Here is a 144,179-nt window from a genome sequence, read left to right on the forward strand (position 1 = left end):
ACATCATGCCCCTCTCTCTCTCTCTCTCTCTCTCTCTCTCTCTCTCTCTCTCTCTCTCTCTCTCTCTCTCTATCTCTATCTCTCTCTCTATCTCTCTCTCTCTCTCTCTTTCATTCATACATTCCATGGCATATTGGGACAATATGACAATTACAAATGTTAGATTAATTAATACTTTGACTATACTCATGCTATATCTTGGCTACATTGCCTTTTACAATTTACCGTTTAGGATTTTAAGTATAATGTGAATAATTGTTCTTTGTGCGAAACCTTTTATATTTTCTGGAGGTACAAATATATTTCAATGAACTATTGTTTGGCTGATAACATATACTCTGATCTATAACGTTGATTAGTCCGCCGGAATAAGGATGTCTAGTTACACCATAGCACTGAGTTAAGTTATGAAATGATTTGATTTACGCAGATTCGCGGTAGATTGGCGTCATCTCTCGCACACACGCACATGGTTGGATCTTACCTTCGCTGTATTCCCTCTGACCTGGGTAGGGTGAAAGTGGTTCTACAGTTTTGGAAGGCGTCCACACTCCGGCGTTGTACTTCGCGGTTATCCTGGTTGGCGAAAGTGGATCACTCGGCAGTTCCATATGACATAATCGGATCCTGGCTTCACTCGTTCACTTCGCTGGCACGTCCATGACGGTACACGTACACTATCGACTCCATACGACAACTAGCGCAGTAATAGGTCAGTCCTTTGCTGTCACTCGTACGTAGAGATACGTGGCTTCGGCGATGAGACGAACATACGTAATGAGCCATTCGCGGTTTCACATGGACACACATGGATATTAAATGTTATTAACTTTTACTATTGACTGTTATGCACTTCGGTATTAACTTTGCTATCAATTGTTATTAACTTCTACTAACTTAGGATGTTGTTCCGGACGATTGACACAGGTGGACGTGTCTGGTGTTATTCTCACATAATTACACGTATGTGCACGAATGCGTTGACGGCGAGGGGGAAACGACCCCCTGGGTCTACTTTGCTCTACTCCATGGCTCTAAACACTCACTCGAGTCAAAAGACAAATCCAGACCATGGGTCTGATCGCGACTCGGAGCTAGGTCGCGCGTAGCTCACACTCCGGTGTCGATTCTAGGCAAACTGTGTCCTCGCTATTCCGAATCATCTCTTTTATTCCAGACTTGAACGTGGTGACGTTCTAGCCTCTGTGTTTATGTGCCTATTTATTGTTTTTGGTGCTTTGACCGTTGTCCTCCTATCCTGGTAAAAGCTCATGCCGGTCCTTGACCTCTGCTAGCAGCCCCTCGTGCAGAGATTAGTCCAAGTCGTCTGGTATTGTGTCGGACACGTTCAGCTAGGGTTATCTCAACAGGGTATAGTCTTCCATTGTATCCAGAGATGTATCTTTAATAATTTATAACTCCCGTAGTTCTGTTCTGATTATGCTGAAATTCTGGAATCTGTACTTTCATGATGTGGTCTTCCGCTGGTTAAAATCTCATCCAATTTGGTCCATTAGTTTAGAAGTTCCTCTTTTTCTGCTATTCTCCATATGAATGCATGTAAATCCGGATTCGGGCGAAAAACGGTGTGTGAGCAAGTTAGCATTGGCCAAGGCAGTCGCTAGACACCTTTATTCGCAACGGATTTTAATATTACCAATTGTAATTAATTCTTTATAACGGGCAATTAGATCAATTACCTGTTACTCAATATTTGACCGTTATAAATGCCGTAGTCATTGCGAAAATGAGGTTGGCAATACTTTACAGGCATGAAAGGTTCAAAAAGCGCATACGGTTTTTGGCCCTGTTGCTACGAAAGATTTGCCAGCATCGCGTAAATATCAGGTGCAAATCGCCACATGTTAATAAATTATTAAATTATATCTCAAACGTTTGCACATCGATGCACACTATTTATTTTAGTTAGCACACAAATGGTAATCGAGATATCGCCACATACGTATAAAAAATATTTTTCAGCAACAAAAATGCACTGTCTTTTAAGCATTCGTTATAACACGAAAACACACTATTTATTTTAATTATCACACAAATGGGAATCAAGATATTAATTAATTAATCATGGCGATTCTGGCTTGATTTCAAGATAATATCGCCACATATAAAAAGATAGCCTATTTTTGAGCAACAAAACTGTACTTTCTTTTAGGAATTCGTTCTGCCCTTCAAATTCCTCAAGAAGTACAGTGTATCCCATAATTTTCCGGACTAGGACGAGAACACAGGAATCGCACACGTAATGACACTCTTGGATGTATATTATTCAAAATACATTCCATGTGCTTCAATACACTGAATGCAACGCTCATACAGCTTGTCCAGACACTTCTGGTAGTCTTTGACGGGAGTAGTGTGAGATACTCTGTCAAAGCTCTTTGAATGTCGGCAACAGCATCAAGCATTGGAATAAAGCTTGTTATCTGTTTCTTTGCGTGCAATAAAGAAAGACAATAAGTAATAGATTTTGTCTTATAGGTTTCTTGACCCAATCTTCACTTGCAAATTATTAAAACACTCATATTTCGAAAACTATACAACGTAGAATGGTGCGGTTTTTTTTATTAGCTTCGTCTTTAAAATGAGACGAAAGTCGACATAGCTTATCATAAAAAATATTTTATATTTTAAGAATTAGTAAAAAATTTATAATATATTAAAATGATAAAAATATCCCAAAAGAAAAAAATGCCAATGAATGTATTTGGCTATAAGAAGCAACATATTCCCCAAATAGAGAGAAGTTCAGACAGCAGCATGCAAGTGATTTCCGATCTTCATCGTAAATTGAGAGGGTTGGTCATTATTCAACTTAATAGTATATGGTACGAAGTTGATGAGAATGCCGGAAAGCAACTATATGTTTTTAACAACAACCATCCATCATATGAAATCCCTGTGACAGGAAAGATTCAAATAAGTATCTCTGCATCCAATTCAGCAGTTGTACACATAGGTCGAAATTTGTACAGGATCAAACACAATAATATGATTCCCAACACAATATATGATGTGGAAGCAGGTGATTTCCTCTAGGCTGAAATTGCCGATTATGATAAACTAATTCCCCTTTTTATCGAAATAAGAATAATCTATCTTCTTATGAGTATATAAATACCGAAACAAAAATAAAATAATAAATAAAAATAGAACATAAATAAATAAATAAAACAAAACAAAATGGACATATTTGGAAACAGAAGACGACAGGAAATTCCAGATAATTCCAGCGAGATTGCTAGTTTAGATGCACGTCTAAAGAAACTTAAATCAGATTTATTAATATTACAAAATTCTTTGAATGAAAGCTTACATGCTGAAATTACCAATCTACAGTCTGAATTAATTAATCCCATAATAAAAATTGATGGGGAACTCAAGTCTTTACTTCAAAAATATACTAATTTACCGTCTCTCGATAATCTTGAAAATTTAAAAGAGAATTTATCTTAATTAAAAAATGATCTTGAGAAATTCCGTCAAATTCACATAACTACTTCGGAACATCTAAAGCAAGAACTAAATAACCAAGCGAATACTATTCGTACCGAACTACTTTCCATAATTGAAAATTGAAACTATCAAGACTCAAGAGCAATATGAACTGCTTAATGCAAGTATTCTTGAATTACGGGAGCAATTTTTATCTTTTGAAATTCCCTCACTGGAATATATTAAATCCGAACTGCAAACAGACCAATTACATGCAGCCAAAACAGAAATTCAATCCAAACTACAAACATTAGAAGACTTTATCAATAATTTACCTTCATCTTCCGAATTAAATGGCATCCCTCGCAGTGTTGCAAGCATCAAATTGCAATTAGAAACTTACGAAGATTTTGGAATGATACAGGGTACGATAGCTCATATTGAAGATACTTTGGCAACCATGAGAAACGAATTGACGAATGTACAGGAAACTCTGGAATTTAAGTTGCCAAGCATAACCGAATCTTTAAATGTAATTCAACGACAGATCACAAAATTAGAGAATCTCAACACTGAATCTGAACTATCTCATTTTCACCATCTCATAGACGACATACAGAACAAATTGAAAATACTGCAACAGTCTACCCCTACGCAAGATGACATACAGCAACTTAAAAATGCCTTAACTAGTGTAGCATCTGCTACAGAATTAGATGTAGTTAAGTAAGCTTTAACCTCACTTTAAAACACAGTATCCAATTTACCCACTTCCCAGGAGATGAGATCTGTAAAAAGAGCAGTAAATAGAATATTGAAGTCGGAGGACATTAAGAATATTCAATCGGAAATTGCTATAATTCAAGATACTATTGCTACTTTCCCTACCAATCAGATTGTGAATGAATTACATGCATTGTTTGTAGAAATCAGAAGGCAGGTATTAGATCTTACAAACCAGAGCACTAAATTGAAACTTATAGAAAGTTTACTAGAGATTACTTCCAACATTAGAGAACAAATTGCTACCCTCAAAACAAGTCAGGAATCTGCTTTATCAGGTTTCACATCAGAACTTCACGATCTCAAAGAACAATTTAAACAATTGTATGTCGATGTGAAAATCAAACCCAGCTACGATGAAGTGGTACGCACTATAAACGAATATAAAGAAACGGTATTAAGCAGATTAGACGATCTCGAATTACGTTAATTTTTCACTGTTGAGATAGTTAGGCTTGAGAGTGTACCAAATGTACGAGTGCACTGGACTTATGTTAATGCAGGAAATGTTTACAAAATGTACTCTTACAGTCAGTCTCATGAATTTTTCCTTGATGGTGAAATTAAATTTTTAAAATTTGGCTATGTGAAGTAGGGAAAGCATGTGGAAGTACCAAATTTCACCATACAGAGAAAAGATGGCGTCTACAGAGCACTACAGATACCTGTTGCATATTGGGACGAATCTGGAAAGAAATATAAAATACATGAGGATCAAGAATTATCTGCTTTCCCTGTGCAAGCTAATGACAAATTATTATTTGAAGTGAAACAATTATACCCAGAGGATAATCCATTTTATGTCATATTTTCTTATAGAATCCGATGTCAAGACAAGATATAGTTAATGAATTACACAGACCAGCTCGTCGTAACTACAAACGACTGAGCGTGGTAACGAAAGGTGTGAATGATTTGTTTCAGGCTGATCTGATTGAGATCGCTCCCCCCAAGGGGGACTTTAAAAAAATTGGATAAGATCAATCATGGTTACAAATATATGCTTACAGTTATTGATACCTTTAGCAAATATGCATGGGCTGTTCCCCTAAAATCCAAGACTGGTACTTGTGTTACAGAGGCTTTTAAGTCGATATTTAGTGAGGGAAGGATACCAAAATATTTACAGACAGATAGAGGGAAAGAATTTCACAATTCTACATTTGCTAAGTTAATGCAACAACATAATATTAAATATTATTCTACATACAGTGATCTCAAAGCTAGTATAGTGGAACGATTCAACAGAACATTTAAAAATCGCATGTGGAGGCAATTTACTCTACAGGGCAATTATAAGTGGCTGCAAATTTTACCCGAGCTAGTTCATGATTACAACAATACAGTACACAGTACTATTCACATGAAAAATGCTGAGGTAAACAAATCTGATGAGCAACGATTGATTTCTACTGTTTATTGTAAAAAATATACATACACTACCAAGAAACCAAAGTTTAAAATAGGGGATCAGGTAACGGTCAGTAAATAAAAACAGTTATTCGAGAAGGGTTTTACTAAAAATTGTAGTACGGAGTTATTCTCAGTGGTTCAAGTTTTAACAGGGAATAGAAATACATATATAATAAAAGATAATCATAACAAAATATTGAAAGGGAGATTCTATGAAAAGGAACTTAGTAAAACAAAATATCGAGATACATATCTAATCGAGAAAATATTGAAGAAGAAAAATAATAAATTGTATGTGAAATGGCTAGGTCTGCCAGACAAAAGTTGGATAGAATCAAACCAGGTGATTCTTTGACACCAACATGGAATGTGGTACAGCGTTTACCAGATGTAGTGAAAACTAATAAAAAAAATGGAGAGTTGTTACCTGATAACATAAGATGCCTCATTGCAGGCCCATCCGGTTGTGGAAAACCCACTTTGCTGGTTGATAATTTCTTGCTTACCCCCAAATGGCTAGATTGGAAAAATAGACACTTGTATGTGTTTTCTAAAAGTTTAGAACAACCGAAATACCAACAACTCATGATGCTGTACGAGGGACTGGGCATAGCTACATTTGCATCAACAATAAAACCTCTCGACCAATGTTTGAAAAATTCTGTTGTAGTGTTTGATGATGTTATTCTGGAAAATCAGAATGAAATTAGAATTTTTTTACACAGGGTCGTCACAAAGAAATAGACTGCTTTTATTTAGCTCAAACTTATTCCAAAATTCCCAAACAATTACTACGAGATAATACAAACTTAATCTGTTTGTTTCGTCAAGATCATACTAATTTGAAACATGTATACGATGATTATGTAGGAGGGGACTTAAATTACAACCAATTTTCAAAATTCTGTTCATCCTGTTGGAACAGCGACGATTTTGGATTTGTCACCATCGACATGACTCGGAAACCTAACAATGGTAAGTTTAGAAATAAAATCAACGACTTTTTAAACGTTGAAACGATATAAAATAACCATTAATCAAAAAAATAAATATGACGAAACATAAAATTGACGATAATTCGAAATTACGAGAGTACTTGTCTAAACGTTTCAAAGGTTGGAAATCAGAGAATCGAGGTTTTTACGAACAACACAAGCGTCAAGACAACCTATTATCGATGCAATCAGTGGTCTCGGTAAAGAGATTTAGAGTGTGGCCGAACAAAATAAAAATCTCATCAATCAATTGGTACCTCTTACTGCTAAAAATTATGCAGATTTCCTTCCAACGCCATTATCTAGTATCCACACTCCTCTGGTACTTAAGGAACCACCTGCTAAAGCAGCTATAGAAGAATCAAAGAAAATCGAGCTGGGTTCTCTGGCAAGGGATTACCTGAGCACAGGAAAATTCGAAAAGGATGAGGTGTTTGGTTTGTATCCAACTATGGAGGGTAATGAAGGTGTAGTATGGAAAATTGGCAAATCTAAAGTAACATTCGAAGGGGACAACATAAAAATTAATTTGGGTGGGAGAAACAGCTGGTCCAGATATCCTGGTACCGTAGGGCTATGGGAGCTCATTACCAAAAAACAACCAAAAAATTTTACAGAAGATAATTATCAAAGTTACTCTGAAATTTTGACACTCTCTGATGCTTTGTACCAAAATAACGATGCCGGTCAAAAGCGTGTGAAATCGAGCTGGGATAAATACAAAAATCTGATTAAACCTATCTGGAATCAACTAAGAACCGGTAGTGGTATAAAACAATACAATACCTAAGGAATTTGTGTGGGTAAACGATGTGAGAAAACTTATAGATAGGTTGCTGGTTATAGCAGGGGAGGAAAATGCTGGGAACAATAATTTCCATAATGAGAAAATGGGTATTGTAAATATGATTAGTGACAAATTAGCTAATTTTCTTGTAAACGATCCTAAAGGTATAGGATACTTAATTAAAATTATCAATACTTTACCTCCTAAATTCTGGAATATATCAGAGGGTCGAAGTTTAGTAAATGATATTATTAATAAACTTCCGTTCGAGTTACACGTACCTGGTTACCAATATTGTGGTCCTGGTACAAAACTTGAGAAACGAATAGAAACAGGAGACAGGGGTATTAATCCTCTGGATGCAGCTTGCAAAGAACATGATATTACATACAACACACACAAAGATCTTAATGATCGTCATGTGGCTGATCAAAAACTGGAAGAGGCAGCTTTTGTAAGATTAACAAGCAGAGATGCATCATTGGGTGAAAAAAGAACAGCGTTGGGTACAACCATTTCTATGAATACAAAACAAAAATTAGGGTGGGGTTTATAATATAAATACCCTGAAAAATAATAATAATAATAAAACAACAATATGAAACCAAAAGAAGTTGTATACCAAATACCATATCATGATCTTAAAAATTTAAAACTTAATTCGATTTTAACTAAAAAACAACAAGAAAAGAAGAGGCAATGTATAGCCAAAGGAAATGGAATGAAATTATTACTCAGTACGCCACAATTAAAACGATTGCAAAATACAAGAAAGAAAACACACAGTGGAGGATTCATATTCAGTATTCCAGCTATCCTGGCTGCATTGGGGGCAGTTGGGAGCTTAGCTGGGGGTAGTGCTGCTATTGTCAAAACTGTAATTGATTCGAAAAAAAATAAGGCAGAACTAGAAGAGCAAAAGCGTCATAATCTTGCAATGGAGAAAAAAATAGGCAAAGGTGTGAAGTCTAGAGCACTCAGAAAATTAAAAAAAAAAAAAAGAAGAAGCTCTTACCAACCAAGACATTGAATCTTTAATTAAAATATTTCAAATTAAACACTTCAGGGGGGTTTTCGTGTCTGGTTCTCTCCCTAAAGTTAGTCCTCACTCTCGAGAATGCGGCGTGGTGAATTTGGACAAGTCCGAAAGCGTTTGTACTCACTGGATATGCTATTATAAACAAAATGACAATGCTTTTATTTTCGATTCTTTCGGAGGGGTACCCCCTACAGAATTAATTCGTTACTTGAAACATGTTAAAATTTATTACAACGACGATCGTATTCAAGATTTCGATCAAATTATATGTGGCCATGTTTGCATTACGATGCTCAGAATTTTAAATAAAATACCAAACATCAAATTAAAAGATTTTCAAAAAGCGGTATTATATATTAAATATGGGAATTTTTCATCTCTCCAGCGAGACTTCGGTTTTGAAACTACATCTTCACGATGATATTATCTATCCAAAATCGATAGCTCTAAGAGCATTCTACAGCATGTATCTGATTCCGAATGTAACTACCTACAACAATACTATATTAGTAGGTAATGAAAAAATAATTATTCCTCCTGGACAGTATAACTTATCTACTTTACAATTTGAACTTCCAACCACTGTCTTGCTGTCTCAAAATTCTGTAACACACAGAGTAGAGATTGTAACTACCAATGAAACAGTGGACTTATCTACCATGGGAGAACTTTTAGGATTTGAGAACAATAGCAAATTAGAACCAGGTGTTAGGCACGTAGGTAAATTTATACCAAAATTCTTAGCTATTGAGACATTGAATATTTACTGTAACATTGCCAAAGGTATGATTATCAAAGCAGAAGAAAATTCGATTGGCAGTCACAAAGAGACAGGTATTATTGCTACATTTAAATCGAATTCGGAATTTATGGAACCTATCTTCTATTCCCCAATCCCACCAGTCTATTTCCCTGTTTCTATTGATAAAGTCAATTACATAGAAATAACAATTACGAATGAGAAAAATGAAATCATCGATTTTGCCGGTGCTAATAGCACTCCGATAATATAAATTAATATTTAAAAAATATTAATAAATACCAAGATGGAAAATATTGAAAGTTATGAATTACAGTCCTTCCCTCCAAACAGGAGGACATTTGCAAATTTGAATCAGCCTAACAAAGAGATACAGTATGACATCGCGGTGGGGGGCGGATTCATTCATCCACATAGATCTGATCTGTACATAAAATTTGATATTGTAAAACAAAGTAATGGTGAAGAATATCCCCCATCCGGGGCTAATGTAAAACTTATAGATAATTTCGTTCCATTCTTATTTTCTCAAATTGAAGTCAGAAAGCATGGTACAGTGATTGACAGGATTGATTGCCCTGGAATTACATCCACTACAGTGGGGACATTAAAACTATCCAAATCAGAGAGTGCATATTATTAAATTGGTGGGTTAGTAGCTGGAACAAAAATTCAAGCAAAAAGTCACACAGAACTGTTCCCCATGAGATTGCTATTTGGAATTTTTCTCTGATTATAAAGAAATTATGTGGAAAGGTGGTTTGAGTGTCATATTTCGCAGAGCACCCAATGATCATAATGCCATCATGAGATACAAAACTTTGAATGCAAATGGAACAGCTAATGAGGCTAGTTTACCCGAAGCTGCGAAATGTGTGATCCAGTCTCTGGAGGTGCGAATGCCTATAGTTGAATATGAATCGAATTATGCTCTCAAATACAAAGCCAACATTTTGAAAAATCCTCAAATTCCGATTCAATTTTATACTTATCAATGCATTCAGAAGCATGTGGAAGGTAATTTTTTTGAATTTAACATTACTAATCAGTTCCAATCTTTGCAATATGACATGCCAGAGTTTGTAGCTGTGTTGTTTCAAACAGGGAGAGATGACAATCAGGAAAAGGATAGCAGCCAGTTTGATAATTGTAAAATTAAAAATGTGTATCTGAAGAATGGCAGAAATGAGGTGTTCCCTCGTGAAAATTACAATTTAAACATCGCAGAATAAGATTATTTGAAGTTATATGAAGCATTTAGTGCTTTTAAACGAGTAACTGAAGGAAACATAGACATGTATTATAATCCAGATGAGTTCATAATTCACAGACCAATGTTTTTAATAAATGCATCAAAAAGAAAATTGGTAGTTGTTGAGTTGAGTTGGTGTTTTAAGTCCACTTTATGCACAGTAAGGCTAATCGGGACTGGACCTACAGTTTAAAGTGGGATCCGAACCACTTGTGCCTCCAACGGGTATCGAACCCGGGACCCCTTGATTACAAGGCAATGACGCTACCACTGCGCCAGGGGGGAGGCCCAAAATTGGTAGTTATAAATGATCGAACTAATATAAAATTGATATGTGAATTTCATGAAACTCTACCAGAAAATACTACATGTAGTGCTATATTAATAGTAGAGAAGTCATATGTATATGATGTAAAGAATGAGAGAGTGATAGAACAATTTTAAATAGAATAGAATATAATATAGAATTTTATTATTTTATTATTTACTTCAGAGCCTTAGGCTCGATAAAAATATATGAATAATTATATATAACATTAAAAATTAAATATAAATATTTTTTATCAACTTTTTAATTTACATTTATTGCAATGTTTTGTCTTAACATTTTCATAGTGTCCATATTCTCTAGTATGGATGTTACAATCTAATATTTCTAATTTATTGTCATGGCCATCGAGGGCTATTTTATTTTTTATTGTAGTATAAATAGTATGATTTTTGTTGGTAAGATAATATGCAGACATTATTTTTTTCATTTTTATTTTCAAATAAACAATTTTTAAAATCATCCATTGTCAGTCTTACTATATTTGGTCGTTTTATACCATTAGCTTTTTTTATTTCTTCTTCTTTTTCATCTATTTTGATACAATACATTTTTGCTTTGATTCCAGCAAATTCTTATATTATACTCCTGCTGCTTCATCTTTCATTTTCGCAGGGATCATCTTGTTATCAACACTGTATATTAAATTATATAATAGACAATCTTTTGGATAGTTACTAAAATCAAAATGTTCTTTCATATTTAGTAAATCTTTGTACAAATCCTCTGTTTCTATTTCATATATAAAACTATCAGTATCCATGTATGATACTTTTATGTTTTCGTATCTAGCTTGCATCACATCATAATGAAATTTATACATTTCTAATTTAGATAATTCAAGAATTGAAACACCCACAGCTATTGGCACATCACACACTACATCAGTGTTACTTTTTTTCAATAAGAGTCATATTTTCAGTAATTTCTCTAAAGCTTTTGTATGTAGGATCAGCAATAAGTTTCAAAAGTTTTTTCCAATTGGTCGACAAACTACACCTCAATCGATTTTTTTTGTTCTCTAAAAATTTTCCATATATAGCATTAATTATTAATTTATAAAGATCTTTCAAAACTTTAGAATTTGTTTGTATTCGATTGTTTGTATTTTTCACAATATATTGAGCTAACCATTTTGTTTGATCAAATTTTAAACCCCTATGGATTTTTCTAAATATTATACCTTGCTTTTCGTAATATTGTAACATTCGATAATGAAGTACATAATTATTTTTGTTTTCGAATGTTAACATTAATTTTGTTTCTTCTGTACCAGGAACCTTTTGAGATACTGGTGCCATAGCTAATCCGTGGTGTTTCTCATGACACCATTGTGGGTATAGCATATCAACTTCCAATAGACAACCTTTAGAATAATCTTCAGGCCAATTTAAGAAATCCTTCTTATCAAGTTCTTCCATTCGTAATTACCAATGGGGAGTGATTGAGTCATAACATAACCATATAAATTGTAAAGGTAAAGGTAAAGTGTTCCCCTGTGCATAGCACCACGCCATGAAGGCGTATATAAATTGTTCATATCAATATAGTGAATATATTTAGATTTTTATTAGCATCATAATCAGATAAATATTTATTGTTTGCTTTTATATATCTCAAAGGACACTGTACTATACCACCACGTATAGCAGATTCAACAAATGTAAACTGTTCAGTATCTTCGAGAAGACCAATTTCAACTCCAGTATTTAAAAGCATAGCTTGCCAAGATAAACCAGGTGTTGTACACATAAAAACAGGATCCAAATTATATTTTTCAAAACATTTTTTTCGAAAAGTGTCGAACACATCAGCCAACAAGAGAACATCTAATTTCAAATAAAAATCATGATAATCTCCCATTGTTTCACAACCTAGCATGTCCCAAATTGTGTGTGCAAGTTGATAATCTTCCTCGCTACATTCTTTATCTTGAAGATAGTTATAAATGCTTCTCTCGGTGGTAACTGTCTCTCTTCAATTTTTTTAAAATCATCCATGTATTGATAAGGGTAGACTCCTTTTCTCATTAGCAAATTTATATCATATTGCCCAAATTCTTTTTTTGTATAAAAAAATTTATCTTCAGTTAATTGTTTGACCAGAGTAGCTAAACTGCTAGAAAGAAACTGATATGAATCCAAAAATTTAAGATCAACTGTTCTTTTATTTTCTAATCTGATAGTTTTCTCTACAATAATATATTTTTCTTTAGTCTGTGATATAATATTAATATTCTCTGCATCATAATCTAATTCTTTAATAAATAAATGTGTATCAATTTTTTTGAATTGTGAATAATTACTGGAATAAAAAAATGTTTTTTGTATTTTCAAGTTACATGAATTACAAATCGTATGGATATATTCTCCATTAAAATGGTTATGATGTAGAATTTTTCGATTATCTAAATCAAAACTAATTTTACAGTATTTACAACGTATAGCATTATTATATTCCCGTTGTTGTTCTGGTGTAAGATCCTTCATTGGTTTTTCTGTATGTAAGAATGGATTAAGAATTTTTACCCACTCTCGAAGTGTTTCAATAAATTTTTTGGCTGCATCTTCACCTCGATATATAAACGGTTCTCTTAAGTTATCTGGTATCTAGATCCCATAAGTATTTATTAATTTTAGTCCAAAACTACAAGCTTCATGCTTAGCTATATATCTTGTATGTGATGTACTTGAGTCTTGGTTAAAGTTGTTTGCTATTAGCTTTTGTATTGTTTCCAAATCAGCAGAGATTATAAATGGATGTTTTAGCAGTGCCTTAAACATAGAAAATTTTATACTTTTCTTTGGAAATTTGTAAGTTACATGAGGATAAGTATTACAATTTCTAATATGTTGCTCTAATTGTTGTTCGCTTGATATTTTACCCCTTTCATAAAATGTTTTCAGACATCTATCACATATAGTAATTTTACCATGATGTAGTGTTACTTGACTTTATGTCAATTTTTGGAGATCCTGTATGAGACAGTAATGTTTTTTGTTATTTTTTTTAACATATAATAAATTTATAATGTGTATATCATGTGGTAATGAATGATTCTGTTTGAGTACATAAATATCATCATTTTTTTCATTATAACCATAAACATGAACAGCTATCGATCTATTATTGTGCTTTTTGTATTGTTTTTCAAATTGCTCGATAGCTAAAATGTCTCCTGGATATTTTATTCCTTTCATAGCTTTTTTAAATTCTATTTCATATTTTTTATATTGAGAAACACGATATTTATTATCTTTAGCTGGATGAAAATGTGCTATGATGCACCAAAGAAAAAATATTTATTGTCATCATTTTGAATATTCAATACACCTTTTTTGTTTCTGATCTGTTCTGGTAATCTAGATCCACTTCCCCCTTCAAGGGGGTGATATTTTGCTATTTTCAATTAAAGCTTATGGTCTGTATCACAAAGTGACCATCCTGAATTTCTTTTTTCAAAATTTTCATGTTTTAACTTAAGTTCTTCACAAAAGCTATCATAAATATCATCTAATTGATGTTTGTTACTATAGTGTAGAATTTTTGTAAGGATATAATGATAAAAAATGTCTTCTTGATTATTAGAAGAATTTCTATAGTTTGATGATAAAATAAAATTTATTTTGATAGAACATATTGTCAGTTGACTATTTATTTCATTTATAATTTGGGGTTTAAGTTTAGTTAGAAAATGGGGAATATCTAATGCTTCATTATTTATGTCAGTTGTATCATATATAATATGATCTAAAAAATGTTGATTATTCATTTTTTATTATTAAGTTTTGGAATTAGTTTTAAATATACATTTTTTTTTCTTAAATTAATTTTAAAAAATTATAAAATTTGAGATTGGTTTTATATATACAAAAAACATTTTTTAAGATGACATATTTTTAATTAAAATAATTAAAAGATATATGTTATTTAAAAAACAAAAAAATATATAAAAATACACTATATACTGTAATATACAGGGTGGCTCAATAAGTCACTTAACACCCTCAGTACAAGGCCACTGCGACATGGAATTTGAAATTGGCAATGACCAATCGTTATCTGGCCAAGGGGGAACCACATTGACGCCACCCATACGGTCGGCGGCCATCTTGATGTCCGCCATCTTGAATTCAACTTCAGAATTTTAAATGGGAAGGGGGTCGCACGACATATCAAAATGGGCTAGAATTTCACGAGAAATGCAATGGTGAAGGTTTTTTCGACGTATCTTTCACCGGTAAAAAGTTATGACTGAATTCTTGCACCAATTTGCTTCTTTTCGAGGTGTTAGAAAAATGCCTTAAAATTTGTTTAGCGCTTCGGTAATGCATCGAGATCAAAGTGACGTCTATGGAGAGACGTTCGCATGCCATTGCACATTATTTTAATCGGATACATCCATGAAGAGCTGTGCATTACGAATGGTTGTCGCGAACAATTTACAGTTTGATGCTTCCATTGAATGAAAAGTCCTTCACAGTGACAAGGCTAATGTTTATGTTCATAAGGAAGTTCATAAACAGAATATGCGACCCTTGTCATCTGATAACTAACTTTGGACACAAACTGCTTCACAACGTTCCCATAGTGTTCTGGTGTTCTTTCCGATTGAAAAAACTCTGTAAAAAGTGCCTTCTTCCGTAAAGAAGGATGAAAAAACCTGTTTATTTAACAAATCCAAATAGCCCTAAGCATTTAAGGTTCCGTTGATGGAAAATTGACTAACCAATCATGTTCCACACCATTAACTTACCAGCAATAACCATTCAGCTTTGATATGTCGAAAATGGTTTATCAGATAAAAAGCATCGAATATTCTGTTTATGAACTTCCTTATGAACATAAACATTAGCCTTGTCACTGTGAAGGACTTTTCATTTAAGGGAAGCGTCACACTGTAATTGTTCGCGACAACCATTCATAATGTGCAGCTCTTCATGGATGTATTCGATTAAAATCTTGTGCAATGGCATGTGAACTTCTCTCCCTAGACGTCACTTTGATCTCGATGCGTTACCGATGCGCTAAACAAATTTGAAGGCATTTTTCTAACACCTCGAAAATGAGCAAATTGGTACAAGAATTCAGTCATAACTTTTTACTGGTTAAAAATACGTCGAAAAAACCTTCACCATTGCATTTCTCGTGAAATTCTAGCCTGATTTGATATATCATATCACCCCTTTCCCATTTAAAATTCTGAAGTTGAATTCAAGATGGCTGACATCAAGATGGCCGCCGACCGTGCGGGTGGCGTCAATGTGGTTCCCCCTTGGCCTGGCAACGATTGGTCATCACCATTTCTACGTTGCACGCTGCAGTGGCCTAGTACCGAGGGTGTTAAGTGACTTTTTGAGCCACCCTGTATATATTTGTTTTTTATATGTCAGCATACAAAACTATATATTTTTTGGTAATTAACAAACCTCTTCTCTGTTTACTTTGATCAAAAATCTGTTTTAAAGTTTTAACAAACTGGAGGATATGAGAATATGCAAGTACGGTATCTTCGGTTCAGATATAAATGGACCGAATGTATACTTGGGTATTTTGCAAAAATTTTTAAAATTGACTCATGAGAGATAATTATTTTTTACAGTTAAAAAAGTAATGGATTTCGCTTTAGTTATTTGAAAAAAGTGAAATTTTAAAAAATTGGGTGTCATAGGGGAAACTATCTAAATCTTAGAATTTTTATACAATAAAATTGAAATTTAAGCTCTTGCGTAAAACAAATTTTCAGTTTTTTACACTTGGAAAATCAGCTAAAATCATGATTTTCAGTTAAATTACACTAAGAGAGCTCACTATGAAATTGTTAGATTTTGGGGGGGTGTTTGCTCGTGCCCCCTCTATAAATACTGTCATCTTATTTTAGTATTAGCACTTCTATTCATATAGCATCAAACACACCCAGTGGCGGCAATTGGGTTCCAAACTGAGGGGTTAAGGTCAGTTAGTTTACTTTCCCTTGGTAGATAAGGTTTAGCATAGTGCGGGGGCAAAAGTGGCAAAAAGTGGAGGGGGAGTGGCCCCCACGCGCCCCCCCTAATCGCCGTCACTTATGTTATGCAGCTGTAACTTCAATTAAGTTTTGGTTACACAAATTGAATTCTTTTTAACTCAAACAGCCACGCTTACATGATCAGGAACAACGTTTTGGCCCTACTCAAGGGAGCTGCCACGGCCAGTTGCCCGGGTTGGCCGACCATTAAGTCGCTCCTGTAAATGACTCATCAAAAACATTTTATTTTTACGTCTTCAGTTTGAGAAGCCAGCAAAAGGGGTCTCACACCATGGAGGTAAGAAAGGGAGGAGTAAGCCCTGCGCGCTGTTTCTGAAGCCGGGTCATGTGACAGAACCGGAGAGGTTAGACCAAGACATTCGAAGACGCCGTAAGTAAGCATGGAATTTTGTGTACTTTTGAATAAGATTTAGGAAGCAATGGTGCCTGCCTGCTCAACACACGGCTGTACTAACAGAAGGGACAGGAAACCTGAAGGAATAATATTCTATACGCTGATTAATTTGTTTTGAATCGAATTTTGAGTGGAATTTGCAATTTAAGGTTCAAGTTCAATACATTTCCGAATAATAACCCCTCATTTTCAAATTGACTTCAAGAGTATCGAAGAAATTTCCTTTGTTAAGGTTTGCCTTATACTCCATCTCGAAAATCAAGTCCCTGAATAGTAAGAAACCGCGATGCATCCACAACAACTGACATGTAGTGTCGGTTTTCTTCGATCACCTTTGGTCCCGACTTTGATACCCGGTGGAGGCACTTTAAACAGTAGGTCCAGTCTCGATTAGCCCTCACTGTGCATAAAGTGGACATAAACACCAAAATAACCAACCAACCAAATCTTGATTCACCTTTCAATGTCTTTTACTAATTGATTGATTGATTGAGTTAGTGTTTTAAGTCCACTTTATGCACAGTAAGGTTAATTAGGACTGGACCTACAGTTTAAAGTGGGATCCAAACCGCAATGTACATCAACCGGGTATCGAACAAGGGACCCCTTGATTATAAGGTGACGACGCTACCACTGCGTCTTTTACTAATTAGCGATGTCAATAATGACCCACGATTAGAATAATTTACCCGTACTACAGATGGTGTTTTGTGGTCCTCCGAAAGTTCGTGATGTTTTAAAACCATCCACATTCAACGATATTTTCCAGTTCTTAAAACTGGTAAAAACTTAGGTTAATTGCGACGATTACAGGACATAAATTAATGAAAAATCGCCTATGCCTAGGTCGGCGTTCGAATCTTGAACGAAAGTAACACACACACACTATATATTTTAGAACAAATTAATATTTGTTAGTTAAGTTGGTATTATAAGCAGGAAAAGTGATATCATGCAGAATACACCACTTAGAAAAGGTGAAAATCGTCATAATCTTAGAAATGAACTCTCTCATTGTTCGATATTTCATTAACTTCAGTTGGGGGGTCGGTCGGGGGGATGAAGTGTCTATGCAGACAGAGAGAATTGTTCTGTACCTGCTACATCATGTGTCCCATCAGGAAGTATTACGAATCAACCATAGTATTTTCAAATTATTTTGGGGGGGGCAGACTGGCTTAAGTACACTCACCTTACTTAGTTCTCCGGCAGTTTGTTTCTTTATACAGCGTATTTGCAGGAGATACAATTGAACCTACAATTGTATCAATATAATCACAATGTAAAACACCTTATTACTAACTTCGTTCACTGTACAGGAACAACGAGTGCACTCGAGTGGGGTGAAAGTAACAAGTTCATCAATATATGCTGTATAAAATACACTGTATGCATTACTAAATTCGTTGACCCTGCATACGTATACCACTGACTATATGTATATTTGCTCATTAATAAGAATTTTCTTTCTTAACGGGTTGATTAGGTTGGTCTTGCTTATCACACAATACTAGAGCAATCTTGAGTTCTGACGTCACTGATAACTACTTTTATTATTAGGCTAAATGCCTAACTTGTTAGGTTAGGTAGTTAGTTTTAGTTCTCTTAGCATAAATAATACATCTGCAGTGTATTTATGAAACCTAACTAACTAACTAACTCTCTAGCCTTCTTAAACCCGAAGGTTCATGGCTGCAGCAACACAGGCCTTCCATGTTTCCCTATTTTGAGCAAGTTCTATATACTCTTTTCCATCCCTACCGATTTCCCTTAGGTCAATCTCAACGTTGTCCCTCCATCTTATTTATGAAACCTAATGATCCTAACCTAACAACATACGTAATTCTCATCTGACGTCAGAACGCAAAGTTGCTCTAGTGTTGTGCGATAAAGGAGACCCATTAGTCGGCACGCGGCAGAATACTTCTAGTGATGGGCAGAATCGTTCAGTAAGTTGATCCGGATCACGCAGATCGGGTCACCAAACTGATTCGTTCATTCGACTCGTTCATTTCGTTCATCTCGTTCACGGGTCTCAATGACCCACGGTTCCCTTGTGAACGACTAGCCATAGAGATCCGTGAACGAGTGTGTTTTTGGAGCTTAGCGGATCTCTCGGTCAGCGTGAACGAAGGATCCGCAATGCAAAACGAACGAAAGAGGCTCTCAGCTGTTAAGAAACCTTTCACGCGCACTTCGCTTGTTTCTCGGAAAGAAGAGGCGAGGCAGTAGTACATGAAGGAACAGCTTTGGTGGATGTGACTACAATGGAAATACATTCATCCTTTTACCTTTAATCGAGAGTTATAACATGTTAATAATATTTTTTGGCCTCTGTTATAAATAAAAACGTGAACCTACTCCCGTGCCACGAACTCATATAGAGGGTGTGGAGGTCCCCCCCCCACACACACACACATTCTCGATCTCGGTGAGGTGAAGTGATCAGCATTATGCTCCACGCTTATCTCAAGGCATATCAGAGGTTAGGTGAGCCCCAACTTTATGCAGGGACGTGGCCGGGGAAGAAATCTAAGCCGTTATATCACCTTTCCCGAGAATCGAGCCCGGCTCTCCCGCGTGTCATATTATACCTTCGGTTTTCGTAATCCCAACACAAAAAGGTACGAACTGTTATAAACTAAATGTAAATATGAGCTGCTGGCTGTTTTCAAGGGCAGAAGGGACAGTGTTTCGGTGCGTTCATAGTTTACAATAAAGAGCTATTATTTGTGAATGTATTTTTAAAACTTTCGGTCGGCAAATTGTCCTTTTTTGTAGATGGGAAAGAACAAAATATCTTGCCCACATCTTAATGATGTTTGACAACCTCTCTCGCTCTCTCTTTGGTAATTAACAAGGTTCTTGAAATTCTAAACAAATAATAATAGAGATTAAAAAAACGAGTCAAGATCCACCTTTTGGCTTAATTTTCTTCAAGATTCACAATGTTTTAAAGCAGCTGAACGTCATCTTAAAAGTTTCTGAACTCTGTTTCCTTTCTGTAATGACTACGAGTACAGTACAATCTAAGAGTAATTTATAAACTGAAAACTTTTACAATTTTAATGGAAAAATAATGGCTTTTTTGAAACGAATTTAAAGAAACACCGGTAACCAACAATACACAGTTTATGCAAAAGCGAGAAATGTAGAAATTGGTGGTGCACAACAATCTACCAACAATCAAAATCACATATTGTTTGAAATTCTATATACGTCATGATTAACACAATTGCCAAGAAAACCGATGTAAAGTAGGTAAAACATTATTTTACGCGAATTTAATTTATTCCAATGGCATGCACAAAATAAAACTTTTCTTCCAAAACAAATAACACGGACAAGCATAAACATTAGTTTTTTTGTGGAATAACGTTAACAGGTTTGCCTTGGTTCTCCGTCAGGTCATAGTTTGCTTTTTCCATCCCCTTTTCTTTTTGCCTCTGAATGCCAGGCAGCCTGTCCCACCCCCACCCCTGTAATTGGTTTCAGCTTCTCGTCGCTACGCTACAACTTCCTTTCCTTTTGGCTGCGGGCTATGTCGACCCGTTCCATTCCACAGAGAGGAGGGTGCGCGCGCAGTGATCCGAATCTTAAAGATCCAGACCCCAAGATATTCTGCCGGTCGCTTTGAACGAGTGACCCGTGGAACAAAACGGATCTGTCAGTCATTTCGGACCCGTGAACGAGTCGGTCATCGTGAACGAAATATCGCTCGCGCATCGTTCACTGCGCACAGTTTGGCTGATTCGCGTGGTGAGGTTATTTGTATATGGGGCTGATACTGGGAGAGGGGTAGAGGGAGGGAGGGGGAGAAAGAGAGAGAGAGAGAGGATTCCGTAGCACGAGAAAACACCAGCTTGTTAGTTTACGTGCTTTCGTTGGTGTTGGTTAATTATGAATGACACTCATTATGCTGCATTAAACGGTAGTCTGTATTTTGAAAATAAGTTTCCATCTTTCTTCTCAAAAACATGTTCAACAAGCGTGTGTGCAGTGGCGTGCCCAAGTCGGGGGTTGGTGGGGGTTATAACCCCCCTTTGGCCCACAATTCCTAAAAACAAGAACGTCAAAAATAGTAAAATATGGCAAAATGAGGACCGACTACCCAAGAAAAGTGTACGTAATCCCCCTTTTTCAAAATCCTGGGCACGCTACTGCGTGTGTGGTATATAATAAAGCTGCTTTCGCCTTTTTCCGTCACGGATAATCTGATATAGATATTACATAAACTTTGTTTAGATACTATAAGCACAATGTATAGTAATTAATGTATATTTTAAAGTGATATGCGATTTCAACCTGTCAGGAATAATAATAATAATATATATTTTACAACAATCAAATTCGTCCCCCCCTCTTTCCCCCCTTCTCTCTCTCTCTCTGTCCCCCCTTTTTTGTTTTCCATTTTTTTCCCTACCTCCCTCGTCCTTTCCCCAAATCCCCCCTCCCCACCTGTTCCCTTGTCTTGCTTGCGCTTTATTCCAACATAGACGGTTCGCTACTACATTTCCCGACACAGATTCATATATTGTCTTGAAATAGTTTATTCAGCCAGCGAGAATCAACATATATATTTGCACTACAGTTTTTAATGTTGTGTCCAGTTAATAATGCTGCTTAAACAGGCAGGAAACTGACGTAAATTAAGTAAAACTTCATTTTGCTCAGATTTAATGTATTCCTGTGATATGTACCTATCAATATTTTCGTTCCAAAATTAGAATTCCAAAGTGAATATATATATTACATATATATCTGCAGCACGAATAAAATAAATAAATGTCAGGGGTAGCGTCGTCGCCTTGTAATAAAGGGGTCCCGGGTTCGATACCCGGTGGACGCATATAGTGGTTCGGATCCCACGTTTAACTGTAGGTCCAATCCCGATTAGTCTTAATGTGCATAAAGTGGACTTCAAAGAAACAAAAATAAATCTGTGAGATAGTTGAGGCTAGCCTAGCGGGGCGTCTCCACATAATGCACCGCCACCATCTCAACGCCAGGCAGCCTGTCACTACGTGCTAGTGGTCAACTTCCTTTCCTTTGGCTGCATGCTATTTTGTCCGATTTCTGCATGCCACAAGGAGGGTGGGCGAGCCGACGCCGAGACCCAAGGATCCGGATCCCGAGATTTTCTCCCGGTCGCTTTGAACGAGTTAGCCGTGAAAGAAAACTGGTCTGCCAGACATCTGGGATCCGTGAACGAAAGATCTGCACTGCGCAGTGAATGAGTTTGGTTGATGCGCGGAATTAAAGGTCGAGGTCCAGACTCGAGAGTGGTCTTGTGATATTTAGCTTCTCTTCCCTTTCACCCCCCCCCCCTTTCCGACCTTCTGCTGGCCTTCAACTTCCCTCCAAAAACGCTCCCGTCTGCTTTCTTTTAATTTCGCCCAAGGCTACTTCGACCAATGTTCAACGCCAGAGTAGTGGAGGCAGGGTTGTGGCTGGCTTTGTGTTTGGAGTGACCCGCTTGGGATCCGTGAACGACTTCGCTTGAAAACACTGAACCGGATCTTTTCGTTCACGCGACTGATTCGTTCATTTCGAACGGGTCGTTCACGAACGACACATCTCTAGTTTGCTCACATTTTTTTAAATTCTTTTTCTAAAGCAAAGAAACAAGTATAGAGTTAAAACGTTTTAATATTTAATTTTTGTATTTGAAAAATAATTGGCGTAATTAAGTATATTTCCGGAGGAAGTATATAAAGCAAGTTTGGCGGAAGGAAGTATATAAAGCAAGTTTGGCGGATGATTTTGCACGAAGCAGTGTTCTTATTTTCGCATGCATCCTTTTGCGCAGAATCAAAGATGGCGGACAGAAGCTGAGAAGAAGCTCTCCATGTACCGAAATGTATTGATCGCCGGAACGGACATTGTCAGTTTTATAGTCTTATTTAACTTGGCAAGTAACCTGACAGTACAGAAAACCGATTTTTAATATGACACAATTTCTTCCTCCAAATTTACTTGCACTTTTTGCACCTCGCGATCCCATACCATATCTTCCTCCAGCAGATAAATTACCGCACGAGAAGAAGAACCGTGGTTATGTAGGAGTAGGAGATTTTCTGCATTTGTTTGAGGTAAGTTTTCCTAATTTAGTTTATTCTGCAAAAAACTGATTTCGAATAGTATAGAAATGTTATCAAGCTATTCACTTAGAAGGGCACGTGTATACCATCTAATGTGTATATCTGCGAATGATGGGACTACACTTTATTAATAACTCCGTGTGGTTTTCTACAAGATAGATATGGGAAAATATGGTTGATTGACTACGATATTAACTCATTCATTCTTGTTCTTTCGTGAAACGTTTGATACCGTATGTTTGAATTCGTATGTAAGAACAGCATTATGTAAATTTCACAGGCTAGACTTGCACGGTTTTTTGGAGTATCTATTTTCCAGTAAATGTAAAAAAAAATATGGGGTACTATTATCGTATGGGTGAAACACCTACGAATCATATATTTCGGACTTCTTTACATTGCTAACGCGTTGCGGAACATTTCTTAAGGCGAAATAATGCATTTCTAACTAAGATAATGTTTATTTTCTCTATTTACGAGTTTCCCTATTTTGAGCAAGTTCTATATACTCTTTTCCATCCCTACCGATTTCCCTTAGGTCAATCTCAACGTTGTCCCTCCATCTTATTTATGAAACCTAATGATCCTAACCTAACAACATACGTAATTCTCATCTGACGTCAGAATGCTGTTACTTGTTGTTTCGAATCTGTAACACATTATGGCCGTGATAGCATACTGGTTTAGGGTGCGTTCTGAGAGTGTTTTGTCGATTTATGCAGTGGTGCAACCTCGTTCACCGGAAAATATCTACTTTCGTGCCCCTATTTGAAATTATGCTAATACGTCGCATTTACGTGTAGAACTTGTAAAATAACCTTGCGATTTACCACGTTCATTGTCCATACACAGCAATTCGGAACCATCTTTCTTTCGCAATAAGTTAATGCTCTTCCTTTACGCACAACTCTCTTGCAACCTTGAATATTGACATCAGACGAGGAATGCCTACGTGGTTAGGTTAGGCCTGTTGGGTTAGGTTCCATTAGCATAGATACAAAGAAAAATTATTATTTTCGCTAAGAGACGCGTTAGCTTGTATTGCCTAACATGAAAAAGATCTTTCCTGTGACGTCAGAACACAATGTTGCTACAGTGTTGTGCGATAAGTGACACCCATTTGGGTCGGAACCATCTTTCTTTCGTAATTCGTTAATTCTCTTCCTTGCAACCTTGAATATTGACGTCAGACTAGGAATGCCTATGTGGTTAGGTTAGGCCTGTTAGGTTAGGTTCCATTAGCTTAAATACAAAGAAAAATTGTAAAAACAGCTGTCTCCTGTGACGTCGGAACACAATGTTGCTACAATGTTGTGCGATAAGTGACACCCATTCTGGGGAAAAATGGCTTGTTCCGAACTCGACAGGTGGTTCTAGTGAAAACACGGCGAGGCTGAAACACTGGCTACGGGGTTGCATCGTCTTAACACACGGAACATTGCACTCTCATGCAAAAAGCAAATGGCATGAGCAGAAACAGCGTGTCGGACAGAGATTTTCGCAGAAAACAACACGCATTCACATTAAAATGGATCAAATCTACATTCAGGAACTTCCAAAACGCTCAAGAAAATGATTTCCGTAAGTACTTTCTCCTGTAAATTTTAAGGAAATTTGAAGGAATCCGTTTTACCCATACGATAATGTTACCAAATATGGTTTTAGTATGTGCTGTGTGTGCAGTGCTTTTTTCGGTAACAGTTCGTTACATCGGAGACACATTAAAATTGGTAATTTTGTGTTTCTCATGGTTCGTACTTACGAATTGTGTATTGCGGAACATAGTTCAAGGTGCCATTATGCTTTTTCCACGAAAACAAACACAATTTTTCACATAGAGAGTGGTTTTTGTTATTCCTTTATTCGCTTCCCTAACGCACAATATTGCAGGAACACATTGACTGCTGTTGTCGGTATGCAGTGTTTCCAACCTTATTAACCGAAAAATACCTACTATCATGTTCTTCACGTGTGCAAATTGCACATTAAGCACGGGTAGCTGACAGATAGCCCCACGAACCATTTCCGATAAGGTTTGGTTAGGTTAGGCAAGCAGTTAAAAAAGGGGTTTGAAACACTGACAGGGGGTTATGTCATCAAACGTATGGAGCATCTGGTTCACGTAGGCAAGCAATGGCAATTGTGCAGCTGTGAGATATTTCTCTTACAAAATACATGATTTCCCGGTCAAATAGATTCCACGATAAAAGAAAATACCTCAATGAACGTTAGAAACCTTAGAGAAACTCATTTCCGTAGTAGTTTCTTGTGTAAAAATGAAGAAATGTGTCTCGGATATAATGAACTGGTGGTATACAAGAGTACACCATACTGGCACCTTTTCTTAGGTGAGAATAAAACTAGTAAAGTTATTTTGAAGAAATAAGATATGTATGCGTGTGTATACATGGATGCACGACTAGTTCTTATGATGAAAACAATAACCAACGAACTTGAAGAGTACCGGAACCTTTCTTCCAAGAGAAAAAAGCAATATGTACATATTGTAACACTTTCTACGCTTGTCTAATGCTTGTACGCCCTGTTTATTCTGCTGTGGAAGATTCTTTCATATTTGAGTGAAGGGAGAAAGGACATACCTGCATTTACCAGGTGGCGAGAATAGCATAAAAAGATTAATTTCAAATGGAATAACTACATAGTACATTCAACATTCAAATGGTGGAAGCATATCTGAGGATTATATGTTTTCCATATTGTCAATTAATATGATACCTACACTGAAATTGTATATTTCTCACGAACAGTTTTTTCATGCCTAAATAAACTTACATAACCTGCGATCGGTCGTGTATGCTTAAAAAATGAAATACATTTTCCTGGTAAATAATGTATCTGAATATTCAGAAACTATTTATTTAATATTTTTTATTGAACAAAATGTACATCATTACTACCTGAACAGAAAGATTTCACATTTCCATGAACGTAGTTAAAAGAATTTATAATGAAGGTCTCGCATCTTACTAAAATAAATGTTTTACGTTATTGTTTTGTAATCAGTTTCCATGGTTGAATTCCCTGCTAAGGCACAATTTCAGTGCATCCAACTTTAAACTAGATGCACAGTCCCAATTAGCTATCTGAGCACAGTGTGGATTCTATTTTTACAATAGGCAGAGGAGGAAGGAGAGATGTAATGAAATTTGTGATGTGGCTACAATTTTTGTGCCCATAAAGAGAGATCATGCACAGTTTTTTGCTTATTTTGTGTCACTTTTTTTTGTCTCGCACCAATACGATTAATGTTTATTATATGAAGCACATGATAGGATTTAAACCTATCTTTGGCATCATAGCATGCTAAACTAACAAACAGACCACAAAGGGTGGCATAATGTGTTATGGTATACCTTTTGATTTTATCAATCAGGTTTTGATCATCTTTACTAGTGATCAGATTGATCCTCACCTCACCCATGAAACCCGACATTTCTAGTAAATATTCCATTGTGTATTTTAATTTACGAAACCATTTCTTCCATGTAGAATTATAAGCGCCATATTTAATTGTCTGGGCTCATTTTGTCAAAATGTAATGCTCCATCCGTCCTCCAAAATATCTGGCTGCTATCAAAATCGCTAGTCAGAAGATCTTATATTCCAGAAAATTTGGTACCCTTGCCTCTGTACCCCCTAGAGAAAGTGAAATAATGTTGCATTGTATATGAAGATTTTGTTTTTTATGAATGTTTCTGGTTAATTTTAGCTTGCGGAAATGTGGTATTGTGAAATTAAGTACGTCTGTTAGCTTATTGCGAAGAAAAACAGCCCAAAGGGTTCGCACAAGTGGATCTAGCACCCAAAAATAACATTCCACAACAGCAACTATAATTTTATGTAGTTAGGATACTAGGTTTGTTACCAATAGTTATTATTGACGTGTTCTTTTGCTATTTGAGTACATACAGAGGATTCTAATAATGAAAATCGATGAAAGCACTCCGAAATGGCAGGTTTTTGCTTACGCAGGACATACTTTGTGATCGAATATCTCAGTTATTTGTGTTTTCTGCGTGCTGGAACTATATTACGTAAAACATCATAATCTGTCGATTAATACAAATTTCAATGAAAATCTCGAGGGGGTTACAGTGGATAAACAGCCCTGAAAATTTATTGTCATACTATAACTTAACACTAGAACCGCGGTGCTTTTGGTACTCTCTAGAACCACAGAAGTGGGTCAAAAATTACCTATTCTATTTTTCTTAATTATTTGCATTTTACACCAAGTAATATATGTCTAAAAATGAAGTGAGACATTCATGTAATAAAACAACACATTCTTGTGTACTGCAGCTGAATATTTATTGAACAAAGTGCTCTTCCGATAATAATACACATTTAAGACTATTGTAATATTGTTATATGTGATATTATTATAGTGGTATTATTAGTGATAGCACTATATTATAGTGAGAGTATTATATAAGTGATATTATTATTATATAGTGATATTGTTATACTAGTGGAACAGTAATATGTAATTTACACAAATAACATCACATTTAAATAATTAGGAGTACAATAGTTTCTTTACCGATGGGCATTGGGATCCTGAACAGAGGCATGACCACAAAAAGATTTCACCATTACCCATAAAATCTATTAGACAATAAAAATGACAGAGGAGAGTGCTGGTAGGGAAGTTCAGTCTGAGTTATCACAATTACAGCAGAGATGAAGAACTTGCCTTGTACACTGCTTGCATACAGGTCTCTGTCATGATTTACACCTTTTGCACCCCTCTTCATGTTGTTGTTCATGTGGACCTGGAGGCTTTGAAGCTTGTGGTACTCCTGACCTGAGACTGACATAGTTTTGAGACAGCTCTTCTCCAAGCTTCAAAATAAAGTTTTGTCTTGTAATTGTGCTCTTTGTCACAGACTTATACAGAATCCATGAATTTATGGCTGCATGGTCAAGCAGGTTGTAAAATGTATGCACTGGCTAACGTTGGGATGGAGCTTTGACAGAGTACTTTCTTGCCATTTGGTCGACAACGTCAACACCAAACTTTGTTCTGTTGTAGAACAGCACTGTCTCGGGCTTCTTCCTCTCATTTGTACCTATCACCACATCTGGATGCAGGCTGCTCAAAATCAAGACATTTCTTCATGGTTTACATTGGTACATGGTAAGAGTGATATCGTTGTTCTTCAGTGCACCTCTAGTGTACAAGTCCTCGCAAGACTCCTTTGCAGCAACTGGAACTTCACGCCTGGCTTTGTTCATAGTTCTAACAATACTTATAGATTTGCGTTTCAGAGTATTAGCCAGAGACAGTGAGGTGAAATGATTATCACAGGTGACGTTAATTCCTTTCTTCGTGAAGGGCTCGACAAGCTGTTTGACCATACGATCGGCAAGGCATTCGTCATTTGCACGGAGTTCATCCCTTCCTAAATATGGGGATGCATTTGGAATGTACTTTGAGTCTTTGTCAATTGCCATCCAAAACCTTTGTCCATATAAAAAAAAAAAAAAAGTAAAGTGCTCCCCTGTGCATAGCACCACGCCATGAAGGTGTATAGGGGGTGTGGGGGTAACGCCCCACACTTTCTTGATCCGGTCGTGAGTGGGGGTGATGTGATCAGCATCACGCCCCTGACCGCCTTTACCCCCCAGGGTTTCCCCCAGGTACCCATGTTATTCGACGCTGGGTGGGCGCCGGAGCCGCTTCCAAATTTGTCTGGTTTTGATGCCATGAACTGAGTAAATTTGCACCACTTTGATGGGAACAGCTGTTCATCTACAGAGATGTATGGCCCTGGTTTATAGCAAATCTGACTGTTTGAAATGAAGTCATTCCATACTTCGGACATGAGAGCAAGCTTGTCAGTTTTCAGTCTTTCTGATTTGGTTGATTTTAGATCGAACCTCAGAAACCTCATAATGTCTCAGAATCTGTCCCGAGGAATCACAAGCTTGCAAAATGGCAGTCCCCATTTATCTGACCACAGAGCATCAAGCTCTAGCCTCCTGGCTCCAACTGCACTGCGTACATAAATTATGCCTGGGAAAGCCTGACAACATGGCTGAGAAGCTGTCCTTGAACATGAGCTGGAATGGTGAGTCCATTATCACCAGGGAGGCTTGCGACGTAGAAACAAAACTATACCAAGCAGTGTTGCAATAATCTAACAAAATTTCACTATATAGAGAGGTGGGTCAATTTTGACCCATGTCGCGGTTCCAGTATAATAGTTTCATATTTCACAAAATAAAGTATTTTCTACAAATGTTTTTTTTTTTCACAGGATTGAGTAAAAAGTCATGAAAATTTAATCCGATTAATAAAAAAATGTGAAAGTTGTTAAAACGATAAGATCCAAATGGGTAAAAAATGACCCAGCCACGGTTCTAATGTTAAGTGATCCCTAAAATTGTTGAAAGTCTTATTTTCTTAATCTCCAGAATGTAGTTTAGGGAGAGATTTGAAACTGCCATCAGAATTTGGAGTTGCCTCAGAATATGAAGAATCCATTTGTCATCCATTATCTTCAAATGATTTGAAAAATTTCACTCAAATGTAACTATATTGGTCACACAATTGGTGACGTATTCCCATTCTTCCTAAACTATGCACTTTGTTTCAATGAGATTTATGTTTCTTAATCTACAAGTACAAGAAAGTAGCCTAGTCAATGAAGAGTATAATTTTAAGCTATTGCAAGGCATTTGAAATCAGTCTGATGTCCATCATCTTGTGGTGACCCCCCTTCCATATACTCTATTGAAAGATCTTGACGTGCAGATTCTGAATGTGCAATCGCTTTCACTCTAGCTCAATTAGGGGCAGAGCGTCCCTTTGTTGTTTTTTTTTGTTGTTTTTTTTGGGCGAAAATTTAAAATCACCTTATCTCCGTTCCTAATTGAGCTAGGAGGATGGTTGATAGCTCGTTGGACTCGGAATGAAGTCCTCTTTCAGATTCTATAATACAAAAGGGGAGGAGTTTCCATTTAAAATTTCACAGTTGTCCCCTGCCCCACCCCCAGGGATTTTATTGTGATTTTATTGAATAGCTTTCTTTCACTTACGAAACATGTATTTTTTCTTTTACCGATTCGATGTGTATTTCTCACGATATGTGACCGTTCTTTGACCTTTGGACCACCCGTTTTGAAACTTTGAATACGTACACAATTTAGTGTTGGCATGTATTTTCTTATTTTACATCTCTCCATTTTGAATATGTGTAAACATATGTTGTAGCCTACATAAAAGTTAGATACATGTTATCTGTACAAAATAATAATATTCGGAATGCATTTTTTGCCATTCAAAAATACAGGTTGTGTATTTGTTTTCTCTGAACTTTTTTTTTTTTAAAAAAAAGGAATGTTAACACTCGTTTGTTCCAACACAAATGCTTTAACACTGACTTCTACCCCCTTTTTGTGTAATTTATGAGGATGATAACGTCTTTGACACTACCACTACTACTACTACTACTTCTACTACTAATAATAATAATAGACATAATGATGTCATTATTATTGGCACGTTTATCCTGGTACTTGCCCCCCCAGACAAAAGTTTGTGGTTGCGCCTCTGGTGCATGTGTGTGTCTGTTAAGAGGTAGTAATACGCAACCTTGAAATAGAGAAAACATCTGCTTGTGGCCTTGAATTTTTTGAAAATTTGCCTTGAAAACCGGGAATTATACTTGAATTTTATCATGGTCCTAGAGTAGCCACCCTGTAATGAAGATACTAGTTCCCATACTTGCAAGTACAAGTGCAATAATTTAATTGTGGATGACACAGAGCTTCAAAGAAATCATAATTTGTCCTGATTATGCTACGTATATTTGGTTCAATATCATATTGAATTTCAAAAGCCGTTTGTACTAAATAGTTTACTTTGAATACCAGTGAGTATGAAGCTTGACTAGGTTTTCTCTCAGACCTATGACTGATTGATTTTGCATGGATACCTGATATTATCATTCCATACAGTTAAATGTTTTAAAAATGCTTTTTTTTTTTTTAGTCCACTATGTAGGACTCCCGTGTATACACATTTAGCCTGATTAATGTTACCCCACAAGACTACTTCTGACGTCGATATTCTGACCTAAAAATATCACCACACAGTTTGTCTCGTCCATACCTTTCGTTTGATATATTACATGAACATATTTGGATGGGTTTGAAATTAGACCTTTTATGGTCAGAATATGACCTTGAAATGATCTATAAGGTCGAAATTTTTGGTGCATCCACCCTAGTTTTTCTGTCAGACCCATTACCAATTGATTTAGCATGGATGCCTATTATTAACATTCTATGCTCATAAATTTTTTTTAAGCTTTTTTGCTTGGCTGGTCTACTATAATAATTCAAATAAAAATATAGTAGCAACTGAATTTCCATTTCATAATGTATTTCTGTTCTTTTACCTCCAACTTCTGTCCTTGGGACAATGAGGATGAATAATGATTTGATAAAATGTATGATGGCAAGAAAGATAATGATATAAATACATGCATGAAACCAGGATTCGAACCTGGAGGAACCTCACTCCATATAACGTTGCAATCATCACTCTACTATGAAAACATTTCTAACAATTATTTTGCAATTTTCTGTTGTAGGCTCATATTTAACATTCATTATAAAGTTTGATCACTGAAGTGAGCTCATATCGTGAATCAAACAGCCCTTTAATAACAGGACGATATCGTTAAGCATTATAGTGCCAATTAGATCCATTATTTTCAAATCCATTTACACAACATCTGTAAGTCCCATTATTAAATCAACTTGTCTAATGCCGGACCCTGTGGCTGAGTGGTTAGCACATCGCGCTGCAACACCAAGGGTCCCGGGTTCGAATCCCGCTCAGGCATGGTTGTTTGTGAATGTCCATTCATAAATTTCATCATTTCAACACAATCCCCATCTTCGCAAATTAGCCAAGAGGCACAAAATGCGAAGTAAAATAAAGCTAAGTGCAGGGGAGCCCTTTACATTCACAAACATCCATGCCCAGGCCGAGATTCGAACCTGGGACCCCTGGCATCGTAGCACGATGTGCTAACAACTCCGCCACGGGGGCCGGCTTTAATAATCGTCAATTTACCCATTCTTTGAGGAGAACATTTTGTTCCAAGATATTATTTCTTTCCATGCGAAAAAGTAAAGTAATTCTACAACTTACTAGTCAGGTTGAAAAATAACAGAGTTACAATTACTAATTTCATAACATAAGTAGTTTAAGTTACTGTTACTTGAAAATGTTACTGATACTTCCAAAGATTCTACATCAGCTACAGAACTGAAAACCAGAATAGGCCAAATCCGTAAAGAACTATGAAACAGGACATTGTTTAGTGACAAGACATGCAAATAAATTAGATGCATTACAAAACTGTATGTAATATTTAACTATTATAAAAGTAACAAATATCTCTTCTATTGTGTATCCAGGATTCTTCTGACATTTTTCTTTCAAAATCGTGATATTAAAACTTTGTAAAAAAATAAGGGTGCAGAGTTCCATGTTTATTCACTTCAAGGACAAAGGATCGATAGAGGGGCTAATATTTATAAATATTTACAAAATGTTCACTGAAATTCTGCAAATTTATCAAGAAAATCTGGTAACGTCACCGATAAAAGATATAAATGTGTTCAAGTACTGTCATATAAAGTGAATTCTAGTCAACGCAGCATTCGCTTCAAACGTAATTGCAAAACATTCTCAATTATTTCAATTACTCTCCTTACTTTGTACATTTCGTATTTGAATTACCTACAGTTATCTTTGTATGTTCTCTTCTCCTTTCGAAATATTAAAAGAAATACATAATACAATACAAGGGATTTTATATTACTATTACGACTATTACTATCTTCCATTACTGATAAATTGTTTTTCTTTTTCAATAAGAACATACAACTAAAATCTCATGATAAATAATTACGTTGCTCCACATCTACTTAGTTTTTTAATAAAATCTGCTAACAAATGTGACGTCATATCCCATCAAAGAGTACCCTAATTGACCAACCTGTTTGTATCTACCTTGGTTACGTGGAGATCTGGCAACATGGCCCTCGGTTGCCATGGCAAATGATGGTGCCATCTGTTATCGAAAAATTAGCACAAAATTCCCTTTAGTACGGCATTAAGGCAATAATATTTTTTTCTAGAAAAAAATGGACTTTTTTTAGCGTGGGAAAAACCATGCTTGGCCTAGCTGGGCCAACCCTAAATAAGCTAATCTGTACTAGACCTACAGCTTAAAATGGAAACCACTAAGCCCCGCGACAGGTTAACCTTGCAGCAACTTTTTGCATATATAGACCCACACGTGCGCGCAGAAAATAGTTCCGCTGTAATACAGCGGATTTTCTCACTGTCTGTGATATGAACAGCTCAGCGGTTAAGGTGAGACTGACATGGGGATTCTGAGTGCTGCTCTAGAGTGGATTGATACATAAAACCTGCTGCAAACTTAACCTGTCGCGGGGCTTAGTGAAAGAGCTGCCAGCTGGGATTGAACATAGAAACCTTGATTACAAGGTGACCTCATTACCAATATGCCAATGGAGGTCCTTTTGTTAATTCATTTGATTGTATTTACAAAATATATAATTTTCAAGCTCGAGATTGTGACTTACACCAGAAGGAATGCACACTTATGTAGTCTTGATATGCAATATGAGGCCAGGGAATGTCGCAAGTTATATTCTGTAGATGCACATTTTAACACCTGGTGAAACTAGACACACCCATCTTTTTTTTTCCCCATATGAGAGATATGTTCAATATACACTTACGCAGACTTGTGTAGAATTTACTGTAGGTGAGCTGCTACGTGCCTTTACCAGTAGGTCCTATTATAACCAAATTCAATCATGTCACATGCACCTGATAATTTTATTCAAATTTTGTTCGAATTTTGCTGCCTGCTCTGACATGGATCCATACCAAGATTCCTCATGAATAACAAAGAAAAGAAAGCCACCTTGACTGATTTATTTAAGTTTACAATTTATTACACAAACCTAATCTCCTTAAAAAATTTACCTTGATCTGCTAGACTGACGCTGTGTTGATGGGCCTTGGTGAATTTCATTGAACTCTGTTTCTAGATATCCCATATTATCCTGACCATGTGACCTCCAGGACATTTCCAGCTAGAAAATTAAAGTTTTATTTATATTTTTTTTATCCTTGTGGACTAAAGATACATAGTTATGTGATTAGTGTGCATATTGATATTCTAATTTTATATGTTGGAGCAAACTAGTTATTTTCTGCCAAATTTGTAAGATAATAAAATCAATCATGAATAATATACAAACCATTTTATTAATTGATGATCCAAAAATTTGTAATTCATCAACCCTTTATACGCTTGGTAATGCGGCCTCAGAAGACCTGCAATTGGTAATCTTTAAACAACAAAGAAACAAATGAATACTTGAAAAAGCAACTACTTCTACACACAAATTGTAACAGTCAGCACAGAATATAAATATTTTGATAAATCAAACTGTATGCAGGCATTTAAAAGTTATAGCTTCTGTTGATCTCCACGGAAGATATGAATAGCACATGGGTGTTGTGACCAGGACTTTTGTCAGAAATAATATGAGCTTAAGTATTTTTCTAAATCCCTCTTGTAGCAACCTTAATGGATCTGCTGGTCATTTACTTTACAGCATACGTAAGGTGCAACTATTCAAAACATCTTTGACACCCAAAACAAAATCTTAAATTCACCATGGCCCATATCTTCCCAATTGTTGACTCGCACGTGGAACAGGGTATCCAATAAACATAAGCAGAAATTCTACAACCTGGTACTTTTATTGCTTTTCGATTTAGGTTACATCACAAAATAGTTTGTCAATAGTTCTAAACAAGCGATAACTGTGTAAGTGCTGATGGAAAAATGCTGTAAACAATTTAAACTCTAAATTCATAATCTACATTCCACCTGTAAATGATGGTAAATTTTCAATGTTTTTAAAAGGTAGATAAATAGTGCACATAGTAAATAGAATTTTAAAAAATGTGCAATATCTGATTTGTCAGATCTAAATCCAGTGTAAATTGTGTAAAAATATGCATTGAGTAAATTTACTGACCAACCTAGGAATTCACTATTTTATGTAGAGAGTTCTGTTTTAAATATTTTGGAACATTGGATATAAATATATTCTGATACCATTTAACTTTTATATGGCTAATTAAGTATATATTTTTTTTTTACTGTTGTATGTTTGTTCTTAATTGAGTACAATTTCCATTAAAAATAATTAAAACCTCCTTCAAAATGACTTGTGATGTTGTTTTGATAGTTACTGTACCTCTGAAAGTTCTTGAGCTTCTCTTTCCAGTTCTTGCCTCCTGTGTACTTTTTTGCGCATTTTCAGTTCTTTCCGCACTCTGATCCTACGTGCTGTTTGCATCATCTCCATTTCTTGCTCATATTTAAATTCCCTGCAGGTAAAAGGAAAACGATGTTATGGATGTACCAACATGAGACAAGTGAATTACAGACTTTGCTTATCATTTCTTGAAACATAAATATGAATTTTAAGTTTTAATGTGCATGTTCCTTTCGTACCCAAATTTAGAATACGGACCGTTCATAATCACAGGATTTCTAATAGGCTAGTAGTTACTACTAGCCATATTGCAAACTTCAAATGAAATTAGAAAATAATCTATTTTTTGATTGGAGTGCTCATACCCATTTGTCCCATGTCAAAGGTGAGCCATACCTTAATTTTTTTTTTAAAAAAAAATACATCTGGTGATTACCTATCTGAATGGTAATCATCTGCTGGTCATTGTGTAGGGTGAGTTCTCTCAAGAGTTGATCAATGCTGTTTGAACATTCAAGTTTACTAATTACACTATTAATATTTTCTGTAGTGCATTTCTACCATGCTCTCAAACTAATTAATGTTTCTGTGACATTTCTTGCAGGATCCAAAGGAAACTCCACCACCAACTAGAGTTGAAACTCGTGAGGAGAGGTTAGAACGCCGACGCAGAGAAAGAGCTGAACAAGTTGCCTACAAACTAGAACAGGAAATAGCCCTGTGTAAGTTTTACTGATTTGTAGTTGCTAAATTAGTAGTGTGTTGTGGATTGTTTCTGGAGCAACTAATATGTATTGAAAAATAGTTACATGGTACATCTTTTGTTCATTGCAATGTGGTGTCCAGATTTGAAGAGCATAGTTATTCCATATGAATAGGAGAATGTGCAAATTTATTCATTGTTGGAAATTCTGTCTTACGTGGTGGTTGAACTAGAGCTGAGCCGTTACCAATACATGTATAATTCCAGTATAAAAACAAAGGCTAGTTATTGAGTCATACTAACTCGTCACATCACCAGGCACGTACCACCAACAATCACAATCTAAGTATCACCCAACCTGCCACGATACGAAACGAACTTTTTCTTCTGTCCCATCTCATTTCGAAAACATTCACTTGTCCTATCTACTTTTATGAGACGAGACTGAAAATGTCTCGTCTTGTGACCAACACTAACATTAACAATAGAAGCATCCCCCTAGCTGTCCCCAAAGTCTCGAGCAAACATCCTCCCATGTAATCCTGAAAAAACCCACTGTTACTTGTACCACATTAATTATTTTGAGTATTATAAGCTTGGCTAAGCTTTTATTTTACAAGCTTTCTCAATAGCATATTGGTTACGTGCGTGTTACTCACTAACAATAAACAAAATACGTTAGAGTATTCAAATTGGTCTACTTACGCAAGTGAGTATGTATTCTTATGTGAACGACGTTTCGGAAGCTTTACTGCTTCCTTCCTCAAGTTGTCGTTTTCGGCTCGGAATATCAAGCCACGTCAGAGAAGTGTCATGTAAGGATACTGGGTGAAAGGTTTGGGTTAAAAACACTTCATAGTGCTTGACCTATACAGAATTAAAACCACCTTTGCTGAAAAACCCTTAAAACTCACAATAAAACATGTTAAAACCACCGCTACGGTAAACTGGAGTGGCCGTTGAGAGCCCCAACTCCCTGTCAAGGTGAAGCGTGCGGGCAGATGGCGCCGCGCAGCGGAGTGGTACTTCCCATACCACGAGAGATCCCTCCCCCCTCTTTTTCTTCCCCTCGTCACCAATCCAAGGAGAATTCCCGTTCCATCTCGGCTGCTTTCCTTACCTCCGATGTGACATGGAAGCCTATCGGGGCCCTTTTATTATTCAAATTGTCCCACTTTTTTAAAAAAGCTAATCCATACGTCATCTAAATTGCCCTCGTCCCGGTTCAGTTTATTTCTGTGTCCCGCGCATATGAATGCCGTTTCGTATACGTTCCTATCCAATTTACTATTACTTCTTTTGATAACCTCTCTTTTTATTATTCTATGTCCACTGTTTATTATATGCTCTGCAAGCCCCGTTTTCGGATCCCTTTCTTTGATGTTCTTATCATGTTCTTGACTTAATTCCTTCCGTTCCTATTGGAACATAGGGCATCCTCGAAATGTCTCCATCTCACTCTGTTGCATGCGATCTTCATTTCTTTCCAACTTTTCCCCTGTTGTTTTCCGTCTTCTTCAACAGTACGTCTCCATGAGCTTTTGGGTCTTCCCCTTTTTCTAGCACCTTGAGGGTTCCAGTAAAGTGCTTGCTTTTCAATTGTGTTGTCTGCTTTCCTTAGTGTGTGTCCTATCCAGTTCCATTTTCTTCTTTTAATTTGGTTTTTAATCTGGTCTTCTGATGCTCGTATCCAAAGTTCTTGATTTGTGATTACTTCTGGCCAATGTACATTTAATATTCTCCTGAGACATCTGTTAATGAAAACTTGTAATCTATTTGTGATTTCAGTTGTGACTTTCCAGGATTCTGCTCCATACAGCAATACTGATTTAACATTGCTTCTAAAAATCTTTAACTTTGTTTCTGTAGTTATAATCCTACTTTTCCATATTGGGTAGAGTTGTACAAAGGCCCCATTTGCTTTCTTGATGCGTTGTTTTACATCATATTCTCCTCCTCCATTTGTTGCAACTACACTTCTTAAGTAGGTAAAATTATCTACATCTTCTAATATTTCATTTTCTAATTGAATATAATCTTGAATTCTTGCATTTATTCGCATTGTTTTAGTCTTTGATTTATTTAATGTCAGTCCGAATTTTTTAGCTTCTACAACCAGATCTTCCAATTTAGTTTTTGCATCTCTATAAGATTCTGACAACACACACACATCATCGGCAAAATCTAAATCTTCTAATCTATCCATAAGGCCCCATTGCATTCCTCTTCTTTTTCCCTTTACGGTTTCCCTCATTACTGTATCTATTACGAGAAGAAAAATAAGAGGCGACAGAATACATCCCTGCCTCACTCCAGATTCTGTTTCAAAGGGTTCTGTAACATCTCCTTCATGAATAACTTGACTCTTGTATTGTCGATATGACTCCTGAATTATCCTTATTTTCTTAAGTGGTATTCCAAACTTCTGTAATATTTGCCACATTTTTTCCCTTGTTATAGAATCAAAGGCTTTCTCAAAATCTACAAAGATGGTATACAATCTAGTATTCCATTCTATGCATTGTTCAATGATAATCCTTAATGTACAGATTTCATCTGTGCAGGATCTACTAGAACGAAATCCTGCTTTCTCTCTCCTAATCTTGGCTTCTACTTTATCTTGAATGCGATTTAATATAACCCTAGTTAGTATTTTACTTTGGACCGATAACAGCGTGATTCCTCTCCAGTTATTACAATTTGTCATATCGCCTTTTTTTGGAATTTTTGTTATAGGACCCCTTTTCCAATCTTCTGGCATTTTCTCTTTTTCCCAAACTGCCGCGAACACTTCATATAATATTTCCGCCATCAAGTTCACATTTACCTTCAAAATCTCTGGTGGAATTTGGTCTATTCCAGCTGCTTTCCCATTCTTTTGTTGCTTAAGTGCTAGTTTGATTTCCTGAATTGAAGGAGGAAGGTCTGAAATTCTCATCTCTGTACGCTCTTCATTTTCTTCAGTTTCTTCAGCCTCACTCTCTATTTCTCTCGTTCTGTCATTTTCTCTGATGTTCCTATTTAATACCTCTTCAAAGTGTTCTTTCCATCTCTTCATTTGTTCTTGTTTATCCGTTAACAACCTGCCATTCTTATCCTTGACTGGTATATTTTTCTTAAATTGTCGCTTTGATAGTAAGCGTGTTGTTTGATAAAGTTGTTTTAAGTCACCCTTACTTGCTGCTTCCTCTGCTACTCTTGCTTGCTGTTCTATCCAATTGCGTTTATCATTTCGAGCACTCTTTTTCACTTTTCTATCAAGATCTTTATATTGTCTTTGTAGCGAACTCTTTTGGGTTCTTGTTTTTGCAGTGTTTAATTCTTCCTTCTTCATTTTTCTAGTTTTAATTTTATCCCATGTGTTCGTTGACATCCAGTCTTTCTGATTACTTTCCCTATATCCTAAAATGTTTTCACTTATTTCTATCAAATTTGTCTTGGTCTTCTTCCACTTTCTCTCTATTGTATCCTCTTCTCTTTCTTCTATATCTTCATCTTGCTCCATTTGTAAACCTTCAAACCTGTTCCTAAGTTCCAATACAAATCTATTTCTTGTATCTTTATCATTTAACTTTTTCAAATCAAATTTCTTTCCCATTTTTGAAAACTTTTTACATGCTGCCATTATACGAAGTTTAAAGACTGCAATTACCAAGTGGTGATCACTACCAATATCGGCTCCTCTTTTATTTCTTACATCTAGAAGGGATCTTCTCCATTTACGGGTAATGCAAACATGGTCAATTTGATTTTCTGTCACATGATCAGGTGATACCCATGTCACTTTATGGATATCTTTGTGGGGAAAAACAGTTCCACCTATGATCAGGTCATTTTCTGCACAAAGATCAACAAATAACTGGCCATTTTCATTCATTTCCCCCAGTCCATGTCTACCCATAATATGCTCTATTCCTTCATTATCTGATCCAATTTTTGCATTTATATCTCCCATCAAGATGCATATGTCTTTCTTATTATGTACTAGTACTTGGTGCAATTTTGAATAAAATTCCATTTTTTTCTGTTATGTCTGAAACTTCTGTTGGGGCATAGCATTGTACTATTTTAATGTTTCTCACCTTTGCTTTGAACTTCGCAGTTATAATTCTTTCAGAAACAGGGTTCCATTCCAATAAACTTTTCTTTGCTATCTTACTCAAGAGAATACCTACACCATCCCGATGTTGTTCCTCCTCTTCTCTTCCTGAATATAGGAATGTAAATCCATCTTTAGTTCTCATCTCTCCAAATCCTTTCCATCTTGTCTCACTGATCCCCAATATGTCCAACCTGTAGGCCTGCATTTGGGCTACTGCTTGCTGAAGTCTACCACTCTCTCTTAAAAGTTCTCACATTCCAACACCCAATTCTCGTTTTCCCTTTCATGCCAAAAGTCGTCATCTTAGAGTCAGTCCGGCTATTCTTCGTGGATGTTTCTTTAATAGTGGAGTTTAAGGTGTGCGGGTTATTAACCCACAGCACCCGATCTTGGTGGTAGGGCTGCTACCTAGACCTCCAAGCAGGACGATTTTCTGTAGGGGTTTTCTCCCTTAACCTTTGAAGATCCCTCTTCACCACAAGGCAGTGGTTTTCTCTTCATTACTCCCAAGAGAATGGGTTGCCTCTTCCGCCGTTTGCGCCGTACCGAAGGATTCCTTACTCCTTACTCCTCTTGGTTCATCCGCCTCCTCCGCCGTTGAGATGATCGTCCATCTTCTTCCGCCTTTGGAGCCGTTGACCGATAGGTTGCTTCTTAGTCTGGCTCCTCTTCACTAGCCTGCCCAGCATGGGAGACCCTGCCAGTAGCTATGCTACCGCCGGTATAGCCTAGTGAATCATCAGAGCACGCAAGCCCCACCACCAACTACAAGGTCCTGCAACCACTAGGTGTTTGCCCCATCTAATACGCATGTTTCGGCCGGTTTCTCCAATATATTCCATCCCGCAATTGCATTCAATCCTATACACCCCTTGTTTTGTTCATCGGGGTTATCTCGAATTTTTACCCCCCTCTTATAATCCGTGAAATGCTTTTCAATATTTCTAGGTGCTCTCGTCCCGCATTTCACACCATACTTTTTCACTGTTTTTTCAATTTTCTCCGTGAGCCCTTTACAGTACGGTATCCCAACATAATTAACTTTACTATCCAACCCTCCCTCCTCACCTTCCTCCTTTTCTAACCTGCTATCAGAATCGGGGTTCCCCTTCGAAATATTCTTCCTTGCTCTCCTAGCTAACACGTTCATTTCATATTCGGAAAATCCATTCTTCATTCCTACCTCTATTATCCATGATATTTCCTTTTATTTTTCTACGGCATTATTGCATAACCTCTCAGCCCTTATGAAAAAGTTTAAATAAACATTCGATTTGACCCTACTTGAATGTTCCGATGCCTTATTAATATAAAGATTGCCTGCCAGGGGTTTATGAAACACCCCTGTCCTTATCCCCTTTTCAATTTTGGTAATCCTTAGGTCCAGGTAGTTAATTTTACCTTCTACCGAATTCTCCCTAGTGAAGCTTATTCTGTCCTCTTGTTTTCCTAACTCCGCAAAAACAGTGTTAAGATCTTTTTCTTTTCCAACTACAAGGATATCGTCCACATACCTACAGTAATATTTTATGTTTACTCCCACCCTTTCCATAACAGCTTTTTCTAAGTAATGCAAGAAAATGTTTGCCGCAAAACCCGATATCGGGTTGCCCATCGCTAACCCTTCTTTCTGTCGAAAAATCTTATTGTTTACGCGGAAATAATTGTACCCGGTTACAAGAAAAAACCACCTGACATATTCCCATGCTACCAATATATCCACGCCATGGTCTAATAGCCATCTTTGAAGGCAGTCACCGGCTTTCTCTCTCGGTACACTAGGGTACAAATTTGTTACATCAAAGCCACTAATTTGGTCATCCCTCCCGATTTCTAAATTTTCAATTGACTTTTTTACCTCAAAGGAGTTTTTAACGCTATACTGGGTGTTAACATTAATCTTCTTCATTCTTTTAATTAATTCCTTTGCCAACCCATACCCTGGGTGTTCATAGGTGGGGATTATTGGTCTAAGTGGGATCAGTGCCTTGTGCATTTTTGGAATGCCGAATGCTGTGGGGATATTCCCCTCCTTCACTTCTTTAATGAGCTTCTTCTTTTCCCTGCTGCCTAAGGTTATGCTGGTTTCTATCCCACGTCTAATCTCATTTCTAATTTTATTATTTGGGTTCCCATTAACCATTTCAAAATCATTATTTAGAAAACATTCTTCTAACTTACTTTGATATACGCCTTTTTCTATTACTACCATCTTATTTTCTTTGTCAGATCGAATGAGATACACATTATTATCTTCGGCCCATTTTTTCACAACGTTGTGAAGAATGGATTTTCCGAATATGAAATGAACGTGTTAGCTAGGAGAGCAAGGAAGAATATTTCGAAGGGGAACCCCGATTCTGATAGCAGGCTAGATAAGGAGGAAGGTGAGGAGGGAGGGTTGGATAGTAAAGTTAATTATGTTGGGATACCGTACTGTAAAGGGCTCACGGAGAAAATTGAAAAAACAGTGAAAAAGTATGGTGTGAAATGCGGGACGAGAGCACCTAGAAATATTGAAAAGCATTTCACGGATTATAAGAGGGGGGTAAAAATTCGAGATAACCCCGATGAACAAAACAAGGGGTGTATAGGATTGAATGCAATTGCGGGATGGAATATATTGGAGAAATCGGCCGAAACATGCGTATTAGATGGGGCGAACATGATAAGAACATCAAAGAAAGGGATCCGAAAACGGGGCTTGCAGAGCATATAATAAACAGTGGACATAGAATAATAAAAAGAGAGGTTATCAAAAGAAGTAATAGTAAATTGGATAGGAACGTATACGAAACGGCATTCATATGCGCGGGACACAGAAATAAACTGAACCGGGACGAGGGCAATTTAGATGACGTATGGATTAGCTTTTTTTAAAAAGTGGGACAATTTGAATAATAAAAGGGCCCCGATAGGCTTCCATGTCACATCGGAGGTAAGGAAAGCAGCCGAGGTGGAACGGGAATTCTCCTTGGATTGGTGACGAGGGGAAGAAAAAGAGGGGGGGAGGGATCTCTCGTGGTATGGGAAGTACCACTCCGCTGCGCGGCGCCATCTGCCCGCACGCTTCACCTTGACAGGGAGTTGGGGCTTTCAACGGCCACTCCAGTTTACCGTAGCGGTGGTTTTAACATGTTTTATTGTGAGTTTTAAGGGTTTTTTAGCAAAGGTGGTTTTAATTCTGTATAGGTCAAGCACTATGAAGTGTTTTTAACCCAAACCTTTCACCCAGTATCCTTACATGACACTTCTCTGACGTGGCTTGATATTCCGAGCCGAAAACGACAACTTGAGGAAGGAAGCAGTAAAGCTTCCGAAACGTCGTTCACATAAGAATACATACTCACTTGCGTAAGTAGACCAATTTGAATACTGTAACGTATTTTTGTTTTAAGCTTTCTCAATATGTTGAAAATTCTAGAACCTTACAATTATGTAAAGCAATAATTTACAACATTTTCTGAAAAAAAAAACTCATTTTTTGTGAGTTTTGGGTAGGTTTTTCAAGGTGTTTTTTTCTGGAAAAAACCCACTTGGAGAAAACTGGGCTCGGCCCACCCGGGCAAACCCTGCAAAAGAGAACCTGTTAATGTCAAAAGTTGCGGTATTAGTAGCTCCTTTACTTATTTCCATATATTTTGTTTTAGCTGCATTTACTGTGAGCCCTATTTTTTTCTGCTGCAGTGAGAAGGTTAGCTACAGCTTCACGTAATGCTCTTGTTGTTCTGGATATTATTACTATATCATCTGAATATGCCATAATTTGCACTGATTTGTTTATTATGGTTCCACTAGTTTCTATGCCTGCTTCCGGGACAGCCCTTTCTAATGCAACATTGAATAGCTTTCATGACAAGACATCCCCTTGACGCAATCCTTGTTTGGTTTCAAATTCTTCTGTCAGCTTGTTTCTTCTTTGTACTCTACAGCGTACTTTTTTTTTTAAGGGTCTCTTCTACTAAGTTTATCTTCTGTGGGATGTCAAATTCCCTCATGGTTTTGATTCTCTCTCTCCTTTTCATGATATCATATGCAGATTTAAAGTTTATGTAAAGGTGATATGTGATTATTCCAAATTCCTTTGTCTTTGCACATATTTGTCTCATTGTATGTATGTGATTTGAGGTTGATTTTCCCCCTCTATAGCCACGTTGGTAGTCACCTATTATTTTATTTACATATGGGGAAAGCTTTCGGAACAGTGTATTAGAAAAAAAATTATCCAGTGTTAAGTTTCCTAATACCTGTATAGTTTACTGTTTGTAGACGGTCTCCTTTCTTATATATGGGATATATGATACCTTCCTCCCATTGTGATGGAATTTCTTCCTCCTTCCTTATTCTATCTAGTAGCTTTTGCAGTCACAGTATAAAAAGTATAAAAAACTTACGTGAGTGAGTATAATAGTCGTAAAACTCCTTGCAGACGACGTTTCGCGAAACTACGCATCGCTTCTTCAGGTATTTTTATTTAGTATATAAAATACTTCGTCATATATGTAAAAATAAAATGCAGGATTAGGTAAGAGAGGGTATTGGGATATGGAATTTAAAATTACATGAAGTTAAAAATGCCATGTAGGCTAAGAGATAATTCTAAAAGAACGGTGTGTAACCATATTACCATACAAAATGACTACTGTAGCATACGAATGCTACATCCCCTCCAATGAGAACTCCACAGATTCCGAAGCAGCGTGGGTCACTTCTGGCGTGACATGGAATTTAACAGACTCTTCACTACTTTTTCCCCACCGTTTAAACATGTTGATCCAGGCCTCATTCAAGTTACCATCATCCCTATTTAGTTTTTTCCCCTTATCAACACAAATATTTGCAGCCTCGTGAACGTTCATATCAGGTTGTTTATGAACTCTTTTTACCACTTCTCTTTTTCTAACCTTATGATTTAATTCTAAAACATGTTCAGAAAGCCCGGTCTTCGGAGATTGTTCCCTAATATCCTTGTCATGCTCATCCCAGCGAGTTCCCATGCTTCTTCCTGTTTGTCCAATATATGCTTTATTACAAGAGCAAGTTATCTTATACATGCCCTTCTCATCTCTGATCTCTTTTCGCCCCTTTCCATCCTTTTTGTATCCAGTAAAGTATTCCTCTATATTTCGGGGAGCTCTCATTCCCCCTTTTAACCTGAAGTCTTTTAGAATCTTATCAAATTTTTCGGACACCCCTTTTACATATGGGATATCGACGTATTTGTATTCTATTTCCCCTACCTCGTTATTCTTCCTTATCCCATTCTTTCCACCTTCTTTATTCAAGACTTTAAGTGCCCCCCTCTCTATTCTCCTCATTTCCTCTACTTTATAACCATTTCTTAACCTCACCTTCATTATCCAATTTTCTTCTTTCTCTCTTTCCTCCCTACAATTACAAAGCCTCCCGGCCCGAATGTAGAAGGTCATGTATAGATTATTCTTAATTCTGTTTGCGTGTTCAGAATCTTGGTGGATATATCTGTCCCCTTCCAACTTCTTGTGGTAAACCGCGGTCCGAAACCTGCCATTAACCCGTTCAATCCTCATGTGCAAATAGTTAATTACTCCTTCGTTTTCTATCTCACAAGTGAATTTTATTCTATCGTCTTGTTCTCCCACGATTTCGAAAATACGATCTAATATTTCTTTTTTCCCGATAACCAAGATGTCATCAACATATCTACAAAAATATTTAATATCATTGTTAACCTCACTCAGTGAATCCTTCTCAATATAATGGAGGAATATGCTGGAAACTATTCCCGAAACAGGGTTGCCCATAGCAAGTCCTTCGTTCTGTCTATAAATTTTCCCATTGAAACAGAAATAATTATATCCTGATACTAAATGGAACCACCGAACGAACTCCCAGGCTGTCACAACATCAGTTCCCTTATCCATTACCCACCTCTGAAGACAATCCACGGCTTTATCTCGAGGGACGCTAGGATACAAATTAATGACATGAAAGCCACGAATTTCATCCTCCTCGTTAAGGTTTATCCCCTCCAATCCCTACTTCACTTCCCAAGAATTCTCAACACTGTATTCGGTCTTCCTCCCAACCTCCCTTAACCTCTCTACTAATGTTTTCGCCAGTTTATACCCTGGGTGAGAATACATGGGTATAATCAGTCTCATCGGGATCCCTTCCTTATGAGTTTTCGGAATACCGAAAGCGATAGGAAGTTCACCCCTCTTACAGTATTCAATAAGTTTCTTCTTTTCTGATCTCGAAAGTGTCAAACTAGTTTCTATCCCCTTTCTAACTACATTTTTTACTTTACTTATTGGGTTTCGTTCTATTACTTCAAAATCATCATTGGAGAAACATCTTTCCAATTTCTCCCTATAAGTATTCTTCTCCATTGTTACCAATTTATTTTCCTTATCGGATCTAATAAGGAATAAATCGTGTTTGTCGACCCACATCCTCACTCGTTTAAGTTTTTCACCTAAGATTCGATGCCCTTCCTCCCTATGGCTTCTCATTTCCTCCCTACCGCTTTCCTTTCTAAACTCTTTCCTAATCCTTTCCTCAATGAAGTCGTGCATTTTATGCCTAAGTTCATTTTTCTCATCCTTATCTGACAAAATGCCTATGGCGCGTTCGGTGGCTATAACAAATTCTTCCTTCTCTATTTTATTCCGACCTATAGTAAATTTATGTCCCTTATCAGTGATTTCGAAGAGTTCACGAGGCAGCTTGTATTGTGTCAGATCCAAAACATTATAGGTCTTATTCTCATTCATCCCTTCTTTTGAGCTATTTATTCCCTGTTTTACCACTCTTCTCGCTATTCCTAACTAACCTATTGAACTTATTCAAAACAGTTACTCGGCTTTGGATCTTCACTGCTTCTACATATTTACTGTGCCTTTCCTCAACCCTGTTCCATGTCAAGCCGTCAAGTTCCCCGCTAAGTTGGAAATATAATTCTAAACATTCCTTATTTAACCGTTCAGATTCGGGCGTATGCCTGACGAACACATTTCCCCAACATCCTAATCTGAATATCGAATTTTTGTTCAATTCCCCTTTGACTTAACGGTCGGTGTCCCCATTTTAAGAATTGTGGTACTATGTCAAATTTCTTACATCTTTTGAGAAACCACACCCTGTTAAAATAACATGTACCAATTTAATCCTGAATTTCTGAAAATGCTGCATTTTTCTCCCCGTATCGGAAGTAATGTACATTTTTAAAAAATTGTGTGTTTACTCACTAAATATATTCACAGTATAAAAAGTATAAAAAACTTACGTGAGCGAGTATAATAGTCGCAAAACTCCTTGCAGACAACGTTTCGCGAAGCTACGCTTCGCTTCTTCAGGTATTTCTATTCAGTATATAAAATACTTCATCATATATGTAAAAATAAAATCCAGGATTAGGTAAGAGAGGGTATTGGGATATGGAATTTAAAATTACATGAAGTTAAAAATGCCATGTAGGCTAAGAGATAATTCTAAAAGAACGGTGTGTAACCATATTACCATACAAAATGACTACTGTAGCGTACGAATGCTACATCCCCTCCAATGAGAACTCCACAGATTCGGAAGCAGCGCGGGTCACTTCTGGCGTGACATGGAATTTAACAGACTCTTCACTACTTTTCCCCCACCGTTTAAACATGTTGATTCAGGCCTCATTCAAGTTACCATCATCCCTATTTAGTTTTTTCCCCCTATCAACACAAATATTTGCAGCCTCGTGAACGTTCATCTCAGGTTGTTTATGAACTCTTGTTACCACTTTTTTTTTTAGCTTTGGCATGCTTCCCATGAAATCCCTTCCATAAAGTTTCATCATCTCAGCTGTTATTTTGTCAGATCCTGGCGCTGTTGTTGTTGTTCAGCTTTGCAATGACACTTTTAACTTCTTCAAGGCTAGGGCCCATCTTTTTCCCGTTCATTGATTAGGAGGTTCATGGTATTCTGATTTTCTTCCCTATCCTGTTTCTGTCCTTGCTCCCTTTCATTCTGATTCTGGTCATTCAATAGTTCAGTAAAATGTTCCTGCCATCTGGTTAAAATATCCTGGTCATTGCTCAGCAGCCATCCATTCTTGTCCTTACATTATATATATGCTCCTGTTTGGAATCCTATTCTCATTTCATTGACATTTCTATAGAATCGTCTACTTTCTCGTTTTTTCATTAAATCTTTCCAGGTGCGTCATCTTTTTTTCCTCATACTCCCTCTTCTATCTTTTATGTATTTTCTTTTCTATCTTCCTCAATTCCCTATATAGTTCTAACTTTGTTCTTGGAAAGTAGCTATTTATCATATTTCGATAAGCTTCATTTTTCTGCCTGGTTATCTCCCTACACTCCTCATCAAACCATTCACTACAGTTGTGTTTCTTCATTTCCCCTATTTCTTCATCAGCTACTTTTATTATTATGTCTCTTATGTTGGTCCACCCCTCAATTCTACTATTCATACCACCTTCCAATTTCCTCAGCCTCAATTTCCTATGGACTTAACAATTGTGAAAAATGACAGTTTGCATTAACGTAGCTAAATGAAATGCATTAGGCTTACATGACATTAATTGCATGCAAAATTCAAATACAAAATGTGATTTTATTTTCTGTTAGGAAACAATAAAATACAAAAATTTCTTTTAAGATCTGAAACATGAATCTCCCCTGTCCCAAAAGATATATTGACTGCTACTGTGTTCAATATTCCATGCAGTTATAGTTGTAGTGGCCGCGGTGGCTCAGTCGGTAACGCGTCTGACTACCATGCTCAAGGTCCCAGGTTCGATCCCCAGCCGGTTCAAATCCGGGAACTTTTCTAACGGTGAAAGCAGCCCCGGCGCCCACCCAGCGTCGAATAACATGGGTACCTGGGGGAAACCCTGGGGGGTAAAGGCGGTCAGGGGCGTGATGCTGATCACATCACCCCCACTCACGACCGGATCAAGAAAGTGTGGGGCGTTACCCCCACACCCCCTATACGCCTTCATGGCGTGGTGCTATGCACAGGGGGAACACTTTTTTTTTTTTTTTTTTTGTTATAGGGGTATATTTAAACTAATATCTGAAGTCCAAATTTATATTTACTTTTGAATCACCACGTAAAACTACATTAGCCTTGTGACTTTGTTCATACCCAGGGTTTGTGGAAAAAACAGACATGACACCACATTTATTTTAATCACATTTGCAACTTACCCTTCACTATTATTTTATTCTTCAACAGTATTATTCACAATTTCAAAATATTCAGAACGAGAAAGATGCCTGTTCTGAAAATTTTTGACTGCTTTTGTAAGTGTTAATTACAACTTAAGTCATTGCTCACTCTTGTTTCACTAACAACTGTTTTTGAAGATTCAGTTTAACAGATGCATTGTCTGTTGTCAAGATTTGAAATAAACAGCGTAAAAAATGAACAGAAATCACTTGTTATCACCTTAGGTATTCAGCACAAGAAGCAAAAATGTCGTAATGACATGAACATAAACATATGTTGAGAAATGTTTGAAAATATGGAAATAAAAATGGCATTTTTTGAGCTTAAATACCACTATTTACAACTGTATAAAAGAAAATAACGTTGATTTTAGCATTACATGAAGATATGCATTTACATACAAATCCATTCCCTGTTTATTGCATAACTTCATAGTATGAGAGAAAATTTATTCAAACCATTTGCAAACAACTGGCAAAGATGTGTGCTTTCTTTTGATAGATCTTTTGATGGGAAATGAAAGTAGTAGTAAGGATCAATTTGTTGTTATATTCTGAGCATTTCCTTTTTGTTTGCCTTAGGTTCCAAGTTTCTAAGTGTAATGATAACAATTATATTACCATGTATAGCATGGCAGGTCCAGTTTGCTGGCTGTCATTGTGGGTTGGGAGACTTTCAGTGTGTTATTCATAGGGTTACCAGACGTCCGGATTTTCCCGGACATGTCCTACATTTTAGCCTTATGTCCAGCGTCCAGTAGGAATTTGAAAAATATCATAAATGTCCTACATTTTGAGCGTCACATGATATTAATTAGGAAAATACGTAACAGAAAAAAGTCATGCAAATTACAAGTGTATGGACTGCGCTTCCCAACTCAATAGTGAAATTTATTTTGATTGTCATTGCACAAAAAGAATAAAGTTTGTCCTGCTATTAAACAAACGGGAAAATGGATGCAATTAATAAACAAAGTCTTGCGACCACTTTCTGATAACGTCACTGTTCAATGCCTGAGCAGAATTTCTTGCCTTAGGGTTTATACTGATGGAACAAGGTGTTGCCCATTCTTATTCAAAATAATTTGATTGTATAGCAGGGGTATAGAGAACAAAGTTATTCAGGGTGTCTGCCAGTCAAGAAAAAGTAAAAAATCAACAAGTAGGTCAAGAAGTCACTAAAAAGGCAATAAATTATTCTTGTGGTCAAGTATGTTTGCTATTGATTGGTTGATTAATTTTTTTTTACTTCACTTTTTTCTGTCCCATTGGCTAATTGCGAAGATGAGGATGAATGATGGTAAGATAAGATGGATGAATGGATAGTCATAAACCTATAGGGACAACTGACACAAACCCCACATAAGATTATACTGGCTGTGAGTTCAGATGCCAAAGCCTTGCTTGTCTGCCAAACACAGTTCAGGATGGATTAATACGAAATAGCAGATGTAATTCTCTTCTTAAATTTAACTTCAGTTTTCATCTTAACTTGCCCTTTGGTAGGGGTTTTCATTAAAAAATATATTTATTTTTTTAATTACTAATTTCCAACTTTACCTAAGTAGGATCTAGAAAAGTCCAGAAAAAGTCAAGATTTCTAGATGTATTATTTTGGTAGACACCCTGTTATTGATCTAAAAAGTACCCAAGATGAGACCATTTTAAATTTCAGTAATAGCCGAATATTTGTTTGCTATTACAGGTCATAATTCAAATCTTGAGAGAGTACTTTCATTACCATCAGCACAACCGACTCACGAGAGAATTATTTTTTCATAAAGTCTGTAAAATTTTTGGTATTGGTCCCTATAATTTCAACGAGTTTGACTGTCCACTCTAACATCAATATATAGTTTGACAAAACCTGAAATTTTGATAAAAATTGTCTCCTCTGAGAAATACCACTTAAATCAAGTAGTAAGAGGTGCATTGATTAGTATGATTGGAAGTTTTGAAATTTTGCATTTAAACAATTGTTGGGAAATATTTTTTTAAAAACTGAAAAGTGTCATTTTTCAACTACTTCGTAACGTGTTCTATAGAAATATGTATTATTTGTTGAGAATGTGTTGCATCCTACATTTTGACTTACTGTCCTACATTTTGGGACAGCATGTCGTACATTTCCCTTACATCGATCTGGTAACCCTATTCAAGGAGGTCCAAAGTAAAAGTTTCGAGACAGACTTTCCACTAGCAGTCCCTTCTCCCCATCCCACATGACCCTTTGAAAGCCAAATTGCTTTCGTGCACAAACACAATCAAACCAATGGAATAGGAATGACAACACAAGACTGAGATATTGTACATTCATATATACTAAAGATATTAATACTCTATGGAAGTGGGATCATACTAGCTGAGAAGCTGGCTGAATGAAATTCCTTTCAACTTTTTTCTCGATTCACGCTTTGTTGCTTATCATGTTTAATACTGTTGCATCAGAGAATAAGTTTTATTCAGAGATGTCATGTCCTGAGGGGCGATCATACCCTGTCTGTCTGTAGCGTACTAAAGATGTTAGTGGCAATTATGAATGTGATGCGTGGCTACAAGCATACAGGTTAAGAATGCTGATTTTTGAAAGGTTCACAGCAACACCCTATGTAACAGTTGGGCTGAAAAGTTCGTAGGCTAACCTAGTAAAAAATATTTTTTTGACAAAATTCGATTTTATTATTCAATATAGTTGCCTTCGAGGGCGATACAACGATTATAGCGGTCATACAATTTTTCGATGCCATTTTTATAGTACGATTTCTCTTTAGCCTCAAAATAGGCCTCAGTTTCGGCGATTACCTCTTCATCAGTGCTAAATTTCTTTCCAGCGAGCATTCTTTTAAGGTCTGCAAACAGGAAAAAGTCACTGGGGGCCAGATCTGGAGAATATGGTGGATGGGGAAGCAATTCGTAGTCTAATTCATATAATTTTGCCATCGTTTTCATTGATTTATGAAACAGCACTTTTTTCTTCTTCAAATGGAGCCGTTTTTTCGTGATTTCATCCTTTAAACGCTCCAACAACGCTATGTAATAATCGCTGTTGATGGTCTGGCCCTTTTTGAGGTAATCGATGAATATAATACCATGCGCATCCCAGAATACTGATGCCATAACCTTGCCAGCCGACTGTTGCGTCTTTCCACGCTTTGGATTCGGTTCATCACGTGCAGTCCACTCGGCTGACTGTCGATTGGACTCTGGAGTGTAGTTATGGAGCCATGTTTCATCCATTGTAATATATCGACGGAAAAACTCGTGTTTATTATGGTTGAATATCGCTAAACATTGCTCCGAATCATCAAAACGTTGTTGCTTTTGATCGATTGTGAGCACGCGCGGCACCCATTTTGTGGACTTTTTTGATGTTTTCGTCGGTAACAGCCTCTTTGGGGGCGTCCACTGCGTGCATCGTCTTCGATGCTCATTTCGCCTCGTTTAAATTTAGCAAACCACTTCTCAACGGTTGATTTTCCTGGTGCAGAGTCCGAATAATGTTTATCAAGCCAAGCCTTGGCTTCAACAGTATTTTTTTTTTGCCAAAAAGCAATGCTTTATTAACACACGAAATTCTTTTTTATCCATTTTTTCACAATAACAAAAGCTGCTTCACTCACAATGCTATATCTCACGAACTAATTATCCGGCAGCTGTGAAATTTATACACGTATCTTTTGAAGGTTAGTACTAAGTAAAAATCACATGGATTTAATTCTAGTAACGCCATCTATGAGTCAGCCTACGAACTTTTCAGCCCAACTGTTAAGTGTGTATCCATGTAAGTATATAAGTGTTTGTGCTACTTGATAGTTTTACCAATGCTCCAAATGATAGGATTCGAGGGAATGTTGTTATTTCCCAACTAGGACATATGGAAAGCACCCCCTCCCCTCAGCTAATCCCAAAACGAAACATTCCCCCCATAATTTTAACACATTGGTACTGTGGTGAAAGTATGAATATTTTGATTTGGTATGGTATATTTGAACCTCATATAAAATTTAATTCTCACATTTTGTATTGTTAATCTCATTATTGAAGTCGAATTTTGACAAACCGTCACTTTCTGCCGATAATCTGGCGAGGGAGGTGACCCAGTTGTGGGAGGAATTTGACTTAACTACTTATCTGCTCCGCTCCTGAAACCTCGTGATATTATACAAAATTACACACATAATCCTCCACCCCCTCCCCCTACAAAGAACAAGAAATTAGCACCCACAGGAGGGATGGAAAAGACAGTGAGAAGTTCACGTACATCCCCTCCACTCTTCAAATATTACCCGGGGGTGAGCCTTTTTTGTTTCATTGGCATAGTGGTAAAATTCGGCAAAATCTGCAAACTCCTTCAGGGGCATATTCTCCACGTTACCACATTTACGGCCAGTACCCTAACTTTCCTCATCTATTTTTTACATGGAAAATTGCTTATTTTTATATATTATACAAGTTTTTAAACAAGAATAAAAACTGGGTTATGTAAGGTACGTGGGGAGAGAGTTGAAGCGAGTGGTCATTTAAAAATACGGGGCCTGCCTGTGGTCAGTTGATCGCTGGAAACAAGGTTGCCGGGAGAAAACTGCTCGCTCTTCAGTGGTTATCGATGGCCGCTCTTGTCAGAGGCAGTGTTGCTACATGAAGGGAAATTTCCCGTGGTGAAGGGAATTAATTGCAGGTCCAATTTTCGGTGAAAAGGGGAAGTTTATAAAGTGTATCGAAATTGCAGGAAAATATGAAGTTATCGGACTCCTGTTTTTATTTTACTTGTATGCCTGCATTGGTGTTTTCTTTCCATTATATCTAATTTATTTAGATAGGGGTGTATAATAAATATATACAATAAATAAGAATTGTTGCTGTAAACCACTCAAATTTTCAGGATACGCCACTACTCCCATCTGTGGGTTTTAAAAGCAAGTAGCAATAAAAGTATCTCTAGATATTTATTTTTATTTTAGCTGCGGATTTGTTTCACAGAAAAGGAAATATGCCGACCAGGACAAGTTTCCCTCTCATTGCCTATCCTCCTCTCATCTTTTTCCATTGGTCTATCCTCCTCTTGTCATCTTTTCTCCATCGTAAATTCCACGTCCTCAAATTTGGGGTGTCTCGGCTTCCAACACAAAGAATCACGAGGAATTGTGCTCTATCAAACAGTAGAATGTATGACAGGAAATCTGTAGAAGATTGGGGTTACAAATAAGACAGTTGATTTTATTTTTTTTCACAGCAGGCTCGTGTCCCTGTTTGAAACTTCTGTTTTCTTTTTAGATAGCACGTATGCTGATTAGATTACAAATGGAACTGTATCGTTAATGTAAGCTTCTTTTCTTTTGATTTGATTTGTTGTTTTAAGTCCACTTTATGCACAGAAAGGCTAATCGGGACTGGACCTAGAGTTTAACACCACTGTGCCATGTGCCTCCACTATGTATCGAACCCGGGACCCCTTGATTACAAGGCGACGACGACGTTACCACTACTCCATCGGGGAGGCAGCACTTCCTTTTTTCCTATTCTAATGTGATCGCGTTTCGCAAGAAATGAATATGAATAAAAGGCTCAATAATATTAAATAAAAATTTCGATGCACTAGTTATAGGCCCTGCTCATCTCAATCAGCGCAGTTAGTCCCCTCCCCTCCACCCGATCATCCGCCCAAATAAGGTTAAATTTTACTTGCAATAGAGAGAACTTTTCAAGTGATTGTAAAAGTTAAAGAAACATCACAATCATATTTTTTTCTTTTGGGGAAAGGGGGATGAAATAAGTGTTGTAGCTATAAATAATAATCGGCGCGGTGTGAAGGTCACAGCGTGTTTTGCGTGACCAGTGAAGTTCGATCACCGCTCGTGGCTGATTGTTTAATGGATATTGCATACATAGCAGCCGGTAATATGAATCGATGATGTGGGAACAGACATTGAAACCTAGTTGCCTTTTAGGTATCTGTGTCAGCAACGAAATGTGTCCACTAAAGTGCGAATGAAGAAATATATGTTGACGCTTTGCATATTGGGGGGGAAGGGGGGGAGAGATGCAGCCTCCTTACATTAGTTTATTGGAGGCAGTGGGTGATAAAGGAAAGAAGCAAAACACGAACCCAGGATCGTGCTGCATTCGTATCCCGTGAGTCGAGTAACAACTTGCTTTGCGTCTTTCCCCAACCTAATACGCGTGATTTTATTTCAGCAGTGCTTCTTACCGAAAGTTGTATTCAAGTTACGGACACTCGAGTTGGGATTCCTAGCACGTAAAAGGCACGTTTTGTTTTTTGTAAAAAGTCAATATGCTACCTCTGGCCATCGCATTGTTTGTCTGACTCAAGATTTCGCCAGTGAAGTTTCGTGGCCTGGATGTTCATTCCTCTTTAGCGCTCTCATCAGTTTCGCCCAAACCTCGTTCATCCTCATTGACACGATGAGCGAAAAGTGTAAGACAAAAACGACGTATACGGAAAGTACAAAAGTTGCCGGCGACGACCTTGAAATCAAACACGTGTATTCGTTCGTGCAGAGCTTGGGCAGCAGTTCATAGCGGGTATTCGAGTGCTGTATATCAGTTGGTATTAGCTACTTTACTGCACATAAAAACGGGTGTTTCCGAATATTTATGAAAACCTCCCATTTTTTCCTGAAAACTTTGATACTTTGATACTAACTATAATGTGTATATATTTATATTATATGATTTTTTTCATCTGAGAAACAATTACTTAGGAATAGAAAACTATAGCAAATACACACACTGGATACCGGGCCTTATATTAGCAAGTAAAATCTAGTTCACAGACTTGCAGTTCCACTTTGACAGATTCTCCTGTATGACACTGTATTTTCGCATCTCAGAAGAGTGATATTTTTTTTTCGGAAGACAGAGAACTACTAGTAAATGCCTTGCGTATTTACTCCACAGATTGTGGATTTTTACGAGTAACTTGACGGGCATGAACATCGGCACTTTATTCCGAGACGTCAGACGTAATAACAATCCACCCAGTGTGGTTGATGTTGGGCAGTATGGTGTAGTGAAAAGTCCGATAACAAACGAGGAATGCCTTGGGCTCCGTTTACAAAGGAAAAAACAATATGGGCGTCCCTACAATGACCATGCATCTTCGATTTAGTGACTAGTGGCGGTTCAGCAAAATTTACCATGTGTTCGAAACACTGGTTTTGCTGCTGTCAATCATGCATTGCGTGGAACGGTGGTGCAAAAGGAAGCAGTTTCTATAAGTGGAAGCGACTTAAAGTGCCGAAGCATTGTTTCGAGAAAAAGGTTCGGAAACTTACCACCAGCCTTTTTTGCGACCCTTCGAACCTTGCGATTTCCCGGCGCCAATGCCGGCTTGGTGTACGGCACATGCCATGTCTTGTAGAAAGACGTCAACCTTCTCACTTGCCGACGAACCCGTAGCACCTACAACCTTCGGCGCCTCCCCGCGATTCATCAATTACCTTACTCGGCTAAGATAATAGACGGTGTCGTTGCAACAACAATGGGCTGTCGGAAGAATAAACGAGCATTGCAGCTACCCGCGCCCGGCATGACCCGCTAAATGAAGCACGCAGAGTGATCGGTACCTGTCATGCAACCCGCTTCGCAAGTGGATTGAAGTCCACATCGTACGCATTATCAGCCGTGCGTTTTTCGCCGTTACGTGCATTTTGACGGATTTGTGGCATTCGTTCGGACTTAAGTGCCCTTCTCGTTTCGGTTTCATTCTCCCCCTCCTCCCTCCGTTCTGTCATTAACTAGGGACCGAAGTTTTGTACACAGAGGGGAGTTTTGTCCTTGCGATCAGCTGATACGAAATGTCGATGCTGACCGTGTTTAGTGTTGTTTTTTTTTCGTGATCAAAGCATGCATTGAACCAGACAGTAGCGAGTTCGATAAGTGGCATGGAGGCACTGTCCTGCGAATAAACAAAAATTAACATGCTGGTTTCGCATCGCGTGCATTTGAAAGGCGAATCAGGACGCCCATATCATCAATTTGACTAAAGTTCTATTTCTCTAAAAGTAGAAATTCGTAAAAATTACATTTTGCAGTCTTTTAAAATATTAACTTTTTACGGCAAAGTAAGTAAGTGTGTAACAAGTAAAGTTCGCCATGCACTTTGCTTGCACCATGCCATGAGAGGGATGTGGGGGTAGCCCCCCCCCACACACATTCTTCGATCTCGGCCAGTTTAGAGGTGATGTGATCAGCACCACGCTTCGGCGCCTTTACCCTCCAGGGTTGCCCCAGGTACCCATTTATTTGAGACTGGGTGAGCCTCAGAGCCGCTTTATGCTGGGACAAGGCCGGGAAAAATTTCGACCTTGGTTTATCCACCCTGGGAATCGGACCCAGTTTCACATGTGGCAGTCAGATGCCCTATCGACTAGACCTTGCAAATTTCGTTTTTGGTATAAAGTTTCTTCATTTACAAAGTTTTTATTGTCTGCATAAAACTGCTCTGGGGCTCAACCAGCCTCAAATCAATGTGTACCTGAGGGATAAAGGTGGTCAAAATGTATAGCTCGACCACAAGGGAAAAAAACTTCCTTCAAAATCGTTCAAGCATCTTCCCTGCCGTTGTCGGTGCTCTGGGCAGTGTTGCCAGGTCAGACTTGAAAAATCGGGAGATTGTTCCTTGAGAAACAAGATCTGCCACAAAATCCAATGATCTAATAGTAGCGGATAAACGACGTTTTTTGGGGGGGGGCATAGACGTGCGCACTTGGGGGCAAGGGAACGTCCGCAGTTTTTTCCAGCGAGGGGGAACAGTGGTGGTGGTTTTTTTTTTTTAATCAGGTGGGTAAACTAGGCATATTAACCCATTACAGTGTTGCCCTCTCAGAAAACACCACTTGAGTTTGAAATTACCACGTTCCTATTATAATATTGGATGTAAATTACTGTGACTGAAATCGACTCATAGGTCTGAAATAATAGGTACTTTTATGCCAACATTCATTTTCCAGAAGGGAAGGGAATGATATAGGTTGTGAATAACCTAGAGTCACCAAGCAAATGGTCACAATAAAAGCCCCCTGCTGCAGTGACGTGCGTTGTTTAAGGTGTAAACGTCACAGATACTTTCGTAAGAATGGTGCTAAACCCAGCACCCTGTGTTTGTCAAAAAGAAACCGAACATCTCCATTTCAGGAGAGGACGTGTTTCAAACAAAAGAAAGTAAACCGTCCGAGGGACCTGACCAATGTCTTTCATCTCTTCCGCATCTTCTGGTGGTAAAATCTAAGAGGGTGCACGGAAAACACCCTCAAGTTTGCCATTTCTCAGCACCGACACAAGGGGTCTGCCATGCCTCTATTTTCGAACAGTAAATCGTAGAAAGTTGTGTTCAGAAATGAAGCCAACGTGCTGCCCTTCGAATAACAAATTAATTTGCCTTCTGCTGGTGTTCGGTGTACAGGTATCGTTAGGGATTGGCACGCGTCCTCACCATAATGAGAAAATGAATTACGTGTGTGAAATATATTGGTGAATTATACAGCATGTCTTCCTCAATAATTGAAGATAACAACGCTTATGCTAGGGTTCACCTATCCTCCCCATCTGCTAGAAATAAACACACACACACACACACACACACAGAGAGAGAGAGATATACATACATATATGTATAAAATAATTTGCCCACGCTATGAAGTCAGAGGTTCTACCTAGCAAGGCATGGACGTTTCACTGTGTTCGTGTCACTTCATCCATCTCATCACTTCTTCATTCATCCTTGTTTTCGTACTTACCCGTAGAGGCACAAAAGCGACGTAAAATAACTTAAATAGAAATAGAGTTTGGGGTGGGATAAAATACAGCCATCTAAAAATAGTAATGTAGTAAAAGTAATAAAATAATGTCCTAGCACAATTTTGTAGCGTTTGACATAATTTCACAGTTCAAACAGCACTTTTCACAGCTGAGTGGAGTTCCACTCCACATCTCCCCTCCATTTTCAAGTAAGATGAGCAGGAAACTTGTTTTTGAGCTGGCCGTTGGAGGTTCCATAGCAATAGTTTATTAAGGAATTCTTCCAAGAAATTAATATGCCTGGCAACACTGACGTGAGCCGCACTGAATGTTACTTCCCCCTACCCTTTCCCGCACCCGCCGGCGGGATGTGCTTCTAGGCAGGTTTTTTTGCTTGTGGTTCCACTATAGTGCTGATCTAATTACCTCCAAAATGGCAGAGATCAAGAATGTGTGGGGCCCTACCTGCACAACCCTGAATGTGCCTTCATGGCAGGGTGCTGCATGGGGAACTTTACCTTACCTTAACCTCCCTCCCCTTTCCTCTTTCTGAAGGGCATCAATATGTCAACCTTATTTCCTCCTAGGATTCTCTAGTAACTGGATCATTCCGGGCTAACGATGTTTTGCTGCATAGGTGGATCAATTGTGCAGTTTTCATTTAGTCTTTCACTTAGGCCTTGTAGACCTTAAAAGTTTATTTGATAGGCTTGTTAATTTGCTTTTAGACATGTAATGTTGGTATTGTTTTTAATTTGGTGCTGGATATTTCACAAATCATTAGTAAGGTCGGGTATTCCAAAAAAAAATTACACCCAATTTTAAATTGCAGAAAACCTTTAGTGTAAGTGATATAAAAGCACAACTGGTGTTAATTGAAGGACAAACTCTACCAATTTTTAAAGACTTTTACATGAGGTTGTCAGACAAATCCTGGGAACACGTAATGGCACCACTATGTCCAATCTAAAGGTTTTGGAAAGTTTCTGTGAGAGAAGAACTTACATTCAAAGCCCAATGAGGTGATACCCCATCCTGTTGGAAAATAACCTCAGATTCAAGGCTGACCAACTGTAGATATACATGCCCGAAAATGTTCATGTAATTAGCACCTGTTACAGACTTCTTTTTGTAAACAGTCTGATAACAGAGTTTACCACACCGGATATTCACTTTCGAATATCACATATTTAGGGACAAACTTGAAAGTATTACTTAGCACTCGTACAACAAATGGAATAATATTAATCTTCAAAATTTTTGAACTTTTTATATTAACACCTTTTTTGGAGCACCCTGTATATATTATTTTTAGGAGACATCCTTGTCTTGGTGGTGGGTGCCCATAAATTGTGTATTAATCAGATTTGACCTTAGGAGTCAAGATAGTTGAGTGGAAGCTTGTTAATATGAACTACTGTCGTAGTGTTGTTGGAATGCCTTTTAGATTTTTTGTCTGCAATTTTATAATGGACTTCCATGAATCCTATTTCGTCTTCTTTCTATTTGAAGCAATACCTGTGCACTTTGGTAGCTATAGTAGTTTTTAAGTTTATGCTTTGTTTAAAGATCGAAAATTTGAAAATGACTAAACAGGCATTTGATAATTAGGTTATACAATTATACAATTTAAAGATCGAAAATTTGAAAATGATGAGACAGGCATTTGATAGGTTATGCATCTTTTTGATTGCACTATATGCCATTAAGCAAAATTCCACCTAATTATTAATGTGAATGTTCACACAAAATATTGGGAATACTTCCATACAGTGATGAAATTCAAATCGTCATCTCCAAACATTGGGGGGGGTTTAATTCAAATTTATTGAATTTATGAAGCCCAGAATTCACAACTTGTCAACAACAAATAGCTTGTATGTCATTGTTTTCAGTTTTCATAGAGTCCATTTCATGTGCAGATATAAAAATTATGTTAATAAGCAGTATTAACCTTGACAATGACTTGCATTATGAATACATTGTTCTAGTTTTGCCTTGTAAAAGGTTATCCAGATAAGTTTCCTTAAACGTAATTTATTCAAATTTGAAGGCTGCTAATGTTATAGAATAAAAGAAAGTAAGTTTTAATTTTCTTAGTGTGATTGTGTTTGTGTGTTAATGAGAGTTAACAAAAGTAATATTAAAATGTGATTTTATATATTGATAGAGACTATTATTTCTCTATTCTTTATTTTCAGGGGATCCTCACAGTATACCTACTGCTACCGGAGATCCTTTTAAAACTCTTTTTGTAGCAAGAATTGTAAGTATATTACATAAAAGAAATCCTTATAATTGCATAGTTTGCTAGTACTGTAATAACATAGAAGATTTAACCCTTTCAGTATGTGTGTCTCAATTAATACGTATCCATCTTTGCCCCAGTGGCATACTTTCGGGAGTTCGTGGTTGTCATAGAAGCCTCCCCTTAAGGGGAGGAGATACAATTACGCACCAATTGTGCATTTATTTCAGTATCGCCTGAATGGGCACTGCTACTAAAACAAACCCTGGGTGTCTCCAAGAGTATGAATTTCTCTCCATGTTGCAAGTGCAAACGTTTTGTTATGTTGATTATTAAGCTGGACACGATGTTTGAAAAATATGATGAATAATAATTTTCGGAATCCCATTTATTCCTTATGGGGAATCAACTTCAACATCAAGTTACGGCTAATCAAATGGAAGTTTTGACTTTTCCGCTGGTGAAATGCATCTTCAAACTGCCCTCTTCCTGTTGACATATCTTTCTATTCCATCGGAAGTTTTATATTCACAAGCGAATGAATCAAATGATACTCCCATATGATCAATGCTTTTTTCCTTGCCTCCTGGCAGTGTTGCCAAACCTGATGGGCATAAAAGAACTAAATTTCACCTTAAATGGAGTTAAAACTGACTCTCATGGAGCTAGATTTACGATGGCTGGATAAAGTGCCTTCTAGGGTAATGTTAGTTGTCAAAGGGGTGGGGCACTGCTATTATCGTTAACTCTAAATTGATGACAATTTATTCTTAGTTTTCAACATCTAGATCCGGCGGCATCGCCCATCTCAATAATCCACCGATGGTGGTATGAAATCGAAAGTAAAGAATTCCCTGATGACAATATTATGTCGATTTCACGTCTAACATTGTGCTGTAAAGAAGTAGCTGGGGAGATAAGAGAGAGTGGGGCGACACATCCAATATAACAATATCACGGCACGTGCAAAATGTATAATTATGATGAAAGGTTGTCTATGTGGGTCAGAACCAGAGATGGCATCATAGTGAGGCACGGGGGTTGGACGTCCCAGTTCACAGCCGAACGAGTGACGAATGATTGATTGATTTAGTTTATTTTATTTCGCGTTTTGTGCCTCTTGGCTAATTTGTGAAGATGGGGATAAGTGATGAAATTGATGAATGGACATTCGCAAACAACCAACCCCGAGCGGGATTTGAACCCAGGACCCTTGGCATCGCAGCGCGATGTTCTAACCACTCGGCTACAGGGTCCGGCTAGAGTGCACAAAAGAGCCAGATCTGGCTCCAAGGGAGCTAAGTTGGCACACTGCCATGGACGGAAGGGCTTGGGAAGACTCTCGTGGAAATTGTATCGCATGCCCTTAAGACCCAGCATTTCTAATAAAAGAACATCAAATGCTGGAAAAGTTAGCAAAACATAGGTGACTACTAGAAAAGAAGACATAACCCCCTTTTAATTTATATTTTTCCATCTTCTCCACCATATTTTGCTGTTATCTATGGTCTCATAGTACTCCTACTTTCTCTATATCCTATTGTTTCTACTGATGCTTTGTCTAGTGTGTTTTCATACCATCAAAAAATCTTATTACTACTACATTCAGTTCTAACTGTTAGTTTAGTGACTTTCTCTGTAAAATTTACTTGAAAATTCTATTTCTTGTTCCTCCTCAAGTTTCTCAGTGTGAGGCTACTTCCCCACCTAGCCACTTAAAATCATCTTCAAACAATTTATTTTGCGCAGTAGTAGGACATGATCTGATCTATGGTTGGTCAAGGAAAAGTCTTTGCTGCATTTTTCATACAATTTCAGTATCTCTTGTACTAAGATGTAGTCTGTCTGGTATAATTTGTGTTTGGCTGCACGTAAGTGCTTGTTTTATGTTGTTGGTACAGTTGTTCCCTTTTATTAGTGATATGGAGCCGCGGTGGTCTAGTCAGTAGGGCGTGTAACTGCCAAGCGGGTGACCTGGGTTCAATTCCCGGTGTGGGTGATCTAAGGTCGGAAATTTTCCAACCTTGTCCCTGCATAAAGCGACTCTGCGTCTCACCCAGCCTCAAATGAATGGGTACGTAAAGGCTGCCAGATCATGGTGCTGATCTGCGTCTCACCCAGCCTCAAATGAATGGGTACGTAAAGGCTGCCAGATCATGGTGCTGATCTGCGTCTCACCCAGCCTCAAATGAATGGGTACGTAAAGGCTGCCAGATCATGGTGCTGATCACATCACCTCCAAAATGGCAGTCATCGAGAATTTGTGGGCCCCTACCCCCACATCCTCTAAATATGCCTTCATGGCATGGTGCTACAGTATATGCACGGGGAACTTTACCTACCTATCTAAAACATGATGGCTGATTTATTTTCTGGCTTAGATCGCAGGTACTACTTTTTACATAGTGGTATTTGACTTGAAAGCCAGGGATATCAAATTCCTGGAGACTTAGTCATGTGCAGTATTTATACTTCTACCTGAGACTGTTTTCATTTCTAGGAACAGTAGCTTGAAATGTTGGGAAGGGGGCTGCTGAACATGTGATTTTTTTCATGCTTAACATTGGCCATGTATATATTCCCAACTACCAGATCTTCACTGTCTATTGACAAACCTTTCTGTCACTCAGGGTGGCGACAGACCTGGAAAACCTGGAAAACCGGGAAAAGTCAGGGAATTTGAGGTGTCAAAAAAAGTCAGGGAAATGTCAGGGAATTTCGTCTTCATTGACTTCGAACACTCTTTTGACGAAAATTGTTATAACACATGCACTATGGGAGCAATCTACTTCGGATAACTTTTGTTTTGCAGCTAAAACATCAGCGCATGCAACGGTGTACAATTTAGAACACCAGACCGAGGATGGGGGGCTTTGGGGGGCACGTCCCCCGAATTTCAATGGAAAAAACAAAAATATGTAGTGTGCCCCCTCTTCTCCCGCTATTTTGGGGAGAAGGCGCGAACTTTAGTATTCTCTTCAAAGAATGGTCATTTCTCAAGAGAATGAAACATGTTTTATGTTCTTGGGTGAAATACAAGTTGCATAATAAGCCAAAATGTGAATTCTTTTTTACGAAAAATAGGTAATTTGCATTTTTGGAGGATAATTGTTATAACTCTGGCACTAAGGGAGCAATCTACTTCGGATATGTTTTGTTTTGCAGATAAAACATCATAGCATGCCACCGTGTACAATTCAGAACGCCGAACCGAGGAAGGGGAGTTTGGGGGGTTTCGACCCCCGAATTTCAATGGAAAAAAACAAAAATCTGGAGTTTGCTATATTCTTTTCAAAGAATGGACATTTCTCAAGAGAATGAAACATGTTTCATGTTCTTGGGTGCCATACAAGTTGAATAATAATCAAAATGTGAAAGTTTTTTACGAAAAATAGGTAATTTGCATTTTTGGAGGAAAATTGTTATAACTTGGGCACTATGGGAGCAATCTACTTCGGATAAGTTTTGTTTTGCAGCTAAAACATCAGAGCATGCAACCGTGTACAATTCAGAACGCCGAACCGAGGAAGGGGGGTTTGGGGGCGCGACCACCGAATTTCAATGGAAAAAACATGAAAATCTGGAGTTTACCTCCTCTTCTCCCGCTATTTTGGGGAGAAGGCGCAAACCTTAGTATTCTCTTCAAAGAATGGACGTTTCCAAACAGATTGAAACATGTTTCATGTTCCTGGGTGCCATACAAGTTGAATAATGAGCCAAAATGTGAAACTCTGTTCGGAAATGTGTCATGGATATGTTGCGGAGAGGGGGGAGGTTTGGTCATCAATATGAATTTCCCAGGCTTGCTACAGACCTGTGTCAGAGTTTCCACCCAAACATAAGAGTATGAAGGTCCAAAAAGCACATTCATTTCGTAATGAGCACCATGATACCATATGGTTGGTATCATCGGAGGAGTAAAGGTTAAGCCTCTCAATATTAGGTGCAAAATGCATTGAATTATCATTTTTTCTTGTCCGTATGGGAGTAGTAAGGGGACTTGCCAACAGATGGAGGGGATAAGAGTGGGTGGCGCCGTCCGATAGTTGTCGAACGTCGTAGTAAGGCATTTTGTTGGGCAAACTGAAGGAACATGGAAACAAATATGTTCCATTGATACATACAATTTTTGTCGAATGTCGCCACCTGACAAAGTATCTCACTACAACATGCGACAGAAATTGCATGGACTGCAACATCCAACAAAAATCGCATGCATAAACAAGAAGAGTTTTAGTCTGCATATATGCTGCTGGAATTTTATTACTCTTCTGGCTCACTTCACCGTATTGAATGTAGCAGTGCTTACGAAGGCTTTCTTTTATCATCCTGACGTATTACTGGTTTTGCACAAGTTAACATACGTTTACAATGACATTGCAATATTCTTAGATATCAAGAAGAATCCAACCAAACGATTGAATACTATCATGAAAAAGTGAAACATAAATCTGCATTGGTGAACGTTTTAAAAATTGGCAAGTGCATGCTCCCAACCTCAAATTTACTGCAGCACTAGTATTGCAATGAAATTAACGCCACTCTCTGTCCTGTCTGTTTAATCTCGTGAGAGATGGTCTTAAATCTCTCACTGACTGAAGTTAATGTCCAATATTATGAAATAAAATACTAATAATAAATACGTAAATATTTTAATATCATATTTACTCGAATCATTCAATCATAACAGCAAATCACTTCCTTCAAGAATTGACTTTTCTCTGCCATCCCTGCTAAATTTTCACTTTCCATCTACTGATTTATACGAGGGGTGGCCAGAAAGTAATTTCCAATTAGATGGTACATTGATTTTTCGCAAACGCCAGAACCGTGAAAAATGGTAATTGCTGCGAAATTATGTTTAGGAATGTGCAGTGATATCTGGACACTTTGTTCGCCCGTTCAAAATATCGAAATAATGCGAATTGTTGGCGTTTTTGGCGATTTTTTTTAAAGAAATGTCCTAAAACAACGAAAAATTCCATGAAATCCAACATCCTTGTCTTTTCTAGACCATGTTTGTGTACATAGAACATGCAAGTTTTCCAACATTTTACTCAAGAGTAAACTATAGAGTTATAGTACGTACGTGGAATAATTCCGACAGCCACATTAAATCATTTATTTCCCACGATTTTTTCAACTTCTATCAATACCATTTGCATCACAGAGCAAGGTGGCATGGTTCTAACAGGAGATCGACTGCGTATCTACCGTCACACGGGAGCCACATCTTCGTATTTGTCGCAAGAGATATGTTTTGTATTACCAAGCTAAGTGCACACTATGCGAGAGACCCGGGGTCGATCCCCTGCGGGGGAGAACCGGAATGTTTTCCACCTATTCAAACTGCTCCGGCGGCCACCCAGCATCATAGGAAACTGGTACCTTGAGGAAACTTTGAGGGATAAAGGTAGCCAGGAGTGTGGTGCTGATCACACCACCCCCACCTTCAGCCGTGATCAAGAAAGTGTGGGGCCCTAACTCCACACCAAAATTCCCTTATCTAAAATCCTTACCTTAAAATTAATAAAGGTAAAAAAGGTAAAGTGCTCCCCTGTGCTTAGCACCACGCTATGAAGGCGTATAGGGGATGTGGGAATAACGCCCCACACTTTCTTGATCCGGTCGTGAGTGGGGGTGATGTGATCAGCATGGTAGTCAGACGTGTTACCGACCATTAATTTATTAATTAAAATTAATAAAGGGGTATGGAAAATAACTTTCCCAAAATAACTTTCAAGATATCAAACTCTCGCGAAGAGGCGTAAGCCATGTGACTTACAATTTGAAAGGGTAGTTTAAAAACACCATGAAGGTAAAATTTCAAATATTTGCCAGAAAATGCGCTAAAATGAAAATGTGAATTTTGGGAAAAATAACACCGTATAGTAAAAAATAAAAGATAAGAAAATACACCAATTTGAAAATAAAATAACAAAATATCAAGGTCCCTACCGATTAGGCATAAATAAAACAAGAATATCAGTTGTAATTTATTGCATTAGTAACAGTGAGTCCTAACCTAATTTTCGACATAATTACCACCGTTGTTCTGTCATTTGTCGTAGCATGGCACTAAACTTTGTATGCCCATGGTATATGTGTCTGACAGCAAAGACTGGAACTATCTCTACCGCAGTGTAGTTGTCAAATCCTTGCCTTGCCAGAAACCTCTTCAGTTAAACAAAGAGATGAAAATCGGTAAATTCAAGGCCAGGGCTGTACAGGGAGTGGTCTAAGATCTCTCACCTGAAGTGATGCAAAGGGCCCGTGTGTACTCCGCTGTTAGGGGTTAGTGTACATTTGATTGGCCTTCCGTGAATTGTCTGCACCATCGTCTGACCATACTATCACTCACGATGTCCGGTCTGCACAACTCACACGATTGCTGGTGGCTCTGTGCCAAATTCTGAGCGTGCAATGTAGGCTACATCACAGTCGGTGGGAGACTTTATGAGAGCTGCAATCTTTAACCTAGAACTGTCCTAAACCTGCTGCATTGCAACTGTACCAGATTACAGCTACATGCCACTTCTTCCTGCCTTCATGTGTGTGTGTGTGTGTGTCGCTCTCCGACCACTAGTGCTGCGTATTGGAGCTTTTTTCAGGATGCCCCTCGTATATGAACTTTCAGAAGCTTTTATTATTAGAGTGTTCCTGTTTTAATGTGTTGGTTAGCTAAATCAGGTACCTATACAATGCAATTCTATAAATTCCTTGCGTTAAATTTCTAATACTTACATACCCTTTTCGTCAGCATTAATGGTATAACTGCATGTTGTCAGTTTCACAGCACTTCACTTGGATATACTGTACTGAAGCAAAAATCCCATCGATAATGTAAGGAAATATGACACTTTCTTTTGTTTGATTCAGTTGTTTCACTTATATGCAAGAGTTAAGTTGTTTGCTGTACAAAGAAGAGAGAAGTAGCTTTATGCATTGAAAAATGAGTCCGCACTCATAGTTTTTGCAAGCAGAGGGTTCCAAACCTCAGTGGAAATATCAAGATATAATACCGAGAATGTATAAGGAGAATGATAAATTACAAATTGTATTTCTTAATCAATCACTCTTCACTCTTATCTCATTTAGTCGTAACTTTAAAAATAATCAAGTATTTTATTTTAAACTTACTGTGTATGACAAAATTCCATAATCCTTCCTTAGTTCGTGAATTTTAATAATTTTCCAAATTCCAAATTCACTATTTTGCAGTTTGAATTCAAATCATAGAGAATAGAGAAATTAAGTCAATTTCATAGAAGATGATATTGGTACTTAGCAAAACCATACGTGGATCTGTATGAGTTTATTATTTCCATTTGCAAAAACATCGATTTAGTTTAGTTTGTAATTGTCAGGGAAAAATTTAAATTTTGTCCTGGAAAACCTGGAAAAGTCAGGGAATTTCATTTCTGCATGTTTGTAGCCACCCTGGTCACTCCTGATTAGGGATGGCCAAATGGATCCAGATCCATTCGGATCCGGATCCAAAAGTTACGGATCTGGATCCGGATCCGAAAATTCCAGATCTGGATCCGGGTCTGAAAGTTTCGGGTCCGAAAGTTTCGGATCTGGATCCGGATCCGAGAGTTTCGTATCTCAATCCCATTATAATATTACCACACCTTAAAAGGTATTATGATCTTCGATTACAAAGAAATTTTTCATTAGTTAGTCCTACAAGAATTTTTTTCAAGTGTTGTTCCTAAAATACTTTGCTACGCATCGGCTAACACACTCGTGCACAAATGTCCGAGGTGATTTTGTAAATGCCATTGAAACGAATATGTATTCATTCGAATGTATTGGAAATGAAAACACACATAAATGTGAGACATTCCATTCCAGGATGAAACCTTTAAAACATATAACAAGATAGAAATGTTATACAAAAATTATACAATTGTTCTACAGTTACAGTTTTACAAATTAAAATAAAACATTATAATATATGCAGTGTTAAATAATTACAAAGTGTAAGACTAACAAGGGAGGTTATCTAAGTGTCCCCCTCCGATTTCCATGAAACTTGGCAGGCGTATAGTGGGACCCAAAGAAAGAATTACGTGTTTTTTTTGTTTCAGCTAAAAAACTGTTTTAGGGGGCAAAACCCCCTCAAATGTCAAGATGAGGACAAATTGAAGTGAGGATCTGACCCTGTGTCCCCCTCCGATTTCCATGATACTTGGCAGGTGTGTGTATAAATGGGCCCAAATGAAGAAATACGTGTTTTTTTTTTTTTTTGTTTCAGCAAAAAAACAGTTTTAGGGGGCAAAACCCCCTCAAATGTCAAGATGAGGACAAATTGAAGTGAGGATCGGACCCCTGTGTCCCCCTTCGTTTTCCATGATACTTGTTAGGTGTGTGTATAAACGGGCCCAAATGAAGAAATACGTGTTTTTTTTTTTTTTTGTTTCGGCTAAAAAACTGTTTCAGGGGCAACCCCCCCCCCCCCCCTCAAATGTCAATATGAGGACAAATTTAAGTGGGCATTTGATTTATCTCCGATTTCCATGAAACTTGGCAGGTGTATAGTGGGGCCCAAAGGAAGAAATACGTGTTTTTTTTGTTTCAGCTAAAAAAAAACGATTTTACAGGGCGAAACCCCCTGAATTGTCAAGATGAATGACAAATTGAAGTGGGGATCTGACCCCTGTGTCCCCCTCCGATTTCCATGAAACTTGGCAGGTGTGTGTATAAACGGGCCCAAATGAAGAAATACGTGTTTTTTTTTTGTTTCGGCAAAAAATTTGTTCTGGGAGGCAACCTCCTCTCAAATGTCAAGATGAGAACAAATTGAAGTAAGGATCTGACCCCTGTGTCCCCCTCCGATTTTCATGAAACTTGGCTGGTGTATAGAGGGGCCCAAAGGAAGAAATACGTGTTTTTTTTTTTTTTTGTTTTTTTTTTTCGGCTAAAATATTTTTTGGGGGGGCAAAACCCGCCTCAAACGTCAAGATGAGGACAAATTGACGTGGGAATCATCTGACCCCTGTGTCCCCCTCCGATTCCCATGAAATTTTACAGGTGTATAGAGAGGCCCTATGCCCCCTGTTTCTTCCTATACCATATTTACGTGGTTTCGGGGTCAGATCCCCACTTCAATTACTCCTCATCTTGACATTTGAGGGGGGACCTCTATACGCCAGCCAAGTTTCATGGAAATCGGAGGGGGAGACTTAGACCTCCCTAGTAAGTGTATTAATTAATTACAAATCGCGCGCACACGCACTATATATATACGTATATGTGTATGTATATTATATATATATATATGTATGTTAGCAGGTAACAATATGTTTTAAGCACATTCTTACTTTCCAAAGAAGTGCATGTGGGATGGCAAAACGGATCCGTATCCAAAAATTCCGGATCCGGATCCAAAAGTACCGGATCCAAAAGTTTTGGATCCGGATCCGAAAAAAATTAGGATCCGGATCCGGATTTCGGATCCGCCAGTATCTGGATCTGGCCATCCCTACTCCTGATAACTGTGGCGTTAGTATGTAATGGCCAAGCTTCAGTGTTGACTGCATGAAATGTAAAACAATTATGAAAAGGAGTTGTGCTAGATGTTCACTCATCTGGCAGTAGTAATCTCACTATTTCACTATTTTTTGGCATGCATGGGTGCACATGTTTCACTTTCATTGCTAGATGTAGAAGTGGTCTTGTACACTGAATAACCCTCATTTGTTAGAATTCCAGGAAGAGAGAATATTGATTTATTAACTTACGTGAAGTGATTCAAATATTGTAGAACTGTGCCGACGATGCATTACAAAAATTCAGCATTAAAGTTAGCAACACTGTGTCAGGAGAGTTGCAAGTTCATTGCTCCTCTAGTACCACAGTTTACTTTGGGGACAAAAGAGGGAAGTGTATTTGTAAAGTTTGATTGGAAGAATATAAAGTTCGTGTGTGCATTTATTTTGGTTAAGATAGTCAGGGTAAAGACTTTTAAAATATGAAGAAATAATCAAAATAACAAAGAATTGGCCTTCTCAACTGATCAATCTTCTTTCATTTCATTATTGAAAATCTATGGGGACGTTTGGCCGTAACTTCTCCCTGTAGTGCATGGATCGATAACTGTATGAACGAATTGTTAATTGTAAAACAAAGAGTTGAAGATGTGAATGAGTTCATTGTATATATAGTTTGTGTGCAGTTGTTATGATTCAACATATTCTGGTTTTGTTCACATGCACAGTGTTTTTCAAAGTTGTGTGTGTTGTAATTACCAGAAAGAACAAATGCCTGCTGTCTTTTTTGTTGTGGCTGCTCGTATTTAAGATGTATACCGCCACTTTGAAGACATTTAAGCCAGCTTACAATATTTCTTTAATTTTATAATCGTGTTTGACTTGAATTTTTTTTAAAATTTAATCAATATATATTTATGCCAACACCTTGAAGCTGCCTCAATAAACGTAATGATGTGATGTCTTGAGAACCTAGTAAAGTCAGGAAATTTTCTTAGGAAATTTTAAATACCCTGTAGTAGGCATTAAGTACTAGTAACAGCTTTTGTTATTTTTTACCATCCACAGTTCTTTGCAAAGTTCAAGCTGTTTTCTTCATGATACATCAAATCATAACTTCCACATTTTTCTACTTCCCCAAACTCTTAGCTGCAATATTTTTCTTCTGTGTTTACATTCTTCAATTTTCTTCTTTTCTTCCATCTTCTCCAGCATATTTGCTGCTACCCATGGTTTCATGCTACTTTGCCTTTCTCTGTAATGTATAGCTTCTCCTGCTGCTTTCTGTATGGTTTTTATACTATTCCAAAATCATATTACTACAGTCAGCTCGACCTTTTTTGTTAGTGACTTCCTGTATAAAATGTATTTCAAAATTCTGTCTTTTTTGATTCTCCACAAGTTCCTCAATGTGAGGCTATTTCCTCACCTAGCCTCTTTATATCTTCTACTGACACTCATTTTGACCACAAGCAGAATGTGTTCTGAATTAATATCCAGCTCAGGAAATGTCTTTGCATTTTTCATGTAATCTCAGAATCTTCTTGTTCCAATATGTAGTCTGTCTAATATTATTTGTTTTTGTCTACATGCAGCTTCTTTTATGTTCTTGGAATGGTTATTCCCTTCAATCAGAGAGTTTCTTTCACCTTCTCGAAGAGTTCAGCTCTCTGATTTCTCTCCCTTAATCCATACTTCATATTGTGTTTATTGTTATGTAGAAATAAAAATGCATTCTTGTGAGATGAAAATGTTGACTTGTTAGCCTATTGTTCATGCTGTAGAACTGTACTGGCATAGCATAAAAAGACATCAGTAGGATCGCCTCCTAGCTGTAGCATGTAAGTGTGGAGAGTATATTCTTTTTAATTCACAAATTTTCTGAGGGTACTATCTAAGATAATACTTATTTATTTTCTGGCTTAGATCGTAGGTACTGTCTTCTACGTAGTGGTATTTGACTTGTACTTCTACATAGTGGTATGTACTTCTACATAGTGGTATTTGACTTGAAAGCCAGAAAGATTAAATTTGTAGAGACTTAGTTATGTGCAGTATATATACTTTCTCTTAATGACTTTCAAGTTCTATGAACAGCTGCATTTTGCACCAGGGCTGCCACTAAGGACTGACTAACATTTCTGAAACTTGCACCAGAAAGAAGCAGTTCTAATATTGAGTGTCAGTTCATAGGTGGATAGCAAAACTAAGTGGCTCTTGAGAGAGGAGTGCGGGGTCAATAGCTAAACACATGGGTTTCTGTCATGTTGTCTGAATGCTAGTGACAAGTGTTCATTAACTGTTAATAGAACATATCCATTGTCTAGTGCCCTTTGTTCACCTGTAGATGAGAAACAGAGGCAATGCCAGGATTAATCATGTAAACCCTTTTGCCACCACATCAAATACCAATCAACTTTTATTGGGCATCTATTATAATATGTGTAGAACCCTTTACTATATTGAGCTATAGGCGATTAATGAAAATTGGCCTCCCCAATCACGTAGTGGTAACGTCATCACCTTGTAATGAAGGGGTTCCGGGTAGAGGCACATTGCACAGTGGTTCAGATCCCATTTTAAACTAGGTCGAGTCCCGATTGGCTTTTCTGTGCATAAAGTGCGCTTAAAGCCAACCAACCTACCAATTATTAAAAATATCAAAGACACCACTTGAAGAAACAATTCTTTACAACAATGTTGATGAAAGAGAGAACTGTCGCTGATCTTGATAGAAATTGCCGCCAGTACAAGGAAGTAAATGTGACATTTCTTTCAGAGCAGTTTTAATGCTTTCCTGTTGTATATAGAAACATACAATGTAATATAATAATATTCTATATAATAATTATGTATAATGTAACAAACAATATAATATTAACTATTTTGTATATCAGTACATTTTCAGTTCATTCACGACATAATGTAACATTGTAAGAGTTAGTGTTTTCGGTCGAACATAGCTTTTGAAAATGAGGTGCTGAAGGGGGCATGGAATAAAATTAAGGGGTGTGCAAGCCACCTTTTGCACCCTTCTGGTGCCACCCCTGATAAAAAAGGAAGTGGTTTTTTGAAACTTAGAATATTTATAGTTTTAAAAAAAATCACTGGACAATGGGCTAGTAACAGCTTTTGATGCTTTTTAAATGTGGTGTAGCTAGTTAGTTCACATTCAATGTTGTATTATTTTGATTTTATATTTGTGTGTGTGAGAGAGAGAGGATAGAAGTTGCATCAATGGTGGTGGTGGTGGTAGTATGCATTTCAGATCGGGTATAATTGATCTGTGTCCATGTAAAGACATGTATTTTGTGGTTCATAAGCTGATGTATGAAGTTCATCTCGCATCTATTTAGAGAATATGATACACAGTGCACAGAAAATTTTGTGCATGTGTATTTTTAATGAATTGCATCTTTTAGTTGAGATTTTGCTACCTATTAAGATCTCATGTTTCGAGTTTGGTAACTAATACAAAATGGAAAAAATCGATTGCAAATAAAACTTTCCACTTAATAACGCCTCATATTTAGGGCTGAGTTAAAACTAGGGATGGTCGATATCAGAAATTTGATATCGCGATATATCAAGAAAATATCATCACAATATTTTTTCCCGTATCGTGATATCAGCTAAATATTGTCTCCACGATATATATCGCCAAAACATCATGACAATATATCACTGACACGATATATATTGTCAAAATATTGTGATAATATATTGTCTAGTTGATATCTCTCTGAACAGATGCCAATACTCTTAGCAATTCACACACACAATGCTTTAAAATTGTAATAATTAAAAGTTATTCAAAAGATTGATTAATGTAAGTATTCTACTCTATTTATATACATAATTTTACCCAGAATTTTGTTTTAAAATATTCAAGAATTACATCAGAATATTAAAATACGTTATGTAATCATAAAATTTTAAGTTTTTCACACAAAACTGGTGTAAAGGTAAAAGAAAATTCAAATTTTTCATAATCTCCAGGTTAATGCATTCAATTCGAAAGTGTTGGTTGGTACTTCTGCAGACCCTGTGAAAGGCCAAAATGCTAGAAAATTATCAATAAATAAGTTGCAACTGATACTTGCTGATGCCAATATATTGGCATTGTTATCAGTTCAGCCATACTTATATTACATTAGCTTTCCCTCATGGTTGGTAACAAGCCTTAATTCTTATTTGTTAAGGATGGCCAAAATAATTTGTATAGTATGTATTAAAATGAATTCAAAGATCAATTATGATGGATAATACAGAGCATTCCCTGACATTCGCTGTGAGACTCGGCGACAAGCGGCCCGGCATCAGCGCTTGTCTTTCCCGGTGAACGGGTCCGCGACAGTCGCACGCTACAGTCTCTTCTTTTTTTTTCACTCTCCCTTCCTTCGCTCTCTTTCCCTTTCTGTTGACTTTGCAGACTGACGCCAGTATAATCTTCCCTCGGAAGTTGTGGTGTGTCGTGTCCGTGTGTTGAACATTGTGGTTGAATATGGCACCACAAAAGTTTACATTACAACAAAGGATTTATCTTGTAGAGTGTTACTTCGGAAAGAGGAATTGTGGAGAAGTGCGATGACGTTTTGCAACGAAATTTCCTAGTGTTCCCGTTCCACATAGGACCACTATATTAAACCTTGTAAAAACGTGTGGACATAAAAATGGGAAAATCTAAATAATAAAGTATACAAAGACAATCCGCACACCATCTGTGAGTTAAAAGAGAGTATTGTACGAGAAATCTGGAGAATTACAGTAGACGAACTTGCACGTGTAAATGCCAATTTCCTTCGGAGATGCCAGGAATGTGTTGCAGCAGAGGGACATCATTTTCAACACCTTCTGTAGTCAAGGTTAGTACAAAATATGAAAACTGTAATTTTAATAGCCAACTCTACCGACTGTCGCGGACCCGTTCACCAGGAAAGACAAGCACTGATGCCGGGCCGCTTGCCGCCGAGTAACGAATGTCAGGGAATGCTCTGTAGATCTTCGAATATCCAAATAACATGATCTCAGTGATTGCTAGTAAAGTTCTTAAAAAAATCATGATGATAAATAAGTACCTGATACCTGTTTTCCTTAGATTAGGATACAAAAATTATCTGATATCTAAGATCAGAATCTTTAACCTTCTAACTGAACATACCATCTCCCTTGCTGTTTTTTTTTTTTTTTTTTTGTTTTTACTGGCGCAACCAACATATGCTGTTCCACTCACATTTCACCTGAACTTTAATTTTTTTTTTTTTTTTTGTGTAAGATGGGAAAAATATACTCCTATATTAACCAGAATATTGAAAAAAAGAGAGAGGATCAGCACCATGCTCCAGCTTCACTTTCAAATCTCCAAATACATTTAATCAAGAAGCCCCAGTTTTAAAATGCAAATTATCTCAATTTTTACCATTCTTGTAGTAAGCTTTTTTAAGAAGAATAAAACTTGAAAAACTTTTATTTCCTGTTGGTTGACAAATGGAATGTCTTTACACCATGCAGGCTGCATGGATTAGGTATATTTTATTCTCATGGGTTAGCAACACTTTTAGCACACCTGATTTTGTTTACAGAAGGTTGTAAGATTTCCACTCTAGATAAAACTTTATATGTATGCAACATGATATTTTCATATGAAAGGTGAAAGGTGTACTTGTTATCTATGTTTGGAAAACATTCATTAAATTCATTGCCTCGACACAAAAATCTACTTTTCTGTTTCTCATTGCCCTCTTCATAGTTGCCCTCATGTAGAATGGATAAGTTGAAGTCACTAGAGGTCATCAGCAGCCTTAATGTTCTTGATACTGGAGTAGCGTTGGATGAGGAAAGTCTCTCTTGATGGAAGAACAGTTTGAACCAGATCAGTCACAACTTCTATACTTGGAGGGTATTTGCATGAAAATGGGAAAGTAATGAATCAAGTTTCAAGGTCTTGGAGGTACTGGCGTTCTCAGATTTTTTTCTTCTAAGGGTGCTGGAATTGTAAAGGTGGATACTACACAACTGTGTTCTCAGGGGGAGGGAGGGATATGCAATAAAATATTTCATAATTACTATTTTTAATCTTAATTTTAAAAGTTCTTCAAAAAAGAAATTGGTAATTGGCAGTCATTTTAAGGCTAGCTTTCAGTTACCACTTTCCAGAGTTCATGCCTGCTTTCATTTGAAAATCTTTATTTTCTAAAAAATTGGAAGGGTCTGTAGCCCAATTAGCTCGCCCCCTGTGTGTACACCAGTGCTTGGGGGTAAAGTGGAATGCATCAAATCTGTTTCACAGATTACTTTCCAGTTTTGAAAATTATTTTTGTGTTGATTGTACTTTTAAGTGCAATGTCATATCAAAATAAAACTTATTTTTCTTTGTGTTTCAGAACTATGATACATCTGAATCCAAACTTAGGAGAGAATTTGAAGGATATGGCCCAATTAAAAAGGTAGGTTGAATTTAGCTATTTAGCTTGTGCCTATTGCATTCACAAGCTTGGTTATTATGGGCTTTTTCTTGTACCATTTTCTACTTTGCGACAGTAGTACTTTTTACTTCTATGAGGAAAGGGGATATGCTTGGACAAAACAGGAAAAATTACTTCTATCAGCATTACAGCAAACTGCACAAGACTGTTTCCTGTTTCAGAGTACATGGATTGTAAATATAAAACCATTGAAGATGTGAAAGAGTAAAATGTACAGATGTACTCTGTGTGCAATTGTTGGAATTCAATACATTCTAGTTTTGTTCACATGCACAGTTTCTTTCATGGTTGTGTGTGTTGTAAAAAACAAGAAAACAAATGCCTGCTGTGTTTTTTGCCATGGCTCTGCTTGAATTCAAGGCATATAAGCCAGGTTAACCTTTTGAGTCCCAAGGCCATTTTCACAAGTAAGCCTCACGGTCCCGAGCCGATTTTGAGCAAAATGCAGAGTTTCAATTAAATGAGTGTAGATCGGAGACTAATTGCCCTAGAGAGATGAGTGATATACCGTTGTACGCGGAATGAACCAGAGATTCAGACTAGATGAAATTTATGAAAATTCGGCGTATATATGGAGGGGGAAAGGGGGAAAATCCCCTGAAAATACTTTTTTAAAAAATGGAGCCCCCCCCCCCCCGAAAAAAAAGGATATGAAAAGTTCAAAATGCACATAGAAATTATCGCTGGCATGTAAGAAACAGAAAAATATTTGAATTATTATCATATGACCAATGTAACTTGAGTTGTACATCCCAAAAAGGAATGGCCCTAGAGATATGAAAGATATACTGTTGTACGCAGAATGAATCACAGATTCAGACGATATATAATTTATGCACATTCGGCGTACATATGGAGGGCGAAAGGGGGGAAATCCCCTCAAAAATACTGACTTAAGCTTCAAAATGCAGCAGTACCTTGAAATGACTTTAGCTCGGAGACTATTTGCCTTGGAGTTATGAACTATATACCGTTGTACGCAGAATGAATCACAGATTCAGACGATATATAATTTATGCACATTCGGCGTATATATGGAGGAAGAAAGGGGGGAAATCCCCTGAAAATACTTTTTTTTTAAAAAAAAAATGGAGTTTGGCCCCCCCGAAAAAAAAATATGAAAAGTTCAAAATGCACATAGAAATTATCGCTGGCATGTAAGAAACAGAAAAATATTTGCATCATTGTCGTATGACCAATGTAACTTGAGTTGTACCCCCAAAAGGAATGGTGGGCACGCCACTGATTCAAGCTTCAAAATGCAGCGGTACCTTGAAATGACTATAGCTCAGAAACTAAATGCCCTAGAGATATGAAAGATATACCGTTGTACGCAGAATTAATCACAGATTCAGACGATATATAATTTATGCACATTCGGCGTACATATGGAGGGGGAAAGGGAAATCCCCTCAAAAATACTTTTCTTAAAAAATGGTGTTTCCCCCCCGCCCCCACCCCCCCCCCCCCCCCGAAAAAAATGTCAAAATGCAAAATGTATGCAAATTTGGCGTATATATGGAGGGTGAAGGGAGAAAACCCCCAAAAATTATTTTAAAAAATTGTTGAAATGTTTGAAATTTATATTTTCCCTTGAAAAGAGACGCAAAAGAGAAGTCCCTTTTCCCGCCTTTTCACCTCCATTTTCATGAAGAAAAAAAGGTGCAGGAAACATTTCTGTTAAATACATGTGTTAGGAACAATATTTTAAAAAAATTAAATTCTAGCCAAAAATAGAAAAGTTATAACGTAAAAACTAACCTTGACACAGCATCTCGATCGAGACGCTTGCAATTGTGAGGGTTACTTTTAGGTATCTCGATCGAGATGCTTGGGATCCAAAAGGTTAATGAAAATTTTAAAAATGTGCAATATCTTTATACTAGAGAAGTTTGACTATAGTGTTAATGCACATTTTGCATGTTTCATTTTCATGCAACTTCTACCCAGTATGCTGCACCTTAATTGTTTATTTCTTCTTCAAAAAATGTTTTTAATTAATGTGTAATCCAACGGAAGATGTAGAGTATGCATTCATAATCATAAATGTGCAGAGAAAATTGTTTTACAGTCATCCAAATTTTAAAGCTGACTTAATTTACTTCCTACTATTTTCTTGCCATTTAAGGATAATATGTTCAATATGAATGTTCATAGTTATGCATGTATTGAAATCAACATACAAATACAGTGCACAACACATCATTTAGTGAGGTGCTTCTATTTGCCCTAACGACGATTAAATGACTGCAATGTTGAGAGCCTTTTGTGATCTTTTATTTTTCACACTGTGATGTGCTGCATTTGTATACTAATTTCTGCACAAGACATCATCTCATCTGCTGAAGGCTTTCTTTTTCATTATCATATCTTGAAATGGCATATGTGGAGTATGGCATGGAGTTGTTACTACAAAACTGGTTATTTTTACTTTAAAATAAAGATTTATACTGGCTTACTAGCCTACTCTTTGTAATGTTTCAAACACCATAAAACTTCACTGGCATAGTATAAAGAGACATCAGTAAAATTAGCAGCAGTTACAACGCAGGTAGAAGGCCTGTTGTCCTACTAGCACTGTATGAAATTATGGGTATAAAAGAGTTCACATATTTTCCAATGGTATAGAATAACTGTAGTTGATTGATTCTGTTGGTTATTTTTACGTTGCTTTTCTGCCACTTTGGGCTAATTGAGAATGAGTGGTGACATGATGAAATTGAAAGGACACCAATACCCTGGCCAGGATACGAACACAGGACCTCTGGTATCATAGCATAATGTGCTAACCACTCTGCCATGGAGGTTGGCATAATAACTGTAAGACAGATATACAACTATTATATTCTGGCTTAGATCGCAGGTACTGCCTTTTATATAGTGGTATTTGACTTGAAAGCCAGAAAGATTAAATTCCTAGAGTTGGTTATGTGTAGTGTTTATACTTCTACCCATGACTTTAGTTTCTATGAACAGCTGCATTTCGCACCTGAGCTGCTACTAATGACTTATCAACTATTCTGAAACTCATCAGAATTTGATATTAAATTATTCTTATGTGTTGTTGACTGCCATTATGTCTTAGAACTCACCGTCCTCAAAACTTACACATGTCATTCTTCATCATTGTATTATTACCCCTCCCTTATTCTGGAAATTTTTTTAACGAATTATTTTAACTAGATGTTGAGTAATGTAGGTGATAGACTGGATCCTTGTTGTAGTCAACTTCAAATTACGCTTCCTTCTGCCATTTCTTCTATTCTCACTTTAACTCATGTTTAATATCCAAATTGCCAAAGAACCACCTCCTGTTTCTTCAGCATCTGTAAGTTTCATCGAATGAACTCTATCTGGAGCTTTCTCCAGATCCATAAACAGTTCTTTCCTTCTTCTAGGCATCTGTCATCGGTTGCCTGCTGTAATCCAATTGCATATCTTGTATCGTTTTCCTTCCTGAAACCATACTGTTCTTGCAACTCTCCATTACCTTTGTATATGAGTACCTATATGTAAGATATTTTTTGCTGAATACGTAAGATCTCCTCCTTTCCTTTGCCAAGCACATTGTTAGTTGGCTAGGGAGGTTATCTGATTCCTTTTGCCATATAGCTCACCTACTTACTTTTCCCATAGATTTAGTATTCCTAGTTTCTGATTGTGAAACCTTTGCCATTTTCTTATCCTCAGTTCTTAGCAAACTTCAAGCTGCTTGCTTCACGATGTATCAAATCATAACTTCCACATTTTCTACTTCCTCACTCTTAGCTAGTTGTTTAGATTCCTGCATTTGCTCACTTCTTTGTTTACGTTCTTCACTTTTCTTCTTTCTTCCATATTCTCCAGTATATTTTCTCTCCCTTAATGCATGCTTCATATTGTGTTTATTATTATTATTATGTAGAAATAAAAATACATTCTTACAAAAAAATGGCTTATTAGCCAATTGTTTGTGCTGCTTCAGGTACTGTAGAACTGTACTGGCATAGCACAAAAAGACATCAGTAGGATAGCAACAGTGTCAAGTAGGATCTCCTCCTAGCAGTAGTATGTAAGTGTCCAGAGTAGGTTCTTTCACAAATTTTCTGAGGATACTATCTAAGATATGAAAGCTTATTTATTTTCTGGCTCAGATCGCAGGTACTGCTTTTTACATAGTGGTATTTGGCTTGAAAGCCAGAAAGATTAAATTCCTAGAGACTTAGTCATGTGCAGTATTTATACGTCTATACGTCTACTCATGACTTTGGAGTTCTATGAACAGCTGCATTTTACCCTTGGGTTGCCACTAAATACTGACCAACATTTCTGAAACTCTCACCAGATAGAAGCAGCTCTAGTTTTAGACACTTTTTGTGTAGGTATCTTATACCAGTTCCCTGCTGTAATCCAGTTGCATCTCTTGTACCCTTTCCCTTCCTGTAACCAAGTTGTTCTTAGAATTTTCCACTAACTTTAGTATAGGAGCATTGCTTTAGGACTCGTAGGAGAAGTTTTGCTGAATATGATATGAGGCTCATTGTCCTGTAGTCACTACATTACTTTTCTTCTGTAGAGGTACGAAAACGGTATCTCTGAAGTCTGTGGGCAAGTCGCCTTTCTCTTAGATTTCAGTAGGTAAGCAGATGTCCTTCTGTCTATCCCTTGCCTATGCACTTTGTTAGTTGTATAAGGGTCAATTCCTGTTACCTTTACATTCTTCATTTCCATAAGTGGTTGCTTACATTCTTTATCAGTCTCCTTAATTTTCTATAGCGAAGTTATCTGGATGATTCATTTTGTCATAAGGCTCTTCTCCATACTTTTCCCATAGATTCAATGTTCCTAGTTTGTCTGTGTAATCATTGCCATCTTCTATCATCCACAGCTCTTATTTGCAAAGTTGAAGCCATTTAGGGCTCTGCAATATCGGTTGAATATCGATATTGAGTCGATAATATCTATATCAACAATATAAAAAATACCGATATTGATGCTTCCGAAAATGCCAATATTAACTACCGAAAACACCGATATCGATGCTACCGAAAATACAGACACATCTATATCTTTCAATTTGAAGTTTCATCCCTGCCCTCTTCAGGAGCTCTACCTGCTCATAGCGTCGAACATATGCATCAAGCAGAAAAATGTTATCACAAAATAATTTGTGCTGTGTATATGCTGTATATCGAGGCAAGACCAAGAACGAGACAATCATTTACAACTTGAGACCAAGTTTTTGCCAAGTATTGTCTCGTATCGTATCGATTCCATCCCTATACTTGGTCACACAAGGGTAACCATCAAGTTCTATGAAGTAGAAATCTTGTCCTTTATATTGGTTGTTGCATGTATTTGCTATCCATGTTAATCAGAGGCAATCTCTAATCATTCACTTCCCAAGTTCTGTCCCCGTGTGGTGAGCGCATTACTTATGCTTGACTTAACTTGTACGTAAGGAATGCAACACCACCATACGTTGATAATATCAATACATCAACATCAATATTTTTACAATATCGATGCTTCAATATTTTAAAAATATCAACTCTATATCGAAAAATTGTACAGCCTTAAAACCATTTGCTTCGCAATGCATCGAATCATAACTTCCATATTTTTCTGTTTCCTCATATTAGCTTGTTATTTTGATTATTTATAAGGATTCACTCTCACTGCCACCATAGAGGTGAAGACATCACGTTCCAGCCTTATAATCTTCCAAGGTGGCCCAACTAAGGCAGTGAGAATAACCAAAAGTAAACACCTTCACCACAATTTTTACTGACAGAGAACATTTCAATAGCAATGTTGATGATTAATGTGCATGCATGTTCAATCAGCCTATTCTACTCTCAAACATTTTGTCAGCAATCGCTCTTCCAGCATTGTAATGAGTCGGCTCTTGTTCCTCTCATTTGAATTAAACATGTGTTGACTTGTCACAGGCATAGTTTCATCAAATACAAACTCTAGAGGAGAACGTTGGTTGATGAGCACGTTCAGCAGCTTTAGTATTTTTTCTTTCACATTGTCACGGTATTTTTTCTTGTCTTATTTCTTTTCGTACTCAATGCACATATGCAGAATGATACCAAATATTTGTCGCTGTTTGACAAACAACTCTGTGTATCAAGAATCATCCATCATAAATAGCATCCCCAACTTCTTTACTTTCAGTGAGTGATAAAAAAAGGATCATAAAGAGAATACTACTTGGTTTTTCGCATCCTTACCTCATCATTGATAACAGGTACAGAGCAAGTTTGTACTTCAAGTTTTCTTTAAATTGATCTTATGATATTTTAAATAAAAACTCTGGATACAATACATCTCTGATTTTCACTTCAGGTGTGACCGCTCCAAGGATTAACTCTCTTTTGTTCAAACTTAACATTTCACAAATTTTTACCAATGACACTGGACTTTGAAAACATTCCAACGTCATGTGCATCGGGAGGATTTGTTTCCTTATTCCCTGTTACTCCTGTAATTGTTGACTTAATACCATCAAAATCAGGGAATGGTGGGTAAAATGAGAAGCACTGGCAAAAGAACTGGAAGTCTTGCTTATCCATTGATATACAAGACTTTTGTGCATCAACATGCTGTTTTTCGATTTCATCTGTAAACTAGTAGACATGTCAAGAATCCACTTAACATTGAGTCAGTCACCATCAACCACAATTATTCATGGACTGCATCTCGGTCTACCCAATAATATCTGACCAGATCCCAGACGAAAACATTTCTGTCTACCTTTTAGTTAGTGACTTTCTGTGTAAGGTTTCCTTGAAATTAATGTCTGAGCCAGGAAATGTTTTTGCACTTATGATACAGTTTCAGAATCTTGTACCAAGATGTAGTCTATCTGGTATTGTTTGTTTTTGTTTACATGTAGCTTCTTTTATGTTACTGGAATAGTTATTCCCTTCAGTCAGTGAGTTTCTTTTACAGAAGTTCACAATGAGCTCACGTCTCTCATTTCTCTCCCTTAATCCGCACTTCATATTGTGTTTATTATTATTATGTAGAAATAGAAATGCATTCTTGTGAGATAAAAATTTTAGCTTACTGTTTATGCTGCTTCAAGTACTATAGAACTCTACTGGCATAGCACAAAAAGACATCAGTAGGATAGCAACAGTGTCAAGTAGGATCTCCTCCTAACAGTAGTATGTAAGTGTCCAGAGCATAGATGGCCATTTAACTTCGGCCTCCGAGTTGGTCGACCTCACACGGCCTCAGCCTCTGACCTCCAACTTTACCTCTGGCCTCCAGCCTCACACGGCCTCAGCCTCCGATCTCCATCTAGACCTTCGGACTCACATGGCCTCAGCCTCCGAACTCCAACTCCAACTCGGCCTCGGCCTCATGAGGCCCGACCTCCGGAGGCTGGACATCTCTGGTCTGAACTGACAAGAAGTTGGCCAATTTCTTCTACAGTTCATGGGAAATCCTGTGTGTGTGAAGAGAAGGGGCTAATGATTGCACAGTATTAATAATCATGTTAGATTTAACATAGAAATTTACGAGGTATGGAACGTGTGTATATTTTCACTTTCTTCAGAACATAAGCACCTCAGTTATAGTCTGCTGTGCTCGCGTTTCCTAACAGAGGTGGGGAACAGGAGCATACTTTCCTTTCCAGGAGGCACGGGACAAGGACTGTACAATTTTTGGATATGGTTTCTAGATAGTCCAGGAGTTACAGACTTTCTTTCCAGAATACACTCGAAATAACATCTGACAAAAGAAAAACAGAGGAAAAAGGAACAGACTGCACCCTACGCCACAGAGAGCCAAGCGAGATGCCAAATAAAGGAATGCAATCTACCCTCGAGGCCAAAAATCACCTCTGGCATGGCTGATATCAACAACTGGTAGAAGGTGGGCTTCCTTTCTGAAGGACAAAGACAGTTTCACAAAGTCTGAACTTCATAAAAAATTCCCGTAGTACAATCCATTGGAAGTGAGATACAGATCGGATTCTGCTATCGTGTAGGAAGAGCTAGCTGTTCATTTGATTTGCTTGCGAGGCCCAACATCCAGCCTCACACGGCCTCACCCTCTGAACTCCATCTCGGCCTCTCATGCCCTCAGCCTCCGGCCTCACACGATCTCAGCCTCCAACCTTCAACTCGGCCTCAGCCTCCAAGCTCAAGGTCAGCCTCACACAGCCTCAACCTCCAACTCGGCCTCACATGGCCTCAGCCTCCAAACTCCAACTCTGCCTCAGCCTTACACTGCCTCAGCCTCGCAAGGCTCCTGGAGGCCAAGGCTGAGGCAGAGGCCAGGCCTCATGAGGCCCGGCTGGACATCTCTGGTCCAGAGTAGGTTCTTTTAATTGACAAATTTTCTGAGGGTACTATCTAAGATATGAAGACTTATTTATTTTCTGGTTTAGATCGCAGGTACTGTCTTCTACATAGTGGTATTTGACTTGAAAGCCAGAAAGATTAAATTCCTAGAGACTTAGTTATGTGCAGTATTTATACGTCTACTCATGACTTTGAAGTTCTATGAACAGCTGCATTTTGCCCTTGGGTTGCCACTAAATACTGACCAATATTTCTGAAACTCTCACCAGAAAGAAGCAGCTCTAGTATTAGACACTTTTTCTGTAGGTATCTTATACCAGTTCTCTGCTGTAATCCAGTTGCATCTCTTGTACCCTTTCCCTTCCTGAAACCAAGTTCTTAGAACTTTCCATCAACTTTAGTATAGGAGAAGTTTTGCTGAATATGATATTATATGAGTCTCATTGTCCTGTATGCAGTACATTTCCTGACATTACTTTTCGTCTGTAGAGGTACCAAGACTGTTTCTGTGAAATAGTAATGTCATTCAAATAGTAAGTTTGTTTTAGCCTCCTAGCAGCAGTATGTAACTGGAGAGTAGATTATTTTCATCCACTAATTTTCTCAAGAGTGCTATCTATGATGGCTGATTTATTTTCTGGCTTAGATCGCAGGTACTACATTTTACATAGTGGTATTTGACTTGAAAGCCAGGAAGATCAAATTCCTAAGATACTTGGTCATGTGCAGTATTTATGTTTCTACCTATGACTTTCATTGCTAGGAACAGTAGCTTTAAATTGTGGTAGGAGGAGAATGCTGAAAGTGTGGGTTTCTCTTACATCAAAATACGTATCTAGGAATGGGCATGTGCGGACCATGGCATAGAGCAGTTACTGTTCCATTCCTTATTTCAAATCCTAGCATGGGCCATGTATATATTCCCAACCATCAGATCTTCCACTTTAAGTTGGCAGACATTTCTGTGATTGGACTGGTAACTGGCATTAGTGTTTAATGGCAAAGCTTCAGTGTTGAGGTGATCTCACTAGCTTTGGTATGCAATAATCGGGACAGCTGCTGAACAGGTTTCTCTTTCATTGCTAAATGTGGAAGTGGGCTTGTGCACAAAATAGCCCTGATTTCTTAATGTTCAATTCAGAGAGAGGGAGAAAATCCTGGCGTTTAACTGATTGCATATAGTGATTCAAATATTGTAGAACTATGCTAACACCATTAAAAAATTCAGCATTAAAGTTAGCAGCACTGTGTCTATGAGGGCATTGGGCTGTAACTTCTCTCTGTAGTGCATGGATTAATAAGTGCGTAAACAAATTGTTAATTAGAGAACCAAGAGTCGAAGATATGGGTGAGTTCATTGTGTGTATTCTGTATACAATTGTTATAATGATTCAATGCATTCTGGTTTTGTTCACATGCACAGTGTTTTCCATAGTTGTGTGTGTTGTAAAAACCAGGAAGAACAAATGCCTGTTGTCTTCATTGTCATGGCTCTGCCTTATTTAAGGCACGTACCACCACTTTGAAGACATCCGAGTCAGGTTACAACCTTTATTTGTATTTTATTATCATCAAGTGGCTTTGAAAGTTTTAAAAATTTAATCAATAGATTTTAGACCATTACCTGAAAGCTACCTTAACAAATTACTACTTTTCAATTGTCTTCATGCAAGATAAATTTTACTTATCATACATTATGCTCCTTTTCTGCACCTCGTTGTTCTTCAAAAAAATGTTTCCAGCAAAATATTACAACTCGTGCAGAGAAAAATCGTTTTAGAAACATCCAGAATGAAAACCATAAAATTTTTATTTTATGCTAACTAAATGGTCCTTTCCAGCATTACAGAATATTTAAGATTTCTCTCTGCCTGCAGAGACCAAAGACAAGTATATTTCATCATTGTGCAAGACCCATTTTCTTGTATATGTGTGTGTGTGTGTGTTACTATTATTAACAAAAGAACATGCTCACAATGTGCGATAATTAGGGGTCCAGTGGGAAACATCCAATTTTCAAGATTTTTCTGAAATGATCAAGTTTTCAGTTTTCTTTTTCCTTTTTCAAAATTAGAGGATGGTCATTATATATCCTCAAAGAGTAGTCTTTTGTCGTGCTTCCCTGCAAATGTGGTTGGTCCATCCAGCATCCATAGTGCCGACACTAGGAGCAATTTTCCAGATTTTTTTCCGTAAAGTGGCGAAACTGCTATCCTTATAAAATTATTATTTATTCCCCTTCAGTGCATATTACATTTTTTCATTCATTTTGGTCTATTGTGGTAGCGGCATGCGGAATGTGAATTTTTGTGTGCAAAATTTGGATTTTCTTCTCCTTTAACTTCATTATTGCCAATAAATTGCATAAATTTCACCACCGGTAAAAGCCTCATTATTGTGGTGGGGAGCCAAAATCCGATATCATCTTTTGTAGGATTTTTTCTGTATGTTGTGACATGAAAACTTTCTGTCCAACATGTGGAAGAGGCTCCCATCTGCTTCAGATTAAAATTTGTAAATTTTGTGTATTCTTTCTCTGAAAGATTAAAATGATCTTAGATACACTTGGTCGTGTATGACCATGCACTCACCTAAAAGGGTCATGTGGGTCATGCAAGAATGACATGACTCTCAAGGGCTAGGAAGGGTCATTCCAAGGACTTCTCAAATTAGTTAATAACACTGTGCTTTGTACATGTGTATTTATGTATGCATAGATATTCTCTGACAATTTTTAATTTCTGTTTTCAGATTGTCCTCATTCATGACATGAAGAATGGAAAACCCAGAGGCTATGCCTTCATTGAGTACGAACATGAAAGAGACATGCATTGTAAGTATGCCATGGTATGAGTTTAAAATTTTCACATGTAGCACACTTACATACTCGTATTAGTGGTTAAATTCAAACAAGAGAGAAAATTCACAAAATAAAGGAAGAGCAATAATTTAACAATAAAATTTGACCTATAAAGTAATCACTCTTGGCTTTGATTACATTTTTTTTTTATTTAAAACAATAATTCCAAACAAATAGTAGTAGAGCCAGCTGTTTTTAGAGAATTAATCAATCTATATTGTGATTTCATTATATTAATACATTTTTATCTTGTTGTTCCCGGTGACAGCTTGGCGAGCTGCAGAGCAACTAGTGTCCCCTATTGTGTGCTATACCAAACATAGCTGGCTATAGGTTTGTATGTGTGGTAAGACCCTGCATACAAATACAGTATAGCTTCCTAGTTTATTTTCAACAGCAGATATTAATTTAATTGTTAGTCTGTTTGATTTTTCCATGCAAATTTTCCCTTTAACTTGCTGTTGACAGTAATACTAAGGAGCTTCTATCTTTGCAGTTATTTAGAAACTGAACCTGTGTTTGTGGGTGCAGTTTCCTGTAGAACTTTTCACTCTTTATATCTCGAAATATCCTCAGCTTCAGGGTGGCTTTTATGATTTTTATTCTCCCAGTAATGAAACAGCATATTCATCTTTTAAATTAAGTTCACCTTTTTCCAAAACTTTTCCTCAATTTTTTTTTAATTCGTTTTCACTGGTCAGTATCAAGTACTGACAGAAAGCATGTCATCACGAATTTCTCTACCATTGATTACTTCAACATCACTATCTAATCAGTAATGAAATTGTATATATGTATATCACATTTATATTACGCTAATCATATAGCCTAGAAAGATTAACTGGGAAAGCCCTATGAAATAATACAGTGGCGAGATGTTCTGATTTCACACTTTACGGAGGGAGGGGAAATGATTTTTTAAAAAATGAATAATATTTCTTTTTACTGGATATCATCCCCATCCCCTTTCACTTTTCCCTCAAAAATATCAAAGTATAAATCTCAACCAAAAATGAACTTGGTGGAATGCGGTGGTTTTAAGAAATTGCTCTGGGAGGGAATTTATGAAATTTGTTAAAATTTCTCCAGAAATCTCGCTAAATAAATTTTTAAAATTAGCCACTCAAAGCAGCATTAACTTGTTTATCACCAACAAGGAAGCATAGTAAATACTTGTTCAAAAATCTCCACAAGATTTTGTTACATGTTCAAGACTTGTTTTCAGTATCACATTGAATAATTTCTTGTCATTTTAATGTTCAGCGTAAACAGCAATAAAAGATCTATCCATTGTGGTTCCTAGTTACAGTTAAAATTTATTTGCTTATTCATTTTTTGAGTAATTGTTTGCTGGATAGAAATACGTAAGTTAATATAGAAACCTGGTATACAAGTTAAGAAATACTTTGACATTTGGCTAGAAGTACTTTTGGGTTGGGAGTAAGTTTTTGAGTCAATGCGCACATTCCGTAAGTAAAAGCGCACCAGGTAAATTTTCGTACCACCGAAATGGAGGAACGCCCATCAAGTTATGGTTCACCATGTGAGATGAGAACTTTCACTGCACTCTCTTCACAGATAACTTTAAAGAAAAAAAGTTGCATTTTGTCTAGAGATCAGTAAGTATAGCCCGCGGTAGGTATTATATATCAAGAATGTAAACATTCATAAGTATGTTTCTGCTTGCATGCTTCCAAAGAAAGAAGTTTTGTTTCACCAGTAATATCAATGCAAGCGTGAATTTTCATATAGTAATAAAACATTGAAAAGAATTAAAAACACAGTAGCTGATGCAGTTTGTTCCTTTGTTGTATGTTTAAACGTATGAAGCCATTTGTGCTTTGTTGACAAACTTCGTTACGAAGACTCCGGACACAAGCGGGTGGGTATAGGAGACAGGTAACACATCTACGATGCAAAGTCTCTACTGTGTGTAGTGTTCCTTTCCTATTTGTTGACTTTTCCTGGTGTGCTGTTGAATTTCGTGTGTAGTTTCTTCATGTAGTAAATTCTCTGTTCAAGTGAGTAAATTACACATTGATGCATTAAACGTGGCTTAACAGGAACGGTGTTCTATATGGAAGAACCAAGACTGGGTAGTCTATTAAAATTTTGTCATCTTAAATTCTTTTCAGCTTCATTTTAGTTCCATGTGGTGTCCCCCTGTCGGCAGATAATTAGTTGCTTGAAACTAATGCATTTTTTTTTCAGTCTATTTAGTGAGGTTACATGTACCAGAGCACTACAGTCATTACTTATATTCCTGTCTTTGGCGACTTCATCCTCCTTGCAAGTGTTTGGTTAGGCCATGGAAACTTCAGTCATTGTACATTTCTATAGCTTTCATTATCTATTTTATGTGGAGTTTTGGGAAGAGAAAGTTGCTCCGGAATCCACTACAATGGAGAAGCATTACTGTTTCTTACTAAGATTTCTTCAAGTAAATTGACTAAATAATTCTCAGTATTTCTTTCACTTGTAGCAGTATTAAGATAGAGCGTAAATTGTTTACATATTACATTCTCGAACACATTAAACAATTACTGTACTTACTGTAGGCATCGGGTAGAAACTAAAATTCATTAAACATATGAAAAGCAGTTGTCATCATTTCATTTTGAAGCATGTAATAATTTACCCCCACTATTCAGTTCACAATTCATTCTGCTTTAAACAAAATTGATTTTTAAATAATCCCAAGAATTTTATTGGCAAACTGCAAAATATAAAATTGAAGTGAGCAAGATCATACTCAAGTATAGATGTATTTCTTTTCTTGCCTTTTTGAAAATGGATGGTGATCTTTAAAGTGACAAAATTCAATTTCATTCTGTATTAGACTTAAATGTTGAATTTTCAAGACCTGTCACTTTACAATGAACCAGAATAATCTACGAAAATATCAGCAGCTTGAATATTTTTCCAGATGCGAATTCTAATTTTTCTTTTAGCATCTTGTCAGATATGCATTACTTTGTTAGGAAAGGGGAGGGGGGTGATGTAAGGTGTGTGTTGTTAATTCGTTCATTTTACACAATGACTGAAAATTTCCATGTTTTCATAAGATAATCAAAGTCCAGGTAGGAGTGGTCATTTATATTCAGTTGTGAATATATTTTCTTCTTGTGAAGACATTTCCCTCCAAACCTTGCTATGAGTGTATTTTAGACAGTGAAATCTGAATGAAGTCTAATAGATGGTCTCTTTTTCATACAGCCATTCATCTGGTTTACATTTTCATTATTGAACACGGGTTCAGCAACATGTGTTCCTGCAGAATTCATCAATTCCTTGATGTGATTTTAATGGATGTGGCTGACATAATTCACGCACATAACTTACAGCATATTTTGAGGTAATTGAGCTAAATGGTGAAGATACTTATTGGTCAGCTTATGTGTAATTTCATTTATAGAGGATGAAGCTCTTTTTTTTAAAAAAAAGAAAATTGCTTATATAATTTATGAGTTGTGACTGTAGTGTTTGTGGTTGGCTGCTGCTTGTAATAATGTTAAATCTTTTTTGGCTTCTTAATGATAATGCTCCAGCACTTGGTGTGTGTTGGCATTGCATTAGTTCACAATTGCCTTCAGCAGACACCGACGTCACGATGAAATTTCCTCTTTCAGTGTGTGACTTACACAAAGATTTTGCAGCTGGGTGATTTTGAGTTGTAAATTTTTGGTTGTAAACTCAGGTGAGTAATGGAAAATAAGTGAAGAGGAACCAGACACAACAGGTAAAAGTGGTAAGTTTGGGAGATTTAATTGTGTGGCATCACAAATTAACTGTTTTTTTGTTCTTACAGCTGCATACAAACATGCGGATGGAAAGAAAATAGATGGACGGCGTGTACTAGTGGATGTTGAAAGAGGGAGGACTGTGAAAGGATGGCTACCCCGGCGACTAGGTGAGTGTTTTGTTTAGACACTGAAGTTATTAACCTAGCTAGCTTATACAGGGTGTCAGAAAAATCTCTGACCATAGCCCAAATCACAGTATTTGTTCATGTGTCTTTCTTCAAGTTCCATGCAAGTCTGTATGTAGAATCGCAGATTGTTGATTACACAGGGAACATAGGGGCTATGGCATGGCATGGTATTTATTCTCATTCCTAATGTGGAGATGGCTAGATCACGAATCTTCACACTGTACACCTGAGATTTCAGACACCCCCCAGAGTGGAAATTCCACCGGATGCATATCTAGAAAGCCTGGGCCCATTCAATGAGTTCCCTTCGACCAATCCAGTATTCCCAAAACCAGGTACCCAGTCAGTTTTGTACAGGTGTAGTGTAGTGTGGTGAGCCACCACACAGGGCCTCGCACTTCTGAAATATTTACATAATATTATTGCATCTTTTATTTGCATTCATTTCTTGTGCAAACGTGATCACATTAGAACAGACGAAAGAAAAGAAAAGCACATACATTAATGATACAACTCTATTTGTAATCAGATTACGTACTATGGGAAAAGGAAACCGAAGTTTCCATCGGGAACCACATGCCTCCTGCTAAAAGATGATGTGAATGAAAAATTTTCGCCACCCCTAACACATTTGAATTTCTTGAATGTGACCCCAAACTTCTACCGATTTCCTGTCATAAACTTCATTGTTCGAGAGGGTACAACACGGTCGTGATCCTTTGTGTGGAGGTCGAGACTCTATATACACCAAATTTGATGGCACACCACCTCCCACTCTTATAGACCCAGCTGGCAAACACAGGACAACGGACATTGTGGTAGACCATGGTTGAAACACTTGTCCCGGTCAGTATATTCGTATTGGTGTGGAACAAAATTGCTGCTAAAAAGAACTGGAGATACTTTTAATTTTATTTCCTCAAAATCCAGGAAAGGGACGTTTGCAGATGTTGGTGAATTTTACAACTATGCCAGTAAGATTTTTCCAATACCATACTCTCTCGCTATAGTTATGTCATGCAAAAATTTGATTTCGGTGATGTGACTGACAACCTTGTAGGCAAAAGGTGCAAGATAAATTACATGTGAGGTAATCTAGATTGTTTTCTCTTCATTGTAGTTGTGTTCTCTAAAGAGATATCTCTACTCCAGTAGAGTGCTGCATCGAGCCCTTTTTGCTCAGTCATCTAATAGTCCGAATGGATGACGCTAAATTGCTCACGGAATTGACAGTTTCTTCACTCGAGCGAATAACACTCGAACAGGCAAATTATCTGTATACGCTCGAAGACCAATAACAGTAATTTGTCTTTAGTAGTGGGCCTTCAAATTAGTGATGGGCATTATAGACTAATTAGTCGAAAAAATCAGTAACAACTTTTTCGACTAATATTAGTCGAATGACTAAAATTAGTCGAATTAGTCGTTTGACTAATATTAGTCGAATTAGTCGTTTGACTAATATTAGTCGAATTAGTAGTTTGACTAATATTAGTCGAATTAGTAGTTTGACTAATATTGGTCGAATTAGTCGTTTAACTAATATTAGTTGAACTTTTAATTGACTTTTCTCTAAGACTAATATAAGTCGAAATATTTGCTTTTTTATTATGTATTTTGAAATTTCTCAAGGCTACGTTTTGGTGAGGCAGGCTAAATGGGACAGAATCTAAAGTTCTAAGATACAAACTATACTATAATATATGATGATGTATAAATTCGACTATATGATAGTTAACACATTAAAGCCGTCTTGACGAAGGCCCGACACGTTGAATTGTGGACTCAACGATGTCCCCACAAAAGGTTCCGGCTTCAAATGACTAGACATGGCATGCCCGTACACAGGATTTTTAAGCGCACGTGTGTGTATGTACCAAGGGGGATGGGGATCGGAAAATGTAGAACAAAGATAAGATGTGAAATGTTGTTTTAAGTATCAGATGTGGCTGCCAACGTTATCGTTGGCTAGATGTACAGTTATAGAATTGCTATATTGTGATTCAAAGTATACGGAAGAAATTTTACTCTCCGATAGACACCGAAAGAGTCAGCAAAACAGTCGCTTACACACACAGTACACACTTGGTGCTTACTGTTTACCATTAATTTTTAAAAATATTCTAAAATTACTGTATTCCGTAAATTAACAATGTTTTCACCTGAGGAAATTTACTAGTGTGTTTCAAAATACGGACTCAAAAAAATTTAATCCTCTGTATCCAAAGATCATACGCAGCCATATTTGGTTTCGTTATCTAACACACCAATGCGATCATTAAGAGATGAAAGGTTATAAACCAATTTTTGGTCTGAAAAAACAGGATGCGATGATAATGCGATTAAATACGATATGTTTTCTTAATGCTAAGCCTTCAACACCAAGAAAAAGAAAGAAGAGAAGAAAGCTCCACCATTCTCTTCTCCATTCCGTTCTCCTCATCCCCCATTTTCTCCTCTCCTTTTGTCTTTGCCCCCTCCCCCCAACAATTTTGGTGCCCAGTCACAGCTACTGTTTACCAATATCACTAACCAACCATGATAATTTTATATATACAAAATAATATACATTTTTTTAATTAAATGATACGTATTAGCAATGATTCTTATAATGAACATGTCTGAATGTGAGTTAACTAAGAAAAATGACATTTTTTCATTGCGACTGCAATTCAATGAAACTCAAGAGAGGCATTAAAGAGAGTAGACTGTCCCAACTAAATCGGGACCTCTGTTAAACTTGCGTCAATAGTGATAAAACTAAAATTACCAAATATTGCAGACTGCAGAGTCCTGGAGCCTGCCTCTCTCTGCAAAAAAAACCATTCAAAAATCAAATTTCTTGCACAATGTTCCGTAGCTTCTTATAGCTTCACATTAAAACATTTCATAGTTCAAAGGGAGGAAATGGGCAATTTGCCAGCTCTTGAGTCCGTGGCTGGACGTGGGTGTTCCTTGTGAGTGTCCATTCACCAACATCATAATCATCGTTCATCTTCATCCTTTCTGGACGTGGGTGTTCCTTGTGAGTGTCCATTCACCAACATCATAATCATCGTTCATCCTCATCCTTTCGATTATCCAAAAGTGTCAGAAAAGCTATGCTAAATAAAATAATAAAAATACAAATTCAAATAACAAGGGGCTTCAATGCAGCCTTTTCGAGGTGCAATTACTTAGCGGTACTACAGCGCCTTGAGTAATGTAATGTGGAAAACGACCCAATAAACTGGTTCCCGTGACCGATGAGAACGTAGATGGCAGTGCGATCAGTATCGGTGCTAATTTTCTTTTGAAAGTAATGCGGCTTTGTTAGTTTTTTGAATATATTATGTAGATTTGTTTGTCTTGAAAGGCGGTACGTGAATTGATGGAAACAGTTATATTTGTGGAGTGATTTGCAGTCACGAAACGGCATTAATTTGAAAAGAAAAGTAAAATAAAATGAATAAATAACATGCGTGCGTAACACAAGAAGAAACATCGCAATGTGATTTCGGACATCAGGTCTTGGACTGTGTATTAGAGTTTATTTTTTTATGTTATTAGAATATAAATAGTAGGGATGGGACCGATTAATCGGTACTCTGTCGGTATCGGCCGATATAAGCATATCGGTTTATTGGTAAAATTACCGATTATTTTACCGATCCGATATATCGATAAATATCTTATAATTTAGTGCAAAATTCTGTCATTTTGTTGTAATTTTTATGGATAATTTCCATGCTCTTCTTTCTAAAAAGTAAATGTCTAAATATTTAGCTTCTCTTGCACTGCAGTCACCTCAAAACACACATTTATTAAGGACATCAATGAACATTTCAGGTTCTTCAAGGACCATTTCTAATTTTATATCGGATCGGTAGAATATCGGTTACCGGTATCGGTACTTTATCGGATCGGCCCATCCCTAATAAATAGTATCCTGAGAGATACTGGCACTGGCAGCACAGGCCAGCGTTTGTTTGGTGAAATCCTCAAGCGATAAGTGTCGTGTGCTGCTTTGGTGCACAATATCCCTAAAGCAAGACACTCGTTGCATCACACATGCACGAACAACAAACCACAGCAACACGTTGCAGGCTATTGAGGAAATGGCCCAGTTTGAGCGACAAAGCGACACGTGTGGCTTATCGTGTCGCCTAGATCTGTGGTTCACACAATTAGAAGCAAATGCTTGCTAATAGACTGAAGTGCCGCTTCAAGGCTGTCGCTTGTCACTTAGTTGGGAACTCCCCCTGTAGTGCGTCGCTTCAGTCTGATCACCCTTCCTTTAACCTTTTGAGTCCCAAGGCTATTTTCACTGGCAAGCCTCGGTCCCGAGCCGATTTTGAGCAAAATGCAGAGTTTCAATTAAATGAGTGTAGATCGGAGACTAATTGCCCTAGAGAGCTGAGTCATATACCGTTGTACGCGGAATGAACCAGAGATTCAGACTATATGAAATTTATGCAAATTCGGCGTATATGTGGCAGGGGATAGGGGGCTAACTCTCAAAATTCCAAAATTACGGGGAAAAAAAATTCGTTCCCGCACCCTCCCCTCAAGAAAAAAGTACATGACAGTGTTAACATGCACATGGAAATGATCGTTAACATGTAAGGAATACAAAAATATTTGCATTATTATCATATGACCAATGTAACTTGAGTTGTACCCCCAAAAGGAATTGATTCAAGCTTCAAAATGCAATGGTACCTTGAAATGACTTTAGCTCAGAGACTATTTGCCCTGGAGATATAAACGATATACCGTTGTACGCAGAATGAATCACAGATTGAGATGATATATAATTTATACACATTCGGCGTATATATGGAGGGGGAAAGGGGGAAAATCCCCTGAAAATACTTTTTTTTTAAAAAAAATGGGGTTTCTCCCTCCCGCTCCCCCCCAAAAAAGGATATGAAAAGTTCAAAATGCACATAGAAATTATCGCTGGCATGTAAGAAACAGAAAAATATTTTCATTTTTGTCATATGACCAATATTACGCGAGTTGTACCCCTGAAACGAAAGGCTTGTACTCAACTGTCTCAAGCTTCGAAATTGAGCGAACTGCAGACTTACATTGAAATGACTATAGCTCCGAAACTAAATGCCCTAGAGATATGAAAGATATACCGTTGTACGCAGAATGAATCACAGATTCAGACGATATATAATTTATGCACATTCGGCGTACATATGGAGGGGGAAAGGGGGGAAATCCCCTCAAAAATGCTTTTCTTAAAAAAATGGTGTTTCCCCCCGCCCCCCCCCCCTGAAAAAATGCAAAAGTTATTTGTTATTGTGTTACGCACAACATTCACGGACGAAAAGCAAGAACACAGTGAAAAATGAGTGCCGATTCTTGCAGCTGCTTGAAATTCTATTTTTAGACAATGTAAGGTAACCCGTGTTGCAACTTGTGGACACTTGTGCTAAAAAACAAAGGTTTCCTTCAGCACGCTTCGAAATTCCATTCTCACAATGCAGATTCAACAACCAGTCTTCCCCCTCTCCCTGCTTGCACCCTCAGGGAAAACTTTCATTTTGACATTGGATACTGATAAAACAAGTTTCTTCGAATGCAGTTAATAGGCGGGAATGAAAAAGAATTGCTTTAGAACAACAAAGCCGGTCTTCCTTTGTCGGCAAAAATTTGACCTTGAAAAGAGAGTCAAAAGTCACTTCCCAACTTTTCACCTCCATTTTCATGAAGAAAAAAAAAGGTGCAAGAAACATTTCTGTTAATTACATGTGTTAGGAACAATATAAAAAAAATCGAAATTCTAGCCAAAAACGTAAAAACTACGACCTTGACACAGCATCTTGATCGAGACGCTTGGGAAACTAAAGGTTAAGGAGCTTTCTGACCGAAGTAACAAGTAGCATGCGAATACAACATATGAACGTGTCGTTTGCTGTTTCGACCCTCATGCTCAATGAATGCTATTTTACAGTCTGAAGTGTCTGTGTCACTAGTCACATCAGTGTAAACATCCCGTGTCGCTTGTCCCATTGGTCTGAAAGTTTCCTTACAGTCATGTTGATGGCATTAAGGACGTTTTGTGCGTTTCCCCTTGTCTTTTCATGCAATCATCATCATCATCATTGCCGCGATTAGTTTCAAGAAAAGAGACAGTAAATATAAAAAGATATAAATGCTTCAGTGTGTATATCTTTAAAAGAAATGATGATGATAATAATTATGAACCTAATTCATACACAAAACTTTAGTTACCATGAGCATTCCACGCGTATTTTTTTCTCCCGTATTATTAATGAAAGTATAATGATAACAGGACGTGGTCGACTGTATAGAATGTTCGTTAATATCTTCGCGACCACTGTACTAAATATCATATCAATTATCACATTCATAGAAATGCTTCATGTAAAAGAATCAGACGTTGCAGCGAAAACTCCATTTACTTCCATTATAAGCAAACGAATACCATGCACCGAGACCAACACCAACACCTCTCGTGGTAACATATTCGAGTGGAACCAGCCAGATAGGGTAGAACCGTGCCGTTTTCCACACTACGTTATTCAAGGCGTTGTAGCGGTACGAAAACAAGGGTTACAAGCAACTCATTTTACGCCGCTTTCCTGCCTCTTTAGACTAACCGGGGCAATGAGAATGAATGGAGATTAGAGAAAATTGAGGAATGGAAACTTAACAAAGGAACACCCATGTGCACACCAGGATTTAAACAGGAGCCGTCAGTGCGAGACCACCACATTGCATAAACAATGCAAGCTGTCAATCAGTGTCGTTGAAAATGTACAGGCCAGTGATGCAATCATTTCAGGTGCCATATGCATGGATCATATCAATTGGAATACTTCTGAGATCAGTAGTGCAAATTGAGTTTGTTGACTTCTCTGTTCACACTTAAATGCTTCCTTCGCAACCAACTGGTCCTACGAACCAAAGACACATTTCCACTCTTGATCAAAATTATCTTCTGATCTGTCAATTTTACCATTTGGCTTAATAGTGCAGACCTTTTCAGGCACCCTGTAGAATTGATCATAGCTTTGTGGCCTTATTTCCTGGAACTTCAGGATCGCAGGCCTGCGTAAATCATGTAACATGATAGACGTGGATAAAGATAGGCTCTATATAGTTGCCAAGTCTCTTGCCTCCTCCTCTCCACAGGATGGAGTGGGGGAAGGAATGGTGTTTGGCCACTCAACATTGTAGTGACATTACCCAGAGAGGGCCGGCTATTTCAGCTAAGGTAGCTGAGAAAAGGGACAAGATGTGGCAACACTTTCTAATGTCCAACATGACATGTGCTGGGGCAGAGCAGAAAATTTATCAGACTTACTGGAGAAACTTAGGTATTAATTTTATGATTGAACACCATTATTTATGAATGTTGAACACAATCTGTTTGCCATTAAACTTTGTGTACGTCTCTTTGTTGCTTTTTCTTATAAAGGCCTAGAAAAATCTTGAACATGGTTCAGAGTGAGAGAGGCTCTTCTCTCTCTCCCTGCCCCTACTGTCTGTTCTATGTATCAAGTGTATGTCAGTTTTTATTAAGAGGCAAAGAAAGATCTTGAACATAAGTTCTTACTTCTGAACCTACATTTAAATCATTGTGATGTTCATTTGAATCTATTTTATTCATTTATCTATTCAAGGGATCAATCATGTAATTTGTCATTAAGTTTTTAGTCCACAATGTGCGTAGGTAGACTAATTGCGAAAAAGTTGGAGGGGGGCCCTTATGTTAGAAATGCATTTTGATTGTGTTTTGTTTTATGTTTTGTATTCATCTCCAGATATTATTAGAATGATTAAATCAAAAAGACTTAGGTGGGCAGGCCATGTGGCACGAATAGGAGAGGAAAGAAGAGTTTTCAGGATTCTTGTTGGGAAACCTGATGGTAAGAGATCAGTAGGAAAACCAAGACGAAGATGGAGGGATAACGTTGAGATGGACCTAAAGGAAATTGTAGGGATGGAAAAGAGTATATAGATCTTGCTCAGGATAGGGACAGATGGAAGGCCTGTGTTGCAGCCACGAACCTTCAGGTTCAAGAAGGCTAGAGAGTGAGTGAGTTTTATGAGTCATTATCGTAGGGAACTTGCAGCTAATTTTTTTGTAATACAAATATGGATAAAAAGTTAACGTGAACATTTTCTTGCTTTTAGGTGGAGGTCTCGGTGGAACAAGAAGAGGTGGGCCAGAAGTTAATATCAAGCATTCTGGACGTGAGGACAATGAAAGAGAAAGGGAGAGGTATCGTCTTGAACGTGCAAATGCCGAGCGTGATCGTGAGAGATTGGAGCGTCCTGAGAGGGAAAGAGAGAGAAGGCACTCTCGAAGCAGAGAGAGGGAAAGAGACAAGAAGAGGAATCGAACCAGAAGGTAAGTTAATGTGGGGATAAATTCACAACATCCATGTGATAGTGCTGATAATAGCTTTCTTAATCAGATGCATGATTCCCCCCCCCCCCTCCACATAACTTGAAGAAACATTTATTGAGTTAGTGCATTTCAAATTTCCATTTTCACAACACATTTGTTAAGAGCCCAGAACACAAAGAAATCTGTCTTGTCACTCTGTGTGTGGCTTTATGCGCTTGGTATAGACAAGTGAGTGACAAGCTGTGTGCTGCTTATTCAGTTACGAGCTGCATTCTTGTGTAGTGGTGGTTCGTCAAACTGAAATATGATTTTTTCCTCTGTAAGACTTCAAACAAAGTCATATTCATAATTGGGAAAAGCGAGATGCGGTAGTATATAAATACGGAGAAACTAGCACTCACGATTAATTTCAGTGGCCACTGCCAGCATCCTCGTTGGAACTAGCTCTACTGTTGCTTGGCGTGCATCTTTTGTTTGTAGTTCTCTGGCTGCCGCTAGGTGCGCTGTTGCTAACTGTGCATCTGGGTCTGTGTCGTCCTCTATTTCTGGGCGATAACTGTTGCAGTAGGGGAATCCCAAGTGTGGTGCGCTTGTCCGCTATCGATGTTTAGCTCGTGCGGGAACTACATTATGGCATGCGTTTCCTTGATTTTGGTGTCTACGAGCGTGTGGGCAGTGTGTTTGACTTGAACCTTTTGAATTTTATGGCTATTGTATTTCATATGTTTAGTGGGTTGGGCTTTTTTCGCATCTGCTAGGTGCTGTTGGATTCTTTCATTGACAGACTGTTTTGTAGGTTAAACTTATCACCATATGCAAGGAGTTCTTTGAAATTGTTTGGGATCGAGAGATTCGACAGATTTATGATGTTGTTGCACACCGTTTATTGCTGGTTGGTGAAATTTCATACAGATCACATATCATTTGAATATAACCATAGAACTTACCCCACCAAGGGTGATAACCAAGAGGCTGCATGTACACCTCACCACTGCTCTTCAGCACCTACTAACACTAGCTAAGGTCAGAAAGTTGGATGTGTTATTGCCCCATGATCTAACTCCAGTGAACAAGGCATCTCCACTCAAAACATGTCTCTCATGCTGCGGAATAATTGGGGAAGGATTTTAATTGAATTGTCACCATTGATGATAAGTTGCTTGGGTTTTAACCAATCAACACAGTAGTTGGCTTCGGGCACTACCCACAGCAACATCTCCATCTTCATCCTCAAAAGGGGCTTCTTCTGGTGTGGTGGTGTGCAGCTGAGAGATAAAGTGAAACCATGATTTCAGATCGTTAGTGTGCCGTACTGCAAGAAATGAAACAACAAATTCAGCAGAAGTAGCCAACGATCATCAACAAACAGATAATGGAGTTCGTCTTGCATGATCATGAGTTGGGTTATGTATGAATCACATTTTTTCACCCTTGGTATTCACCCGAAGTGATACCACTTTTTTATCTACTTGCATCATTTTGTTGGGTGAGTAGTTTCGGATGCAGTGGATGATTTCTTGATGTTACAGCTACAACACTTCTTTCACACTATGGCACAACATTGGTATCAGTATTACATACGTGAAGTTTCGTGTTTCCACGTTGCACAATTAATTTCGAAGGCTCACTGCCTTCATTCACTAAGGATACGGCATCTGGATTTTTGCTCCAGATGAAGGCAGTGACCCTTCGAAATTAATTGGGGGAAAAAAAAAACTATCCAATTGTGAATGCAGAAACACAAAACTTCACATTCGTAATACTTAAACTGTGTATCCATCATGAATTGGTATCAGTGTCTGGATGCCGAGAGGGACTACTTTGTAGTGTTCTTTTTAATGTTGTAAGTTTGTGAATGTGTCAGTTACGCACTTGACAGTTCATCTGCACCAACCCAATGTTTTGCATGATTTAGAATTAATCTGATATTATTTGGAACTAAAGCTGAGACGATACGATGCTGATGTATCAGAAATTATCAGTTGGATTTTATGTACTGATACCACACAACACTTTCATGGAGTCTAATTGTCCTGGAAGTTATGCAAAATATGAAATTTCCATTTATTTTGCAGCAACATTGTGTAAAACACAGGTATTTTACTATTCTGATGTAATTCTTGAATATTTTGACACAAAACTCTGGTAAATTGATGCTTATAATTGGATTGGAATGCTCTCTCACCGGTATTAATCAATATGTTGAACAACTTTTAAAGTTACAATTTTCAAGCATCGGTAATAGTATCAACATCATTATGCATATCGGCTCACTCCTATTTGGAACCACTAGAATGAACGCCGGTGCACACACTGCCACCTCACTCCAGAATCTGCATGTGTAGAGGACAATACTGCTATCCATTTCATAGTTATTGTGCCTTCACTTCATGTTTTGTCATTAACATGACTAAGCAGGTGAACTTAAGTCAGCTATAACTGTGAAATCGAACAAAAAAAAATACTGTTGGGTATTACCTGCATAGTGACATGAACTCCAAGCATGAAGTTAAGGTTCAGTAATTATGAAACAATAGTAAACTTAACTTGTTTTGTTTTAAACTTTGTCATCGAATTCATGTAAATTAACCAGTGTGTCTACACAGCCAGTGGCCAACGAATGGTACGTCAGCATGACCCTGTCAAAGCAGTGAGCATTTCCACCTCACTGGATAATCAGTGTATTACATCAGGAACAAAAATAAATATTGCAGAGATATTTGTCATGCTACATTTTTACAGTATAATAAGCAAGTTAAATGTGTTTATAAAACATTTCATATCATAGTGGAAGTGTCCATTGTTAACCACCATTCTACTTTTTAAGTACTGTGTAGAGCTTGACAGTCCCTCCATTCTAATCATAGTATGAAATGATTCTCTTTAATGTTTTATTTTATTCTTGTAAAGCAAATTTCATTTTTTTCCACTATTGCACTCATGACAGGACAAGCTTCTAAAATTTGACATGTTTTGAGAGTAACATTTCATAATGTATACTTAAATATTTCGCCATCAGATTCTAATGAATAATATGCTTCCTGTTCTGTAGCGTAGTTTATGTTTGCAAGATTGATTTTTCCACTGCTATTTGTGATTTGTCACTTATTTGAATTTTTGACATTTCAGCCGAAGTAGAGAAAGGAAGCGTAGGAGAAGTAGATCACGAGACAGGGAACGTGACAGAAAAGACAATGACATTGAAGAAATTGATGAGAAACCGAGGGAGAGAGAGCGAGATAGGGAGAGGAAGAGATCCAGACGAAGCCGTTCCAGAGACAGAGATCGTGACAGGAAGAAGAGAGATAGAGACCGTGACAGGTACTTTTTTATTATTTCCTTTAATTATTATTTAAATGCGTGTCTGAAAAACCGATACAGCAGTTGGAATTTTCATTCAAAGCCTGGTCAAGCAACAATTTTGTGCGAACTTTTAAGGTAGTTATTTGAGATCCATTATGTGCCACAAGTAATTTCTAATAACAATTCCTGTTTAATGAGTTCTACTTGTTGAGGCTTTTACAAGAAACATTACAATGAAAAACAAAACATATGTTCTTTGTGTGGTTGTGTTTTGTGTGCTGCATTTAATTTATTTTCATAGCACATGCATTGTGACAACATTTAGTGCATTAAACCTAATGCAAAGGTATAATTGTGATGATTTCATACACTTTTGATTGAAGATGTGAGAACATGTGTTTGATATGATTTGAAGACATTTGTTCGAATGTTTTCATGTTATAGAACCACAATTAGATTATATTATATTCGAGGGAAACTTAAGTATGCACTGTGCATTGAACTTTAAATTGTTACTGGCTACTTGGTAAAGATTAATTCTATTTCATTTTCACTCAAAGACCATGTAGAAATCTGGTATGCTTTCGTAAGTGAAACTACTTAGTGTGATTCAGATAGGATTTTTTTTAAAAAAAAGTTACAGAAGATGACGACTAGAAGAACAGAAGTAGAAGAATTAGTGCAACAAAAAATTAAGCATTGTAGTGATTATAATTGCATGTAAAAAGAGGGGATGAGGTTATTGAACCTGGGTACACTGATATGATCTGCTTCATATAATTTAAAAATGTCTAGCAATTCATAAATGAAGTTTTCACATTGACAAGGGTTAGGTGGCAGAGCAGCCTATAGGCTGAACCTCGCCCACTTAATAAAGAAATTTATTATTATTATTCCTTTGTTTATAATGTATTTATCTCCATTTGCACAGTTAACCTGGACCATGAAAAAAATAATACTTTATTTACTTGTTTGAAATAACATGAAGTTGCATCTAATAAAGTGATTTCAAGTGCACATATGAGATATAGTCCAAAGAAATTTACTAGCTATGCGTGGCAAATTAATCTGTGCTGTATTTATTGGTATTGGCTGCTATGGAAATATTGAAGTATCAGCTTGCCGGTAAAATAACAAACTTTTACCAATCTATTTCAATAAGTAGCTTATAGCTTAGTACAGTACAATGCCAATTTGTTATTTTTTATGAATAGAAAGATATAAGCCATGTATCCTAGTTTTGCAAATATGCGTAAGTGTCTAAAAACAGTTTTTTAAGCAAAACTTTTTACACTCACTTAGTTACATCTGGTTTCTCATTGAACATTTGCATTTTATATGGGATCTGTACAATATTTGTTAGTGGTATCTGTATATTCATCAATACCTGCAAAAGTTTCACATAAAAGTGTTAATACATGTAATGGCACACGTAAAAATACTTTCATTTTTTCCTCATAATCAAATTTGTTTCTTTTCTGCAAATATTTGAACAGTGGTGGTAAAATACTGATTGTTTCTTTGTATGTGCAGTGTTTTTCTTAAACCTCACAAACACTCAAAATCAACATTGCTTATTTACAGGGATAAGGACCGCAGAGACAGAGACTTTGAAAGACCAGAGGAGCAGGAAATACGAATCAAACAAGAACCACCTGATGGTAAGTGTAAAAAAGATATATATACGAGGTGTGGCTAGAAAAAAAACGGATTGATATTGCTGTCGACAAACGACAAGCGCGTCAAGGTCAAGCGGTGCATGAGTGTATAACGTGATATCCTGCCTATCCACTGTGTGATTTTGCAGAGTGCGCGGCTCTCAGTTCCGCTGTAGCTTGTGGACGAAGTGAACCGTATGTCTGTGCTCCGTCGGAAAAAATGTTAAGTGTGAAAGTGGAACAGCTAATCAATTTGAAGTTTCTTATGAAACTCGGAAAATCCGCCACAGAAACTTATGGTTTGCTGAAGGAAGTGTACGGAGATGAGTGTTATCACGCACGCAAGTGTTTGAGTGGTTTCAAAGGTTTAAAGAGGGACGAGAAGTGATCACGAACGACTCGCGTCCTGGACGGCCGTACACGTCGAAAACGGAATCAAACATTGCAAATGTCGGTGAATTGATTCGAAAAGTACCTCGCTTGAGTATTCGAGCTATTGCAAAACAACCAACATTATTTCATTACGTTGCTGACGAGCCTTCGTGAGCGAGTAAGAAGACGACGACCTGATTTGTGGAAAGGCAAGTCATGGATTCTTCATCAGGACAATGCTCTTGCCCACACGGCATTGTCAGTCAAGACTTTTTTGGCCAAGCATGAGATCCCACTGTTAGAACATCCACCCTATTCGCTGGATATCACTCCGTGCAACTTTTTTTTATTCCCAAAGATCAATTCAGCAGTGAAAGGAACCAGATTTACGACCGTAGAATGTGTGAAAACAAAAGTGACGGAGGTCATGAACATGGTTTCAAAAAATGATTTCCAGCAATTGAAGATTCGTATGGAGCATTGTATCGATAGTGCAAGGGGGCTACTTTCAAGGGGATAATGTTCGTATTGTACGAAATAACCAATAAAAGATTCTATAGCAACAGTCCGGTTTTTTTCTAGCCACACCTCGTATATACATTATTAACTTAGTTTTGCGAGTATCGAGGTAACTCCTGCGACGTTTCAGGATGCGATTGCTCACTTCTTGAGGCTGCTCACGTTTAGGTTATATTCATGAAAAAAATTCATTGCCATGTGAATATTTTCTATAGTCTGTTCTAATTGAATGTTTCAACGCAAACTCTGGTAAATTAATGAATATAAGTTGTGAAATACTTATGTATTAATATTGATCAATGTGTGGTTAACTTTTTGTTGTTACAATCTTCAAGCATCAGGCTTGTTATTGGAATCAGTTTAAAGTGTTATCAACCCAGAGATATATATAAGTTAGCAGTAACAAGAGTTCAAAATAATAGTGGAATAAGTACACACACAGTAGTAGGTGGTCTCAAAGGTGTGTGACCAAGGCATGTTTGTACTATTGTATTCATTGTTTACTTTGCTTCCATGGCGGAGTGGTGGTAGTTTCAACTTCAATCCTCGATAAGGCATTGCATTTGTACCACCTATTACACCATATCTGTCATACTCATTGGTGTAATTAACCAAAGAGGAAGCAAAAGACACAAAATTACAAAATTCATTCTCACCATTCCAGTTTTCTGTGTGTAATGTCAAAACAGGAATGCAAGTTCATAAAGGGATACATGAAATTGAACATTAAAGAATTATTCATTATTTTACTAGCAGGTGATAACCTAAAAAAATCACAGAAAAGAATGGATCATTTTCAAACTTGAACCAGAAATTTAATAAATAATTTACTTATAATGCATTATTTCCAAGCTTTTTTGACTTGCAAGAAATTTGTAATATTACAGTAGAGACATCAAAAGTACAAACTAAATAAGGAGAGAACCAAAAAGAGTCAAAACCAACATGTGATCAGATACATTATCTTGTAATCTCACCTGATGAATACCATTTGCAACTGTGGAAATATTTTAAACAAATGTGTGCGAGAAACAATAATAAAAGTAACTGGAAAGTAATCACTTATTTAATTTAATTTTTATAATCCACAATACTATTTAATAAATTCTTCATATCCTGAAGTTTGTTTAATTTTCTCGTGTAATTACAAACACATTTTCTCTTCACAGATTATCCTGATTATGAACCACCACCACCCAATTATGGGAACATGAACATAGAAACACAAGTGAAGTATGAGAGAGAAGGAGAAAGATATGGAGATGGTGTGAATGGCCAACAATATAATGAATATGATGAACAATATTGAATGAAGTACATTGCAAGATTTTCTAAATGCTGTTTGCTGAATCTGTGGAATTTACATAAGGATGTGCACTGTGTCGTACAGCACAGATGATTTTTGTCATTTGAGTTTTCATGTAGGAAGTAGCGGTGTTGCAGTAAGGAATGACGATGAATGAAAAATATTCTTTAAGATATGTCTGCATTTTTAAAAAAAACTGTGACCATACTTGATATGGGTAGCTCATGTGACAGTGAAAAATTATATTGATGTATTTTAACAAGTGATAGAGGAAAGAGTGAGTGCAACACAATCCATAAGTTTTTAATTTATGTTTGCCTTGGCCAATAAATGTATAAAAATAAAAATGAATTCTGGCAGTACATAATTGAAAATTATGTACGTTTCACTCCTGCTTGTGTAGGAATTATTTACATTTCATCTTGTCATTTACACTTTGTACAGCTTTCATCACAAGAGATTTACTATAGTGAATAAGCAGTGGAAATAGGTAAAATAAATTGTGTAATCATTAAGATGGAAAGTGTTTTTGTGCATTTTTTTTTTGGCCTGCCTACCTCTGAAATAACGCTACGTCTCCTCAAAATTTGATGCAGCCACCCCAGATGACATGGTGGTAATTGAGTACCTGGGTTCGATGAAGGCACATGACACAGTATTTTGTATCCCACTTTAAGCTGTAGGTCCAGCTAATCATAAAATGAACTTAACATTTCTGGGGGGGAAAAAAAGTAGTACAATTTTTATCAGTTGTAATTGAGTGCAAAATTTGCCTAGATGCCAATGCAACAGGGACGTCGTTGGGGGGGGGGGCTCTGGCCCCCGCAAACAAAATTTTGATCTCTTAAAAATTATCCTAAATTAATACTACGTATTATTTTCTAGTAAATTTGTAGCAGAGTTGGAAACACTGAGCGGGAACAAACCTGCTATTCCGAAGAAAATCTTCGGAAGCAAATGTAGGACAGCAAAATTCCACCCTTTCGTTGCTTACCAGTTTATAATCTGCCTGCTTTGAGGTTATTAACCTTGCCCTACCCTAAGTTCCTGAAAACCTTTTGCCTTTTGTTGCAAATGACCCTTCCCTTACAGATGGAATCAAAGACTCCGCCGAGGCCGAGCGGTCAACAGTAGGGGGTCGAGCGACATATGGAGAGAGTTCTCCAGTACTGACATTGTTCTGAGATTTAAAATTGCTCCTTGCTTCAGCTTCAGAGCCACAGATTAGCTTTGTGTTCTTGCTTGCGAGCAAGGTCTGCTATCGGGTTGCTACGGTCACTGTGTTTTTATTCGTGTGGGAAGAGTTGTAGCGTTGTTGTGCATTTAAATTTTGAATGGATAAATTTATCAAAACTGGATATTTTAAAACTATCTCAAAACATGTGGAACATGGCAACAATGAAGATGATGATGATCCAAGTTCTGACGTTCCAAAGTTAGACAAAACAAGTGAATGTACTAATGTGAAAATAATTACTGATCTTGGGGTAGATAATCCTAGGCAACCACTTTTGCAAAACTATCCAAATTCTACGTTCGGAAAGCGAAAGTGATTATTTAAAAAATACTGGTTTGCATCTGCGCCGTGGCTAGAATATATTGTGGAACTTGACGCATGCTTTTGTTTTCCATGCCGTAAATTTGGCACAGATTCAGGATATGCAGAATCAAGTTTCAGGAAAATAGGGATTCGCAACTGGAAGAAACCATGTGAAAAAATTAAGGAAAACGGAGGAACATCCTATCATCTAAAATGCATGGAACTGTGGGCGAATTACAAAGTGAGTACCAATCAGTTTTGTAAAACAATTATATGTGCGTGTGTGTGTGTGTTCGTAGTTTAACTTAAATAATGAAATATGTATATCGAGTGTTCAAATTGAAAAAATGCTGAGGAGAAAAGTCATATCAGCTTCCCTTTTCAAATGTTGAGATTTGTACCTAAAACATATGGACTGATGGTTCAAAGTAAATAACACAAATTTTCCAATTAATGTACAAGAGTTCAGTAATCACTGATCTCGTCTCAGTGGACTTTTATTTCATATCAGAATTATTTTTCTTAGAGGAAGGCAAATTAATCAGGAAATATTTTCTCCTCAAATACATATTGTAATTTGCAAACCAACAACAGTATTAATTTTAATGTAAAATTCAGTACAGAAACTGACAATTTATATGCTGATATTAATGTAATATTTACTTGAAGTTGAAAGAAATGATTACGTCAAATTCTTAGCAATAGCAAAATATGATCGAGAATATTTAAGAGGAAAACTCTTTACGTGGTCAGGAGTTATAAATTAAAAATTTCAATTTGAACACTGGATGTACTTTGATTTTAGTTTCCTGATTTTACATTACTTTACTGACACTTCTGGCTAATGTCAAAGATATGCAACGGTGATACAAGAAATTAATGCATGGACAGTAACAAAAAAATCGCCTGCCTCTCCAGGCGAGGACATCGCGTAGCGGTAATGTCGTCACCATATAATTAAGAGGTCCTGGCCTGGGTTCGATATCTAGTGGACGCACATAGTGGTTTGGATCCAACTTTAAACTGTACGTCCAGTCCCGATTGGTCTATCTGTGCATGAAGAGGACTTAATACAAAAACTCACGGACTCGAACTTAGATCAATTTGGGACAAAATCGTAATTCGGTAGCTAACGTGCTCAGCCACTGAGGCGGCTAGAATTCAATAGGTTTTCATTTCGGCTATTTTACCTTTTTTCCTACCTCGTAGGTTAATTTTTACAAGTCGATGTAGATGGATGAATGATGGATGGATGGAAAAGTGATGGGAACATAGACAAACAGAATGAGTCACCAATGGCTGGTGGAGGTTTGAACATGGGATCTCTGATTCCGTAGCCCTTTATGCTTACCACTCCGCCACGAACACTGGAATAAATGAAATAAGTAATGTCATTGTTTAGAATGGATGTCGGGGAGAGTGGAAGCCTAGCTAATAACAATGTACACTGATGCATTGTTGGCATTGCTAGCAGATGTTAACGGTCTACCGATACCTCACACAACTGAGAAATAATATTTACCTATATTTGCATTGTTTTAAAAAATATATATAGCACTGACGAACGAAGGAACAAAGCTAATCTCTATGGTCTAGAGCAGGAATTTCCAAACTTTTTCGTTTCGCCGTGCCATTAGTGTTTCAAGATTTTTCCACGGCGTCCAAATCAGAATGTAGGCCTATCTAATACTTGCTTTGATTGATTGATTGAATTGATGTTTTAAGTCCATTTCATGCACAATAAGGCTAATCGGAACTGGACCTAAAGTTTAAAGTGGGATCCGAACCACTATGTGCCTGCACCGGGTAACGAACCCGTGACCCCTTTATTACAAGGTGGCGACTCTAACACTACGCCACCGGGGAGGGCCTATCTAACACTTGTAACGCTCTTTTAGTGTGCATAGGTTGCTTTCCTTAAGTTAAAAAATAAACATATATTTCAAATTCAGAAACATTTTTTATGTAAAATGTTCTAAATAAGATCATGTATTTGGAACAATCATATCAATGACTGAATTTCAGTGAAAATATTGGAACATCTCGCGGCGGCCCCGTACGCCTACCAGGGTGCCGCGACGCACACTTTGGGAACCACTGGTCTAGAGATTACAATTTCTGTAAAACTGAGTCCGAGGTTTGAATCCTGAAGGAGATAATATTTTCTTTCACTATTACAATAACTGATCCCATTGTCGTCGTAATCAAAAATAGTTTAAAGTCCATTTTATGCTCAAATAGATTAATTGGAACTGGATTTATAATTTAAATTTGACTCCGACCCATTGTGCAATGTGTCTCCATCGGGACTTGAACCTGGCACTCTTTGGTTACAAGGCAACGTGGTAAACCACACCAAGGAGGTCCGCCGTGGTAAACGTGACGTTATAATAAACGTGCAATATAAAGCAAAAACAAGAATTTATTCTTGAGAATGTTAAAAAACAACAACAACAAGAAACAGAACATTTGAATCGCCAATAATATTCTGCATATTACATATCATAATTGTGATGGTGATTTGTGAGTTTTCCTTCATTAATTGCCATTCATGATCGTCAACATTGCGATTAACTAAAAGTAACAGAAAAGCGGCACAACATTTAAAAAAATATAATATATGTAGAATAAAAAAAAGGTGTGAAACTGAAAAAGAAAGGTAATAACAAGTTTATATTTACTACCTATTTTTTGTGCTTTTTGAAGTTGTCAAATTTTGTCATTTTTGGTGCCAATTTACCTGTCTATTTAGCATGCTTTGTGGCTATTATAAACCCGCTCCCTACTGATAACACGAACTCAAGACAGAAATAAACAAAGTGTGAAAACACCTACTTCAGTGTCTTTGTGCATGATACTTGCACAAACCATCAACGTCGTTTTGCGAGAATGCAGGGTGCAAGTTAAGAGGTGCACAATTTTCGAAATTGCCGCAAAACAAGTGGCACGCATCTATTTTTCCTACTACATCTCGAGGCACTGGTGTACACATGGGGGAGCTGATGGGGCTATAACTCTCCCGAAATTTCTGTCTTTGAACAACTTTCAAAAGGAAGCTTAAAAGTGGTTAATTATGAAATATGTTATACTGTCTCTCATCCTCTCCTCTGAAAAAAACCTGCACACGTTAGTGTCTAGAGGAGAGTTACAAATCACTTGCATAATTTAAAGTGCTGTTTGCGCTGGAATACTACTAAATTTGCTAGAATTTAAATTTGACAATAATTTCAATGTTAAAAGTGTCATTATTATTATTATTCATGTTTTTATAATGTCCTATTATTGTTATAATTACGTCCCTGCCTAAATTCACAGCTAGAAATAAGATTGATTGATTGATTGAGTTGTTTTAAGTCCACTTTGTGCACAGTAAGGTTATTCGGGACTGGACCTACAGTTTCAAGTGGGATCCGAACCACTATGTGCCTCCACCGGGTATCGAACCCGGGACCCCTTAATTACAAGGGAACGATGGTACCACTGCGCCATCGGGAAGGCCCAGAAATTAGAATAAAACGCGATCTTCTTTCTTCAGGAAAGCAACATCTTGACAGGCGGCCCTAAGATCAGCACAAAGCTTGAATGGAGACAATACAACAAGCTTGTTCAACAAATGTTGCCGAGATGGTTGCGGACAACCAAAGGCGGCACTGCATCCCAAATACTCTCTGAACTGCCCGTCATAAAATGTTCCTGCGAGACCTATTTCTAATCTGTGGTCGTCACTGTATGACTAGACCCCTTTGTGTCGAACCTGACAAATTGCAGGGAGCGGTCTTTCTTGTTTTAAGGGATTAAGGGAAGGAAATGGCATTTAAATGGCAGGGTAGACTTATCCCTGAGTTGAGTTATTGTACCCCTGCTGTTTCAGTGCACCGTTTCTGTAAGGCAATATGCAAATACGGTTAAATTTTCCCTTCCCCAGTAAACCTTTGTTTTCGATTCATTTTGTTCATTCTGCTAGATTTTGCTTCTATCCAGGGTGCCAAGTACCAGAACAGTCCAATGACCTCGCTGCCTTCGAGCAAGCAATAACTTTTGTGAGGAGGTAGGAGGGCTTGGGGAGGGAGGAGGGGCAGATGCAAGACGACGAAGAAAATGTAGCAGTTTACTTACACGATGACTCGTGAAAGTATTTGTTATTGCCTGTTTGAAAGAATGAAAGGTATGAAATTAGTATAATTTTTCTTGTTCGCTTCGCTTTCAATATAAGCGTTTCTAATAAGTAACAAGTTATAATTGTTACCCCAAAAAACTGTGTATATGTGTGCGTGTGCGTAATATGATTTGTTAGTGATGACGTACTGGATACCAAATAATGAAAAAAGTAAAGTAATGTGCTCCCCTGTGCTTTTCGCTATGCCATGAAAGCGTATAGGGGTGTGTAGTTAGGGTTCCACACTTTCTTGATCACGGCCGAAGGTGGAGGTGTGATCAATCAGCACCACGTCCCTGGCCTCGTTTACCTGCCAGAGTTTCCTCCATGTACCCACTTTATACGTTCGACGCTGGGTGGGCACCGGAGCCGCTCGAACAGGTGAAAAAAAAATCCCAGTATCCTCCAGAATGAGTAGGAAAGATCCTACACAGAATAATTTATCAGTTTAGCACTTCCACAGGGGATATAGTTTCGATAAAAAAAAGAAGAGGTTGTCATTGAGACAAGCAAAAAGTAAAGTACATTAAGGAAAACTGTAAAGTAATAGTTTAATAGTAATTACATAAATTGATTTACTTCCTGAAAATTGTTGAACTCTAATTTTTATTTGACCTCCAGTATTCACATATACGTATATTATATACACTTCTTAGTAGTTTAATATACCAATGCACTATGTATGTATCAATATTATAATGTAATATTATATATATATATATATATATATATATATATATATATATATCTGTGTGTGTGTGTGTACATTACACACACAGAGTTATTTACCTTTACTGTCTGGAAATATTTACATAGGAACAAATTTCAGATTTGGCCCCCCCGAACTGATCAACCTAGCTACGTCCCTGCAATGCAATATAAAACAGCATATATTATATGTAAACCCTTTATGATATAACAAATTATTTAATCATTGCGTGTAATCAATGAAGACATACATTTGTGGTAAATAAAAGTTTTGGTACAAAACAGGTACAGCTCAGGATATAAAAATGACTATTCAGTGTTGTTATGGCAAATACTATACTCTACTTACTATGTAAAATAAACATGTTTATCTCCTAATAGACATATTCACAGTCATCACTTATCTGAAATGCATGGATTATAAAGTTTGTTCCTTTTTTAAAGGTTTTTTTTCCACACCACATATTGCCATAGAATTAATCTGTGCTCTGGGAATTTTGCATTCTCCCAGGATAATTCAGACTAAGTGTGTTGGCATATTAATTACAAATTGGCTTTTACGTGTATTTCTGAATCATTGTAACTATGTTGTACAAGAAGTCATCTAAATGGAACATTGCAGTGCATAATCTCACATTTCTTGAGGTGTGTTAAAATTGTTTTATTATTCTTTTCCCCTTCTCAGTTATGTACGAGGCGTATTTTTTAAGTAAGTACCGTTTTGATATGTACAAAAAACAAGTAAACTTTTTGTAACAATGTTATTGTTACATGAAAGACCACAATTTTATCTACTTTTCCACATAATTGCCACCAATATTAAGGCACTTATCATATCGAACAACAAGCTTTTGTATTCCGTCATCATAGAAGTTTGCTGCCTAATTTGACAGCCACTGCAACACGGCCGTTTTGAGGCTATAGTAGTCATCGTGGCACTGACCTCAGAGATGCAGAAATACATGGTAGTCACTGGGTGCTAGATCGGGGCTGTATGGAGGATGATTAAATTGTTCCGAGCCAAATGATGCAATGAGATCTTAAGTTCGATTGGCTGCATGTGGATGGGCATTGTCATGCCTTTTGTTTTGAATGGCACGGCGCAGTTTTTTTTTTTTTTAATCTCACAATATGTTTCAGAATTTATTGTGTCACCACGAGGCAAAAAATCAACAAGCAACACCCCCTTCCTGTCCAAAAACACGGTACACATGATTTTCCAGACTGAAATTGTTTCGGGTGTAACGTAGGCCACCCATGTTTCATCACCTGTGACAATTTGGCTTAAGTACGCGTCACGTTCAGCTTCATAACGCACAAGAAAAGTCAAGGCGCTACCTAAACGTTTGCTTTTGTGCGCCTCAGTTAACATTTTTGGTACCCATCGTGAGTACAATTTTCGATAGTTTAAGCGTTCGGTAACAATTTCGTAGATAACACTTCTTGAAACTTCAGGGAACTCCTCTGATAATGAAGAAAACATGAAGCGTCTGTTCTCTTTCACTTTTTCGTCGACTTTCTGCACCAAATCGACAGTGATCACTGAGGGTCACTTTTCATCACTCCATTCCTCGTCGCGAACATTCTTTCGGCCATCTTTGAAAGCTCTTACCCATTTGTGTACCATTCCATCACTCATAATGTTTTGTCCGTACACTTCACAAATCTGACTGTGAATTTCAACTGCTTTCACGCCTTTAGCACTAAGAAAACTAATAACAGCGCGTATTTCACAGTCGGCGGGATTCTCTATTGGCGGAGGCATTTTAAATACGCAAAAGCAAATGTATACACGATCGATTGTTGCCGCAATGGCGTCTGTGGCTTGCCAACAGATGTAGGTACACAGTGCGCATGCACGGGACACCGACTGCAGCGCTGCAGTGGCAGAATTTCAAAGCGGTACTTACTTTAAAAATATGCCTCGTATATTCAATTCATTGTAAGTAAAAGTTTCTCACAGAAATGCAACTGTTTTACATCTGATAAAATCCTGTAGATGGTCATTAATATGTTGTTATTGGCCAACACACTAGCAATTAACTATATGCAGAAAAGTTAAAAACTTCTAGTTCTCTCCACTAGCCACGGTGGATTTCACAAAAAAATATTCAACAATATCTTACCAAAGGAAAAGAAAGGATGATACCACTACGTCACAAGTTCAGACTATAGTAGACTGGCAGTGTCGGCAGTTTCTTTTTCCGATTCCTCTTTAATCACAGAAGACAGTCAGTGTGTGTTGAAATATGATGGTTTTTGTGTTCACCTATGTCCTCTTTGTGATTGACGCAAGTGGGGAATAATACTTTCTTTTCCCCCATAATTGAAAGCACAATACAATGCCCTGTGCTCTAGAAAATCTTCAATCTTATCTGTATCAATAAGTCCAAGACCCAAGTTTGATGGTTGAATGTGTTCTGATAGTGAAAACATCATGTGCGCTAAAAGTTGACTGTTTGCATTTCCCCCATATATGTACAACTTTCTATTGTGGTCTTTATAGGAAGCTTGAAAATTAGTAAATTGCAGGGTTTTTTTTCTCTGCAATTAAATTTTAAGTTACTCTGTATGATCATCCTCACATTGCAGTAGCAAGAAATAGTGCAAGTTTTTTGTCGCTAAGTGTTGCCTATTTACATGTACTATTTTCATAATTACTATTATGTATTTCTAACTATGTACCTGTGAGGCCAGAAGTAAATATGAAAATCTAAATAGTCTTATTAGATTTTGGACTTTAGAAACATGAAGGTTTACATTGCTGTTTACATGCCAAAAGAACCAGTATCAAAGAAATTTAAAATATGTAGTAAGATGGTGCTGAAATTTATCTGCAAGATGTCCACACAGATTCATGGGCTTACAACCAAGGTACCTTGGATTAGAATATTATTTTGGATATAAACAGTATGAAATTTTTTTATGAAAATGGTACCAACTTGCTATCATCTTGTCAGTCTACATTCCAATGCTGTAAGAAGTTTGCAAGGACAAGATCAGTGCTGGATAAAGATAGTGATGGTCAGTTGTCGTTGACAGATGTATCTATGCATTATGTGTTCAAATTTATGCTGAGACATTTGAAAGATCTTCAGTTGTCTCTTTCAGCAGAACGGTGCATGCTCACAGTGAATTGCACGAGATCCAAAATAAAATGTTCCCCGACCAGTGGATTTGACTAGATGGTACAATTTCATGGTCGCCTCATCTCCAAACACCCATGGACTACTTGAAGGACTAGGTACTACAAAAGGACAGTATATCTTGGACCTCAAAAATTAGTTGAAAAGGTACAGAAAGACATTTCCCACCATTTGTGAAGATCAGATGCACCAAATATGACTGGAACTTGTTTACTAGCTTGATGTGCTGTGTCGAATAAGTGATGAGCATACCAAAGTGTGGTAAAAATGTAAAACTAATGTTTGCTACACATTGTATTATTTCTGGCACTTTATCTATTATTTTTCCTGCCCTTTCACCCAATTATTGTTAACTGCAAAACATGCACATGAAGTTCACGTCACAGACTGAAACAGATTTATGTTTGGAGCCTCTTACTCCCACGCAGTCTCTGGGATCCTCCGATGACCCTCTGGAAGGTTGTGGCATCTGACATGAGGGGTTCGAGCACCTGAAGGTAAGGAGGAAGCACAGTTGTAGATCACGGCACCAAAAGCAGGGGATACCGTCACGTCCACCGGAAGAACGGCTAATCAAAACTCCCCACATCGGAGTTTGAGACAGCACCATCATCAACACACACTCAGCGGATGGATCTATATATACACGATCTAATTCAATTATTTTATTTAATATTTTTAATTGATTCAAGAAATTAATCCAGGAAGAAGATTCAAAGGAAAGATATATTTGTTATTCTTCAAAGTAAAATTGCTTTTAGGTTGTTGTAGATTCTGTTTAATAAAGTTAGGGTAAAAATTCGTGAGCAGTCTTGACTCTAGCATCTAATCTTGAAACATTATTACAATGTTGGAGTGAAAATGAATCACACTGGTCTACAAAAATGAACTTTTTTTTTTTCACAAGAACAAAATTAACTGAATCTAGAAGTACTTTTCATGCTGAATGCGAATATATTTTTGAATTTTTTCCATCAGGCAGGGTTTTTGTGTGACAGACGTATGATTTTTATGAAATGAGTACTTAAGGTAAGAAAGAAATATGTCATATATGTTCTGGTTTACTAAACCGCTGAAGATAATGATTTGCAGGTATACCTTGCATTTGAGATATCTCTCTTCATGGTCCAGCAATAGTCAGCCAGCATACGTGGAGTCCATTTGCCTTAGTCCCATTTATCCATTGCAGAAATCTGCTGATGGAAATGCTCTCCATGGTCATCGCTGACAGCCAGAAGATTTTCTAGGTGGGAGTCTAAGATGTGAATTTTTAAAGACGTGCTGCATCCCGTAGCTTTGTATGAATTCACAAGATCAGTCACTATATCACAATAGTTTTCTGCTATATGATTTCCAAGAAAATTGCAACATAAATTTTTGAATGACTTCCAGGCTGCTTTTTCCAGTGGATTTAACAGTTCCTCAAAATGTTCGTCAGCCATTAGAGATCTTATTTGTGGCCCTATAAAAATTCCTTCTTTAAGTTTTTCATCACTGATATTGAGAATTTTAGATTCCAAGTTTATAAATGCAGCCGAGTTTTTATTCATTGCTTTCACAATTTTTTTCTTGACTCCCAATTTGATATGTAACGGAGGTAATTACACTTTTTCAGGATTTAGTAAGGGAGTATTGGACACATTTTCCTGCCCTCGAGTAAAAAATTCACATTTAGGCCACAATTTTCTAATATAGTGAAACTTCTTATCCTTGCTGTCCCATTCAGACAAACCGCAAAATTTAGTGTATCCAAGTTGCAAACCAAGCAGTAAGGCAATCACTTTTAAGTCTCCACAGATATTCCAGTTATTGCTACTTTAAAGTTTTTCCTTCAGAAATTTCATACTTTCATATGTTTCTTTCATGCCAGCTGCATGTGCTACTGGTACTGATGGTAATTTATTACCATTATGCAGCAGCAGAACTTTCAAATTTTCTTTGGAAGAATCTATTAACATATTAGATGAACAACACCTAAATATATCGAAAAGAAACACTACATACAAGTTAAAAACAGGTTAAAGCATCCCATGGCGGGCCATAAGGAATGCTACAATTCAATTTCAAAAAGTAACAGTCACAGAAAAACTGTGCCTGATGCAAAAATTCTAATTACGTATTTGAATTCAGAGCAAACAAATTCATTAGACCTGCCATTTAGTTTTCTTGTGAAAAAAATCATGTTGACCAGTCTCATTAGATGTGCCCTGTGAAACAGACAGGCAAGTAGACATCATAAATGGTAAACATACACACCGAAAAGCAACTATAGATAGATAGATTTATTTCCTGTAAGAACCATACATGTAACACTAATTACAGATTGGTATAGGAAACGTCATATAACATTACACTGTATTGTATACGTATTATACATTACTAATACAAAATGTAGATAACAATTGATAATTAATCAAATTTGATTTGAAAAAATTCCACAACCGAATAAAAACAATGATATATAAGCATACTTTTAAGTTGATTTTTAAATATGTTGAGTGGACAGTCTTTTAATTTCTTAGGCAAATGGTTGTACAATTTATATCCATTAAAGTAAACACTCTTATTAAAATTAGATGTCCTGTGGCTTTCATAATGAATGTCATCTTTCTTCCTCGTTCCATACGAATGTACGCTGCTATTTGTTTTAAGATTGAAAATATTTTTCTTCATAAATATTAATGCTTCATATATATACAAACATGGTAATGGTAAAATCTTTAGGCTTCTAAACACCTGCCTACACGATTCACGATAATTGGCACCGATTATTATTCTAACGACTCTTTTCTGTAAGATAAACAACTGTTTGGCACCAGGTGTATTTCCCCAAAACATAATTCCATATCTTAATCTTGAGTGAAAGTTTGCATGATAAGCCATAAGAACGGTTTCTTTACTACATATTTTGCTTAATACCTTAAGTCCATAACAGACTGAGCTTAGTTTGGAGAGTAATACATCAGTATGAGTATTCCATTTCATATTTTCATCAACAACAACACCTAAAAATTTTGTATGTTGTACACAATTAATAATATCATTATTTATTTTTAGTATAGGTTTGGGACAATTTATCTTTTGTAGATTGTGGAATAGTATATAGGCAGTTTTTGATCTATTCAAAATTAGCTTATTTTCAATACACCATTGTGTCAAGTCGGTTAGTACTTTATTAGTTATAATTTCCAATTGGCACAAGTCACCATGCTTAGTTATGATATTAGTATCGTCAGCAAAGAGAATTATATTGGAGTCGTTAATATTAGCTGGAAGATCATTAATAAAGATAAGAAAAAGTAAGGGTCCCAAAATGGAACCTTGGGGTACACCATGTTTTAGAGGCAAAACATTTGATTGATAATGACTAGCATTATGAGTAACTTCAACATACTGCATTCTTTTTGATAGATATGATTTAAACCAATCATTGGCTGTGCCTCTAATCAGGCACGTATCCAGAGGGGGGCTCAGGGGGCTCGAGCCCCCTCCGAAATTTTTCGGTTAACATTAGATAAAATGAGGTTTATGGCTTGTGTGTGAAATAAAATATTGTGATTATAATTTAAGGAGAGATGGTATTTATCGAGGGAAGACGGAGAATGTTCTAGAACCCTGAGGGATAACCCTGTTATTGGTAATATTGTATGTATTGTATTGCTCTTTCGGTGTTGTCGCAACGAACTTGAGCATTATTTAAAGATTTGTCAGCATTTAAAAGTTGCACAACAAAGCACTGTTGAAGGTAGCGTCATTAGTCGGGCGATTCGTTCTCTGAAAAGCTCGAGAGGGAACGTTACTGAATAGGATGTGGAGTCGAACTACTGACAGTATTAACAAAACATTTTATGTGCGGAACATTCCAGAATATAATATGGATATAAATATTCGGATTCAATTTCACTGTTGATCTGTACAACAGAATCATTCAATAAAACTTCCGGAGTAAGTGTGACAGTCGATTAATGATCAGTCAGTGTCCATTGATAGTTTTTTAAGATGTAGAGATTCGGGGGGGGGGGGGGGGGGAGAGGACTAGTGACACATTTTCCTGGAAAATGCTGAAATCTATTACTAGTACCAGTTCGGGTCCAAAGCTGAAGACATTGCCGACAGTGGAGCCTCAGTGTAGTGCTAGTTTCGGGTCATGAGCCGAAGAGATCGAAGGTCTCTAAAGTGAATATTTCAGCAGTAATGGGCATTGAAGCATCATTAAAAAAAAAAAATAAGCTGCACAGATCGACTGAAAATCTAAGTTTTGAGTGACGACTTATTAGTGACTGGACCAAGTTTCGTGTATGCAGTTCGAGAGTTTCATGGGTTTAAAGGACTTTTAAGTCAACTGTTTTGGAAACACACTCAAACACTAACTACCACAAAGGGGCAGCCATGAAGGCCGAAAATTTTATGAATGTCGAGAAGAAAAAGAAAGAAGATGTTGCATGTGTGGAAATTTTAGCGGAAAAAGCAAGCTAGCCATGACCCCAAAACCAGGGAATCTGGCATATACCGTGCCATTCTTTGTTCTATCAAATGAGCTACCAAGTCACCCTTGGCTTCGCTTGATCTTTTGCTGTCGCTGTAGAGCAATGGCACGGTATGCCTGCTGGAGCCTGCATTTTCCGCTAAAATTTCTGCATAGCACATCTCTTGTGTATGCCCAACCGTAAGATGTTGCCTGTTTAATTAACAAGCACAGAAAAAGGGGATAGAACGAAACTAAGGGACATTCCCACCGGTTGAGGAGACATTTTTCTTCCGTGGTCAACACGAGCTGCCGTTTCAAGGTGACAATAGGGAGGTTTCACACCGAAGCTACAAGCTATACGTGTCGCTTGAGGATTTCACAAATCGAACACCGGCTTGTGCAGCCTATCGTGCCGCTACGGTGTGAAACGTTTCTGTTGATTGGGTCATTGCAAACGGCGTGTGTGCCTTCGGTCTGAACTAGTGATGGGTTCAAGCCGTTCATTTGTGCGAGTCGACTCATGAGCGCTCGCTCACTGAGAAGAGTCGTTCAAATGAGTCGTTCAAAAGAGTCGCCAAGCTTCTTTTTCTCGAAACACATGCCTGAAGAGGGGGAAGGGGGTAGGAGGTGTTGAAGCAGATGATTGTATTTAAGTAAACGAACACAACGTACGTCCTTCAAGATTAATAAATTGTATTGCATTTTTGTGTATATGTGTGTGCGTGTAGCCGACTAGATGGCCAAGATTCTGAAGTAATCGACATTTGATCTTGCCACAGAAGTTCCCGGGTTCTAGTCCCGGTCTGGTCAAGGATATTCTTTACGAGTGTCCCTTCATCTGTATCATCACGCATCATCCTCATCGTCGCGATTACTTAAAATTTGAAGAAAAGCGGCATAAAATAAGAAAAATACAAATACGATTCTGTATGTGTATGGATATACATATATGTGTAAACAGTAAACACACACACACACACAAACAAAATTTATTGCACATACTTGTTTTCATTACTCTGCCTCATGAGTGAGATTTTCTATATTTGTATCTTGTTTCAGTTTACATTTCATGCTGCGGATAATGCAAATTATGCAGTACGATAGCATACACAGAAATGCTATATAATTATATCAACCTTTTATTAGTAATAACGTGCATTTACATATTCTTCCTTTTTTTCATTCGATCACTGGTTTTAATATCGCAACAAATGTGAGAAAGCGAGTCAACAAAATGCATTCCAGATCTGCGCTGCGACACATCATCGCTCGTTCACGACTCTTGAAACAGCACGAAGAGTCACAGCACAGTCCCACGACTCTTTCCCCATCATTCGTTCACGACTCTCGAGACGGCACGAAGAGTCATTAAGCACCTTAACGACTCGCTCGCCTTAGCGACTCTTCTGCTCACTCATCGTTCACGACTCTCGAGACGGCACGAAGAGTCGTGGAGCACCTTAACGACTCGCTCGCCTTAGCGACTCTTCTGCTCACTCATCGTTCGCTCGCGAGTCGCGAGCTCTCTTACACAAGGCGCGGCGGCGGCAGTCTCGCCAGCAGACTGGATCTACAGTTTAAAGTAGGATCCACCCGCTCGCTCTCCGCGGATGGCTAACAGCTGTGTTTAAGAAATATATATCGCTCTTGAACATTATCCATGTCCATCCCATATCCATAGCTTTTTGTTGTTCTACAGTCATTCAATATAAGTTTCTGCCAATATCATAATGTATGATCGAATTTCTATAAAGCGGGCCAAATTATACGTATGTATGTTTTTTTAATGTTGCTATCTACTAGTAAAACACCTTAACACGTAGGCTCACCGCAGATGGCCAACAGCTGTTTATATCACTCGTGAACATGACCCATGTCCATCTTACGTAGTTGTTCCTAATTCTGCAGTCATTCAATAAAAGCTTTTTTGCAGTATCATGTACGATGAGATTTATGATTAAACTTCTATATTTATTCTTTAATGCTGTTTTCATTAGTAAAATATTTACACGTTAATGTTAATGAAATATTTCACGTCATATGAAAACGATTTTGTCAGACAATGTTTAAAGTCCACTTTTATGCTCCAATAGGCTAATCGGGTCTCCCCGATGGCGTAGTGATAACGTCGCCGGTAATCAAGGGGTACCGTGTTCAATACAAAGTGGAGGTTCGGATCCTCCTTTAAACTGTAGGTCCAGTCCCGACTATCCTATCTGCACATAAAGGCTAATCGGAATATTGTAATCAAGAGGTCTGTGCCTAACACCTTCTCAAAATTTTTACAAGACTCCCCTAATATTTTTTACTAACATTTAATTTCTTGTAATTTTAGCGCTAATGGTTTGGCCGAACTTGAAACTACAGGACAAATTTGTTGGCTGTTCTTCGCTGCCCGTCATGGGCTGAGGTTGCGCGCTCTCTCTCTGCAAACAACACTCGCGAGTCGCGAGCTCGCGAGTCGACTCTTTCCTTCGTTCAAAGAGTCGCTAAGGTGTGCCACGACTCTTTGAACGAAGGAAAGAGTCGACTCGCGAGCATGCTCCTTCCCCTCTCATCGTACACGGCACGTTTCAGCCAGCTTTACGGGGAAAGGAACAGAGAGGACCCCCTCCTCCCTCTCCTCTCCAGTCCCCATTTGCTGCCCGCAGAATCGACTTGCTTTCTTTCAAAAATTCCGGCCGCCAGGCGAGTATACACTTGCGCATGCGCCTTCCTCGCAAAATTCGTGGAAAGGAGAGGGAATAATGGAATAATAGTTGCTTGGCGGGCGGAGGAGTCGTGGCACACATACGACTCTTTGAACGTGTCGTTCAATTCTGGTGAACGAGTCGTTCACCGCTCACAAGAGAGAGTCGTTACTTTTGAACGACTCGTTCACGAACGACCCATCACTAGTCTGAACTCTTCCTAAATCTTGAAGATCCAAGTCACAAGGATGAAAAATTAGGATTTTGTTAAGGTTTCGTTTCGAAGGCAGGCGACAACACCATACAGGATCATATCCAAACCTGGGAGAACACATTTGAATGGATTGTCCATTGCATAACACCTTCGTGAAACGGTCACACATACTCATACTGAGATCGTTTCGGCACAAACACAACGTTCGTACATTGCAACAGAGGAGTAGAGTGATAAAAAATGTCTCGATATCACATTCTGAAGAAAGAAAAAAAACACCAGCTTAAACAATGGCAGATTTAGGAGACAGTTGCTCTCCATTTTTGGCCCCGCACTGTGGCTTTTTAATGCTAACCTTTGTTTGCCAAGAGAAAGTAAACTTTTCTTACCCCCTCCCCCCCCCACACGGTTTTGGAACTGAATCGCCACCATCGACCTTAAACTTGCGAGGTTATATCTATACCCCTGTAAAAAACTGATGTTTAGCCCCCCCCCGAAAAGAAATTCTGGATACGTGCCTGCCTCTAATCCCATACTTATATAATTTCTCAATTAGTATTTTATGGTTAACACAGTCAAAGGCTTTTGAAAGGTCACAGAAAATATTTACAGTATTTAATTTTGAATCCATTGAATGTAAAATGTTAGAAATAAATTCATAAAGTGCAGTTTCTGTAGACTTATTTTCTATGAATCCATGCTGACTAGACGTAATTATATAAAATTTTGTAAGAAAGTCTTTCAATCTTTTATGCATTAGTCCTTGTAGGATTTTATCTAACCATGACAATAGAGATATTGGTCTATAATTATCAATACTTGAGGTGTCACCCTTTTTATAAATAGGTATAACTCTTGATAATTTAAGCTTGTCTGGGAAAACTCCAGCTCTAAAAGATTCATTACATAAAAAGGTACGCACTTTTAAGATATTGGGGGAACAATTTTTAATTATAGCATCTGGTATCCCATCATAACCTGCACTTTTCTTCCTCATGCGAGCATTTATGAGAGAATCAAGTTCGTGTTCAGTTACGGGATATATGAACATAGAGTGATTATTAGTTTTAATTCCTTGATATCTTTTTTTATGTGCAGGGAGTTGTTGGATTAATTTATCAATTTGATTTATAAAGAAGGAATTGAAGTTTTCAGCTATATTTTTGGGTTAGTTATTTCTTCATTTGCCACTAGTATTTTATTAATTCCAGGTTTATCATATATAGTTCCAGATTCTTGTTTAATAATATTCCACATAGCTCTATTTTTATTATTTGAGGTGGCAATTAATTTATCATATTCATATTTCTTTGCAGCAGCAATTACCTGTTTGTAAGTTTTCTTATAGGATCTAAAATACTCTTTAAAATAAGGGTCGGCATTTACTTTACTAAGTCTATACAACATTTTTTTCTTTTCACATGATATTCTAATTCCTTGCGTTATCCATTTTTTAATTGGAGGTTGCTTATTTCTATATGGTTTGGCAGGAAAGGCTAATTCAAAGTTGTACTGGAATATGTTTATGAAGGCATTAAATATGTCGTTGACAGATTGAGCTCTGTACACATCTTCCCACGTTTCAGATTTTAAGAGTTGGTTAAAATAATTAATATGTTCCATACTAAAATTTCTTTTATTGGTATATATAACATCCTTATTGATTTTATTTTTGTGAGTTTTTAAGTTAGGAATATTAATTTCAGGTTTCTGATACGAATGGTCAGACAGTCCAGCTTCACCTACACTTGATATGCAATCACTTTTAGTAATATTAGTGATTATTTGATCTATACATGTTTGAGAAGTAATTGTAATCCTAGTTGGTTTGTCAATTATAGCATTTAAATTGAATTGTTTTAATAAGTTATTCATTTTTTTAGTATGGGTATGCTTAACTAAAAAAACAATATTTAAATCTCCACATATAATTAATTTATGATTCCTTTTTGTCAGATAATCCATGACTTTTATAAAATTATGAAAAAAGGCATTAATATTGCTGTCAGGAGTTCTATAAATTACTAATACTAATAGTTGAAGGGAATCAATTACAATACCACAACATTCAAAATCTTTTTCTTGATGATAGTGATCAAGTTTGAGTTCCTCCGTAGCCATTTCGTTTCTTACAAAAATGCATGTACCTCCCCTATTATATTTAGATCTACAAAAGCTTGCGGCCATTTTATAACCAGGCAAGTGTGCACTCTTCATTTCTTCATACTTATACCAATGCTCGGACAAACAAAGAATATCACATTTTTCATTATCTGTTACAGTTTCCAATTCAATAATTTTCCCATCTAAGCCTTGAATATTTTGGTGTAGCAAGCTTAGGACATTATTTTTGGAATTTATTTCATTGCTTGCTTGTTTGAATTGCTTATTGATATTCATTTCACTATTTCCATCATCAACTGCGTATTGTCCATTAATATCTAAGGACGTGATATTGTCAGCATTAGATTTATACGATTGTTTCATCAAGCTAGGCCAGGTTTTATTACATAACCTGGCTAAATCTAGTCGTTTCCCTGTTGTGATAAAATATCAGGTAAAGCTATGCTTTCCTTCCTATTATACACATTTCTATTCATCATACTCAGTATTACCTCACTAACTTCTTTACTTAACCTGTTTTTTCCAGTCCAATTTAAATGTTGACCATGTCTTGTATGCTCTAGCCTATTAAATTTACTTACATCTACGACTGATACATTTTTAAAATGCTTATAGATGGTCTTGTATTTCTCATTTACTCGAGTTATTTCATGATTAACTACAGACCATTCAGGTAAATCTAATCTGTATGGTAAATTGACCACTACTACATTTGTGTGGGTTAGCTTTGCCAGATTTTTTTGGAGAGTTTTTGTAGCATCATCTCCTAAATTCTTTGCGACATCATTGCTCTCCCCAATTATCACTGTAAAGTCATTCATGTCCATTCCTCTACTTGATTGGTCAATGTTTTCCATGACCTGATTTAGGTTTGCCCCTGATTTTACCATTCCAGTCACATGCATGTCCTTTAGATTGTCCTTCATTATACCTGCTAAGTTTTTTCCATGACTATCACTAATTAGGTTCACTTTACTGCTAGATTTTTTGCCATTCACTGCACATCTAGATCGTGATGAAGGATTTTTAGATATCCTATTTATCAAAGGCACATGATCAGTTTTTGAAATATCTAGTTTATTTTCTTCCACTTCCAAGAAATCAAAGAGGTTATTTGAAGTAAAGTCCTTTTTTGTTTCTAGGTTTTTGAGTCTATTTGCCCTCCCTTGAACAACTTTGCTCCAAGTAAACTCATTTGCGTTCGTTTGCGTGTCCAGTGTCCTCATGGTTCAATAGCTTGATTTTGAGTTCACTATTTTCAGCCTTCATATTTTCCAAGTCTTCTGTTAAAAGTTCCACTATTTTCTTGAGATTGATAATTTCATCTTTAATCTTACCTGGAGGAATTTGATTTACATTAAGGCCTCCTGTTGGATCCGAAATATATGGGTCTGATTCAGTCGCCAAAATGGTGGTGCATTTTTCACAAATCCAATCATTCATTGGAACGTTGTCCTCCTTAACATCACAACACTTGTCAAAGTGATACCATGAATCACAAACATCACACAATATGCCATTCTTAACTACTTTCAGACATTTATAACATTTGAAATCATTTACAAATTTAACTTGTTTACGGAGCGATTCCGTTGCACCACTCTGACCAACCACCATTTTTTTTTTTTCTAATAAAGATGCCAAAACAGGCTGTAAACTTGACATCAGTTGTGCAGTTGTGCATTAGCGTAGTAAATGTTCAGTATTTGTGTTAAAATTTTCTTATATCGGGAGAAAGTTATTTCTAAATAACATCTAAAGGTCACTGCACATAGCATTACTTCCTGTGGCATTTAATCCTTACCTCTTTGTACTCTAATGAGCTTCAATACAGTATTCCAACCCCATCAAGTTTGAACATTTTTATTTCATTACGCAAAGGTAAAGTTGAGAAAAAATAAAAGAAAAGACTACAAGAACGTAGGGACATGTGCTGGGTAAAAAATACCCAGAAGAAATTACTTGCGTATGAATTTTAATTGTTTTATTTTATTTTTGTGTTTTAAAGCATGTAATTTGTAATATCTTTCATTGATAAAAAACGAGAAAACGTAACATTAAGAACCAAACTGAAACTTATCAAAGTGCATTGTCCCTAGGGTGACATGATCTGTGCCCTGCACAGACTTCTGTGTGGCTTCACTTGTCGGGGAAGAGTCGACTATTTAGCAAACTACATACATCATTGGATATATTGTGCTTATGCAGTCTTCATTTTTTAAGGATTGTGAGAGCCCCTTCTTGCTGCTTTCATGACTTGAGGGCGTAAAACATCTTATGGTAGTAAGACGTACAGTCAACGAAGTTAGTAATAAGGTGTGTTTCATACAGCATATATTGATACAATTGTACATTGTATATTCTGTAAATATGCTGTATAAAGAAACAAACTGCCCGAGTACTAAGTGAAGTGAGTGTACGCACCTGTCGTGTTTCGTAGGGATGTGCGGGATCCTGAAAAGTCTGGACTGGGATCGCGAAAAAAAATTCCCGTCCCGATCCTGGCTTCGGGAAATGATTTTCCGACATTTTGGGATCCCGAATAGTCGGGGAAATTCCAAATCATCATTATAAAAAGTGCTCAATTTTCGATGTTATCTGAGGTTCCTCCTTGATGGTGCAGTGTTACCAACGTCGACTTGTAATCAAGGGTTCTGGGTTCGATATCCAGTGGAGGCACACAGTGTTTCGGATCCCACTTTAAACTGTAGGGTCAATCCTGATTAGCCTAAAGCACCAACTCAATCAATCAATTTATGATTTCTGCATTGTAAACAGGGTTGGCATGTTTAAAAGAATTTGTTTTAAATGTTTAAAACACACGGCTTTGTTTTTTTACAAATATTTAAAACAGTGTGTTTTAAACATTTTTTTTCCAGACTTGTTTAAAACACATTTTGATACTTGATGTTTGATAGTTTGTGATTATTTGCATGTTTTGTAACTTTGTATTTTCATTCGTTCAGTGTCATTTTGTTTATTATGCACATAAATCTGTTGAGTGGCTGAAAATGTTAACAAAGAAACATATTGTGATGAGTACCCGTGGGCCTCTTTAAAACGTCTGGGTATGTTTTTTTTTAATAAGTGTTTAAAATAATTGAACACTATATGGATGAAACAGTTTTCTTTCTCACTTAATACAATGCACACAGTTGTTAATGTCAATATTTTGTTGCATTCACGAAAAAATGTCCTATTCCAAAAAACAGAGTATGTAGCTACCACGGTGATAAAGTGGGGCCTGGCAATGCATTACTTGAAGCTTCTTGAACAGCCTACCTAGGTACATGCGAGATTTAACTTTTAAGATTAACAAAAATAAGTATTTTAAGAAGTTAGTCAAACTGTTACTTAATAACTAGGAACATAGTCCTTCCTTGGATTATTAATAGATTCCTTATTAATCATTATTCTTAGAAAATAGTGTTTTTTGGCATTATGTTTTAAACGTTTTATTTGTTTAAAACATGTTTTTGCAGTTCTTGTTTAAAGCATTATAAAAACACGTTTAAGACAAAAAAATTGCCAACCCTGATTCCAGTGCCATCTTCGGGAAATGGCTGAACTACAGATGAAAAAGATTGGATACCAAGCGTAATTTTAATATAGTTGATTCCAGCCCCATCATCGTGAAATGGCTGAACGACGGATTATTTACGTCCAATTGAATGAGATTGGATACTTACATGTTTAAAGCGTAATTTTAATATATTTGATTCCAGCGCTATCATCTGGAAATGACTGAACTACAGATTATTTACGTCCCATAGAATAAAGATTGAATACCTCCATGTTAAATGCTTAATTTTAACATAGCTTATTCCAGCGCCATCGTCGGGAAATGGCTGGACTACAGATTATTTACGTCCCATAGAATAAGATTAGAGATCTACTTGTTAAAAGCATAATTTTAATATAGTTGATTCTACCGCCATCATCGGGAAGTGGCTGAACTACAGATTATTTACGTCCCATAGAATAAGATTGAATATCTCCAAGTTAAAAGTGTAATTTTAATATATTTGATTCCAGCGCCATCATCGGGAAATGGCTGAACTATAGATAATTTACGTTCCATAGAATAAAATTGGAACCATACATATTTAAAGGGTAATTTTAATATAGTTGATTCTAGCACCATCATCGGGAAATGGCTGCACTAAAAATTAAAATTACCACCTGAGCGCTAGTGTCGCTTCTAATATGGCCGCTCTAAGTAGGATAAATCTTTGTTTACATTCAGCAGTAGTACATAATAGCAGCGTGTTGTCATGACTGGTATGGTAGAAAACGTTTAAATTACGCATTATTTTTAAATATTGCGAATGCGATGTGAATTCCAGGTATTCTAACAAACGTGAAGCTGTACTGAGAACGAAGCATTTAATTATGATAGGCAAAAATAACACGGAAAATGCAGACGAAACTATGTATACGCTCTGGTTGTCCAGATCAGTGCTGTATCATCTGCACGTCATGTTGTAACTGGGGTTCTCGGAAATTATTTGAAAATAAAGGAATTGAAATTGCCCTGTACTTGAAAAGCTGGGACAGAGAAACTTGCAAACATATCGTTGCAGGTCTTTCTCGAAAGAGAAAGGCTGGTTTAATAATAATATTCACGATTTCATGACCAGGCTATACTAGTAGTAGTATTGGTGATAGAACCAGGACCACTTACAAGTGTAGAAAAGAAGAGGCTATTTGATTGAACAGCCCGATTTGCCTATACTTAAAACAAAGCCAAGAGGGGCTTATACCCCAATTCTTCTAGTGTGATATGCTCTGAATTTTTAAGAATTTTGAATTCTAGTGTAGAAAAGATGAGCCTTAATAATCTGATTTGCCTATACTTAAAACTATGCCAAGTTCCCATATCATCTTATTGTTTATAGTATGTTTTTCTGTCAAAATCCCAGGAATCTTGAATTCAAGTGTAGCCCCCTCAGATTGATTCTGCCATGTATATATTAATATAAAACTCATAGTTCCTGGGTTCTGAGACCCAGTGGAGTATGGTGCATAGTCCCATGGTTTTTATTGTCTTGTAATCAGGAGGCCTCTGGGTTTGAGTCCTGATAAAATGTGTAAGATTGAAATACATGTGGCAAAATAATATCTCCACACATGAGATTTTGAGAATAATTATTGCTAGTTGATATACAACTGATAGCTCCCAGATCTGAATCCTGGTAAAAAGTGTTGTACAACAGCATAAAAAAACAAAATTATTTTATATTGGGGATCACCCAAGCCTAGTTAATAGCTGTTGTCTGGGTATAAAAGTATCAGCTCAGCCATTAACTGCTGTTATATTTTTATGCAGGCAAAACTGCCTGATCAATACAATGGGAGAGAAGTGGGTAAACATAATTAATTGGTTGCATGTTTTTTCTAATCTTTTGATCAGTTCTATGTCCCGGCAGGCAATTTATATGCGTGCATGCATGAGATAAAATCTACATTGTACCCTTTCTGGGAAAATTCCCCCCCCCCCGTACATGCCTTCATGTTATTGACTCCAAGGGAAATTCTCAGTAATGAGAATATTGGCCCCTTGCATGTTGTCAGACAAGCCGGAGCACAATTCTGGTCTTGTCTTGTTGTGTTAATATAAACCCGAGCGGGACTTACAGAATATATACATTGCACAATTTCAAAGTCCAACTTTGAATTGTATTTAGCTGATATAGAACTATGAGTTCTGGGTTCTCAATAAAATGTGGACATAGTCCCATGGCTTATTGCCTTGTAAACAGGAGGCTCGGGTTTGAATCCTGATAAAATGTAATGCCTCCCCTGATGGCAAAGTGTTAATATTGGTGCTTTGTAAACAAGAGCTCTGGGTTTGAGTTCTGGTAAAATGTGAGGCCTCCCCTGATGGCAAAGTGTTAATATTGTTGCCTTAATTTTGTTTTGGCTACACTTAAAAACTAAGGCAAAAGCTCTTATGAGCATTTTGCTTACACAATAATATAATGTAATATATGCTTAAATACTTGTTGCTGTTATGTTAATATGTTACCTGGAATATGCTCAATATTTTAATTGGACACCAGCCTCAACTCATATATCTAATACTAAGACAATGTACAATATAATGTGCAGAAATTTTTCTAGAATTGCTCTGTGACTCTCTCATTTCTTACATCATAAACATATGATTTTTCACCTATGAGAATAACACTACATATGGTGTCATCAGGTAATGCCTCATGGAATTCACAGATAATTTTAATGTTTGTCCTGTCATTCACCACAACTTGTTTCCTTTTTGAAGTGTTGATGACAAACATGGGTCTCTGTGCTTTGAATTCATCTGGTGTGTAATACATGTCAGTATTGCCAGTAGTGACCTTTTGTATGATGAAAATGCCTCATATAATTTAAGGAAATCATCCTTGGACATGTCTAAATTATAATTTTCTCTAGGAAATACCTCATTTCTGCCATTTTTAAGATATATGTTCTTGATGTTGCAGTTATCAAATTTACTTGAATTTTTTTCCTGATTATTGTGTCTTCCAGTCTGAAACAATACCACCACAAAATCAGGCATGTCATATTGTATACTGGAGAATGAATTTGTAGCATCAAACTCATAATAAGTACCAGATGCGGGCTTCTGTACACATTGATATGTATAAAATTGTAGAGGAATCTGTGGATTTTTTATTATATCTGCTTTGTATTTAAGAGCATAACTGGCTTCATATTCAACAACAGGGATTCTTAACTCCATAGTCTGAATAATGCATTTGCCTTCATCAGGTAGGGTATTAGGCAAAGCTTCCCCTGTAGAGTTTAATGTGCTGTACCTCATCAAAGCATTATTATCATTGGCAGCTCTTCTAAATGTGATTCTTAAACCACCCTTCCACATAATATCTTTGTAATCTGAAAAGAATCCTGGCAACAGGCGCATGGGGAACAGCACTGTGTGGCTTTTAGATAATATTTTATCACCAGCCTCAAATCCACCTATTTTGTAGTAAGAAGCCTCGGTTTTGGATAATTTTAATGTGGCCAAAGCTGTGGAGGTAATGCCGGGATAATCTATTCTGTTTATAACAACACCATGCTTTCTGATCTCAATTTCAGAGAACAGATGCGGCACAAAATTGTCTACCAATCTTATATTTGAATTTGCCGGATAATCTGTTCCATCGAGCTTTACAACATCAAATTTGATGTATAGATCTGCTCTGTGGGGGTGTATAAAGCCATCCCCTACATCAAGATCAACCTCAATCTCTGTGTTGGGTTGATTTAAATTTGCAAATGTCCTCCTGTTTGGGGGGAATGATTGTAGCTCATAACTCTCAATATTTTCCATTTTTTTCTTGTATGTATTTTTATTTAAATATTAATCTCTATGATTGCAGTTGTTGTAGCTCCAGCAAAATCAACTAATTCTTCTTTTTCATTAGTGACCATCAATTCAATGTTATCTATTCTGTTGTGGCACACAGGAAAATATAATGTTGGGGATGGAGTGTAGATGATTGGCTCCATAAATTCAGAATTAGGTTTGAATGTTGCAATGATGCCAGTTTGTTTGTGAGTGCCTATGCCATTTGATTTGGTGATCATACCCTCGGCCACATTACAGTGAATATTCAGAGTCTCTATGGCTAAGAATTTAGGTATATTAATAGCAGTGTGTTTGATGGCCGGTTCAAGTTTTGTGTTGTTCTCAAAGCCTAACAGCTCTCCTATAGTACCCAGATCCACTGTTTCTGTAGCAGATACAATCTCTACTCTGTGAGTGACAGAATTTTGACTTAACACTATACCTCTGGGTAATTGAGCATTTAGAGTGGATAGATTATATTGCCCTGGAGTGATGACAATTTTTTGATCCCCAACTGCAATTTTGTTGTTGTGGTGTGTAATATTAGGGATCAAGTACATGCCGTAAAATGCTCTGAGAGCTATTGTTTTGGGATACACTATGTCATCATGTAATTTGAGTTTCAATATTGAATTTTGGCTGGTGAGATGGAATACCCCCATGATGTTTCAGATACCACAAGGCTTTTTGAAAATTTTCAATTGATGGTTTATTTATTTGAGACATATATCTAAGAACAGATAAACATAAATGTCCACAATTAACATCTTTGAAGTTTTGAACACGGGCGTTATTGTAATAAAGATTAGCTGAATTTAGATATTTTATTAAATTTTCAGGTGGAACACCTCCAAATGAATCAAACACAAATGCCTCATTGTTTAAATATTTAAGTGAGTGCCCTGATTTTTGTACTTATCCAAATTAACAATGCCACACTCTTTGTTGAGTGGTTGTTCTGGTAAAGAATCAGACATGTACACACCTCTAAAATGTTTGATGCCCAGTGGCTTGATTAAAGCTTCAATATCTTGGTTTGTAAGCTGCTCTTGTTTTTTTAAACTTATTCATGGCTCTCTTAACACCTTTGCCTTGTTTCTCAATGGCCAGGTTATGGCGCTTCAATTCATCTAATTCTGCCCTATTTTTCTTGGCATCTATTACTGTTTTTGCTATGGCAGCTGATCCCCCAGCCAAGCTCCCCACAGCCCCGAGAGCAGCTAAGATGGCAGGGATGGTAAATATAAATCCCCCCACATGTGATTTTTTCCTGGATTGTTGTAATTTTTTAATTGGGGGGTACTAAGCAACAATTTCATACCATGTCCCTTTGCAAGACAAGAATTTTTTTTCTTGCGCTGCTTTTTGGTTAAAAGACTATCAATAGTTTTAAGAGATTTAAGACCTGCATAAGGTATTTGATACATAACACCCTTGGCCTTCATTGTAGGTTTATTATATACATATTCACAGCCCCCACCCCAGTTTTTGTTTGGTGTTCATAGCTATGGTGGTTCCCAATGCTGCTATTTTTTCACTCAAAGAAGCATCTTTGCTTACAAATCTACCAAATGCAGCCTCTTCTAATTTCTTGTCTGCAACATGTCTCTTGTCAAGATCAGTATGTGTGTTGTATGCTATGTCATGGTCTCTGCAAGCAGCATCTAGGGGATTAACACCAGGATCACCTCTGTTTAATCTATGGTCCAATTTTGTACCGGGACCACAATACTGATAGCCTGGAATATGTAGTTCAAATGGCAGCTTGTTTATAATGTCATTAACCAACCCCCGGCCCTCAGAAATATTCCAAAAATTAGGTGGTAGAGTATTAATAATTTTTATAAGATATCCAATCCCCTTAGTGTCATTCACTATAAAATTAGACAATTTGGTGCTTATCATGTCCATAATTCCAACCTTTTCATTGTAAAAATTGTGGTTGCCAGCATTTTCCTCCCCAGCTATCACCAATAACCTATCTACAAGTTTCCTGACATCATCAACCCACACAAATTCTTTAGGCAGGGTGTTGTATTGTTTGATTCCACTGCCTGCCTTAATTTGTGACCATATGAGCTTGATTAAATTGATGTATTTTGCTCCACTGCTAGACTTGACTCTTTTTTGTGTGGGATCATTGTTCTGGTATGGAGCATCTGATTTTATTAATATTTCTTTGTAGTGCTCATAATCTTGATCTGTATAGCTGCCAGGCCTTTTCCTAGTCATCAGTTCCCACAATCCAGGTGTGCCGGGATATTTAACAAAACCACCCTTTTCTCCAAGATGAGATTCTGAATAAACAATTATATCATCTCCCATAAATGTTACTTTGAAATTGCCAATTCTATGTATGATGCTACCATCAAGCTCTGTGTCAGCATATAAGCCAAAAACCTCATCTTTATTGTCTTTAGGTGTAGTTAAATATTTTTGAGCAAGAAGACCCAATTCAATAGGATCCTGAGTAGCTTCAATTCTTCTAGGAGCAACAGGACTAGGTGCATGAATGCTGGAAAGTGGGGTGAATGGATAATCTAATATGTTCCTGGCAGCTACAGGTACAAGCTCTGTGATCAAATTTTGATTTTGCTCTGTAACAGTTTTGATATTTTTACCTAATTCACTAATAGCATCAATTACAGGCTGTTCTGTTTGTTTGTTTTTTCATAAATTCCTCGGTTCTCTGATTTCCATCCCCTAAATCTTTTTACAAGATAATCTCTTAATTTAAGATCATCAATAATTGGCCTTTTCATGTTTATTTATATATGTTTCAATGTCTAGAAAATTGTTGATTTTATTTCTATATTTGCCACTATTGGGTGTTCTTGTCATATCAATTGTGACAAACCCATAACTGTCCTGGTTCCAGCACCTGCTGCAAAACTTAGAAAAATCATTGTAGCTCAAGTCCCCACCTACATATTCATCATGTATGTGTTTGAGGTTGGTATGATCTTGATGAAACACACATATAAAATTGCTGTTGTCTCGGATCAGTTGCTTCGGTATTTTTGAAAAAGTCTGTGCCAGGTAGAAGCAATCAATGTTTTTGTGTCGGCCCTGTGTAAAAAAATTTCTAACCTTGTTTTGATTATCCAGTATAATGTCATCAAACACAACAACAGAATTATCGAGACATTCATGAAGTGGCTTAACATCTGATTCAAAAGTGGCAATATCCAATCCATCATATAGCTTCATCAGCTGCTGATATTTTAATTGTTCCAAGCTCTTAGAGAAAACATTCAAGTGCCTGTTTTTCCAGTCTAACCAGTTGGGTGCCAATAAAAAATTATCAACCATTAGTGTAGTTTTACCACAAGCAGATGGCCCAACAATAAGACATCTAATATTTTCAGGCAGCAACTTGCCATTTCTCTTAATCTGCTGTTCAGGTTCTGGCAGCCTTTTTATAACATCCCAGGTGCTCATATTATCACTTTGTCTGCATCGATCCAGCTGTGTTCTGGGAGTCCTAGCCATTTGACAAATAACTTGTTGCCTTTTCTGCGGATGATTTTTTCTATGAGATATGTGTCAGGCTGTTTAGTTTTGCTGAGCTCTTCTTCATAGAATCGGCCTTTGAGAATTTCTCCTCGGTGGTCTTTTATTATATATGTGTTAAGGGTCCCAGGTTTAACTTGAACCACTGTAAATAATTCAGAGCTCCAGTTTCTTGTAAAGCCTCTTTTGAATAAGTGCTTATATTTGCTGATTCTTACTTGATCACCCACCCTTTATTTGGCCTTTCTTGTTGTTGGCCGATATTTAGGATAATAAACAGTCCTGATCAATTTTTGCTCATCAGATGAAGTTACTTCAGAGGGTTTCATGTTGATTGTGGAATGGACCGAGTTGTTATATTTATGTAGAAGTTCTGGAAGAATATTAATCCATTTATAATTACCTTAAAGTGTAAATTGTTTATACATATGATTTTTTAGGGTTCTGTTGAATCTCTCTACAATTGAGGCTTTGAGATCACTGTAACTCGAGTAATGTTGTATTGCCTGGCTTTTAATAAATTGTTGAAACACTGAATTATAAAATTCTTTGCCATTATCTGTTTGCAAATAGCGGGGTGATCTTCCACTCTGATTGATGATTGTCCTGATGGCTTCTGTAACACATGCCCCAGTCTTGGATTTGAGTGGCACAGCCCAGGCAAATTTTGAAAATGTATCTATTACAGTGAGTAGATACTTGTAGCCCTTGTTGATTTTGTCTAAGTTTTTCAACTGTCCACTTGACATTTCAATCAAGTCGCTCTGCCATAAATCATCTATGCCCTTTGTGACTACTGGGCGTCTCTTAAAATTATGTCTGGCTTGTCTGTGTAATTCATCAACAATAATTTGTCTAGACATAATATGAAAACAAGAATATTGCAACTATAGGGTGTTCAGCAGCTGATACTACAGGATTTTCTAAATATAATTTGTTCCCTATTTGTATTTTAAATTCCAGAGAGCCATCATCTTCAGCATAGGCTGTTTCTAATGTATTGGGATCTGTAAAATCCTCTAACTCTACACTGGTGATTTTTACTTTGTTATCAGCATTTGTTATTGATAAGGTGGGGTAGTGGTGTGCCTGTGGTTGAAGCCAATATTTGATCTTGATTGGTCTAAGTGTGCCCCCAACAAAAAACTGGTAATAAAATTGTGCAGGGGACAGCATATATATTTTGCCACCTGGTGTAAATGGTGAATCATATTCTTTGTTGGGGATGCTGTACAATTCAAGAATTACTGTATGTTTAGGATTTTCAATTATGCCTGTTATTTCCTTTTCTGCTGTAAGCAATCTGCTTGTTACAGATTCAAGGTGCTCATTGATGGTTCTAACAACATCATCATGGCCTGGCTTGATTTTTATGTCCACAACAAGTTTCTTGTATTGTTGCACAATCTCTTGAAGCTGGGTGGCAAAAACAGACAGAGCATTTGCTTGATTGGATTTCATGGTCCCTAGCTGTTGCTTGATATTAGCTACAATTTGTTGCAAATTTTCAATAATTGCCAATTTTGAATTTTGAGCAGTAAGATCATGGACCTGTCTTCTGATATCCTCAAACAGGGCATGCAGTTCATTAATATGTTGATTAGTTGGTAGAGTGGCCACTGTCTGAGTAAGTTGTTTGATCTCTGCTTGGATATTCTTGATATCTTCTGATTTCAATATGCGATTCACTGCCCTCTTTATATTTTTAAGTTCCTGTGATGTAGGCAGATTTGATACTGTATTTTGCAAAAATTCAAGTGCCAATTTCACATTGTTTAATTCAGATGCATCAGCCACATTTTGCATAGCATTTTGGAGCAGGGCTATATCTGCCTGAGAGGGTGTGGATTGTTGTAAAATTTCAAGTTTTTTTTGGATATCATCAATCAAGTGATGAAAATGAGATAGCTCAGATTCAGTGTTGACGTTTTCAAGCTTTGTGATTTGGTGCTGGACACTAACAAGGGTATCTACAATACCGGGCAGGCGGGATTCTAGTACATTTGCCAAATCATTTTGCACTGCTGCTATTGTACCTTCAAGATGGGTTATGGAACTTTGAATTTTTCCAAAATCTTCATATGTTTCAAGTTGCAGCTTGATGTTGGCAACACTCCGAGTTATTGCACTCAAAGCATCAGAAGATGGCAAATTGTTCATAAAATTTTCAAGTGTCTCAATTTTTTCTTTAACCTCGGCTATGGCATTGTTCAGAGGGTCCAGATTAGGTATTTGGAGTGATTGAATCTGTTCTTTTAGAGTGGAAATCACTAGATCAAAATCTTCTTGTGATTTTATGCTTTTGACAATTGTTTGGAGCTGTGCCTGGACATTATTTATTTGCTCTTCCAATTGTTGTTTCAATTGCTCAGAGTTGGTGGCCTGGGTCTTAAATTTGGCTTGAAGAGCTGCAACAGCTTCTTCTAAACTTTGAAAATTATCCAATGTAGCCAGGTCAGTATATTTCTGAAGCAGCACTTTGAGTTCAGAATCAATTTTAAGAAGAGGGTCCATCCATTAATTGTGATTGCAAATTTGTAATTTCTAATTGAAGACTGGCATTGAGTGTGGTTTGTAAAGCTTGTAAATCACTTCTTAATTTCTTGACTCTAACATCAAGCATCAAAATCTCATCACTGTGATCTTCATGCCTTGTATGGCCAAAAATATCATTAGGCATTTTTGTTTTAGCGGTTATTTATTATTGAATATCTGATTCTTAATTCTATAAAAAAAGGTATAAGCTTGTCATATGATCCAGGGACCTCAATATATAAGCAGTCACCAGCAGAAACAGTATAAACAGTGCCAGAAACCATGTTTGAGTGCTTAATTCTGTAAATATTTTTCCCTATTGAAATCTTGACATTACCCTCAGGGGTTGTAATAAATTGCAATTGACCACCTACAGGTAATTGGTAATGATTTAAATTATTGTTAAATATGTACAATATTTTACCTGTTTTATCATCAATATCTGTACGTATGCTGTTCAGATGAATAATTAACAAAGCACTCAGTTTAGATATTATATCAGGAGAGGCTTGGGGTGTTGGCAGGTCCATAATACCTTGTTTCTTGAACCCAAATAAGTTCATAGGCATGTTTATTTATTTCAAATCATGCTCTGTATTTGGGCATTGATTGCCATTTTTCAAATCACAATGACCCCATGGTAAAGTATGTGTGCCACATGATAAAATGCATCTCTTATCATCATGTGGGTCCAGAGCCACTTTTCTTACAATATTGCTAGTCAATAAGTGATCCACACTCTGAATTCTGGATTCTGATGTTCTTATTAAATTCTGGGTCTTGAGGTAATTTTTATAATCTTCAAATTCAAGCTCTTTTTCCACAGTTACTCTGCCAATGCCCTTGGCCTTTTTGGCAACAACACCACTACATGTTTCAAAACTGTATATCTTGGCCCTTAACCCTGCAAATGCCACAATAACATCACCAAGTGTCTCATCTTTTAACTTGCCAGGCACCTTTTTGTTGTGGGGTTGAATCCTTGTATGTTCACTGGTATCAAAATATTCAAGCAATTCAGGCTGTGCAATATCTTGATAAACATCTTCTGTTTGAATATCAAGAACAAAACTATCTGTATCCATGTACATCAATTTTACACGATCCTGATAAAAAGGTTTCAACACATCATAATACAATTTTAACATGTGTAATTTGGCCAATTCCAATATCACAGCCCCTACATAAATAGGCTTATCAAACTTAATATTTGTTTTTTTCATGTTGAAAAGTGCCATATTCTCATCATAAATTCTTCTGTAATTGAAGTTGGGCTTTGCAATCAATTTTTTGCTCCGGCTGGGGTCAGTAATTATTTTAACATCAATATGTTTTCTGACATTTTCAATTGTTTTGCCATACACTGAATTGACCATCAATTTAAACAAGGTCTTATCAAATTGGCTGATTGCAGATGTTCGAAGCTCTGTGTTTGTATCAATATATGGTTTCAACCATGTTGAGTGCCTGAACCTCAAAACTTTTCCAACTTTGGTCACTTGAAACATCAGGAACTGGAGGTTTTTGTAATACATAACATAATCCTGTTTCGGCTCCAGAGTCATCATCAATTTCTTCTGTTTAGAGCCAGGTGAACACTGAACCTCAGAAATTGGGGGCAGATCAGAAAAGTTATTGTGTAAATTATCTGGAATTGTCGGATCAACCTCTAAGAACAGGCCATAATTACTGTCATCAAAATCCTTAAGATCTTCAATATTGAAATTTTCAACCCACTCAAGCCCTGCATATGGCAGTTTATCCATCATGGCATAACCATAGAGGCTGTTTGCATCTACATACAGTATATAATTTGATGGCAATGCTGGATCATAATCGGGAATATATTTGTTATTTGCTCTGGCATATCTCTGAGAGCATTGCACCATGCCTCCTCTTATACATTGCTCCATAAACAAGTACATATCTTGATCTTGGATTAGATCCAATTGCTTTTTAGTATTTAAAAACATTGCAGCCCATGCTAGGCCCGGGGCACTGTAAAAATACACTGGATCCAGTCTATAATTTTGCATAGAAGATTTTCTGAATGCCTGCAATATATCAGCTAAGAGGGTCACATCAAGTTTTAAATATGCCATGTGATAATCACCAAATATCTGGCATTTTAAATTGTTCCACATCAACTGGGCATGGTGATAATCTTCATCAGTGATTCCAGATCCTCTGATTTTGCTGTAAAACTGTTGTTTTGGTGGCAGAGAACACTCATCAAATTTAGAAAAATCTGTAACATAATCATATGGATATACACCCTTCCGCCTAATTAATTTCAGGTCCTGATTTGGAAACAAGGCACATGTGATTTTGAATTGATCATCAGATAATTGAGTGGCCAGTGTAGCCAGGCTAGCCGATAAAATTCTGTATGAATCAAGAAATCTTAAGTGAATAGAAACACCATTAACTTCAATTTTCTTGCTAATAGCTATATATTTCTCATCATTTTCTGCTACAATATTTAAATTCTGCTTGTCAAACCCCTCGTACCTGATCAAATGATAAAAATCATAATTGGATGCTCTATGGCAAAATATGGGGACAAATTTTGGTCTCTTGATCTTAATATTACAGTTATCACACAGAGCCATTAAGAATTTACCATCTGTATGAGAATGGTGTTTCACCTTGATATTTGCATCTGAAAATTCAGAATCACATACCGGGCATTTTTCTGCATTGTTGAAATCTTCAATCTGTTTCTCTGTTAAAGGCAACATAGGTTTTGATTTTAATAAGATATTAGATGCTATGTCATGGCACTCATTTTCTATTCTTTGTGCAAATTCTTTGATGGCATCTGCTCCCATGTATAAATATTCTTTACTAACCACACCACCCTGTACAACCACATAATAAAAGCTGGAAGGTTCATGTAGCTGATATGGTGTAATTGAAGATTCCTCAGGGTCTGGGCTACAGAAAGCAAGAGGTTTGAGATTTGATTCAAAATCACACACTATATATGCTGGGTGTTCCAACAAGGCTCGAAACTTTTGGAATTTTGCATTTTCACTTGGCATTGGCATCACCATATGAACAGGTTTATGGTTGCCACAGTATTTCAGATGCTCAATTAACTTGTTTTTAGCAATTTCTGCATTTTCTTCCCGAACCCCATTCACCATTTTTCTACCATCAAAAACAGTTAAACATCTTCTGCACAACTTAAATATTCTATTAAATTTGTCTAGTTGTGTTCTCACTAAAGCTTCAAGACTGTGTATCAGAGTGTAATGATATGTGCCATCCTTTTCAATTAAGAGCAGATCAATCGGAATAGCAGATTCATCATCAAGTGTACTGATTCTGAGAGGATCTATCAAGCAATTGTCACGGCCAGTAGAACAAGTAAATACATTAATAGATA

The 144,179-nt window shown here is 37.1% G+C and overlaps 1 protein-coding gene across 1 annotated transcript; it reads left to right on the forward strand.

Annotated features, from left to right (window-relative positions):
* Window positions 1–22,974: 22,974 nt before the first annotated feature.
* Window positions 22,975–108,854, forward strand: snRNP-U1-70K (small ribonucleoprotein particle U1 subunit 70K). The gene is made up of 10 exons (XM_083126542.1): window positions 22,975–23,324; window positions 36,313–36,430; window positions 61,686–61,750; window positions 77,610–77,672; window positions 88,766–88,847; window positions 92,683–92,784; window positions 100,963–101,179; window positions 104,309–104,500; window positions 106,067–106,143; window positions 108,201–108,854. The coding sequence occupies exons 1-10, from the start codon at window positions 23,181–23,183 to the stop codon at window positions 108,338–108,340; spliced, it is 1,200 nt and encodes a 399-aa protein (XP_082982668.1). The 5' UTR covers window positions 22,975–23,180; the 3' UTR covers window positions 108,341–108,854.
* Window positions 108,855–144,179: the final 35,325 nt, after the last annotated feature.

Source organism: Lepisma saccharinum, chromosome 8 (genome assembly GCF_977018435.1).
Source record: "Lepisma saccharinum chromosome 8, izLepSacc3.1, whole genome shotgun sequence".
NCBI lineage: Eukaryota > Metazoa > Arthropoda > Insecta > Zygentoma > Lepismatidae > Lepisma > Lepisma saccharinum.

Coding starts and splice junctions, on each gene's coding strand:
- snRNP-U1-70K (XM_083126542.1), top strand. CDS start 23,181: ATGACACAATTTCTTCCTCCAAATTTACTTGCACTTTTTGCACCTCGC. Junction 61,751..77,609: donor CTCTTTTTGTAGCAAGAATT/GTAAGTATATTA, acceptor TTTGTGTTTCAG/AACTATGATACATCTGAATC. Junction 106,144..108,200: donor CAAACAAGAACCACCTGATG/GTAAGTGTAAAA, acceptor TTCTCTTCACAG/ATTATCCTGATTATGAACCA.